The 144179-nt window shown below is 31.1% G+C and overlaps 13 protein-coding genes and 4 long non-coding RNA genes across 36 annotated transcripts; 8 read left to right on the top strand and 9 right to left on the bottom strand.

Annotated features, from left to right (window-relative positions):
* Window positions 1–6657: 6657 nt before the first annotated feature.
* Window positions 6658–12688, bottom strand: LOC103833823 (spermidine sinapoyl-CoA acyltransferase). The gene is made up of 3 exons (XM_009109881.3): window positions 12377–12688; window positions 10896–11141; window positions 6658–7302 (listed from the first exon to the last, which is right to left on the bottom strand). The coding sequence occupies exons 1-3, from the start codon at window positions 12686–12688 to the stop codon at window positions 6658–6660; spliced, it is 1203 nt and encodes a 400-aa protein (XP_009108129.2).
* LOC117127117 lies at window positions 12689–17657 on the top strand. Its single transcript, XR_004449896.1, has 2 exons — window positions 12689–12779; window positions 13080–17657. It is a non-coding gene; the product is annotated as an uncharacterized LOC117127117 (long non-coding RNA).
* A 5908-nt stretch (window positions 17658–23565) lies between these two features.
* On the top strand, window positions 23566–26882 carry LOC103833824 (alkane hydroxylase MAH1). The gene has a single exon (XM_009109882.3). The coding sequence runs from the start codon at window positions 25108–25110 to the stop codon at window positions 26647–26649; it is 1542 nt and encodes a 513-aa protein (XP_009108130.2). The 5' UTR covers window positions 23566–25107; the 3' UTR covers window positions 26650–26882.
* A 1777-nt stretch (window positions 26883–28659) lies between these two features.
* LOC103833825 lies at window positions 28660–34028 on the bottom strand. 5 transcript variants are annotated; one of them, XR_004450361.1, is made up of 5 exons: window positions 33824–33842; window positions 33628–33710; window positions 33113–33228; window positions 29256–31942; window positions 28660–29163 (listed from the first exon to the last, which is right to left on the bottom strand). It is a non-coding gene; the product is annotated as an uncharacterized LOC103833825 (long non-coding RNA). The 5 variants fall into 5 exon arrangements; XR_004450364.1 differs by having other exon boundaries at window positions 33113–33234; window positions 33824–33837; XR_004450362.1 differs by lacking the exon at window positions 33824–33842 and adding an exon at window positions 33786–33804.
* Window positions 34029–38889: 4861 nt separating this feature from the next.
* On the bottom strand, window positions 38890–49271 carry LOC103833826 (glutathione S-transferase T3-like). Of its 2 annotated transcripts, none has more exons than XM_033277459.1 (2): window positions 40067–49271; window positions 38890–39123 (listed from the first exon to the last, which is right to left on the bottom strand). In XM_033277459.1, exon 1 carries the CDS (start codon window positions 48322–48324, stop codon window positions 47446–47448), a length of 879 nt encoding a protein of 292 aa, XP_033133350.1. In that variant the 5' UTR covers window positions 48325–49271; the 3' UTR covers window positions 38890–39123; window positions 40067–47445. The 2 variants fall into 2 exon arrangements, with proteins under 2 accessions (XP_033133350.1, XP_033133351.1); XM_033277460.1 differs by lacking the exon at window positions 38890–39123 and having other exon boundaries at window positions 39712–40894; window positions 40976–49258.
* On the bottom strand, window positions 39712–49513 carry LOC117127347 (uncharacterized protein At4g04775-like). Its single transcript, XM_033277461.1, has 2 exons — window positions 49278–49513; window positions 39712–47175 (listed from the first exon to the last, which is right to left on the bottom strand). Exon 2 carries the CDS (start codon window positions 47170–47172, stop codon window positions 46597–46599), a length of 576 nt encoding a protein of 191 aa, XP_033133352.1. The 5' UTR covers window positions 47173–47175; window positions 49278–49513; the 3' UTR covers window positions 39712–46596.
* On the bottom strand, window positions 45615–46241 carry LOC117127499. The gene has a single exon (XM_033278043.1). It carries the CDS (start codon window positions 46239–46241, stop codon window positions 45615–45617), a length of 627 nt encoding a protein of 208 aa, XP_033133934.1.
* Window positions 49514–51852: 2339 nt separating the features above from the next.
* On the bottom strand, window positions 51853–52868 carry LOC103833827 (sulfiredoxin, chloroplastic/mitochondrial). 2 transcript variants are annotated; one of them, XM_009109884.3, is made up of 5 exons: window positions 52687–52868; window positions 52454–52617; window positions 52346–52379; window positions 52166–52259; window positions 51853–52118 (listed from the first exon to the last, which is right to left on the bottom strand). In XM_009109884.3, exons 1-5 carry the CDS (start codon window positions 52757–52759, stop codon window positions 52064–52066), a joined length of 420 nt encoding a protein of 139 aa, XP_009108132.1. In that variant the 5' UTR covers window positions 52760–52868; the 3' UTR covers window positions 51853–52063. The 2 variants fall into 2 exon arrangements, with proteins under 2 accessions (XP_009108132.1, XP_009108133.1); XM_009109885.3 differs by having other exon boundaries at window positions 51916–52101.
* Window positions 52869–55642: 2774 nt separating this feature from the next.
* LOC103833829 lies at window positions 55643–57316 on the top strand. Its single transcript, XM_009109887.3, has one exon. The coding sequence runs from the start codon at window positions 56133–56135 to the stop codon at window positions 57096–57098; it is 966 nt and encodes a 321-aa protein (XP_009108135.1). The 5' UTR covers window positions 55643–56132; the 3' UTR covers window positions 57099–57316.
* A 28377-nt stretch (window positions 57317–85693) lies between these two features.
* On the top strand, window positions 85694–89217 carry LOC103833830 (potassium transporter 10). Of its 2 annotated transcripts, XM_009109888.3 has the most exons (5): window positions 85701–86551; window positions 86645–87116; window positions 87195–87506; window positions 87583–87750; window positions 87833–89217. In XM_009109888.3, exons 1-5 carry the CDS (start codon window positions 86405–86407, stop codon window positions 89113–89115), a joined length of 2382 nt encoding a protein of 793 aa, XP_009108136.1. In that variant the 5' UTR covers window positions 85701–86404; the 3' UTR covers window positions 89116–89217. The 2 variants fall into 2 exon arrangements, with proteins under 2 accessions (XP_018509458.1, XP_009108136.1); XM_018653942.2 differs by having other exon boundaries at window positions 85694–86551; window positions 86645–87506.
* A 1195-nt stretch (window positions 89218–90412) lies between these two features.
* Window positions 90413–90931, bottom strand: LOC103833833 (MATH domain and coiled-coil domain-containing protein At3g58270-like). The gene has a single exon (XM_033278044.1). The coding sequence runs from the start codon at window positions 90929–90931 to the stop codon at window positions 90413–90415; it is 519 nt and encodes a 172-aa protein (XP_033133935.1).
* A 1622-nt stretch (window positions 90932–92553) lies between these two features.
* Window positions 92554–94146, top strand: LOC103856583 (pumilio homolog 18). Its single transcript, XM_033277310.1, has 2 exons — window positions 92554–93358; window positions 93594–94146. The coding sequence occupies exons 1-2, from the start codon at window positions 92607–92609 to the stop codon at window positions 93796–93798; spliced, it is 957 nt and encodes a 318-aa protein (XP_033133201.1). The 5' UTR covers window positions 92554–92606; the 3' UTR covers window positions 93799–94146.
* Window positions 94147–94533: 387 nt separating this feature from the next.
* Window positions 94534–96196, bottom strand: LOC103833848. The gene is made up of 3 exons (XM_033278045.1): window positions 95398–96196; window positions 95202–95315; window positions 94534–95114 (listed from the first exon to the last, which is right to left on the bottom strand). The coding sequence occupies exons 1-3, from the start codon at window positions 96194–96196 to the stop codon at window positions 94534–94536; spliced, it is 1494 nt and encodes a 497-aa protein (XP_033133936.1).
* A 1003-nt stretch (window positions 96197–97199) lies between these two features.
* On the top strand, window positions 97200–100027 carry LOC103833834. Of its 2 annotated transcripts, XR_004450503.1 has the most exons (4): window positions 97200–97561; window positions 97694–98253; window positions 98428–98681; window positions 98776–100027. It is a non-coding gene; the product is annotated as an uncharacterized LOC103833834 (long non-coding RNA). The 2 variants fall into 2 exon arrangements; XR_004450502.1 differs by having other exon boundaries at window positions 97208–98253.
* A 3020-nt stretch (window positions 100028–103047) lies between these two features.
* LOC103833835 (uncharacterized protein At4g15970) lies at window positions 103048–105158 on the top strand. The gene is made up of 4 exons (XM_009109892.3): window positions 103048–103104; window positions 103272–103491; window positions 103776–104153; window positions 104510–105158. Exons 2-4 carry the CDS (start codon window positions 103318–103320, stop codon window positions 105029–105031), a joined length of 1074 nt encoding a protein of 357 aa, XP_009108140.1. The 5' UTR covers window positions 103048–103104; window positions 103272–103317; the 3' UTR covers window positions 105032–105158.
* A 1058-nt stretch (window positions 105159–106216) lies between these two features.
* On the bottom strand, window positions 106217–110549 carry LOC103833836 (UDP-N-acetylglucosamine diphosphorylase 1). 3 transcript variants are annotated; one of them, XM_009109895.3, is made up of 15 exons: window positions 109618–110549; window positions 109476–109530; window positions 109246–109397; window positions 108524–108563; window positions 108207–108302; window positions 107997–108109; window positions 107833–107907; window positions 107702–107741; window positions 107547–107629; window positions 107391–107468; window positions 107171–107296; window positions 107015–107082; window positions 106826–106940; window positions 106594–106750; window positions 106217–106504 (listed from the first exon to the last, which is right to left on the bottom strand). In XM_009109895.3, exons 1-15 carry the CDS (start codon window positions 109813–109815, stop codon window positions 106407–106409), a joined length of 1494 nt encoding a protein of 497 aa, XP_009108143.1. In that variant the 5' UTR covers window positions 109816–110549; the 3' UTR covers window positions 106217–106406. The 3 variants fall into 3 exon arrangements, with proteins under 3 accessions (XP_009108143.1, XP_009108142.1, XP_009108141.1); XM_009109894.3 differs by having other exon boundaries at window positions 107171–107314; window positions 108210–108302; window positions 109618–110545; XM_009109893.3 differs by having other exon boundaries at window positions 107171–107314; window positions 109618–110545.
* A 3380-nt stretch (window positions 110550–113929) lies between these two features.
* Window positions 113930–116504, top strand: LOC103833837. Of its 10 annotated transcripts, none has more exons than XR_626306.3 (5): window positions 113932–114333; window positions 114412–114600; window positions 114679–114937; window positions 115018–115402; window positions 115502–116504. It is a non-coding gene; the product is annotated as an uncharacterized LOC103833837 (long non-coding RNA). The 10 variants fall into 10 exon arrangements; XR_626308.3 differs by having other exon boundaries at window positions 113940–114333; window positions 115018–115352; XR_004450283.1 differs by having other exon boundaries at window positions 113950–114333; window positions 115018–115286.
* Window positions 116505–144179: the final 27675 nt, after the last annotated feature.

The raw sequence follows: 144179 nt of genomic DNA on the forward strand, positions 1-144179 counted from the left end.
TGATTGGCAGAGAATTAGCATAAACATAATGCTCTATATTATCCAATCATCAAATTTTTAAAAAGCATTTAAATGATGCAAATGCTCTCGTAATAGCTCATACGGACAATCTGTTCAAAATTGTGAGATTTTAAACTACCATAATTATTGTGTTTAACGTAAAAAAAATCTAAAAGATGCTTGGCTTGATGATAGTAGTAATATGTGAGAGCAAATCATTATGAAAGGTTATCAACATTTTCTCTGTTGTTTGATCGTGAATACAAGAATCTAGGATGTGTACTAGAATATGCTTTTTAGCTTAGATTCTTTCATATTCTGATATATGTGTATCTTATATATTAAAACAGAAGTCATGACTTCTTTTCATGTGTGATTTTTTTTAGTTTGGACCATTCCTAGAAAATATCATATTTTACATAAGTTCATTATTATATATTTTAATACCTTTATCATTTTATTTGAAATACAAAATGAATATATTTAAATCTTCTAACAAAATCTTTTTAAAATCTCCTTAGAATCTTTTTAAATTTACTTTCAAAAATTAGTTAGTTTTATTTAAATTATCATAAAATATAATTAGAAATTAAAATTGAATATAGTTTTGGTTTATAAACAAAAATTTAAATAAAATGAAATTAATAATTTCACAAATACATTTACTAATAATTTTTAAAGATTTGTTAGAAATAAATATTTATTTTTATTTTAAGTTTTTCAAATTTGTTTTCTAATAATAATAAAATCATGATTTTTTGATGAGTGATATTTTTATTTGGACCCTCATTTAAATTTTATATTAAATGTATATCACTAATGCTAATATACATAACATTTTTACTACTTTAATCATAATATCTTTTATATCTTAATTTTTTAAAAATAAATTAAAATTTTAACAAAATCTCTTGAAAAAGATTATAATAAGATCTTAATTGTCATAAATTGAATATAAATATTTTCAACTAATTTTGTAATTAAATTAACATATTTTATTTTCATAAATATAAAATATTTATGCTAAAAATATAATATGTTGGTAGAACGGGTTAATATAAGTAAACTATATAATACATGTATAAAATTTTTAACTTATCTTAAACTTTTTAATATACAGTAATTTATTATATAGAATAAATAAACATTAAAAAATTACTAAAAAATCTAGCGATTTGAATTACGGATCATGATTATAATAAATTAAAATATAAAATTATTTTCATATATGTTGTTTCATGCATTAAAAAATTTAATTTAGTAATCAAACGCAAATTCAATAGACAAATATATAATAAGCAACATATATATGTGACTGATTTAATTTACAGTATGAAAACTATAAAATATATATTTGGCATAATTATACAAACATTTAATATGTGAGTAACATTAAAAATATATAATAATTATGTAAAACAAATATCTATATATATAAATATGAAAATATATACCTGCACGGTTGTGCGGGTGGAAATCTAGTTTGTCTTTAAGACTGTAACCTTTATCCTAATAAAATAAGAGAAAAGTACAAAATAGCATTCAGCTCTATTGTAATATATCACACGGAAGCAAATAAACGAAACTGTTTAGACCAAACACGTCTAGGATAAAGAACATGATTGTTTATCTTTTGCTCTTTAGTCAATCTGTCTAAAACACATGGGGGCATGTGCAGGATAGAACGTTATATGTGGAGTTGGAATACTTTAATTTGTTTGAAGCTGCCAAAGAAGGAGGATGGTTGGGACACTACTGTTTATATATGGTTTACTTTCTTTCTACACCGGAATACTCCTGCGTTACTGCCTCGACAATGAGACTGACCTCAAGACCTATCCTGACAATGTCCAAGATGCGTTCGATACCATCAGACGTATATTTTTCGGTCTGGAGCTATATCTTTCAAAAAATTATGAATTACCTTCATAGTGAAGGTTATAAAAGTTAAGAACCATAGAAGAGAAATATGATTTGGTATTTGGCTTTGAACAAATGGAACAACTGAAAAGCTAAGGATATCAAGTAGATCAGTCAGTCAATCTCTAACAAATCATTCCCTTATTGCTATAAGAAGTCAATGGTCAAATATATGAGTTACACTATGTTCCATCAAATATAGCAATTGACTATTACAAGTTACAACTATGTGTTTAGTGGAGAAACTACTCTCCTTTGTAGTGAAATTATATTATAGTTACAAATGAAAGAGATACTATTCTAAAATGATTAACCCAGTTTATTTTAAAATAAATGTTAAGATGACATTCGAGCCTCTCTTTCAGATATCTAAAAATATATGTTCATTTGAGATTTACTTGCTAAATTCTATCTGTACAAATTACTTAGTACAATGTTTTTTTACCTTTAGGTGGTTTAGAAAAATGTTATGCAAGAAGGTACAAATTTTCATGTTGAAAATATGGTTCTCATACTAACCGGTTGTGTTTAAGTTACCAAATGGTTCTAGCAAAACTAATAATAAAAAGACAAGAAGGATGTAGAAGTTGAAGGCAGAGATGAAATCCTATTCAGTAAAGAAGATTATTCTAGATTGAGAATAAAATGAAGTATGGATCGTGGAAGAATCTTAGTCTAATGGTTAAAGTTTAAAAGTTTCTACATCTAGATTTAGGGTTTAAATCCCATACTATGCAATTTCTTGACTATTATAAGATGCATGCTTTTAGGGGTTTCATAGTACTTTAAGTAGAGCCGTTCGTTGTGGTCGTCTGCTGCGGAGGGAGGAAGTCTTTCCATCGAGGATGTCGTACATGCAAAACCGTCCTTCTAAATGTTTTGGAAAGAACTTCATTATAGAATCATTATCCGTGGAGCTGTTTATCAGTATTATATATATTGCAGATAGTTGATCATCATATTGTAATAAAGTTAGAGATTATATATGATGATGTAATAATGGGTGCTATCCAGTGATAAAAATGAAGTAAGATAGGACATTCAAAATAAGAAAGAAACGGGCTAGAAATATTTAATATGACTTAAATTGGTTGTCTATATTGTTTTTTTTTTCTTAGAAAAAGCCTTGGTTGCATATCATGCATTATCATGTGTAATCCAAAGACAACTATATAAGTTTTAAAGCACTTAACGTAATTTGTTATACTTTGTCAATAATCTATTTTGCTTAACAGCCAATTAAGAGAAAATAACAGTATTTTCATATTGTAATTTCAAATAATGGTGTTTGTTTAGTTTTAAAATACTTTTAATATTATAATATTTTATATTTTATTTTTTCAGTATGAAAAAATTAAAATAATTCTTAATAATATTGTTTTACTTGGTTTAAAAAAATAATTTATATCTTCACATTTAATAAATAGCTATAATTGTTTTTTTGTTAAAACACATTCATGTAATAAAAATTAATTTACTAATTAAGTCAGCGAATCGAATAACATTCGCTGAACGAACATAGGACCAAAATCCATTTTATATAATTTCTCTATATTTTCTTAAGCCTCAACAGTTTAATCTTTTGAGAGAGTAGGAGAAGAGAAACTTCAACAATGGCGAACATGGCAAAATCAAGGCTTTTTCGCTCATAATTCTTACATACACTAGTTCCCGGCTTTCACACTCGCCTCGTAACCATCTCTCTTACTCTCTCTCGAACAGCTTATTCACAATATATCCATCCTTTCATTGTTTGTTTGTAAATGATTTCAGAAGACCTCTTCTCCAAGTAAATTGAGTAAGGAATAAGCGTGGCATGCGGACCTGAAATCCTACGCTTCAGATAAAACATGGAGAGTGAAAATGACTGGTCGGAGACTTAGTGAAGGGTGGAGAGAGTTCGCCATTACTAATAATCTTTGATTCGGCAGCGTTGTTCTTGTTAGATACAAAGGAGATATGGTCTTCCATGTTTCGAATTTAAGTCAAAATTGCTGTGAGATTCAAGACATTTCGCCTTGTGTAATCTGGTTGAACCATGGAAAACGCAAATACTCAAGTAAACACACCATATAATAAGATTTTAATGAATTTGTGGAATTGATTTGAATTTGACAAGTATGAGTAGTTAATTGATGAAAAATGTAAGTTAGGGAGGTTTTGTGAAGTGCTTACTAGTCTAGGAGGATTTAGTGTGTATGTATAGTTGAGGGAGACTAAATGATGTAACCATGGCTGAGCCAGCTGATTATCCAACAAAGGACAAACCATGATGGATGAAAAGCGAGCATACTGAGCTGAAACCAGCTAAGGAGACTGAAGTTGAGATGAAACCAGCTAAGGTTACTAAGGATAAGCCGAATGAGATAAGTGACACTTACCTGGAAATGGATGAGCTGAATTAGCTAAGTGACACTGAAGAAGGAGCTTGTTTAGATGCTGGGCGAAATTGGCCTTTTCAGCGCAAAGAGAAATTCATAACAAATTCAATATGGATTTGTTTCATGCCAAATTCGAGCAGCCCTTTGATCAGTCGATTTATCATCAAGAAATGTCAAAGGGGATTCATCAAGAAGTCCTGGTCATGATCATCCAAGAGTCATTCAAAGTATTACTTATTCTGGTCAAAAGTCAAGTCTTATGTCCTAGTTCTTATCAAAGTCTTTCCTAGTTTTTATCTAAGTCTTTGTCTAGTTTTCTACAAAGTCTAAGTGTGTTTAATGTCTGTATTTCTATATAAACTTATTTGAGTCTTATTAAAAAACATTCACCTTTTTTTGTTAAAAACTTTCTAAAATTTGTGTATCATTTGTTCATCTTTGATCATCGACATCTAAGAGTTCATTCTCTGCAAGCATACTCATCCTTGATCACTGTTTGTGGGAACACCTCCCACGATCAAGGACACATCTACACAAGTGTTGATCAGTTCACAGATCCTCACTAAAGACCATCTACCACAATTCCATCACCACCAGTTTGAAACAGATCTATTCTCCTTCAAACAATCAAATCAACCTTCAAAGTATCAAAGACAAAGTAATCTCGACATAAAGGACTCATCACTAAAGAATTCATCCCTTAATTATAATCTTCTACACAAAATTTTAAAGTGGAATTCTTCTAATATCCATCTATTAGGAAAGGGAATCCTAGATAAGGATTACCTTTCTAAACCGTCATTAGCTTATATTATATTTCCTATTTACTCCTAGGTTTATGTTTTAAGTCGGTTTATAATTTTGTATATATATACTCAAGTCCGTCGTTGATATCAATATAAGTTTAGAGTTTACAATATCATCTCCAGTTTACATGGATCAGAGCAATAAAAGTTTTGTGACCCGATTTTTTCTTCTAGATCAGATCTTTGTTCTTGGTAAGAAAAAAAAATTTGCAGTTATGGTCGAGACTGATATCTCTTCCGCAAGTAAGGATACAACGACAAGAAAGTTTCAGGTTGAGAAAAACGCCGCTAATGCATCCGCCCCGTACTCCTTTCTTGTGTCCAATAATCCAAGAGCTTTGATAACATCGGTGATGTTTACGGGTGAGAATTATAATGAATGGTCTTCGGAGCTGGTCAACGCCCTTAAAGCTAAATGAAGGGTTTATTGATGGTTCAATACCGAAACCTGCCATCGATGATCCTCACTTCGAGCTCCGGTCTTCTGTCAATTCAATGATTGTTGGGTGGATTTGTTCTTCTATAGAAGCTCATGTTCGTTCAACAGTTACGCTTATATCAGATTCTCACAAGTTGTGGGAGAATTTAAAGTAACGTTTCTCAGTGGGAAACAAAGTTTGTATCCATCATCTCAAAGAACAACTCGCATCGTGCAAGCAAGAGGGTCAGACTCGTACATCTCCAGGAGTTGTCTACTTTCGTACTGTGGTTGATGATTTTTCCGGAGCAGTCAGGACTTATTTACTTCTCGAGAAATCTGAGGTTCGCACAGTCCTATCCAATTTCTGAAAAATGGCTGCAGAACAATTCTCTAAAGAGGTCAAGATTGTTCGAAGTGACAACAGAGCTGAGTTTATGTGCTTAGCAAGCTTCTTTCGCGAGAATGGTATCATCTATCAGACTTCATGTACTCTTCAACATAACGGGAAGAGTTGAAAAAACAAAAATCATCTTATCCTCAATGTTGCTCGAGCCTTGTTATTTCAAAGCAACTTACCTATCAAATTTTGGGGTGAGGCGATCATGATTGTCGCATACTTAATCAACCGCACGCCTTCTGCAGTTCTTGATCAAGTTTACACCATCTATTGCTCGACCAATTCAAAGATTCAAAACTCACTGAGAACAGCTTATCACCAGCAGTCAATTCAGTGGACACCGACTTATTTTCATAATTAGAGTTAGGAAAGAATCAATAGAATAGGTAGTAGCATAAAAAGAGATCCAAGTAAAGTATAAAGGAAATTAACCTCATCATGAAATACAAAACAATGGTTGACACCGAAACAATTCTTGTGTTTCTCTCAGGTTGATAAGAATACCCTGGAGAGGCCTCAATGAAAACTGCAAATGGAAGAAGTTGCCATGGTTGTATTTATTTTGTTTTGATGAGCGTTTATAGATTTCTGAAGGCGGAACCAAAAAGATGTTCTCACCAAGAAATAATTTGAATGCATTATCACTTTTTGTAAAAGGTAATCACTTTTTGTGTAAAGATTATTACTTATTTATATTAATTTATTGAGATTTCCATATCAAAGAAAGAAGTTTCAGTTTACAGAATTCATCTCTTCTTTAAACTTAACCATTGCAGCTCTTGGCAACGTAATCATGACTTGAACTCCTCCTACCATCGAAGGTTCTAACCTCGACGCTGGCATGACGATACCAAGAATTCTGGCTATCTCTGGTGGGACCACCGGGACAATATTCACCGGCTCACCCCACCCGAAATCCATCGATCCAAAAATCCCAATGTTCCTCCAGTCCGTCAAACAAAATCTACCTTTGATCGTTAAATTCATACTGATGATACTTTCAGTGTTGGCAAGCTCTTCTTGGAGATAATCTTTATCGTGAGCCTTTCTTTTTGCTTGTTTTAAGAGCTTCACGATGTCAGAGATGGTAAACTTTTCTACTTCTTTAACGGTTAATGATACATACATGTCTATGTATGCATTACCATAGTATCCGTCGGGCAAAGGTGGATTCACTGCGTTTCGGATTCCTACAGCTAAACCCAAAGATGTGACTCCATCGCGATCCAACCTCAGAGCTTTAACTCTTGACTTCCACAAATAAGCTCCTATAACTTCGAAAGTAGTGAGTGCCTCATTAGAGAAGTCATACTCTTTCAGTGTAGCTTCTTTCAGTCTTCTTATACTCTCAGCTCTGATACTTATTTTCTCACTTACCTGATTACACATAAAAAAAATAAGCAAAGTAAGAAATAATAATTTAAGAATATAAAATAAGAATAAATAAGCTAGCCAAACTTTTTCTTTTAATTTTTTTTTTAAATGATCATAATCATAATAGTTTTCCGAGAGAAAACATTATTTTGAGCTTTCTTTAACCATAACATTTTAATTTTATTATACGTGAAGTGAAAATAATATATATATATATATATATATATATATATATATATATATATATATATATATATATTATCAGTTTTGTTTCACAAAAGTTTGGGACTGAGAGAACTCCTATTGGATTTTTTTTTTAATTTTGAGTATCTACCAGAAAAGTAAAAATAAATATTTCACGCAATGGATCTGATATTCTTAGAAAAGTTTTGTTTCATTTTTTACTAAAAATTAATTAAAAAATCATGCAAGAAATATTTTTGTATAGTGTGTAATTAATGAATCATTTCCAACATTTAATTCTGCTAGATTTGTTTTCCAGATACAGTGAAACCTCTATAAATTAATAATGTTGGGACTACACCAAAACTATAATTTTTTTATTAATTTATAGAGATATTAATTTATCGATATACTAATTGAACCAAAAACTCAATTCGGGACTATAAAATTATATTATTTTATAGAGATTTTTAGTGTATATTAATTTATAGAGTATTAATTTAAAGAGGTTATATTGTATATTGCTTTTCTTTTCATTTTTTTCTAATAACCTTTTTACACTAGACTAAGACTATCTAATGGGATTTCATTTTTTTTATTTCTCTCTTTATATTGAAGAATTTTTTTTCCCATGGTACTTCATTTTTTCTTCATTTCTTAAAATTTTAAAAACTGAACAATATTTCTTCAAATTTGAATTTAAGCTTTTGAATTATAAACTAATCCTTAGATTTAACATGATTTTATTTTTACTTAAATGTATAATAAGTGCGATCTAACCTAATTAATTTGAAAAAATTATTATTGTTTTCATCTATTAGATGAAAAAGTAAAGAACATGAAAATATTCAGTTCCAGTTATTCCAGGTTCGATTTAAAAAAAAGAAAGAAGGATAAAATAAGCTCATTTCTCACTTCAGATCACTTTAGTTAGTCATTTTAGGACAAATATATAGATTTATTCTTTTTTATAAAATATAATGTTCTTTACTTATTTTTATTTTTTGAACAATTTATTTACTTATTTATTTCTATTATGTGATCGTATTATATGATGACATTTAAGTTACAATAAATAGTACTCGTGTTGGAGAAATATTTAGATAAATTTAGTAAGCTTGAAAAAGTACAATGTTTTATTATAATCATGTTTAAAATGGTCATATAATATATTTGAAATATATAAAAGATAAAATAAAGTAGACCACTGAAAATATATTACTTGATTTTTTTTAAAGAGTTATTTTTTCTTAAGAATGAAGTAAATCATTGGAAATGCTCCGATATCTGTAGGTGAAAGTAGTTGTGAGAGGCCTAATCACTAAGTTTTCTAATAGATCTAAAGTGTGACACCGTTTTGATTTGTAAAAATGGTTAAAGCATTTCAGTTGAAGACATCTCATTGAATATTTCAAGGAAAAAGAAAAAAAATGAAAAAGTTTCATAAACTTTCAGATATTTATAATATATTTGTATTTTTATGAATTATAAACATTCTGAATTAAATATATTGTAAATTTAGAAAAAAAAATCGAAAGTAAGAGTCGCAATGCAAGGAGAATATATTCCTAGCCGAAACTTGCAGGACAACAAAACCTATCATTGACTAATTTCCAAATATATCCTATTATATATTAATTCAAAAATCACTTAAGTGTCATTCATATGTAAAGTTTAAAATCAATTTTCTTAATTTGATGAGTTCTTGGTATTTGAATTTTCATTTATTAAATTAAAACTTTAAAAAAGAAACTAATTCTAGAACTACCTAATCTAATATATATTACAATACAAACAATTAAAAATTTTAAAGATATAAAAATTAACATTAATTTGTTTATAAAAACAATTAAATATCATATACTACATTATAAAAATTTAGAATATACATATAAATACATATGATATGATAGAAATAATTCTATAAACAATTTTAAACATATCCCCTTATTATTCGAGGATCACTCTTAAAAATAAACCTTATCCTCATGTGTGATTGACAAAAATTTCATTACTTAAGTATTATCACCATAATCCTTCTCACACCCTTTATTAAAAAGTCCTTTTTTGCCTAAATTAATTACATGTAATGTCATTGCCTATGTTCCATATAATATAATCACGAATTGATTGTCGCTTACGGTCATTACCTATACCGAAAGAACCATTTACGGTTGATTTTCCCAATTATTAAACCACAACTAACCAGAATATTATTTTGACTTTCCGAATCATATTATTTGTTTTATATATTATATTATGTCAACATATAGTGGTTGTGGAGCTGGAAATGTATTTTGTTCTCGCACAAACATATTTTCAGTCTTAGAATATCCGTAGTTCTCGCACAAACATATTTTCAGTCTTAGAATATCCGTAGTATTAACAATTAGTGTCATGTATCTCTGTTAATATGGTTTTTCTATTTGTTCCAATAATTATTGGATAAAATATTTAACCTAAAGGTAAGAGGGTTTTCTTATTTTGAAAATTTATATGAAATTTACTTTGAAATAAAATCATAATATATTATCTAATATATATGGTCTTTTCTAAAACAATGATACAAAACATTTTTTCTAGGGACTGGAAAATATAAACGGTTCATATATTTATGTAATTTTCTATAACTTTGATACATGATTGTCCATTTAAATTATGTATTTATTTACACAACTAAAATTCTTAAATTTTATAAATATGACAAAATGAGAATAGAATATGAGAGTCAAAAAGAGATTTTTTAACATTTAAAAAAAAATAGAATTTAAAGAAGACCAATTAAATAGTAAAAGGTAAACATTCATTATTAAATATTAAAAGTTAATAACAATTTAAAAGACATTAGTTATATGCTAATTTATTTAAAACAGAGTTTTAAAATTGAACCGGGCCACCGTTTTGAGCCAGTTTCATCGGTTTTTTTTTCTCAAGTCCGGGTTTTAAAGCGAACCAGATTCAGCTTCTTTAACGAGTCACGGTCAGACTGGTTCGACCGACCGGTCCGATCCAGTTTTCAAAACATTGTTTATGAGAGTAACCATTGCTTTTAAATATTTATGGTCAAATATCATGGTGATTATTGTTTTCTATAATTAGTATAAGTAATTCCTACTAAATGAAAATTATAAACTAATTTAGTCTATTCGTTCTGCACAAGACGCGGTCACCACCTAGTTACAACTTAAAATACGGTTTTTTCTTGTTTTTATCAAAGGTTCATAAACTCGAATGAAAGGGTCCGGAAATCTTTTGCAGGAAAGATTCTTATCTAAGCTTTATTAAAACATTCCTAAAGAAAAGAGTATTTATAATACTTTAAGATTCTCCAGGGATCTCCAGTTTCTTTTTCCTCGCATTACCAAGTCTAATGAAATTTTCAAAACTAAGTGATCTTTGTCTTGTACACATACCCAATCATCAGTCGGTAGGTAGGGTGAAGTAGCCGTATCGCCTTCGGGAACAAAGGGAACTTGATCGTTGTCTTTAGGCCTTCCCACGAGTCTCTCTCTTTCCCAAACCGGTGTCACCGTCGGCATATTCTTTCCGCCGGCCAACTCTGTCAAGGCGCACATGATATGTCCCTCTCCAAATCCATCGCACATTGAATGCGGCAGAGCAACCCCCAAGATGAATCCTCCACATTTAAAGTTGGTCACCTGTCAACATCATTGGTATTTCACTTCGTAAATTAAGCCAGCCAACAAGAGAAGTTTTAAGGTATTAGGGACGACCTTTTCAAATTTTTTTCACTAAAGGGTTTTACTTTGTAGTTTACTGTTTCACGAAAAGATTATTATTTTCTTCCACGATTATTTACTAAAAATCGATCTATGGGAAAATACTTCATATCTCTATAATATTGTTTGGAAAATAAGTTTAATACGCGTAGATCTAGATCTCACGTTAGTCCAAACAACGGTTAATTACAAAAGTCAATTAATTTAAAATATAAAAAATATTATATCTAATGTCAATATTAAAATTTCTATTTATTTTTCATTTTTAATAGTTTTCGGTCAGATTTTAAGTTTAACTAGTTGATCCTGCACCTTGTACGGATTAATATATCTATGTTCCTAAATTTTTTTAATTATAATATTTATTTTTATAAAAATAATAATTAAATTTGATAAAAATTTAAATTATTATAAACTATATAACTTCAATATTTATATTGGTTACCAATGTATTAAATTATGTTCTTTTGTTTCATAGTTTTATTTATGTGATGTAGATTTTGGATCAAAATCTTTTCTATAGTAATAATTAAATTAGGAAAGTTGTATTTGAAACTAAACACATATCGTATGCGGACTGAAAACAAATAATGTGGCACTGAAATGATTAAATAAAATCACAACTATAAAACATCAAAAAAATAACGATTGTCTAGGAGCGTTCAATCCGGTAAAGCAGAGCCATTTAAAACTGAACCAAACCAAAATAGAGAAAATAGTACCGAATCAACCGACGGATGTTATATAGATATGGTTCAGTATATTAAACGATCAAACTGAACAAACTAAAGACACCGATTAATTCAAATATCTTAGTATACTTATATATAAATTTTATAATAATCTATATTTGAACAATATTTTCAATAATAATTAGAGAAACTGGCTATAGTCATTAAAATCATAAAATAAATATAAGATAAAAAGTAATGATGATATTCTCATTAGATATTGTTAATATCAATTGTTAATATCTATTTATTAATTAATAGTCCTAAATATCATGATAATTATATATTAAAATATATTTTAAAAAATAAAAGTATATATATCAATATAATATGTTAATATTTATGTTTTTTATAAAATATTTAGTTGTAGCTATTTTAATGCATGTAATGGTCGTCCCTATATGAAACATATCGCTTATGTACCTGCAACGCAAAAGGTGGATAACCATCCTTATCCACTTGAACCTCTGGCAAAAACTTCAAGGCCATATCTGAGTCAATGTTCTCTAGATACTTCAAAGAAGAAAGCTCTACGTTAGCAGTAGCCACCGTGAACGCCACACCGCCCCCGTCGCTGCCACAACTCAGCTGAAGCTTCCGATCAGTGTCCCTCCGCTTCAAAGTCCCTGAAAGTGGGTAGTAGTAGCCAAGAAGAACAGACAAAGCCTCCCTAACCAAATAATCCGGCTGGTTATCATCATAACCGACGTTCCTGGGTTTGAAAACGTAACACATCTTGTACATAACTTCGTTGTAAGGAGCATTGTCAAGTGTTGAAAGGGAAAGAGTATGTGAAGGTATGAGTTTCGGGGGTTTCACCATTTCGGTGAGTTTTTTCTTGACCATTAAAGGGATCGATGAGCTTTTTTGAGTCGGCATTGTTTTTTTTTTTTTTTTTTTCTAGTTGTTTGACGAATAAAACTCTTAAGAACCCTTTCGTCTTTTATAGAGAGGGGAATCTAAATTTGTAGATTAGTCAGATTAGTCATGACAGTTTTTTTTTAATTCACATTTGTTTTATAAAATAAAATGGTAGGCAAGTTGGCGCCGAACATTACAATATCTCTTGGCCACGTTAACCTCAAACACTTTAATAACATTCATGTAATGTCCTCTTTCATGTTAGAGATGGATTGCATCCACAATGCCTGTTGAATATAGAACTCGGCTCATGAAATAGGCTCCACTCAGTGCTGCGAACTCAGCCAACGACTGCTCGGCGGCTAGAGATACAACTCGAAGACTCGGCCCAGATGCTCGTTCCATTAAGCTGGCTCATTAGGTTAAACCGACTTAATTAGGGTAAAATGATGAAGAGGTTTATACATAAAAGGAGGATAAGAGAGACCAGCAAGATTATTCAGACTTGGATACAAGGACTAGAGACTGACGACTGGAATTAGGGTTTTACTAGTCTTAGATCTTTTTTTGCCACTCCGCCGAGTACTGGTTCATTTCTCTATTGTTCGCATGCATATCATAATTTTTATTTCATCATATCAATAAAAAGTTAAAAAACGCCTTTGAAATTACCCACAATCGAGGTTTGTCCTTCTTATTCTCAAGAGTCGGTTTCGTGTAGAGAATTCCATCCGATCTACCGTCTCTTGAATTGCTGGTTTTATGTCCCGACACTCTCACACTTTAAAATAATGGTCAACTGCAACACAAGAATTGAAGGTTTGGATTTCGAGTTTCCTAAAATCAAGTTTACAAAATGAAAACTTTCATTAAATATAAAGTTTTTTTAAATGGAAATTTCGTTAAATGAAACAATTCATAAGTTATCTTAAAACATAAACTTCTGATATGGAAAGTTTTTAAATAAGAACTTTCCCAAAATAAAATTATGGTCTCCTAACTAAAACGGCCATCACTTTCTAACATACGTTTGTCGATCATAAAGATGATACGAAAAGCTGACTCTGAGATCTTTCCAGTGATACCTAGATTACCTTTTGGTCATTTCTAGATTGACGGGAAATCACTCTTTAAGTTGACTGCTCATAAATTCATCTGCAGAGAAAACAACTATAACTAAAAAAAATTCTAAATGATGACCTACTCCGTGCTACTATGAGTGGAGAGCTTACCCTAACAGTTAAGATTCGAAATTCATTGTTTCGGTAATTCGTTTCCATGTTCTCCCAAAACGTGTCTGCGTACTTTATATTCTCATTTCTGTAGATTTGATGACTGGTGGCGATTAATAGCTGCTCTGTTGACATTCGACAGTGATTCACTATTTCACCATTCTAAAAGACTGTCAAAAACCGCAATAATTTTTATTTGAATAGAAAAAGATAAATGTTTTAATGGAGATAGGCTTTAGTTACTGAGCGAGGTTAATAAGTAATTACAAAGTTAGTGAGTACACAATCATTTACTAAGATGTTAATTGACATTTTTCGTCAAAAAAAAAAAGATGTTAATTGACATTTGTTTTCTTACGATAAAATCGTTGGCAACGTTACCGTGGGACATTTTAATAATAACTCTTGGCCCGTTAATTATTGTCAAAGAAAACTGGCCACGTTAACCTCAAATCCTTTAACAACTGTCATCTACTATATAATGGTAAAGTATTTCCTGACGTTGTCTTGTACGTACGGAAAATATTTTTTAAGGAAATTAGATGAGATAACCAACAAAAACTATAATTCACTCACTAACTAAAATTACATTTTTCCTCCTCTTTTTTTTTTTTATTTCTATGAAATTAACTTTCATTTTTTTTTCACAAATAAGTCCTATTTTATACTCTTGTTTTTTCTTGTCAATATATATTCTTATTTTATAAAGTCTTATAATATTATTTAAAAAGTTAGTTCATACGTATAAAATTCACGTTAATTCACATGATAGTAAATTACTTTAATAAAATAGATGTGTTACAATTATTATGTAATTTTCATTATCAATATTTATATTTTAATTTTTCATTAGTTTTTTGTTTTATTTTATTTTTTCAAAATAACAAAACGGAACATATCTATAAATTTTTTTAAAGCTATTTGGATTTTTATTTTGTAAACCATACTTAAATTTCTTTTTCAAAAGTCAATAATATATGTATACTTGATTATTAAGAATTATTTTAACAGTTAATTACTTCAATTACAACATTATATTCCTTTAAATTTATAATAATATTACAAATGTCTGTTGACCATGGAAATAATCTTGGATCGTTTATGGTCTATTGCGACCACAAAACATTTCAAAGAACCCACTACATCACTCAAGGTCCAAAAACATTGATATGGAACTAGTTTAAGAACAACATGTAGTAGTTGAAAAAAGTCTCACTGAATTGAAAATATCTGATTTATTCAGAAAACCACTTGAAACTTAATCGTTTTATTACTCTTCGCAACTAAATTCAAGTTTGTAAACATAATCAAGAACATCTTTCTTCTGGATAAGTGTTACTGATTATACATACATCTTCCTCTACCTCTGCGTCTTTCTCTGGCTATATCTCTTCTTCATCTTCCAAGCGATTCTTCATTTTCTAACCATTTATACATAAATTTTCTTCTAGCTCTGCCTCTTCTTCTTCGACGAGATTTGCCAATTGATAGAAATTTTGTTTGTTCCGGTTTTTCTTTTTTCGTTTGAAAAAAAGACGAAAGATTTTTAGTAATTGTGTAGTAGTGATGATCAGAATCATGAACAATCACAATAAGTTATCAGCTATTTATATATCTCTTAGTATATCCCTAAACATATTCTGTGAAATAATTTGCTTATGTGTTATCACCATATCCATATTTAACACCTAGTATATATATATTCCGTGTAGAACTATAATTTTCTTTAATTAACAAAGTAAGACAGAAATAACAAAATAAACAAAAATACAAAAAAGTAAACTACAAAGTCTTTAAAATTATATATTAACAATATATTTATTGTTTTATAATTTCTATAAATTTTTTAATCCAATCCTAAATATAAATATCAAAATAAAAAGATTAATTTTTTTTGTCACAAGTTTAAATTGGAAGGTTTAAACCAAAAACAAATTTACCCTTTTTATGATAATTGATTTTTGAAATATTATTTAAGTAATTTTCTTTAATATTTTAATATTTATAAATAAATATTAAAATACAATCGAAATTAAAAAAAAAACAGATCTAAAATGAGATATTTTTTTACTAATTCTGAACTTACGTTAAATATACATGTAACACCTTCTTTTAGTAATATAATATTTTGATAAAATAATTATGTGAATAATATTAAATTTTCACAATATTTTTATGTCAGACTCAGAATATTTAGATTTAAATATAAATTTATAATATTATATTATATTATATTGTATTATACATTTAACTACTAAGATATCTTTTCGTTACAATATTTATTAATAATATAATGAACAAGAAAAAATATATTTCATAAAATATTAGAAAAGGACAATATAAATTGATTTCTGTATTATATAATTTAATGCTATTATATGACATAAATATTAATAATAAAAAAGATCACATAAAATATGAAAAATAAAATATAAATAACAATAATTTATTATAGGAAATGGAATTTATAAATATTTTATTTTTATTTTTTTAGTTTATTGATAGTTAATTTTTTTGTTAAAGCAATATAACATTTTAAATTATTAAATGAATTTAAAATTTAAATATAAAACTAAATAAGAAACTGTTACAAAAATGAGGAAATGGAAAGGAAAAAAAAACAAAAAGTGAAATAGAACAAAAATGACCCAAAGATATTGTTGTCACAGTGGGGTCCGCCGCAGGAGAAATAGAAAATAAAAAAAATAAGAAAAAGAAAAAGAAAAGGAAATGGCAGCATTTGAAAGTAAATTATATAAAGGGTAGTGAGAATAAGTAAAGGGTAAAGAGAATGATTTTTTTGCCAAAAGGGCATATTGAGTAAAGGTTCCTTTTTATGATTCGATCTATTTTTTTTTTGTCTATTTTTATATCATTTGATCTTGGAGGATCACAAGTTAGCTCACAAGGTTTTTCACAAAGTGGATCACAAGTTGGCTCACAAGGTTGATGATCATGGGATGGATATGTTACTTATTGTGATATTCTTATTCAGCCGATTCTACTTTTTGTTGTGGACTGGGTCACTTAGAATGCATCCGTTGTTGTCGTACGATAGTGTAGGATGCATTTTGTTTGTAACTTATGTGAGATAAGCTGTCAATGTACTTTTGTTAGTGTATAATACGTCTTTGGCATGGTCAATGTCAAAGATACAAGAGCTCAAACATAAACATAGATTACACATGAAACAAAGATGCAAAAGTTTAACAGAAATAGTTTTACAAAAGAGACTAAGAAGAGCTTAACAGAAACATTCTGAAACAGTCTTGAGACATAGATACAAGAGCTTAAGATATGAGATAGACAATTGCGATTACAACTAACATCAAACAAAAGATTATTCTTATCTCAAACTTTGTCCAAATAACAGCCTCTATTAAGTCATCAATCACCTTCTTCAAGCAATCAACCTCGATATTCATATTGTAAATCTCAGATAGAATGTTCTCAAGCTTTGGAAGTGGATCTTAAACACTGCTCTTCAAGCTTTCCAAAATATTGTTTCCCAAAGGAATCAAACTCATCTCTTTCTCTCAGTTTTGGCTTGCAATAGTTACGTAGGAGAAGAGTATTCTAAGAAGAAGAAGTGAAATCAAATTACAGAGAAGACAAGAAGATATGAAATCGAGTTGCAGATAAGAGACGAAGAGTTGAAATTGTATCACCCCGGGAACTGATTTGATCATATTCTCTGTCATATGACTGGCATAATATTGTATCAACTAGATCTCTGGTTAGTAAAGAACTAATCAAAAGGGTGGGATCAGGATCATCTATATCATTATGGAACGATTCGTGGCTCCCAACCACTCGCCCGAGGCTAGCAAATAAAAACCAACATAACATTTACCATGACCTTACAGTGAACTCTCTCAATGATTTAGCTTCGCGAACTTGGAACTTGCAAGTAATTCAGGTTTTGGTGGATCCCCAAAATGCAAAAATCATAGAAAGCATACCACTAAGCAAGACCCAAATGGTGGTTAGGGATGATGACATTTCACAAAAAATGGGAAATATACGGTCAAATCAGGATACCAAGTAGAACAGGTTTACCAAGACAAGGAAAAATCACCAGTGGTGTTTGGACCCACAATTGATACACTGAAAGTGTTCTGCTGGAAAGTACGGTGCCCACCGAAAATAAAGCATTTTTTATGACAACTGGTGTCAGGGTGTATAACAGTTAAGAAAAATCTGCGAGCGAGAGGGATACAAGGGGATATATGTTGTGCCGGATGCGGAGCTCCGGAGGAATCGATAAACCATGTGTTTTTTGAATGCCCTCCAGCATTTCAGGTTTGGGTGCTCTCCAACCATTTTTTAAAATAGTTATCTCTTCACAAATATGGATCATCTCTTTGAGAGAGTTCTCCCACATATGGATGATCACCAGTTTGCATGGATGCTGTGTACATCTGGAAATGAAGGAATAATAAAGTCTTTAGTAATTTAGACATCGTTCCTAGAAAAACGCTTAAATTAGCAGAAACAGAATCCACACTTTGGGCTGAGGCAAAAGTGTTGAACATACAAAGGACAGCACACCATGTAGATGATACAACCCTACCATCAATTCAAGGGCAGTGGTGTTTTATAGATGGTTATTGGAAGGAAAATGATAGTTTTTTTCAAAACAAGGTTGGTATAGTACTCTAGAGGCTTTTGAATGTCTGATGGGGGCAAGAAATGTCAGGGCTAGTCTTTTTCCTCTTCATGCGGAGGTGGAAGCACTACTTTGGGAAATGAAGTGCATGAGGAACTTGCGTTAGTTTCAGGTCATATTTGCAACGGATTGTTCTCAGTTGGTGAAGATGGTTTCAGAACCAGAAAAATAGCCAGATTTGGTAAATTATTTAGAAAATATCAAGACCCTGAAAGAAAGCTTCTTCAGCTTAGAGATCATTCATGTACCAAGAACACATAATTCAAAGGCGAATAGTCTAGCAGACAATGCAAGGAAACACCCGTCTTATGTCGTTCACATGGATGCGAAATTGTCGATTTGGTTTACAAAGTGAGCATGAGTATGTTTAAGTTGATGAAAAAAAAGTAAAGGATACAAAATAATAAAGTTTAGTATACTGAATACTAATGTACTAATAAAACAACTGTTTTATAAAAAAAATACATATTTTCCAATATTCGTTTTTAAAATATGTTTCCATAATTTTCATAAACTTTTAAAAATATAATTAGTAATTGTTTTATAAAAAAATACACTTTATTATAGAATTTCAAAATTTAAAATAATTTTAGAGTTTTATTCAAATGGTTTTAAATTTGTCTAGACAAAAAAAATGGCCAATAATAGGAGAGATAAATGAGCATCTCTAATAAATTTTAAAATTGAATAAGTCTAAACTATTTTGAGCTTTTCGGGTTTTGGTTTATCCATGTTGGGGTGTTTATGACCCATTTAGGAACCAAATTTTTTTTGATCGGATCAGTTCAGGTAATGTCCCGTTTGAATTGTTTTTTATTTATTTATGAAACTGAAACATAACCGAATTAGAAATGGTTTGCATTTACAGTCCAAATCTGAAAACCTAAGTTAAACCCGAAAAGATTAGTTTAATTCAGGGTTTGGATAATTTTAATATTTAAAACATATATAATTAAAATAATTAATATTTTAGTTTATTTCAAATATCCATGCATTCATTTGGTTCTAGTTAAGTTTTGGTTTTTCGGGTTTAGAAAAATAAGAACCGTTTGATTTTTTGAAAATTTTGATTCAGTTTTGATTTTTTCGGTTTGTTTTTCGAGTTTCGGATAATTTTCTCAATACTAATTATGCTTCTTCACAAATCACGATCATATAGTTATTTTTTTAAAACCAATTTACATAAGAAAAAATCATGTGATTTTAAAGCGCGGGTTAAAATCTAGTTAACTAGTTATTAAATACAAATGTTATTAGTTTAAGACCCATCTCTTGCGTGGGATGAACATTTTATATACAGATAATTTTTACATATTTTTATTTGTTTATTGTTTGTTACTTATTATGAAACAAATTAATAAATATACATTGAATAATTGAAAAAATATTTAATGTTAAGTATATAATTAAATTGACACAACTACATAAATTAAAGAAATATTTTTATTTATTTACAATCATTTTGTGGTAAAGAAATTTAAACAATTATTTTCTCTAACTTGAATTGTAGGTAGTTAAATTTAAATAATATTAATATAGATATATATTATATTTTTAATATAACTATGAGTATCTATTGAATAAAACTGAAAGGATCATGGAAGAATCATGAACCCTTCTCGGGACAAGGGTGGTATAGTACACCATAAGGTTTTGACGGTTTAATGGGAGTGAGGAATAGAAGAGCGAGTCAGTCGCCACTTCATTCGAAGATAGATGCTCTTATTTGGCAATATATTGTATGAGGAATCTATGGTAGTTTAATGTTACTTTTGCAACAGATTGTTCTCAGTTGCTGAAGATGGTTTCGGAACCAGAAAAATTACCAGCCCTTGAAAATGGTTTGGAAGACAGAAAGTTCTTGACGAGGAGTTTCAACAGTTCAGAGCTCATTCATATACCACAGATGCAAAACACAAAGACAAATAGTCTCGCATGGAGTGCAAAGAAGCAATCGTCTTATATTGTTCATATGGATGCAGAACTACTAGTTTGGTTTGGAGAGTCTACATAAGTCTGTTTAAGAGGCTCACAAAAAAATCTATTAAATGAAACTTTTAATAATATGAAATTATGATTATTTGTATTTTTAACGAAACTTTTAAGCCCAATTAGACGTAATATGAGGTGTGGCAATTATTGTCCAAAATGTGGAGAAGTGGAGGAGACCATCACACATGCAATCTTTGAATGCCCACCAGCTCTTCAAGTGTGGTCTTTATCAGCAACTCCGACATGCCCAAATATTTTCCCGGTTTCGAGTGTCTACATGAATATGGATTATCTATCATGGAGGAAAAATAGTATCATTGGGCCAGAGCAAGATAGGGATCCTTATCCCTGGATAATATGGTACATTTGGAAGGCCAGGAATGAAAAACTCTTCAGGAGAATAGATAGAGATCCTTTGGAACTAGTTAAACATGCATAGAGTGAATGCCAAGCCTGGTTTGATGCTAATGAAGTGGTACAAGCGGTGGCACAAGATAATATAAATGAAGAACCCTAAGTCGTAAGTTTGGGAAATATTTGCTTGTTAGATGGATCTTGGACGTCTTCTGCCGTATTTAGTGGGAGCAGATGGGCATGGATGGATGGTTCTGGGAACGCTCAGCTTATGGGGACAAGAAACTTCCCCCGACGCGAATCAGCCTTACACTTGGAAGTTGAAGCACTGCGGTGGGCGATGGAGAATATGCTGCGACATTCGACCTGCCAGAGCTTTGGGACAGACTGTAAGGAGTTAATTGCAATGGTAAAGGATCCTCAGGCGTGGCCAAGCTTTTCGACGAAATTGGAGAGGATAGAGACGCTACAGATATGCTTTCCGGCATTCAACATCACTCATGTTCCACGTGCGCACAATCAGATTGCTGATTTTTTGGCTAAGACTGCTAGATCTTTCCATAAGGAGTTACATTTTGTTGGTTGTTCTATTCCGGTTTGATTACCCAGACCACCTCAAGTTGGGACTTTTAATAATTTTAATAATTTATAATCTTTCTTGAAAATTTTATACAAATTTCAAATAAAAATATTAAGTTGTCGATACTTGTTCAATGTAATTTTTCAAATTAAAATATTTATGTATTTTCATTTTGAAAATATATGTGATTTTTATTTTTAAATTATATTCACATTAAAATATTTATGTATTTTTGTGTCACAAAAATATATATATTCATCTGATTATTTATTAAGTGATTTTTACACATATGATTTTATGATCACTTGTATCTTATTATAACAAATATTTTAAACAATTGATCACAAATTTTTTAATGTGAGACTTTTCACATTTTTTGTATTTTGTAGTCATTTTAAGAAATTCAAAAAACAACATATACGAAAATATTAAGTTTTTATTATATGGTTAATATGAATTTTAATTTATTTTAATAATATAAAATTAAAGAAAAATAATGGAAGATATGTTAATTGTTATCAAATTTTTATTATTAAAATTATTAATTGTCAAATATATATTTTATTCATTTTTCATAATTCCGTATATTTTATTTAAGGAAATAATGATAATTATTAACAGTAATGTTAATTAATATTATGGTTAGTTTAATGAAAATATATAATATATGCTTAATGAACTAACATATTTCTTTAAGGAGTTTAACAAGCATCTCATCACTAAAATGTTGTAATGTTTCTCTTTTAATATATACTAGAGATTGAGCCACACACTCGCGAATGTATTGTTTTTTTTTTTTTTTACATTTTTATACATTGATATTTTTTTTCATAATTAATGTTATATATTTTAGATGTGACCTAATATAACTAATTGTATTCAAAAGACTTGGACCAAATCAGGTAACATGGTTATTTTTGGTACAAATATCCTAACTCATCCAAACGCAAAAGGACCCAATTCAAAACCCACACATAAATTTATAATATTCAAGCGGGGCCTAACTTAAAAGAAAACGATAACCGAAAGAACAATCTGTATCCAAATGGATAGTCAATATTCATGTCCAACTTATTTTAAAAATTAATAAAAAGACTATTTTTGTGTTTGGCTAAATTAAGTGAAATTGAAACAGTTTTTTATTTAGTAAAAAGTTATATGGAGTGAAAACTTAAGTGACAATAAATGTTATACATTTTTTTAATTTTGATTTAAGTTATTATTTTATTCACAAAACATGTCTTTGAATTATTTTTTGTCTATGTAATTTTTCACCGATTGAAACTAAATTTTTTAAAAGTTTTAGTAAAACAAACTAAACCAAACGTTTAACCATATGCAAAACTCCATTATTTTACATTTTTATTTTATAATTGGCACACAATTAATTTTAATTAAATAATAAGTAAAATTCTGTACTATTATTATGGTAATATAATTAATGAAATTGTTAAACTGACTGAAATATGAAAAGAAAATTAATGTAATTATATTAATAAAATTACTAAAGATATAATATACTTCTTTTTATACGGTTATCCATGTTTACAAATAATTCTCATTTATATTGTTATCCATGTTTCCAAACAGTACCAAAAGGTACTTCAATTTTAATAATATACTAGATCTTGATCCTCACCCCCGCGCGGGTGTTAGACTTAACTTGCGTTCAATATAAATTTTTAAACTATTGATTTTATAAAATGTCCATTTATATTTTATGTTTTTTTTTAAAATATATTTAGTGTAGAGTATATTATATTATAATATAGATGTTTGATAATAATTTTTTATCTTTACGTAATATTATATTTAAATTTTATAACTTGAAGCAATTTGATGTAATTGTAATATTCATATATTAACCTATTGATTTTTTGTTTATTTATTTAAAAATGATTTAATTTTTTACAATAGGTTTTTTGAATTATTATTAATTTTATGATATTTGGTTTTCTTGAAAATTGTATTGTAGCAGATTAATATATACTATATATTACATTTGTGTTTTTATTTTGAACAAAAGAAATAACAATTCATTGTAATTAATTAATTAAAATTTTTGATTTTAAGTGAAGTGGCAGATTTGTCAATAAAAAAAAATGCAAGGGATAAATGTGAAAATAAAAAGAAATATTTAATCTCATATCCGTGTTTCCAAATAATTCTCATTTAATCTGTTATCCAAGTTTCCAAACAACAAAATTTGTAAATGAGAAAGAAATACAGTGACTAAATCGTAACTGCCCCCTCCCATTAATGTCAGCTTCATTAGAGCAATTTCTGGAAAAAAAACAAGAAACGCTAAGTGTCACAGAATAGAGTTCTGCTTCCTCCCCAAATACACTAACAGAAAAAAAATGTTACAATTTCCCAGATTATAGAAGAGCTCTATGATTCTCTTAAAAGGCTATTATTACATTCTGTCATCTCACAATCCCTTAAAACAAAAATCAATACTCCCTCTCTTTTAATTCAACAGGTGGTGCAGCAAGTTAGAATTTGATTCCGGAGTTAACTAGAAAAGCAGAAATCGACTGTTTTCAGCAAACGTGTTCTGATTTTTGCTCTTTCTTGGCTTGACCACTCCACTCACTTACGGCCAGCTTCTCTCACTCTTGTTCACTCAAGACTGTTTTGTTCTCACTCACTCTATCTGTTTTTACAGTTGTGTTACAATGTCATAACACAAGCACTCTCTCTTTACTCTCTCTCACGTTTGTCTTTGTTCGTGTAGAGAGAGAAGAGAGTTTATCTTGTATGTCTACATTGTTATTTCTCCAACTCATTTTTTATTAGAATTGGATATATTTCTCACAACAACACTAAACATACTTATAGTAGTTTTCATTAACTACTACACATGCACTTTAACAACTACAACTTACAGCTTAGCTTTTATTCAACACTTCACGCTTCCTTGCTAGCTTGGCCAACTAATATATTTTCTTCTCAACTTGATTATTTGTAACTAAATTCACATCTCAACTTCTCGTTGGACTTCTTCTTTTAGTTGGCTTTTGCTTCTTTTTCTTTTTCTTGGATGGTAAGCAATCTCTTGCTTCCACTTCTTCTACGTGACTCCTTGGTCACTTCTTCTTATTCGTTTCTTGTGTGGCAAGCTTCCTTGCTTCCACTTCTTCTCTTGGAGGATTTAATCAAGGTTCAATCTCAACAAAACGACAAAAGTTGAGGAATCGCATAGTCGATAATTGAGGTCCGTCTGATTTTGTAAAGTCAACTAGCACTTCAAAATTTTAATTGTATAGTGAGTAGTTGAGGAATAAAAATGTTAATTAAAAGTAGCAAACTACAAAAGTAAGGAATTAAAATAGCAAACGACAAGGTTTTATATTATTTTCTGATCCAAACACGACGGAGACACATGACCACTTTCAACGGCGCACTGACATTTTAATATCCGTGTGTGTATCTTGAAAATCTTGAACTCTTAAGTTTCTCTCTAATGGCTATGATAAGCTTACTTGAAATCACAGTTTCTTTCCTTTGTTTCTCCTTCTTCTTTGGATATTTCTTTATTATGAAGAAACCTCACCGTTCGTTTCCCACGAACTGGCCATTCCTCGGTATGCTTCCGGGCCTACTTGTAGAGATCCCTCGTGTGTACGACTATATAACCGAGTTTCTCGAAGCCTCAAACTTAACTTTTCTTTTCAAAGGCCCATGTTTCGTTGGCGTCAACATGTTGTTCACTGTAGATCCGGCTAATATTCATCATATCATGAGCTCAAACTTCACAAACTACCCAAAAGGATCCGAGTTCAAGAAGATATTCGATGTTTTGGGAGATGGGATTTTCAACGCGGATTTCGATCTATGGATGGATCTGAGGAAGTCAGCTCAAAGCATGATGAGTCGCCCGGAGTTTCAAAGGTTTACACTAAGAACAAACATGAGAAAGCTAGAGAAAGGGCTTGTCCCAATTCTTGATCACTTTGCTGAGAAGAAACTAGTCCTTGATTTACAGGATGTGTTCCAAAGATTCACCTTCGACACTACGTTTGTTTTAGCGACCGGGGTTGATCCGGGTTGTCTCTCGATTGAAATGCCAGAAATCGAGTTTGCTAGAGCTTTAGATGAAGCAATGGAAGTGATATTTTTCAGACATATCAAGCCGGAGATTGTTTGCAAGATACAAAGGTTGCTTGGGTTTGGAGATGAGTTGAAGATGAAAATTGCTCACTCGACTTTAGATCGAATTTGCTCTAAGTGCATAGCTTCAAAGAGAGATGAAATAACACGTGGCGTTACTAGCATCGACTCTTCTTCTAAAGATTTGTTGACGTCTTACATGGATGTAGACACCACCAAGTACAAGTCGTTGAATCCAGGTGATGACAAGTTCCTCAGAGACATGATTCTAAGCTTCATGATAGCAGGTAGGGACACCACAGGCTCTGCTCTCACTTGGTTCTTCTGGCTTCTCACCAAGAATCCGGAAGTAACGACCAAGATTCGTCAAGAAATCAACACAAAAATATCTCCAAGAACCAATAATGATTCCGATCATTTCTCTTCACAAGAACTAAACAAGTTGGTGTATCTACATGGCGCCTTGTGTGAAGCTCTCAGGCTATATCCACCGGTTCCATTTCAGCACAAGTCTCCTACAAAACCCGACGTTCTTCCAAGCGGACACAAAGTCGAGCCAAGTACGAAGATTGTGTTTTGTCTCTACTCACTAGGGAGAATGAAATCGGTATGGGGAGAAGATGCATCAGACTTTAAACCAGAGAGATGGATTTCGGAAACTGGAAGTTCGATACATGTGCCATCTTTTAAGTTCTTATCGTTCAATGCCGGTCCACGAACTTGTTTGGGGAAAGAAGTGGCTATGACGCAGATGAAGACAGTGGCTGTGAAAATCATACAAAACTATGAGATAAAGATCATTGAAGGACACACGATTGAGCCAGTTCCTTCTGTTATTCTTCGCATGAAACAAGGCCTTAAAGTCATGGTCACTAAGAGATCTAATTTGGTCTAAATGTTATGCAATACTTTTGTGGTATTCTAAGTGTTTTCCTCCGGCACGCTCAGTCATATAAATTTTAAATTTAAATTATATTTTTAAAAAATTTTGTTATTATTTTAAATTTTATTATTTTCTTATCAATATTTAATCTAAGTTTTGATTTAATTAAACGCAAAATTAAGAAAATTGTATAATTATCAAAAAATAAAACTAAATAATTTTTCTAAAATTTGTAGATATATAAAGGAAACTAATGATATTATGATTAAAAATTAATAAGTCTCTTAAAAAGTATAGAATATTTTAAAATTTTTGTGATAAAGTTGGATAATTATAAAAATAATTAAATAATATTTTGAAATTTTGTAAAATGTTTTTATATTTTAGTATTATATAATTTAATATCATGTTTGAATATATATACTTTAATGATATGTATGAGTTATTACCATTTTCTAAAAAGTTTACCGAAAATATAAATCAACATTAAATGTAACTGTCAATGTTATATTTAGCCGTAAGCTATGTCATGTCACAATTTTTACTGAAAGGATTGTACAAAGGACACATATGCAAAGTGTATGAAATCATTTGGCAAATAATGTCTAGATGATAGTATGACAATAATGATCAAAGTTATATATAACAGCGTGATTCGTTATTAAAAATGAACTATTGTGAGATATATTCTATTTTAGTTAGATAAATTATATATAATAAATTTTGTTTAGAAATATTTTTTAAAAAATTAAGTATATTTTCTTATCAAATTTTTTTTTCTTGTAAATATATTGACTAGATTTATTAAGGCTAATTTATTAACTTGTTTATTATTATTTGTGAAATATTTTTTGCCTATAAGCTTTCACGTTAAAGGTTATACTGGCAAAAGTTGTTATTATCTTTAATGAATAATTATATCTATTTATTTGATTAAATTATTCAATATTAATTAATATAATAAAATAACCAAAATTAAAAAAAAAATTAATATATTGGATAATGGATTAAAACTAATATAATAAAACTTTCTCAAAATTAAATAAATTAATAAGATAAGAAGATAATCCTTATATACATTGTCTTATTATCTGAAAAAATATCTTTCAATTATAAAAAGTTCAAATTTAAGAAATAAAAAAAGAAATCACTTAATTAAATATTAATAAAATAAATATATTAATTTTATTTAAACGAAAAATAATATTGACTGATTTATAAACTTATTTATTAATAATAAAGGTAGTGTATAAATAAATTTTAAAAAATCTCTTACACATGATAGTTTTTGAAGAAATTAATGCAATAACAATTTTTTTTTGATGAAATGTGCATTTAGAGTTTTAAATTGGTTGTTCATGGTGGTTTGTGTATTGATGACAATGACAATGTTGTAAATAAAAGAAGAAGATGATTGAGTAATATATGCATTTTCAAAAAAAAATGATTTTTTCGTGAATAATTTGAACTTATGTGGTGAATACAGCAAATGAATGTTCTAAAAAATCATGGGTTAATTTTGTATTTGACATTTTGTGAGTAAATTTTGAAAAACACATTATTGTTTATGCATTACTAATTTAAAAATTATCATGATAGGTTATTGTTTATGTTCTCAAAAATTTTAACTCAATATCAAAAAGTTTTTATTTCAAATTTTATAACCTCGTTAGAGTTACTCAATTTCATGATTTATGGTCAAGAACGAGTGAGTAACTATCATTAAGAAGATATGTGTGCCTGAGAATATCAAACATGAAGAAGAATTCTTTTGAAATATGTTTTTTTCTGATATGTTTCACGAAGAAGAATTCTTTTGAAATATCCTCGGTAGAGAAGACTTCTCTTGAAGTCTTCTGGTCAATGTATAATTTAGTTTCGTAATTGACTTTTTGTTTGTGTTTTTAGAGAAAACTTCTCTGGAAGTCTTCCAACTTTTCTTTGTTAACAAAAAAAAAACGAGTAGACTTCCGCGAAAGTCTTCTAGGATAAACACATGTTAGTTTTGCAATTAACCGAACGGTGTCCAAAATATGACTTTTTATTGAAGATTTCCAAGAAAGACTTCTCTGGTATTTTCAAAAAAAATTCAAATACCAAAGTAAGCCAATACTTACAAAGGAAGACTTCTAGAGAAGTCTGCTGCATAGCAGATTTCTTTAGAAGTCTTCTTTTGTAAATTTGCAATTGCAAAAATGACATAAATGGTAGACTTCCTAGAAGTCTTCTACCAGAAGACTTTCGTAAAAGTCTTATAGGACAATGTTTAATAAATTTTCATTTTTTCTATAATTAAAATGATTGCTTAATATTTTCTTATTAATTTATATACATTAGTCAATATTAGGAGTCTTGAATACTTGAGAAGACTTCTTGGAATACTTCAAAAGACTTCGCATGCATGAGGTGGAAGACTTCCTGGAATACTTCAGAAGAATTCGCATGCATGAGGTGGAAGACTTCCTGGAATACTTCAGAAGAATTCGCATGCATGAAGCAGAAGTTTTCCATGAAATCTTCAAAAACCTGAAATATGAAACTTCTTTCAGCTTTAACACACTCAGATTTTTTTACTAGATGAAGAAAAAGACAAGAGATTTAAGCAACAAGACGGTTACCAGGTGAACAAAATTTATACATGGAGAGTTACAAAAAACGCTCATATTTGTTTTGGCTCCACCATCAACTTCAACCTACGAGATCTCATCTGCTACTTTGACACCTCCAGCAGCAACCTCTGAGGCCTCTTCCTCCATCTCGGACAGCTCCTCCACTTTGACAGCTCCAGATCTAAAACTAAATCAAAGACTCAGACATAGTTTGAGAGAGAGGTAAGAGCTTTAATCAACAAGAGATTACCAAATGAAGAAAAATCAGACATGTAGACTAACCAAAATGCTCAGGTCTGTTATGAAATAAGAGACATGAGAGAAGACTTTTTGGGAAGTATTCTAGTGCATTATATGCTAGAAGACTTCTAAGAAGAAAAGACTTCCTAAAAGTCTAACTCGGAACTGAAAAACATACATATACAAAACCATTCAAATGGCTTCAAAATAGAGAATAACTTTAAAATAAGTTTTTAATACTTAAATAATAAATAAAACAGTCACGTTAGGTTGAATATATAACTTTTTAGAATCAAACACAAAATTTATAAATATAACATAAAAAGGGTGGAAGATGAAAACCATGTAATAAAAAATCTGCAAAAACAAGATAAATCAGTGAGAGACATGAAACAAAAAATTGAGAAATTGATATAAAGTTTGGTGTTTTCAAATTTAAAGAGATTAGAGAGAGGTTTGAGAGTTTTAGAATGAGAAACATTACATTTTTGTTGTTGCCATTTGAGAGAGAGGGAGTGAGAAAATGTGTAACTTTTCTTTATATAAGGAGACAAAAATTCTAATAAGATTGGATATTTTCGATTCGGAAGACTTTCATATAATGCTTTATTTGTTAAAATTAAAGTCACCTAAACCCTAAAATCAAATAACTAAACTAAAAAAAAACAAACACTTCATTAAACTTAAAATCAACCTTTAAAGTGTTTAATATACACAAAACTAAACACATATAAGTCAAATTTAATTTTTCAAAACAAAAGTTAGGATTCCAAAATCTAACCCTAAAATACAATCAATAATATAACATATGTTACCAAACCCTAAACCAAATAATATCATGACTCATTCTAAATCAACTCATCTATGTTGAAAACAATTAAATTTTATTAGATCTTAATTATATCATTTACAAATGTTTATAATTACATGATTTCAATTTTTCTCGCATAAAAATATTTTTGTAAATTTATATATTATTTTTAAGAACTACTATATGAAATGACTTTCACGATTTAATAAAAAATTTCTCCCAAGTTGAAGTCGAAGTGCCAACATAGTACATAGCTGAAGGAGAGGTTCTGCACCTCATGCAAGTTTATCCGCCATAATACTTTTTTGCTCTAGAAATATGCTGGAGTGAGAAATGAGGAAAGAACGTCTTACATCGTTGTACTTCCTCGAAGAGGGGTGTGAAAGCTAGCCATTCTGTCGGTGCAGACACCATCTTTACCAATTGAGCTTAGTCCGTAGCAAACTTCACTTCCATAAAATATAGGATCTTCATGCATTTCATTTGCGAAATAAAGGCTTCACGTTCAACATGTAAAGGTGATAGGCTAATTCTATAGTTTGATCAACTATTATTAATATGATAATTATGTGTCTTGTCAATAAACTACACCTTTTGTCAATATATTATATTAAACTTAATTATAAATTTAAGTACATCTGAGTAAATTATCTGGATCCAAAGATCCGAACCGGATCCAATCCAAATTTTAAGACACCAAACTGAACCCGATCTGATATAGATATCCGAACGCTACATGATTTCCTATACTCGAAGAAACGAATCTCAAACTGAACCGAATTAAAAATTCGCTGGTATCCGAAAATATCTGAAGTAAAAATATATACATTAGAAAATTTATAAATTAATAAACACGGTAAATTAGTAAAAAACATTTGTCCCAAGTTGGACATGTTCAAAATATGAAATAAATCGATAAAATAATAAGATAATAGTTTTTTAGAAAATCTTACGTAAATGTATAGTCCCACTAAAATTATAAACTAATAATTTATATATAGCTATATAAGGTTTATATAAGTACAAACAACACATTGTATTATTTGTTTTATATTCACAATAAAATTTATCTTTATTTTTTTAACAATTCTATCTATTTTGATAATATTTAGTAAAGTTATATCTAAAATTACATTTAAATGATATGAAACATATTTTATAAAAATTTATATTTTAAAATAGAGAGATTTTTTTTAAAAAATAAACTTTTTATAAATTAATAACTCTATAAATTAAGAAAATTTCACAGTCTCGATATTATTAATTTAAAGATGTTTATTGTATCTACAAATATTAGTTATTTTCATACATATAATAATTTCAATATTAAAAATTATGATATTAGTTATAATGGAAGGAGGGGGGAAATTTATTGGGACAAACCTGATACAGTACTTTGCAGGGTTTTGATGGTCTAGTGGGAGCAATGAACACGAGTGCAGCGCTTTCCCTTCTCCACTCAAATATTGAGGTACTCATATTGGCAATATAATGCATGAAGAATTTACGTCAATTTCAGGTGACTTTTGCTATATATTATTTTCAGCTGATGAAGATAGTATCCAAACCCCTGCTTTTGCATCATATTTGGAAGACATATGGATCCTCAAGGAGGGCTTCAGCATTACATTGATTGTTTATGTTCCTTGCAGAATATAAGGCAATTTATGTCATTCACATGGATTCAGATTATCCAGTTTGATTTGAAGAGTCCTAATTAAGTTTTTTTTAAATTGCTGTAAAAAGAGATTTATAATAATTTTTGAAAATAATTAGTTATTTTTAGATAATTTAGATACTATAGATATTTTTGGTTACTTTTGGATATTTTTAGACATGTTTGGATAAAAAAAAAAAACAGGTTCGAACCAAATATTTGAAATAAAATCGGTTATTTTTATATACATTTGGATCATAACAAATCATTCCAAACCGGAACTCGATTTTTTCGGTTAATTCGGATATACCCAAAATTACCTAAGCCTGACAAGTAGCAAACTGAATCTAATCCGAAATTTAAAATTGCCCTATTGGCATCAATTTTTCCATATTAGAAACATCTGATATCCGAACCTGATATGATACTCGAATACCCAGGCCTAAATCTAAGCATAGGTCTAGACCCTATTCCAAAACTCGGCCAGATGCCGTAAAATCGCTGGTTATACGCTTCACGGTGGAGCTCCATGGCAATTAGAACCAAATCGGTGAAAACCATTAATAATTTTTTTTGTTCAAAATTTTTATGATTAAGGTTAGATTTAATGTTTAAATGATAATAAACCCAATAAAAACGAGACTATAGAGGTATAAGAACATATTTGTCCTTTTCAGCTTATTAAAGAAAATACAGATATGGCAAAACACATCATATATGATTCAAACCTGGGTTGCCCAATGGATTTAATATATCACAAACCAGTAGACTAAGCTGTACTTAAGTTTGTGTTCCACATATCTAATATTTATACGTATTAAAGAGAGAAAAAATCATAAGTATTCCCCGATTTATTCTTAATTTTTTATGACTAGGCTGGGGTTGCCATACGGATAATGTGCAGCGAGTTTCCGAACAAGAGGTCTAAACAAAGAAACATATAGTCACTTGTAAACACGTTTCCACCAATAAACATGAGCTTGTGTGGACATGGTCATATTATACACAGTAACTAAATCATATGTCTCTGTTTGTACCATGGTATATATGTAAGTATATCTAGTTAACTAGGTATACGTATATGGGTATATTTTAGAGAATGGCGAACATATTGGATACGAAATAAACAAAAAAAAAGATAAGTAAATGTATTGTTACCTCGAGTGATGATAGAGGCTAGTCGCAAAAGTCAAACGGGAATCGCTTTTCTCATGAAATTTAAGTTCATTGTTTTGCCGTTGTTGGTGATTGAGTGAATGAAGCCGCAGGATGATCTGGTACTACCATATACTCACTTAGTCACTTACACATACATATATATATATATATATATGCACATATCACACACACACACACATATACGTGACAACATGAACAATGAAATCATCTATATACTGTTTTGAAATGCCATTTCTTTTTCTTTTTACAATATGGTTAAAATAAATTGGTGTATTAAGTTATGATCTACACACATGCATGGATCCATAAACACATATTCTAAAAAAAAATATAAGAGAGAATCATCACGAATTATGAAAAAGAAAGGGGGGAAATGCTGTTTTGGTGAGAAAAAACAACTTTGATGTGTGGAAGTAAATTAGCATGAGTATGTGTCTGGCATATAACATAATTGTATGTATTGTAATAGCGGTGTGTGTATGTCGTATGATTACCAGATCATGCTGGCAGCTTCAGCCTCTCAAAACCAGCACAGAAATAGATCCATGTAGATATGCAAACCTTACATCAACCCTAGCTATAATCAAAAATTTATTAATTAGAAAAGAAAATTGCCTTCTCTTGAAGTTTTTAAAGGAGGCAAGAGGAAAACATTATCAAGATGAGAAGAGATGAGAAAAATGTCTCAACTTGTAATCGTAATCAAGCTTCTTCTCACACGCTCAAACATATATATATAACCCTTATATATTAAAAGAGAAGCACTACAACATATTTTTTGTAGCCACATGTCATCACCACAATCATTTTTAGAATCCTTAGAAAAATATGTTGGTCCATATAAATATATAACAAGCTTTTTATTAAGCTAACCATAAATTAATTATAAATGTTCTTCATTGTTTCCTTAAATAAAAATCACGGAATTACCTAATGTGACTAAAATATATATGACAATTAATGATTTTGAATAATAAATATTTGATAAAAATGAGTCTATTCTCTATCATTTTTAATTTATTTTAAAATAAATTAAACAACCACAGTAACTATATAATAAAAATTTAGATTTTTTCATATATGTTATATTTTAAATTTTAAAAACGAATATAAATGACTAAAGTTGTTAAAAATCTCACATTGAAATTTTTGTGATCCATGGTTTAAAATTTATGTTATAACAAGATACAAATGATTACGAAATTACATAAGTAGGAAGTCTCATTTAATAAATATTATATATATGCATATTAATATTTTTAAATAAATTAAATACCAGATAAAACACATAAGTATTTTAATTTCGAATTTGATTTGAAATTTTTTGATAAAAGTTTTGAACAATTATTGACAACTTAATATTTAGATTTTAAACTTTGCATTGAATGTTTTTAAAATTATAAATTACTAAAACTATTAAACATCCCATAAAGTTTTTACTGTTAACATTGATTTAAAATTTTTGTAATAAAAAAATACAAACGATCAAAAATAATATGAGTATAAAATGTTTTTTAACAGATGTCAATATTAAAAATATAGTATATATCTATGTTAATATCATTTAAATTTAATTTTATAACATATAAAATAGAAAAATGTATTTGTCTAGATAAATAAAATTTATTTAAGTATTTGTACCAATTTAATTATATACGTAATAGTTACTAAATTTTTAATTATTCAATATATATTTATTATTTTATAATATAAAAAAAAATTTAATACTTAAAAATAATTTATATATAATATTCATCTCGTGCAAGGCGCAGATCTTAACCTAGTTTTTATATTAAATACTAATACACTGATGATGCTTGTTTGGATAAATGGACCACAAATTATTATTACCAACAAAATAAAATGGACCAAAAATATGTAATTTATTTTCTTGAAACACATGTATCTAATATTGTTATAACGCCATAACCATGTGCACAAATGGCAGAAATGATTAAACCTGTGTGATTGAAGCAATAAAATTTCAGTTGAAACTGTAACAATTATTTGGTAGAAATCATTTCTAATTAAGTTTAGCGGTATACACGTCTAGATGATTCCCTAATATTTAACCGTTTTGAACATATCTATTCTATTAAAAGAGAAGCAGTCTTGAAAAATCTACTTATACAAGGTTGTTTGGACTATTTCTTAAAAGTTAATAATTTCATGGTGCTACTTAAATTTCTCCTAACAATATATTTTCATAAATTTCTCTGATTTTCTTTAGATATTATAAGTGTGCAACTCCTATATTTATGGTAACTACTATATGACCTTCTATAAATCTCATCCATTGATTATAAATTTCTCTATTTAGTTATTGATATCCTATATACGATTTACTAACCAACATTGTTTTGATGCAATAATATATAAACTCGTGGGTCCATAGACTAATCTATTATGTATGTGACCATATATATATTATATAATGTTTATTTTAATTCTTAAATTCATATCTATATAAAACGAATGGTATGGTGCATGTCACCATTAAATAATACATGCCATTTGAATTAAAATAGTCTGGTAAGTAATACATGTATTTTAAAAAAATGAATTAATGAAGTATGATAAATAATTATCACAAAATCATGTTTTACTATAGAACCGATCAAACTTAGTAGTATATTATATTATTTTCAGTTCATAAAAAATGATATTAACATATAAGTACTCAACAAATTTGAAAAAATGCATATGAAGTTAGTTAAAAATTATCCTCGGGCCAAATTAATTGAGTTTTTACTATAATTCAGATACAACCACTAAACTATATTATGGAAAATTAAAAAATACAAATAATTTAGAAAATATTGCTCCATATTCTCTCTTTTTTTTTATAAAAAAATAAGTTGACTTGATTTTTACTTATGAAGCACAATTACTAAAATCCAAAATAATGATTAGTATTTTTTTTTTGGGCAACAAATAATGTTTAATATAAAAGATGCTCAAATACAAGACCACTTCTGTAATTCAATTTAAATAACAAAATAAATTTACAAATATAATTAGGTCCAAAATTAATATTTATATTACTTGAGTTTCAAGCTTGCATGTTTCCGCGGGTTATTCAATCATATATTATATACTAAACACATTGAGATTAGTATAAACTCTTCACTAGGTTTGGAATACCTAAGTTAAACAAGATTTTTCTCTTTTGAAAAAGTATTAACCCCGTGCTTCAAAGCTTGATTAAAAAGTTTGAATTGAGTTTTGAAAAAATATCATCCAATTTATATGGGATTTTATCGGGTCAACCAATATTGGATAGCGGGTTAATGATAGTTTTTACATTTTTACCGACTTTTATCAGATTTTTATATATAAGGTTTTAACAAAATTCAGACCAGATTTATATGAATCACCTGATTTACTTCTGAGACTGTAGGTTTGGTTCGGGTATGAAAACACTGCTAAAACTATTAAAAATTCTACAATATATATACTATTAGATTAGCCCAAAATCTGCCAAGTAAATTTTTTGTCTCATCAACTCAACAAATATAACTCTTACAAAATACACAAAATGCAACGATGACGGTGTAACATAAGAATACACATATAAAATGTAAAATAAACTATTTGATAAATTATATAATTTTAAACTAAAATTTTTTTACTTTTTCGATATAATAACACTTTAATTTATAACTTAATAATATACTTCAAAACATCAAAACCAAAATAATAATTCATATCAAACAATATTCTTAATCGGAAAAAACCCGCGCTTTTGAAGCGCGGATCAAAATCTAGTAACACCTTAACATTAACATTGTAAAATACGACTGGATGGCTTGAACAATATTGAAAATCAGACCATTTTTTATAATTGAAATATTTTCAGTTGGATTCATATACATATAATTTAAACCAAAACTTGTCAATATCTTAACTAGAATAATTATTTTATTATTGGATCTAGAGAAAGAAAACATTGTTATAATAACATATTTCTTATACAAAGATTACAAATAAATTTTTATAAGATGTACATGGGCTTGATCCGGGATATCTCCTAATTAAAACCAAATGTGCCTATACAAATAGAAAAAATATAGTGGGCACATCTAATAGAAGTATAATGCTCAGAATTTCCGTTTGACCGAAAATAATTTGGATTTAGATCTTCAAAGGTTTTATTAACAAAAATGTAAAGGAAATAGCGTGATCATACGTCCATACATAAAACGATTGAATTTTTATGTAGTTTATATTCATGTAGCGAAAAGGATGGATGAGGAAGAGAAGATAGGGTTTTGGGAATTACTGGCTGAGACAAATGAAAAGGATACGACCGAATCCGAAATCTCCGGCTGTTGCACGCGTTTTCTGTCTTATTACTTCTATTCTTTCTTTGTCCTCATCAGTCCTCGCCATTTATCCAACACATTACAAACAAATAACTCTATACATTTATCATGGTAATAACTTTCATTCAATATCTCGCACTAATACTCAAATTGAAACGTAGAAAATGAAATTAACGTGAAAATTCAAGTTGTGACTATATAGTTTTTACATAAAACCCAGACGTTATTGATATATTTATTTTTTACAACAACAAAATATTCCGAAAGAATTGCGTGTTTGGTTTCCTATCCAAAATAAACTTTTATGCGAAGTTCAAGATTTTGGAGATGCACATGTTTCTGGATCAAAACTATAATAGATTCATTATATTAATTCACTAACACTCCTATTTTATCGGCTTATCGATTTATTAGTCCATCGGGTCCGCTTAGTTGTTTGAAAATTTTGATGCTAGAGTGATTCATGCAATTCGGCTTGGATTATGGGCTCTGCATGGCGCATGATAAGATAAAGCAGAGAGCTTGCAACTAAGCCTTAAGGCCAATTCTCCCCTTCACACTCACTATGGCTAGATACTCTTTTTGTGTTGTCTTGAACTCCAAAGAGACTTGAAATCAGTGAAACGGTCCCGCGGTTCTCCTTCATGACTTTACTGATCCACTGGCTAGCTAGTGATTCAGAATCGTTAGCTACTCGTGATCGTCTCATTAAATAGGACATACATGTTCCAGCAGCTTGTGTCGTATGTTCGACAAGATTGGAATCACACAAACACCCTTTTTGAATGTGGATATATTTCTGCCTACAATAACTAAATTCGAATGTAGATTTACTTCAGCTATTCTAAGTAATAATATTGTTTCTTTCTTTATCAAAAAATTTAACTAATAATATTATCAATGTTTTTAATCACAAATCTTTCAGTCAAAAAAAAAATTAATCACAAATCTGACCATGTTCATGTGCAATATAATAATATAATTCTAATCAATAAAATACAAGTGAATTAATTGGATGCGCTAGAAACTAGTGTTATATAGACGTTGGTGTGACAAGATTGGTTGGAAGATGGAGTTGTCTTGAGCTAACGTGTTGTCATTAGTCATCCCCGGTGTCTTTCTGTTTTCCTTACAAACTGAACATTTCTAGTTGTATATTAAATTTATACAGTTTCCCAAATTTTTGCTTGACACAAGCATTTGTCTTAGAAAAGAAAAAAAAAATGTAAAAAAGTCTACATTAATCTGACATAGTAAAGATCTGTAACTTTTTTTTTTAATCTTTAATAAAAAGCATCAACAGAACCATCATAAATATGTTCATCACTTGTCTTCACAATAACTATAAGAAACAAAAAAATATGTATAATGCTACGAGTATTTGATACCTTCATTAATTGTAAACAATTTAATAATTGGGTCCACAGAACGTGATTATGTTTTAATGTCTCCCATGATTGAAATCAGAAGAGATAATCAGACTGTATTCGTTTATGAACAGAATTCGTTTTTTTTAAGAGAAAAGTAAAAAAAAAAGTAAAAAAAAAAGACAAACCATAATAAAGAAGATGGTGGTAGCACTCATAACCTTTTCCTTCTGGTTCTTCTTCCTCTCTCTCTCTCTCTCTCTCTTTACTTTCTCTTTAATCACACTCATTCTTGAATCTTTTATGTTCAAAAATAAAAAGTAAAAAAAAAAGACAAACCAAATCAAGACGTGATTATATCCCAACAATGAAATTATTATAGAGATGAAACTGGAATGTGTAATTGCTGTGTAGTAGATGCTGATTGACTGACACGAATAATAACGTCTTGATTTTTTTTCTATAATAATTTATTATTAACAATTTCAATGTTGGTATATAAAAAAAAACATGATAAATCTTTTGTTTGATTGTCTAAGAGTATATTAACTTGATACTTATTCAATGGCAGATTTTCCGTGGTCGAATATGCTGCCGTTTAGGTGAAGTTTTTTTTTTTTTTTGATAAACAGGATTTAGGTGAAGTTTCTTTATAGATTTTTCATTTTTGTTTGAAATGGCTTTAATTATGGTTTATTTTTTTGGGTTGTCCGGATTCCGACTCTGGTATGCGTCCGGCTTTTGGCTCGGATGATATTTTGTATTAGTGGGTTTATGAAGTCTTTGTATGTGTTTTTCCGTTGTTTTTTTTGTTCAATTTCAATTTTCATTGACCAATTTATGGATACAAGATTTCAATCTCAAGAGATTTTAAACCCACATACGATGCCAATATCTAGTATCACTTAAGAACAATAAGAAGGATCCTAAGCTACAAAATCAAATACGACATTGTATTTTTTACCATGATAAAAATAAATTCATCCCACGACTCAGAATGAATTGTCTCTTAGACCACCTAATTAAACCACTAAATGCAAGAATACAAAGCTACTTCTAACCATTCAGTCAGCCCTGACTTAAGAATTTTTTTTACTGCCCATAACGGTTGGAGCCAAAATATCTGAGTGTTGTGCTTGTCCAACCATAACGACACCACGTTGGTGTATTTTCTCAGCTAGAGAGCTCTAAATGATGAGAAGCCACATCAATTGATTCTTGCAAAGGAAGGATGATCATACCTTATGGAGGCACTGAGACAGGAGTCTCATATATTCTCTTAAGCCTCCACACCATTCTTCAAGAAACATGGGTTGAGGATTTAGCATCCATCGCGCTCCATCTTATGTCTGCAAACCAGAAAGAAGGAACATGTCTACCGGACCGAGCCTTCCTATTCTATTTGGTATTGTGAATGACCTTTTCCAACACATGAGCGTCACCGAGACATAGTTGCTCTTGTTGACCAACCGAAGAGTGAACTAGCCTCTCCATGTGCCACCACCGAGAAACAATGGATAGCTTTCTTGCAGCTTGCCTTCACATCGATGGTGAGATCCGGAAAGTCCAAAGTAAAGCATCCTCCACCCCAGCTCCAGACAAAGCCATAGACGACCCATTACGGAGGCTTGGAGGTTCAAACACACATGAAACAAGAGCCTGACGAGCCAATACCCATTAGCATTTCTGATCTGTTCACACCCTTGAAAAAATTGACCTTTAAGTTTCACTTGGCCGAGATTGAGAATAGTCAGAACCACACTGACGCCGTGCTTCTCCGACACCAGAACACAACGACCCTCTTCCTGCAGATCTCATCAGAACGGACCACTAATCTCGCGAACCACCAGATATGCAACATGCATAACACTCCGCGATCCCATGCGTCCTCCTCCATGGAAAGGTCCGACAGATCTAAGGGAAAACGATTGTCGGAATACTCCAAACCCAAAAGTCCGACCCATCATAGTGATTCTGCCTCCCGTAGCTCACTAAAACTCCATGGAACCTCAGTAACCAGCTGATTCTTCCCCGCCACAGACAGAGTTGACCCAAGAAGTTTCATCAGACTACAAAGCACCGAGCATATCACTATAGGGGTTGGGATTCACCGAGAGAGAAAAAAAAAGACAAGGAAGAGATGGAGATACCAAAGACTCCAGAAAAAAGACACAGGACGTCGGGGGAAAGCGACGGCGGCACTAGGGTTTGTTTGTTTGCGTGAGAGAGTGGGTTTCTTGTAATAATCTTGTTTTGAAACTGAACAATGATCTATTCAGATGACAAAAAAGAAGAAAAGCTTATAGTCAAACAAAAATGGTATTTCAAGTTCTAATATAAAATATGAAGACATCAAATGGATATTTAACTTTGGTAAGAAATCTACTTGAAGGCAACCATATATTTATGTACAATCTTAAAGTTTTGATGAATGGATTATATGTTTTGGTAATAAAAGGATTTGGAGCTTCATATGGACGAACCATACTTCAAAAAATCATGTCAACGAACCCTTTTTGTGCAATTGCACCAACACGTTAAGCTTCACATGTCCAAGGATCGCAACCTAGCTCTGATACCAAATAAAATGTATGTAGCTAGTGAAATCAATAAGAACATAAGGGATTCAAGACAAACTTCTCTTTTTATTAAGAATTTCTTACAGATTTGTTTAATCTGAATTACTCAACGCCACAAATGGCTTGACACAGCTCAATTCTTAATCTACCCTTTGAGTGAACCAACCAATGTTGATTCATATCACTCAAATTATCCTAATGAGTGATTTTTACTCTCTCACATAAGAGGTTCAGCTGTAGTACTTAGGGATCAAATACACAAGGAGCTAGGACACACAATAGATCCTAATCAGTTTATGATTAAGAAACATAGTAAATCAATAAACAGCAGAGGCGAACAAGGTAGTTGTTCAGTTGATTGATTGATTGAGGTTGTAAATAGTTATGAGAAAACAGCTAAATTTAGGGTTTTAGGTAATCATGATTATGATGATATAAAATGCTTAAGTTGTCAATCCTAGAACTCGAACTCTAATGAGAAAATATTTCAGCTTTCGTATGTGAATCAATCCTATTGACTAAGTCCAATATCTCTGCTTCCACTTATTGATACAGATCAAACGTTGATCAATGCTATGATATTAGCGTCGATTGATGCTTCCTTAGGCAAGCATTAGCGAGTTGATCGATAGGTTCACTAGTCTTAACTAAATCAGATGCGCTTGTTTCTATCAATCCTATCTGAAGGGAATCTATTTTGGTGCACAACCTACCGTCGTAGTTGTCCACAATCTTAAAATCAGGGTTCTAGTTAGCTACTGTAGAACACAAGCATTACAACCAATTCTTTGAAGGATGCCAATCACCTTAACAATTCTATAGTTTGGGCTAATCTCTCATAACTTTACTAATACTCTAAATCTATCAAGTGAAATTACTCAGACATAGCAAAGTAAAGCATAGCAATAATCTGAATAAGATGCATAAATATAATATAGTAGAAAAACTAGAGTTCCAATACAAAGCTCTGAACGAGTATTGGATCTTCTCTACAAACTATTAAAAACCCTAAATATGTTTGTTGTGAAAATATGAAAGTATGAAAAACGTGGGTTGCCAAAAAAAGACAGAATACATAAATATTAGGTTAAAATCGATCAAGAGTATTTCTGTAATTGTTGTGGAACTTGGAATATAAGTCGGCTGGAAACCAAGTCAAGGCTTGTGCGCTTCGCTGACGATCGATGACACGGGATGTTTGTCGATCGACGTTTGACGCTGAATGTCGACTCTAGACTGGTTCGAGGGACAGCTACGAGTTTCTTCTAACTTTATCTCCAAGATGCTCCAAAATCACCACATTGCTCCAAAATACTTCTTGACCTAAAAATACTCTTAAAAAACTTCAAACATAATAAATAGGTTATAAAAAACTTATATACCATGGCTAAAAACTGGTAAAATATATGGTATATCATTGGTCACCTCTACAAATCACTCACTTCTTGAAACCCCAAAACTCCTTTTGTGTTTCTGTGAGAATACAACGTTAAAATCTTAACCTAATCTTAAGTCTAAGCTATCCTATATATAGCCAATAATTTTTTCCAATTGTGCAATATATATTTTCTTAAAAAGTAGCATCACTAAATCTTTTAATTTGTGATCCGAGGATGTTCTCGTTTGTGAAGCATGTCCAAACAAGATCAGCTAATGAAAACTCTCAACATTACCATGCTTTTAGTTCTTCATTACATGTAGACGTTCTATAAACTATCGTCCATGCGTAACACAATTGCAACACTGCCAGACTCCGACATCCTTGAATATGTACGAGTTATACTCAACAGAATCATGTTATCGAACACTTTATTTACGTCATTGCACCAATACATCAAGCTCCAAGTCCTTAAACTTCAAAAAAATTTACTTAAAGACACCAGACAATGGGCATCTAAGTTTGAAAGAACAAGTTTTTTTCATGTTAAACAGAATTTTAATGAAGCTGTTAATATTGTGGCAAAGAGATGACCACCCAATAAACTGTTCTACTCTAGATGTATATATATTCCAACCTTGTAAATGCTCGATTAGTATAAGTTATTCTTTTTAAAAAAATCATAAAATCTTGATTACAAACACTCACTAGAGAGTTATGTTCTTATATATAAGTACAAACTACAAATTACAAGACATGTTGAAAATCTTATTATAAGAAAAAAATTTACATTAAAATATTATGAAAAGCAACGTCTAACCTATTTGTTTGATTTATTGCTTTTCAATTATGAACAATTGGTTTTCACTCTTTGTCACAGAGTTTTTGCTTATGTTGGTTGTAATCAGAATTCAATATAATAAAGTTCTTACAAAATAAAAGAGCAAAAAAAATGTAAATGCTTTTCTCAAAAAAAAAACAAAAATATGTAAATGCTCAACACTAATTTCCAGCTATATTTTAAAGCTTGAATGTAAACACTAAACAGTAAACCTCAATATTGAAATTGGATGTGTCCGAGATGTAGCCCCAAAATAAATTTATTATTGGTTCGACCTGTCAAAAATTTGAGTTCGGCTTCTATCAAGTTGGATTGACATCTTGGCAAAATTCTCTTAACTAATTTTTGGAAACATTTGCAACAACAGTTTCTATTTATTTATATATTTTTAGTTATCAGTTAATAGAATTATTATCTCCTTAGATTTTTACTGTATGAAACTACTTTATGTTCTACCTCATTCATGTTGTTATCCCCGTGGTTCTAGCCTTAAAGACAACAGGACGCAGAGGGACGGACCCATCCCAAATTAATGGGAGTCACAAAATTACCCAGATTGTTGAAAACTGATTTAAGTTTATAAAGTTTTCAGAAGAAGTATGAATGAAAATTTTACTTCAATTTGAATGAAACTAAAACAGTATTTCAAAGTTTTAACACCAACTTTGAAAACCCCTTTTTATATATATATATATATATATATATATATATATATAATAATAATTTAAGAAAATGTAAAAATTATATGGAAATTGAAATAACTAGATAATGATAGTTTTGTGTTGTTAAAGTTATAAATAAAATAGAATAAAAATATTGTATTTATTAAAGTAAATAAATATATAACAAATTTATTTATTGGATAAGAAAAGAAGAAAACGGATTAACCACACTAATTGTTTAGCGGTTGAGATCTGCATGCAGATCTTCCGCTTTTTTTTCAGAAAAATAAAACAAAAAATTGAACTACACGTTGATTTCTCGCTTTCTACAATTTGCCAGCTTGTACTTTGGCGCTATAGTGTCTCTTACACAAATTTGTGTATGTTTGGCTAAAAACAATGTAAAAAGATGCTTTTCCCTTAGAGCAAGTGCATCAATAGGACTTTTAGAATGGTCCTTAGAGTATTTAATTAGTTTATGTAGTTTAGGACTTTGGTTAAGGACTTTTGTTAAAATGTTGATTATGGGTGGGACTTTTGATAGGTCCTTAGGTTTATAAATTTTTTTTTAAACTAGTTTTTAAAATTACAAACATTTTATTAGTGGAAAAAAAATACAAAGTTCAGAAATTAAAACACACACAATTTATTCATAAAAACTTAAAATTACATATTATTCGGAAGATGTCAAAATTTATCCTATATATTTTCAATCAAATCGTCTTTTAAGTTTTCATGGATTTGTCTATTCCGAAGCCTTGTTCGACGATCCATTGTAGTGCCGACATTTTCACTGATATTCGAAGGCATGTTGACGGTAAATGTATCCGGAACTTCTCTTGGTTGAAACTCAAATTTGTTATACTGAGTGAATGATGCCCGTTCATCTTCGACAATCATATTATGGAGTATGATACATGCTCTCATAACATTTCCTATTTTCTCTTTATCCCATAACTTTGACGGATTTTTGACAACGGCAAATCTAGCCTGAAGGACTCCGAAGGCACGCTCGACATCTTTTCGAACTGATTCTTGGGTTTGAGCAAATAATGAATGCTTCTGATTTTGTGGTAGTCAGATAAATTGAATAAAAGCCGCCCATTTCGGATAAATACCATCAGTGAGATAATATCCGAAATGGTACTGATTATCATTAACATAGAAGTTCACTCGTGGCGCGATGCCATTAATAATGTCGTCAAAAACAGGTGATCGATCAAGAATATTTAGATCGTTCATAGTACCTGGTGCTCCAAAAAACGCGTGCCATATCCAGAGGTCATACGAAGCTACCGCCTCCAACACAATTGTCGGTTTTCCGGTTCCTCATGAGTACATTCCTTTCCAAGCCGTGGGGCAATTCTTCCACTCCCAATGCATACAGTCGATGCTTCCAAGCATCTCCGGAAATCCACGTTGTTCTCCGATATGTAGTAGTCTTTGCAGATCCTCCTGTGTTGGACGTCGTAGATATTCTTCGCCAAACAAGGTTATTATTCCGGCGGTAAATTTGTGCAAACATTTTTGAGCTGTTGATTCGCCTAGACGGATATATTCGTCCACCGAGTCCGCCGCAGCACCGTATGCCAATTGTCGAATTGCTGCAGTACATTTTTGTAGAGGTGTGAGACTTGTCCGTCCGGTACAATCTTCTGCTAGTCGAAAATATGGAATCTCTGTTGAGAAACGATTCACAATACGCAGGAACAAACTTTTGTTCATTCGAAACCGTCGGCGGAAAAGAGCGGGAGAGTAAGTTGGATTGTCGGCAAAATAATCATTCCAAAGCAAGGTGTGGCCTTCTTCCCGGTGTCTCTCATGAACATTACGGCGTTGTCTATCTTCTGGTTCTTGTACGAGAGCACAATTGTTATAAAATTCTTCATAAGGAGTATCAAGATCGATCTCATCATCATCATCTTTATGATAATGATAATGGGATGAAGAAGCCATTATAAATTATTGAGAAGTGGTTGTGATTGTTTTAGAAGTGAATCGACAATGAAAAGTTGTGACTTTGTAATTGAAAGACATGTTATATTTATAGCTATAAAGTTACAACTAATTTTAGTTATTTGAATAGCTATATGTAAAAATACGTTTTTCTTTTAGTTGGTATATGCAAAAACAAATTTTTTTAAAAAAATAAATTTTTTGAATGAAGTAAGAGTTTTGATAAAAATAATCAATCAAGACATTGAAACAAGATTTAATCCGAGTTAGATAGGGTTACATAATCCGAGTTGAACAAAATTTAACAAAACACAAGGATAATCATACATTTTCGATAAACACAAGACATATAAACCTACATACGAGCAGCTACTCCGATGGCTATTATCACTAACACAACAACCAGAACACCTACAACTAGTTCAAACCCATAACCAAATCTAGATTTCTTTCTACCTAAGTCACATACAATGCTCTCCAACCTAACCAATTTCTGCTCCATATCAAATTGAACTTCCTTTAACTCCCGCAGCTCGGTCTCCTCGTAACCGACGAATGAAAGCGAATCTACCTTATCAGTGAGGAGGGTCACTTGTGCACCAAGTGCTTTGATCTCCTCTGTAGCCGCGACGTCCCACCACTTGTAGACATGGCAGTCTCCGTCCTGTTTGTTCTTGCAGGTGTAGAACCTTCTCCCCGGGTCAGTTCTTGTGTAAGAAGTGGCTACAAGTGGCTCTCCACCACAGTAGCACTCCTTGGGGAAGCCAAACTCCACTTCAAGCTGCGGAGGGTACTGATGGCGTGCGGCTTCGATCTGAGCTTGGTCCAGCTGGATATACATCTCTGTAGAGCTGTTTCCACTGTCTGCTGAACCTCTTAAACCGTAATCCTCCGACTCAGACGGCTGCGTGTACGAATAATCCAATCCCATTGCCTGAGAATAATCAAAACAGAACACATTAGACAGAGAATATAATTTGTAAACAGAACATAGAACACAGGTCACAACACACATTCTCTCATGAAAATAATTCTTATAATTAAACACGAATCACACATTGAAAGACCAACAATCATAATTTAAAAACAGAACATAGACTCTTAGGATTTCAAATCACACATAGTCACAGCTTCTCCTCCGACACTAGACGCATGACACAAACATAATAGATATTACACAACATAGACTCATAGGGTTTAAAAACTAGAAAAATTCGGCCAACAGCATGTTCTTCACATTTTCTTCCCTCTCGGTTGGCTCCTTCTTAGCAAGGAGAGTGTCTAAAATGGCCAGCTTCGAGAGCCTCTCATTCTTCGCCAAATCCTCCATCTTGAGCTCATGGACGCTCTTAAAGTCCTCGACAGCCATCCCCTTCCTAGAATTCCTTCTTGCTTTCGCAGCTTTGATACCTTCAGGACGGGGCTCTTCCTCACCAACGTTACTGCTTGATGGTTGGGAACCATCCTCACCAGTCTTTCTCTTCTCACCGCCAGACTTTGGAGTGTTCAGGCTCAGCCACTTCTGTTCGTACCTCAGAAGACACCATGCATGGTCCAAGGTGAACTTAGAGCCGTGATCCGCAAAGTATATCTCATGAGCTTTCTTCACTAAGTCGTTGTCATTCTGACCGCTACTTTGAAGCCTCTCCGCAGCTGCGTATGCTGCACAATACTTGTTTGTATCCCCATTGATTTTATGCCATCTCTGCTTACAATGCTCGCCATCTCTCTTCTCATGATGAGCTGCTGAAAAGTAATGTCCTACGCGTTTCCAGAAATTCCGGCACTTCTGTTCAGTGCTGACAACAGCATCTTTTGATGTGTTTAGCCAGACACTGATCAGGACCTCGTCATCAACAGGATTCCATTTCTTTCTCACCAACCGCTCCACTGGTATCTCCACTGGTGGGTTATCAGGCTGGGATGGAGCTTCAGTCTGTTGTGAACTGAAAGGGGGAATTTGAGAGGCTCCAATGTTGAGACTATAAGGAAAACTTTCATAAGGAAAGTTTCCCTGAGCATTATTTCCTGAAACGCTATGAAGGAAATCTACATAACCAGGGTACTGGCTACCTGGCTTCATGGCAACAAGGACAGAGAAGAGAGTGATACTCCCACAAAAAAAGAAAGAAGATTTGGAGATACTAAAGCTCTACCATATTCTATCTGATTAAATAGGACAAATATAAGTAGGTAATAACTCCATAACACCTAACCATTATCTACCTAAGTCTAATCAACACTTATTATAAAACTACAAGTACATAGCAATTAACTCTAGTTCGGGGGTTAAATAGACAAGTACAACCTATCAAGTTTGATGAGAAGCAACAAGAGTAAGCAATAAACTACGAAGGTCTAATCAGTAGTTATTGCACACTACACAACTAAAAAGAAAAGCGAATTGAACAAACAACTTCATTAAATTGAAAAGAGGATTTGGTTTCAAACAGAGTACAATGATATCCACAAATTGATCCTATAATTCTCACCAATGCAACAAGACAGGACACTGATACTATAACTAAGTCTCACTATTCATATTTGGTTGAGAACAAACTTAACTTAACTCCTATAACAGTTATGAATTTGCTTTCCGCGAACAGGTTACATACTTAATGCAATCGATTTATGAGTTTCAAATGTCTATGTCCATGCCCTGTAATAAACTTAACTTAGCTTCTCGTGAATACTAATCAGATACTCATCAATATCTTTCTAAAACGAGTTAATGATATGAGTTTCAAATCCATGTTTTTCTAATCGAATAAGTTTCATATCGAAAGAGTTTCTTGTTATGAACACACAAACATCAAGTACTCGTTTCAATCACAAAGTTAGAAAACAAAACAACAAGAGTATTTAATTCACAAACAAAGGATTCTCAGACATGGCATTCAATCACAAACACCAACTATTCAATCACAAACACAATGCATACAATCAAATCGTCACAACAAACTCAGATACACACGAGATAGATCCACAAGTTGATACACTAAATCCGAAAGCGACGGACAGAGGATTCAGCGATACCTGGTAAAGATTCGAATCGGCGGAGAGATCTGGGAAGGTTTCGAGGGAGAGAGCGACGGAGACAGCTACGCCAAGAGATGGACGGAGAGATACACGGAGGGAATAGACGGCGAGATGGACGGGAGATCCACGGAGAGATCGAGGAAGACAGCGACGGAGAGATCCTCGGAGATATCGAGGGAGACAGCAACGGAGACAGCGACGGAGACAGCTACGCCGAGAGGTGTTTGATTGGGTTTAAATCGCCGTCGAGAGAGAGAGAAAGGAGAGGATGAGAATGACTTCGAGACGGTTTATTTTGTTTTCCCAACCCTAATCCGTGCTTCCCCTCCCACGATGACACGTGGTCTTAAGGACGCGAAATCAAAACTTCTTAATTAACATACGTTTGCTTCGGTTTTATGTTATTTTGATTTATTTTTAATGTTTTAATTTGTAACGACTTTGGTTAAGGACTGCGATGTTGATGCCCTTAATGATGTGCCTTTAGGTTCGTTTTGAATATTTCAAATGTCCGAATTTAAAAGTATAGAAACATTCCAATATTTTACATCGTCAGTCTGATTCAGCTCAGATTTTCTCAGATTCTCAGATTCGAATACCTATTCAGGTTTAATTTTCTTTTTGGATTTTTAAATATTTTAAAATTTTCATGTCAATTTGGATTTTTTCTTGAAATATACTTAAATTTACCTAAACTCAAAACTAAAAAATTAACATTTTAGGATCAAAACAAAAACAAAAACGAGTTTATGAGTTGTTTTGAATATTCGTTTCATATATTTGTTAAATTTTTGATTATTTATTCGGGTTCAGATTCATAAAATTCTTAAAAGAATCTGATTCTCATGTATTTCTGTATACATGTTCGAATCCGGTTTAGATAATACTTGATACCTGAACAACAGTCCATCCCAATACTTTTACGTATAAAGTTTGGATTCAAGTATTTTGGATGGGCTCGGAACTGAATTTTAGGATTTTATTCCCAGCCCTACTTTTTATTGGGAAATTTGGCTGTATAACCTTCAAACAAATTATAATTCACTACATAACTAAAATCCCTAACTTTCATCTACAGTACATGTATTTTATGTAATAATGCTATATTACCCTTCAATTCAACCTGTGTGACCTGCTGAGAGTTATTTATCAAAAGAAATATTAAATAAATAATTTAATAAATTGTGGTTATCATTCTTCTACATCTCTTCCTCTTCTTCTTCCTCTTCTCCTCCAATCTCTGTTTTTTTATACATACGAACACAAACCACTAGATTAAGAAATAATATGGATTTTGGGCTTGTGGAATTGAGTTTGGAGGAGAAGATGGCACCGTAGACAACAACGAGGTGACATCACAATTTCTTTTTTTTTAGTTTTTTTCAATGTTGTTCATCTTGATTTTTTTCATTGTTATTTAAATTGTTATAGTATGCTGTATTGATATGGTATGATGAAGAATAATTACTCTGGACTAGTGAATGTGTGTATCACCATGTCTGTAAAAAGAGGAAGATGTGAAGAAGATGAACTCGTCGACTATACTATATGTAGTGAAAGAAAATTATAGTATAGTATGATTCTTATATTTTTGTACAATTCGCAAGTACCAAACTAAATAGTATGCTACGGTTGTTGTATTATTGTACCATCGATTGTTTGATAAATTTATTATTTATCAATTTCTTGTTTACAACTATATGTGCTATACTATTTATTTTGTTCTATACTATTTGGGTTTAGATTTTATACTTGGGTTTAGGTTTAATGATTAAGATTTAGGGTTTAGTATTTGGAATGTGGGGGTTGATGTTTGGGTTTAGTGACCGTATTATGTATGTTCTATTTGACGATTAAAAAAGAGTGTTTTTTTTTACTTACCAATTTATATTATACTATGTATTTTGTTCCATTCTATTTGGGTTTATAGTCTATACTTGGGTTTAGGGTTTAGTGACTAGGATTTAGGGTTTAGTATTTGGAAGGTGGGAGTTTAGATTTGGGTTTAGTGATAGCATTTTTGGGTTTAGTATTCAAAAGTTAGGTCTGAGTTTAGCATTGAGGAGTTTTGTTTGGATTTAGTTTAATATTATATAATATTATATACTATTTTCAGATTTTGATAATTGGGTTTAAAGTTTATATTTGGATTTAGGGTTCAGTAATTAGGGTTTAGGGTTTAGTATTTATATGGAAAGGTGGTGTTTAAAGTTTAGGGTTTATTATTTTAGAGTTGAGGTTTGGATTAAAGTAGTATTTACTAGGTGATAATTAATTGTGGGGTGTCAAATGCGATGTCATCAGTTTCTCTCTCTATTACTGGCAACTTAAAAAAAAAAAGGGCATTACCGGATAGAAATTGACATAATTGTTATGGGCTTTATTATGTCAAAATCAATGCTATACACTTAATTTCCTTCTCAAATTTGGTCATTTGGCTAATTCACCCCTTTTTATTCCCAGCCCAGTCCTACTTTTGGCTCATCATGGAATGATAAACAAAACCTTTTATACGTTTTTGAGTTTTCAACACAGCCTGAGGTTGTCTGGTATTTGTATCATCGAAGTAGTATGCTGCTCAACTGATATTAATTGATATAGTAAGACTTGTTTCATATGATCGACCTATTTGGACTGTTTCCGGTACTTGATACTGAGCATATAGATAGTAGATTCTCCTAATCCTCTTTCTCCGACCAGTCGGAGAATATCAGCGATGATACAAAGTTTTTATTTAAATTATTTTATACAGACAAATACACAGATTCCAACACGTACGCATTTCATAAAATAAAGTGAATACTCTCAGCGAAGGTGATGCCTGTGAAACGAAATAAGCTTAATGTAAGCAAATAAGTAAATTCTTTGAACACATATATACATACCTTAGCGTTTCCTTTGTTCCTTTGCGGATTTTGCAGCGTATAGTTGGGAGACCTAGCTTCTGATGTGCCTCGTACCTGTGACAACCCGAGAAGCCTACAACAAGGAAGGATTTATCATCATCATCATCTTTCAAGAAACATAAGACAAGAAACTAATCAAGAGTAATATAGAAAAAGCACCATAGTAAGCTCCATCAACTTCAATCACATCGATCTGTCACACAAACCAATATTAGATTATTCAATTTTGAAACTGGATAATAGTAAGAGAGCGGGTTAAAGCTTAACCGGGACTTGAAGACCGATCTGGCGAATGCTGTCCATGAGCTCCTTCACTTTGTTCTGATCGTTGGATCTTGTTCGCATCAACGGTCTCCTTATCTTCTCCAGCGGCAATTCCACGATCATCGGCCCTACACCGCCGCTAGATCCTCCGATCACCGGCGGCGAACCTGTAAATCAAAATCAGCTTCAGCCTCGGATTAATTTTAAAGGATATGAGAGCTTGTGAGCAAAGTTACCGTTCGATGAAGAAGCGGAAACGGAGAAGCTCCTCAAGCTACTTGGAAACCTCAGCATCATCAAATTCGCCATTGTTGTCGCCGTCTTCTCTCTCTCTCTGTGATAAAATATCTTTAAATAATTTTGTGAACGAAATATAAAGACTCGTTACGACGTCGTTTAACCTGAAAGTGTCAAAAGAAAAAGATTGAAACGGTTCTTGACGTAGAGCTTCTTCAGTGGGTGTCACGTCCTCCTCCTAGATGCTGCTTCGGTAAAACTCTCTAAACTGCAGTAAAACTATGTTTAGAGTTTAGTGTTGTATTGTTAATAATGGCATCGAGTTATCTTTCTTGTTTTAGATTCGACAAGATCATAGGAAAAAGAGATTCCATTAGACATAGTCTATGAGGATCGTTTTGGCATACAACCCACAGGCTCTTGTTCATGTTTTGGTCATCCCCAAGTTTAGAGATGGCTTGACCTCTCTTGGGAAGGTAAAGTACATGTAACATCTAATCTTGTTCTGCTATGGTTTAGTACTGTCTCTCTAGTTGTCCTAAATAAAGATTATGAAGTTTTATTAAGAGAGAAACTATGTGGTATTTGCGTTTCTATAACAATCAAATAGCATTTGCACATTCTTGGGACTTCTTTTTAGCCTGTTCTGTATCACATCTTGTGGCCAATATTATATTATGGCGTTCTGTTAATGAGTAACGGTTAGCATTATGCCAGTGTTTCTGATCAATTCAGTGTTTGTAAATGCCGTTTTATCTTCTTGCACCTATGTGACAGATAATTAGAGGAAAAAAGTCATGTGAAAATGAAGATTTATGTTCGTCTTCTGGTGGAACAGATTAAGTATCTTACTCCTGAGTATTGTCTTCCTTCAAAACACTTTTGCAGGCTGAACCAAAACACGTAGAGGTTCTTGGCCAGCTTCTATACGTATCAAAGATTGTTTGCTGAGAAAGAAGGTAGCCTCCGTGTGGTCATAAAAAATGGCGCTGAAGGCTGTAGTCTTTTCTTTTCCGTCCAACCTAACATTATTATAATCATCATACACTTAACTGGATTAAAATTCATTTCATCGAGGCCAGTCTGTTTACCATCTTCATTTGCACGTCCTCTGTTGCCGACAGATGAAGTAGTCACCTGGTTAAGGAGAACCATTCATGTCAAACCAAATAATTTACGATGACCAATGAGACTATTCAAGAGGTTCAAAATCAGTCAACTGTAATCCTTTTCTTCTACTGTTTATATGATCTCACCATCACATGACAAGGATTTGACCTGTAAAGTATTTGTGGGTTCATTTGTTTCTCATAATCTAAAATCCCCGAATCTACCGTACCGCCATAAGTCCATGTTCTCTAGAAAACGATATGTTCTATCACGTTAACGACCAGACCAGTACAAGGTATCTAAAGTGTTTTAGGGTTTCTAAAGTTTTTTTAGGGTCTTTGAAGTTTTGTTCTTTTTTTTTTAACACCAAGGTTTCTGAAGTTAAGTCAGTTAAAATCTATACAAACCTGTACCAAACATTTGATCTATCTCAAAATTCAAGATGACAGGTGTAACTTGTAAGTTCTATATTCCTTACTTGAAGTTATTAAGTTCTACTATCCAGTTATAAGAGTTTGGATCATCCATAGTCTCGCGATTCAGTGGAAGAAAATCATTAGTCCTCGTAAGTTTCTTGGGCTTCCAACTTAAAACCAATTGGCATTAGTGGATTGACCCAAGTCCCTTATATATTACTCAAGTCCTTTTCATATATTCGATGTGGGATCTTCTCTCCAATACCCTCCCTCGAGATAATGGTGCGTATAACCATTAATCTCGCAGAATCCATCATACCCCCTCCGAAATCATGCTTTATTTTCTAACGATCTCGGCGGAACTGAGCCTTCTATGGGCCATCAGCTAATAGGATGATCGGGCCACTGTCCGGGCTGGATTAATAGGTCAGGGTATTGGGCCGGCTCTGATACCATGATAAGTTTCTTGGGCTTCCAACTTAAAACCAATTGGCAATTAGTGGATTGGCCCTAACCCTTTATATATTACTTAATGTTCCATTGATTTTTCAATGTGGGATACATATCCCTTAATACCCCTCCTCGAGATGATGGCTCTTATCGGCCAGAAATCTCGGAAACTTTTTAAGACAGTTATACTCTATCGAGCGAGTCAATTACGACCTATATACCCGGTCGGGTAGGATTAATATTAATTAGGGGTTTAACTTATTAGGATCTGGGCTCTGATACCATGATAAGTTTCTTGGGCTTCCAACTTAAAACCTATTGGCAATTAGTGGATTGATCCAAGTCCCTTATATATTACTCAAGTCCCTTTCATATATTCAATGTGGGATCTTCTCTCCAATACCCTCCCTCGAGATAATGGTGCGTATAACCATTAATCTCGCAGAATCCATCATACCCCTTCCGAAATCATGCTTTATTTTCTAGCGATCTCGGCGGAACTGAGCCTTCTATGGTCCATCAGCTAATGGGATGATCGGGCCACTGTCCGGGCCGGATTAATGGGTCAGGGTATTGGGCCGGCTCTGATACCATGATAAGTTTCTTGGGCTTCCAACTTAAAACCAATTGGCAATTAGTGGATTGATCCAAGTCCCTTATATATTACTAAAGTCCCTTTCATATATTCAATGTGAGATCTTCTCTCCAATAAGTCCCCGTCAGTTTATACTCTCTCCGTTTTTTTATGATGTTTTAGAAGATATTTTTGTTTCAATTTGTATAATGTTTTAAAATTTTCTGTACAAAATTATTAAAGCAATTGATTAAAATATTAAAAATCAATGTGTAATTTTTGTCTTATTTATCCAGAATAACAATGATTAACCATTTTTTGTTATAATCAAGTGGTTTTATTAAAAATAAAACATTTCTTAATTTATGTATTTATGCTAAAACATCGTACAAAAAAAACAGAGGGAGTATTTTTCTACAAATGTAAGCTTTTCTTTTGTGCAACCTATAAATGTAAACATATAAATTACGTTTGTAGACTAGTAGAATCATCATAAACCTATAACATAAATATGATAACTAATCATAGATTTATTAACATTTCTCTAGTAAGGTTGTATTAAAGGACTTAATAAACATAATTGAATTCTCTATTTACGTCTCATAGAAGCTAGATCCTAGTTGTTTTCAAGCGCTAGATTAAGAAATAGATTAATAACGTGAAGACACATAGATCAAAATGTAACACAAACAAAAAAGAATTAGTACTGACGGGTCAAAAACATAAACGTGTGTTGAGGTTTTCTCAAGAAGCTTCCAACAAAGTCTTTGTTGTCAAGTTTCATCTTCTTAGCCTTCATCGAAAAATCTCATCTTCATCTCAGATTTCGAAATTTACCCCTTCGGCTTCGGTGTTAATCTCTCGTCAGAAAATCCTCAGGCGGCAAAAACCAGCCATGGATCTCCAGCCAGAAGAGCTCCAGTTCTTGACGATTCCTCAACTACTTCAAGAATCCATCTCAATCAAGAAACGATCTCCAAGAACCTTCTACCTCATAACCCTCTCCCTAATCTTCCCTCTCTCCTTCGCCATCCTTGCCCATTCTCTCTTCACTCAGCCCATTCTCGCCAAGCTCGACTCCTCCGACCCACCAAACTCCGACCGTTCCCGGCACGACTGGACCGTGCTCCTTACCTTCCAGTTCAGCTACCTCATCTTCCTCTTCTCCTTCTCTCTCCTCTCAACCGCCGCTGTAGTCTTTACCGTCGCTTCTCTCTACACCGGCAAACCTGTCTCCTTCTCTTCCACCATCACTGCCATCCCCAAAGTCTTCAAACGCCTCATGATCACTTTCCTTTGGGTTGCTCTCTTGATGTTCGCTTACAACTCAGTCTTCCTCGTGTTCCTTGCGATCCTTATCCTAGCTCTATATTTGAACAGTGTAGGCTTAGCGATCATCGCCGGAGTTATAATCTCTGTTCTTTACTTCGGTGTTCATGTCTACTTCACTGCCTTATGGCATCTAGGTAGTGTGGTTTCCGTTCTTGAGCCCGTTTATGGACTCGCTGCCATGAGAAAAGCTTATGAGCTTCTCAAAGGGAAGACTAAGATGGCTATGGTGTTGGTCTTTGTTTACCTTTTGCTTTGTGCGTTGATTGGTGGTGCTTTTGGAGGGATTGTGGTTCATGGTGGGGGAAAGTTTGGGACTTTGACTAGGACTCTTGTTGGTGGGTTGCTTGTTGGTTTGCTTGTGATGGTGAATCTTGTGGGTTTGTTGGTTCAGAGTGTGTTTTATTACGTTTGCAAGAGTTATCATCATCAGACGATTGATAAGACGGTTTTGTATGATCATCTTGGTGGGTATCTTGGAGAGTATGTGCCTCTTAAGAGCAATATTCAGTTGGAGAATTTAGAGTTTTGAATATTGGTTTTGAGCAGAAGAAGCTCATGAAATTCTGGTACTGTCTCTTCACTATCTTTCCCCCTCTCTATAATATGTTGATGTACGTAAGATTGGAGAAGATGTGGAAATGTGGAATCTGAATAATAGCTGCCATGTAATGTGTATGTATAGACTCACACTCTTGGTTGTTGTTTTGCTTGACTAATCCATTATTTGAAGTATTTTGAGTTTGATTATTCTACTGTTTCTGAATTAGTTATATCTACATTAATTTGTGTTAAAATCAATATTCATCAAATCAAATCGGTAAATCAGGTGATCTATATGTAGTCTGGTTTGGATTTAGTGAAAAATTCTTTGATTAAAAACCCGTTAAATTCGATACAGATTCAAAAGTCCATTATTAACATGTTATTAACATGTCATACTAGTTAATTGGATCACATTTAAAAAAAAAGGTGATAACATTTTTAAAATGATTAAACTTTTGATATACTTATAATAGTATATAAAATTAAATAGGCGACTTGATCTGATACAGTATTAGTTTATTTTCGTTATTGAAAATATATTATAAGTGCATTTTCATTTATTTTGAATTTAAAAATTAACTTTAAAATCATTTTGATTTATTTATTTTTATTTTAATATTTAGCTAAAATTTTATTTTGATATAAAAATAATCAAAAACCACTAGTAAAAAACTTCTGCATAGACACGGTAGTGCCATTACAAGACCGTGACTAATTTTAAAAAGCTACGATTTAGCCACGGTTAGCCGCACTTTTAAAAAATAGCCACGGTGACAGTAAAGACGTAGCTAAGTCGTGACTAAAGTAGCTACGAATTAGCTAGAAAATAAACGTGGTTATTTTTAGCCACGGTTTAGCCATAAAACAATAGTGACTAAACATATGTAGCAAAAACGTGACTCAAATAGCCACAAAAGTATAATGAAAAAACCGTGGCTATTAGCCACAAATAGCCACAGGTATTTTTAGCCACGAGGCTATAGTCATGATTTCTTTTATCCAGAAGCGTGGTTATTTTTGTATAGCCACGATTTTCAGCTGTATAGCCATTGTATTGTCGTGGCTATGCGACAGATTTTTACTAGTGAACTTTTATGGCAAGTGATTTGGAATAAAAAATTCAATTTTTAAATAAAATATGAATCCCCTATACATTAAAAGAGAAGTCACTTTATTGATTTCTGCTGAGGTGGCACTCATATAGAGCTTCTCAGGAAAAACGTTATAATTCTATTGGCTGTTTTTTTTTGAATTTTTCTTTTTCATTTATTTTAATCAATCGCTTATGTAGACAAGCCCAAAACTATTGTCGATTTCGTTAAGCCCATATATAGCTAGGGGATAATAATTATCGATTTAGTTTAGCCTTGGGTACCCGTTCGGGTTCGGATCGGGTATTTCAGATTTTCGGGTATTTCGGATTTTCGGGTATTTCGGTATAGAGGTGTAGAACCCGTTCGGGTATTTCTGTACTTCGGGTCGGGTTCGGGTATTTTAAGTTTGGATTCGGTTATTTCGGATCTGGTTCGGATATTTAGATTTTGAAAAAAAAATTAAAATTTTCATTTCTCAAGTTTCTTATATTTAAAAATATAACTTTCAGTTAACTAATTTTTTATTTTAATAGATTGAATAGTTAATAGATTTGGACATAACATTTTAAAACTAAAAAGGCATTAATTTAGTTATTTTTTTAAATTTCGGATGTAACTTTTTGTTAATTTTTTAAATAAAAAACTTGACATGCATTTTAAGTGAGTAGAAAATCATTTTTTTCGTAATTGTATATATATCATATGAACTTAAAGTATGTGTAGTATCAATATAAATATATTATATAAAATGAGAGATGTAAACTAAAAATATAAGATTAATTATACATATGTTCGGTTATCATCGAATATCCATTCGGGTTCGGGTATTATCCGTTCGGGTTCGGGTATCCAATCTCTCCTTATTCAATACCCGTTCGGGTATTTTGCTACTTCGGTTCGGATTTCAGTTCGGGTTTTTCGGATCGGGTTCGGGTGCCACTTTGAATATCGGGTAAAGTGCCCACCCCTACTAATTAGGTTATTTGTTTTTAATAACTTACCTTTATAATATGGATTACTTGCACAAGTTGAAATCATTAAATATGCAAATAACTTATTGACAAAATTTGTTTTTAATAACTTACCTTTCTAATATAGATTACTTGCGCAAGTTGAAATCATTAAATATGCAAATCACTTATTCTCAATATGGATTACTTGCGCGAGTTGAAATCATTAAATTTTATCGATTTAGTTTACCCTTGGGAAAAATTTAGAATTAAGACAAATATTAAAAACTTTCCTTATTATTCAAACGGTAAACTTGCGCATGTTGATATCATATTTATTATATTGCTTACAAAATATTTTAATGTTTCTAATTAGGTTGTTTGTTTTTTAATAACTCACCTTTCTAATATGGATTACTTGCGCAAGTTAAAATCATATCATATCCAAATTATTTTTTGACAATACACATTTAATATCTTTCTTTAAACGATTTTATTATTTATTGTGTAAAATATTAAAATCATTAATATGAGAATAAATCGACTGTATATATGTCTCCCAAAGTCTTAAAATACAAACATTCTCTTTTCATTCTTTAAAGTATTATTCACAAATCTCTCCTCTCATACTATTAAGGTATTACGACAATGCTGCTTGTGTGCTAAGAAAAATATGTTTAGACGCAAAGGCTCCTCATCTTTAAAACCCTGAACTCAACTCTTTGTGTCTTGTCTCCAAAAAGTATGTCTGGTCTATCTTTTCCATGTGTTGAATACTAGTAACAACAATATGGTCTTCCTTTTTTTATATGTAGACCAGGTCGTGAGAGTGATAGTGATCCAGAAAACCTTGATTGAATTTGCTGAGAAGCTTCGCCAAGTTAAAGCAGTTCTTGAAGAGGTTCTTTAGTATTTTCTCTCTCTTTGTTGAATATTGTCCGGGAAAGTATTACATAGTATCATTTAGTAATACTATCTTATATCATTTGTTTTTGTTGAATATACTATCTTATAAGTAAGCTAGCATTATGCATTTTTTATTTAATTCATGAGGTCATTTTCTCACAGCAGAGAACCTTTTGGAATGGCGCAGGGAAGAAATTTCTCAGGGATATACAGGAAGGTTCAACTGAAGCCGCTGAAGTGGAATGGTGAAGGCGAAGAATAAAGACCTGTAGAGGCCCTTATGATTCTTAAATACGGCGGTGTTCTAACTCACGCTGGTAAAAAACAGGTGTTTACATACTCTACAATTTAATATATATATATATATATATATATATATATGTTTTCCAAATATGAAAGAATTGTTTAACTTATTGACGTTTAATATCACTTGCCATATAATCTAACGAATATTACAGATAACAATTTATGGAAACTATTCTCGAAATTATTGAAAGACTTATAATGTTTTATTTATTACTTTTAATATTTATAACCTATAAAATAAAATGAACGAAATTTTATATAAGATAATTATAATATTTTTATCCTCTACTTGATGAACTGTGTTCGAATATAATTATATAATAACAATTTTAAATATTACACAATCCAAAAATGTTTATTAATATTATTTTTAAATTATTTATCGTTGTTTAAAGAATAAATTTATCATAATTTTAAAATAATTTATAAAATGCTTACAAAATGCAAGGCAAAGTTGCACTTTCAAGAGTTAAGTCGAGATCTGAATTAAAAATCCTAATAACTGGTAAAGAAGGGAAGCCGAAGACAAAAACATTGAATATTGTCTACAAACAAATTTTTCAGAATATTCCGTAGTCACGGTACGTAATTTTAATCTACTTTTTTCAAATACAAATTTTAAAATATATAAACTGTTACAATTATTTATTTTTTGTATTTGCCAGATGGGTTGTGATGAGTTAGGAGATCGATGACGGTATATCAATTTAATATTATTTCATGTTCAATAAAATTTACAAATTTATAAATCTATCAAATAATGTTAACCCGTCAAATTGCTTACGAAATTTATTTAATTTTTTGCACGTTTCTAATTGAATTTGCTTTCTTTATCGAGAAATATACTTCATAATTTATATTATTTATGGATACTATTTTGATTTTTTTATATTTTCTTTTAATATGTCTACATAAATGTTTGTTTATTATTTATGGAAAAATAATATTATTCACCTAAATAAAGAATTACGACACATATACAATCCTCCTATACATTAAAAGAGAAGTCACTTTAGTGATTTCTGCTGACATGACATTAATATAGAGCTTTTCAGAAAAATTGTTATAATTCTATTGGTCGATATTTTTGAATTTTATTTTTCATTAATTTTAATCAATCGCTTATGTAGACAAGCCAAAACTATTGTCGATTTCGTTAAGCCCATATATAGCTAGGGGATAATAATTATCGATTTAGTTTAGCATTGGGCAAGATTTAGAACTAAGACAAATATTAAAAACTTTCCTTATTATTCAAACAGTAAACTTGCGCATGTTGATACCATTTTAATTACATTTGCTTAGAAAATATTATAATGTTTCTAATTAGTAGGGGTGGGCGTTCGGGTACCCATTCGGGTTCGGGTCGGGTATTTTGGATTTTTGATTATTTCGGTATAGAGGTGTAGAACCCGTTCGGGTATTTCTGTACTTTGGGTCGGGTTCGGGTATTTTTAGTTCGGATTCGGTTATTTCAGATCGGGTTCGGATATTTAGATTTTGAAAAAAAAAAATTAAAATTTTCATTTCTCAAGTTTCTTATATTTAAAAATATAACTTTCAGTTAACTAATTTTTTATTTTTAATAGATTGAATGGTTAATAGATTTAGACATAAAAATTTAAAACTAAAAAGGCATTAATTTAGTTATTTAAAAAAAAAAATTGGATGTAATTTTTTGTTAATTTTTTAAATAAAAAACTTGACATGCATTTTCGGATCGGGTTCGGGTGCCACTTCGGATATAGGGTAAAGTTTCCACCCCTACTAATAAGGTTGTTTGTTTTTAATATCTTACATTTCTAATATGGATTACTTGCGGAAGTTGAAATCATTAAATATGCAAATAACTTATTGACAAAATTTGTTTTTAATAACTTAGCTTTCTAATATGGATTACTTGCGCAAGTTGAAATCAATAAATATGCAAATCACTTATTCACAATATGGATTACTTGTGCAAGTTGAAATCATTAAATATTATCGATTTAGTTTACCGTTGGGCAAGATTTAGAATTAAGACAAATATTAAAAACTTTTCTTATTATTCAAACGGTAAACTTGCACATGTTGATATCATATTTATTACATTGCTTACAAAATATTTTAATGTTTCTAATTAGGTTGTTTGTTTTTAATAACTTACATTTCTAATATGGATTACTTGCGCAAGTTAAAATCATATCATATGCAAATCATTTTTTGACAATACACATTTAATATCTTTTTTTACACGATTTCATTATTTATTGTGCAAAATATTGTGCGTCATTAATATGAGAAATAAATCGACTGTATATATATATGAGACACCCAAGGTCTTAAAATACAAACATTCTCTTTTCATTCTTTAAAGTATTATTCACAAATCTCTCATCTCATACTATTAAGGTATTACGACGATTATGCTTGTGAGCTAAGAAAAATGTGTTTAGACGCAAAGGCTCCTCATCTTTCATCAACTGTGCCACCCACTTTGCCTTGGAAGTATTATATGCTACTTGATGAATCGACTCTGCCATCCACTTTCATCGACTCTGCCATCCACTTTACCTTGGAAGTATTATAGAAAGATTAATAATGTTTTATTTATTACTTTTAATATTTATAAACTATAAAATACAATGAACGATATTTTATATAAGATAATTATAATAGTTTTATACTCTACTTGATGAATTATGTTCGAATATAATTATATAATAACTATTTTAAATATTACAAAATCCAAAAATATTTATTAATATTATTTTTAAATTATTTATCGTTGTTTAAAGAATAAATTTATCATAATTTTAAAATATTTATAAAATGCTTACAAAATGCAAGACAAAGTTTCACTTTCAAGAGTTAAGTCGAGATCTGGATTAAAAATCCTAATAACTAGTAAAGAAGGGAAGCCGGAGACAAAAATATTGAATGTTGTCTACAAACAAGTTTTTCAGAATATTTCGTAGTCACGGTACGTAATTTTAATCTACTTTTTTTTTTCAAATACAAATTTTAAAATGAATAAACTGTTGCAATTATTTATTTTTTGTATTTGGTAGATTGGTTGTGATGATTTAGGAGACCGATGACGGTATGTCAATTTAATATTATTTCATGTTCAATAAAATTTAGAAATTTATAAATCTATCAAATAATGTTAACCCGTCAAATTGTTTACAAAATTTATTTAATTTTTTACAAGTTTCTAATTGAATTTGTTTTTTTTTATCGAGAAATATACTTCATAATTTATATTATTTATGGATAATATTTTGATTTTTATTATATTTTATTTTAATATGTCTACATAAATATTTGTTTATTATTTATGGAAAAATAATATTATTCACCTAAAATAAAGAATTATGAAACATATACAATACAATTCTAATTAATGATAATATAAAATCTGTTACTTCTAAAACTATACACTATTTATTCTATTTTTTGAATGAAAGTATCTTCGTAAACACACAAAATATTTTGTGACGTTGCAATTATACATACACACAATATCTGTCTTTTCATACTGACGTTACTGTGTTCCCTCTCGTGAGGTACGGGCCGAGAGAGAACACAGGGTACGGACCGATCATGTTCTTATGTCCGCACATGGTGCGGACCGGTCACCTAATTTAATATTATTTTATGTTTTAAATGTTTGATAATACTACGTTATTTTATAATTATATATTAAATTCCATTAAAGCTAATGACAACGATTTAACCATGGTCGTTCCAATTAGGAGAATATACAATTACTTGTTACATGCTCCGTACTCGCTACTTTGTCAGTATTTGACTAGTAAAAAATAGGAACTTGGTTTGATCAGGTCGACTGGTCAAGTATCAAATATCCCCTCTATATTAATTGAGGAACATTTGAAAAAATGTAACTTCAATTTTATAATAATTAAAAAAACTTATTGCTTATGTGTCAATCAATTAGGTAGTTAACTAGTCATACGTGTTAGCCTTACATTGAAATTGAAAAACTTGTTGGTTCAATTCGATTTTTATATCTCATTAGAAACATTTAATACCAACTATATGATATTATATGATGTTAACTAAAGAAATGTGGCTATTTATTATTTATTATATATTATTTCCTTAAATAAAATCTACGAAAATATCTAATGTGATTATGATATATATAGTAATTAATGATTTTAAATAATGAAGATTTGCTAATAATTTGTATGCTTTCTATCATTTTGTTTAATTATTTACTATTAAAATAAATTACTTAATTACATTAATCATATATTAAAATTTTAAATTTTTTTTATGTTGTATTTTGAATTTTTCAAAACAAGTATAAATTACTAAAATTATTAAAAGTCTCACATACTTTTGTGATCAATGTTTAAATTATTTTCTATAATAAGATACAATGATAATAAAATCATATAAATAAATAATTTTATTTTAATAGGCGTTTATGTTAATATATATATACTTCATATTGTTTAAATTTAATTATATATCATATACGATAGATAAGATTGATTTTTTTGATTTATTTATTCCAAAATGATTGCGAATAAACAAGAGCGGTCATTTGATTTATATGTGCAAGACAATTTATTACATAGTAATAACTGATTTCTAAGTTATTTAATATATAATTATTATTTTATTATTTCATGATATGCAGAAAATATAAAATAAGTATTTATTCTGCACAAGACGCAGATCTTAACCTAAGTATGTATCTCTTTAACAATTTTGAATTTTAAACATTTTCTAAATCTCAGGCCAAAATAAAAGAAATAAATAAGAATAAACTCAAAAATCAATATTTATATCGAGCAATAACCAAAATGACGCAAAAAGGAAAAAACTATCGAATATAGATAGGATTGGCACGTGAACGTAAATTTTTCATAAGCATAATTAGCTTTTAAATTGTTAAATCATGATATAAAACCAAGTTCGCATAGTTTCATTGTAACCAAATAGTAGGCATGAGATTCTTTGGCCTAAATGTTAGGTTTTTATGCAATAAATAATTTTTTCACCTAAAATATTTTTAAAAATGGGATCAGTTCATTAGTAAGCAAATTATGTTATTAACAAAAAAGGTTTTAAAAAATTGTTTAAGAGCCAAATATATTAATTCGATCAATAAAATAAAATATTTTCCATACAATATTTTTTTAAAAAAATTTCATATAAATTTGCCATGCGCAATGTGCATGTCTTATCCTAGTTCTAATTAAATTACTTGCAAGCATAAGACAAATATAAAATATTAAAAATAAAAATAGCTATTTGGCGTTGTTTGGCTTGTAACAATATACATTTTCTTAAACCATAGTAAAATAACTCATTTATACATTCATTTCCATAAATTAATCAATCATAAATTATATATTTATATAAACATATAGAAATTTATTTTTATATATATTATTTTTCAAAATGGCTAAAACATAACTTGTAAAACTTTATTTTAGGATTGCAGTTTTTTTTCAACATGGCTGACTTGTCTTTATACGTCGAAAATTATTTTGAACGTTAGATATATGAAGGATAACAGAACCTAATATATTAAAATAGAGTCCATTTAAAAAATATGGTGTACAAAATTATTATAGTTAGACCAATTCATGAGTAACTTAACAAATAAAACTAAATATATATTTAGACATATATTTGATATTTTTATTTTCCAAGACATTATTTACTATCCCGATCTTATGGTACATCAACAATTGTTTATACCAATACAATATAGATTTTTTTTTCAAAGTGTTTATTCCAGTTATATAAATTCATTCCGGTTTATGTCATTGACTTAATTAATCAACTCAGATTCTCTCAGAAACAAATGTGTAGTTAACCAGTGGTGGTAGTCCAGTGGCGCTTGAGGGATTAAACCCAATACGGTGAACCCTGGTTCGAACCCCGCTGGCCACACGGATATGGGCTATTGCTTTCGGCTCATTTGAATGCCCAGGAGAGGGTCTATCCGTGGGCTGTACCTCCACCCGGGGGTTAGGTCTGTGTCTTTAATAGACCCGGGTTTAACCCTTTTCAGTTCAAAAAAAACAAATGTGTAGTTATGTCAAATATTTATATCAATCCTTGATAGTTTTTCATAGGTTGTAGCACATCGCTTTGTGTGTCTCATGTATAACATGTTTGTATACCTCTTTATTGGTTATTTGAAACCGGTTTACGCTATTTTAGTTTTATTCATAGTTTAAAAATCAACTATATCTTAACCTGAACAACCGTGCGGATAATTATTTCAATTTTTATAAACATGCATACATATTTGTTTTATATAATTAGTGTGATATAAAAAATTTATAGTTCACATGTAGTAGTTTGATTTATTTTCTTAAATTGTCAATGGTATTTTTCTTATTAAGTTTAAGTTATATTTACGGAAAATGATACTTTATTTAACACTAACTTAGATATTTCATTGAGGGTATACATGTATTTTAGATTTTGGTCATACATCTATGTTATATTGAATTATTTGTATGATTTAAATATTTGACTCAATAACCTATACTACATAAAACGACTGTTTCATTTAACCTATATGTAGGTTTTGGCCATACATATATGTTATATTAAATTATTTGTATGATTTAAATATTTGACTCAATAACCTATACTACATAAAACGACTGTTTCATTTAAATTATTGAACCAAAAATGGTAGTGTATCGTCTTTGACATTGTCATTTTAAATCTGCATTTATCTACATTATTTTTGTTTTATTGAAATTTATTATGTTGTTTATTAGTGATACATCACGTTATACAATTAACATTTATACATGCCATTACTTTTTTTTTTTTTAACGGCAAACGGCTATTCTATTACTCAAACTTGAGGTGGTCTGGGAAGCCAGACCGGAATAGAACAACCAATAAAACATAAGGATCTATGAAAAGAACGTGCATTCCTAGCTAACGAATCCGCAATCTCATTCTGCGTCCTTGGAACGTAGCTTATCTTGAAGTCCGGAAAACATAACCGAAGAGTTTGAACGATTTCCAACTCAGTTGAGAAGTTGGGCCAATCTTGTGGCTGCTCTATCATTGCAATCAGGTCCTTGCAGTCCGTCCCAAACCTCTGACAGGTCGAGTGTTGTAGCATACTCTCCATGGCCCACTTTAGCGCCTCCAGCTCCGAATGTAGTGCTGTCTCCCGCCTCCGCAGATTCCTTGACCCCATGACCACATGCCATTACTTTTTATGATGAACGGATTGGAAATAAACATATTCATATGAATTATTTTTTAATCATTTGTCAGTCATTTAAGTTAATGAAATAAATTAGTACAATACATATTGCATTTTTAAAACTGAACAAGATAAAGTAGTACAAAATAATGGCATTAATAAATAATATATAAACTTAGTCTATATAGAAATAAGAATGATTACATTAATGTTCACAAATTAATCATATACAAATTAATCATATACTCCTATTATTAAAATATAAATTTAACCGATCACTATATTTAATAACACAAATCGATTGTATAATCAAAATAGCATTTGTAAACCGATTGTTGATATTGATAGAACATTTTTAATCATGTGGTACAAATTTTTAAATTGAAAATCATATATGTTAGGGATCCAAGATTAAATTGAAAAATGTTATATTAAATTAATATCGTAAATTTAATACAAAATTATACATGATTTTAATTAGGGAAAATTTGGATAAATGCACTTCAATAAGAATATAATTTGAAAAATACACCCTTATTTAAGGTTTTTGAAAAAAACACTTATTTATATATAAATTTACCAAATTACCCAATCTTATGTATTTCAAATCCTAAATAGGGTATTTTGCAAATTATATAATTATAGTTACAAAAGTATTTAGATATTTAAAAGGTTTTTTTTAGTGAAAAATGAAAGTTTTTTATTTTATTTTCAACAAATATGAAATATATTAAATATTTTAAAGGTTTGTTTTAGTGAAAAATGAAAAATATATTTTTATTTTAAATAAATACGAAATTAATTAAATAATTAAAAATAAAAGGTTTGTTTTAGTTAAAATAATAAATTTATATTGTAAAAAAAATATAAAAAGATTTTGTTCTAATGCAAATTTAGAGAAAATAAAGAAATATCTCTTTTCTATGGGTTCTCTTTTTGCTAACATGGACCATCTATTTTGGAGAGTTAACCCAAAAATGAAAGACCATCAGTTTGCATGGATATTATGGTACATCTGGAAGGACCGGAATAATAAAGTTTTCAGTAACTTTGATATAGATCCGAGGAAAACACTCAACTTAGCAGAATTAGAATCAAGATTTTGGGCTGAGGCACAGGTTATTAATAATCCTAGGTTGGTACAAGATATTCAGATAAGACCTAATTCTAGGACTACAGGAAGATGGTGTTTTACAAACGGTTCCTGGAAAGATAATGACTTATTTTCAGGCCAATGTTGGTTCAACACACTACCGGGGTTTGACGGGTTGTTAGGGGCAAGGAACGTAAGGACATGTCTCTCCCCTCTTCATGTTGAGATGGAGGCATTAATTTGGACAATGGAATGCATGAAGAATTTAAGACAGTTTCAGGTGACGTTTGCAACGGATTGTTCTCAATTGGTGAAAGATGGTTTCAGAACCAGAAAAATGGCCAGCATTTGAAAGTTACCTGGAAGACATTATGCTTTTGAGAAGAAGTTTCAGCAACTCAGATATCGTTCATGTACCTAGGACGGAAAACATAAAGGCGGATCGTTTGGCACGCAGTGCTCGGAACTAGCAGTCTTTCGTCATACACATGGATGCCGAGTTGCCGCCTTAGTTTACAGAGTTTACATGAGTCTGTAAATGTTTGCTGTAAAAAAAAATTCTATTTGATTAGTTGGTTTTAAAATAATTCAAATATTTATAAAAAAAATTATTTAAGAATCTTTCTAAGGGGTGTTCCAAATAAAAAATCACACATGAAATAAGTCATAACTTCTATTTTAATAGATAAGATTTATAGTTGGTGAGCATCATTCCAATATATTTATGGTGGAAAATTAGATCATATAACAAAAAAAACTATAATTCACTAAAGAACCAAAACCCCACATTTTCTCCTCCTTTTTCTTCCTATCTCTCCCTAATTAGCCCTGGGAATTTAAATCAAAGCCCGCGGGGCCCGCCCATTTGAACCGCCGCGGGGCGTGTGCAGGTCGAGCCTTTTGAAAAAATCAAGTCGCGGGTGCAGATGCGGGTTAAGACTATTTTATGCGGGGCGGGTGTGGGTTGGTGGATTTTGATTTGCGGATATCCGCCAACCCGCAAAATAAAATAAAAAATAAAAAAAATCTGTTTTCTTGAAAATTACGATTTTTTAGAAAAATAATTATTTTAAAAAAATTAAATTTTTAAAAAATAATATTAAAATTACTTATAAATATATTATTTTATAGAAAAACTAATTAAATAATTATTTTTCTAATTCAAAATATAACCCACGGGTCCCGCAGGTTACCCGCAAAATAAAGCGGGGTGGGTGCGGGTATTAGTTTATTTCTTTGCGGGTTGAGCGGGTCGAAATTTTAACTAAAAAAAAAAAATCGATCCGCGGATTGGCGGGTCGTGCGGGGCGGGTTGACCCGCGAACCCAGGCCTATCCCTAACATCTTACTACAAAACTAATTTTTTCCATTTGTTGCTGGTTATTTCTCAAATAAGCCCTACTTATGGTTTACCATTTTTAGATTTTTGTTTAGGTTTCCGATACCAGTTAAAAATTATATTTTTTGTTTGCAATCTTGAAAAGTAGTTACGTAAGTATATTTCGTTTGCCAAAATTTTTTTTTTTTTTCGTTTGCCAAAATTTATATATCTTTAAAAATCAAAATGAATATTATTATTTTAAATTATATACAAAACCGATATGCTAGTTTCTAAAACATACCAAATCCGAATTTGAGTTTCAAAATCAAAATACAAAGGGTTACAAGTTTGTGTTGTAAATATTATTTAGTTTATAAATCTTAACTACAAAATATTTGGATTTTAAACAATATCAAATCGCGGCCATCTTTTTTTCCTAACAATCCTAACAATTTTTAAGTACATAATATTTAGTCCAATATCATAACTATGAATTATTAATTTTAAAAAATGTATCCAACCTAAAGATTATTTAACTAAATAATATTTATCACATGATAAATATATTTTCATCAAAAATCAAATCAATAATATTTTCATCAAAAATATCATGTACACAGCACGAGTTCAACTCTAGATTAGTTTTAAATGAATACTAGATCTTGACATGTACAACCGTGCGGATGTTATTTTCTATTTTATATGTATATATATTCATTTTAGATCATTAGTGGTATACATTTTTAATTTTAATCATATATTTAAATATTTATATATCTATTTCAAATATAATAATTTATAGTTTATATGTTGTAAATAATCAATAGTTTAAAACCATCACATATATTTGTTGCTTTATTATATATATTTTTTATTTTATTTGCATTTAGTTATTAAAAAATTAGTATGTGCATGAAAAAACATATCTGAAAATTATTTTTTATTTAATTATGTTAAATTCTTACCTGTCCTTTAAAACTGGATTTCATTTTAGTAATATCTTTATGTTTATTCATTTTACATAATATATTATTGTACATACAAAAATCTAAGATATGTTATTTTTTTATCCATGTATTGTTGTCTTTCATCATATTATATTTTTTAATATAAATTTTTATATTTATGAAAATAAGATTTATAAATCTATATTTTTAATATAATTTTATCATATGTAGTTCAATATAATAATTTTATTTCAACATAATTTATTATGATTATAAAATAGATAGAAGTATGATTAAATTTATAAACAATAAATGTATAAATATTAATGCATAATAATATTTCATTGCTAATTACGAAATTAATGAAAATATTTACATAAGTTTTTTGAAAATTAAAACATTGTTAAAATATTTAGATCAACATAATATTTTTTAATATGATTGATTGTGATTATATAATTGATAAAATAGGATATAATATTTATTTTTTATTTAATAAACGATAACTGAATATATAAGTGTTTAATAATATTTCAAAACTAATTACGAAATTAGTAAAAATATTTACATATAATTTTTTAAAATTAAGATCTTGTTAAAATCTTTTTAACCAGATTTATCAAAAAAATTAATATATATATATATATATATATATATATTATAAATAAAAAGTTATCAAAAGATATTATGATTAAAGTAGCTCAAAGATTCTATATATTTATTAGTCTTATTAAAATACATTTAATAAAAAAATTTAAAGGTAGTCCAACTTAAAAATCACACATGAAATGAGGTTGTGACTTCTATTTTAATAGATTAGATGTTAAATATGACTTTAGATTAGTTTAAATCCAAATGTTAAATATGAAAGATGTGGCTTGGTGTTCCAAAAAATAAAGATGTGGCTTGAAAATTGTTAAATAATGTACTTAGGGTTGTTCAATATGGTAAAACTGAACCGTACCGAACCGAACCGTACTGAACCGAACCGAACCGAACCGAAATAGACAATATGGTTTGGTTTTGGTATATACCATATAAACCGAATGAATATAATTTTATAAAAACCGTAGGATTTGGATATGGTTCGGTATATAACCGATTAAACCGAATAAACCGAACAAAACCGATTAAAAGTAGAAACATGTAAATATGTATCAATTTTATAACAATACATGAAAATCTATTTGTTACATAAGTTAAATTTGTGTTAATAATTACTACCATAATTTTATAGTAATAAAGAACCTTAATTTGTAAAAGACTTGAACTATAATTAAATAACAATACATCGCAATTCAGACATCTTATTTTTTAAGTCTTCTTTTGATCTTTTTGCTTTATTTTAGTCTTCACTAAATTAATATGAAGATTATTTTGATAGACAATAATTAATAGAAATTTTTCACAACTTTTTTTTTATCTGTAAATAAATAGAGTTTCGTGTTCAATTGAAAAAATATGATTTTAATGAACGCTAAATATGGAAGAGTGGAAAAACTTTTCTTTCATGTTTCTGTTTTGTTTCATATTTTTATTTTTAAAATTTCAAGATTTCATTTTAGTTATAGATTTGATTATTTTATTTGTTGGTAGAAGCATTTTTACTTTTTTGTTCATTTATTTGAACATGTAATATATTTTTAATAAATGATTGTATTGACAATATGACTTTAAAATTTATATAATATGATCTCAAACTAAATAATTATGTTTTTTTGGTATAAAACCGAATAAACTGAAAACCGACGGTATATAAACCGAACCGAAGTAAATATGAATTTAGAATGATAGTTATATTTTACTAACCAAAATACCAAAAACCGAAAAAAACCGAACCGATATCCGGATTGAACACCCTTATGTACTCTTATAGATTCTCTATGAGAGATGTGGAAATATAATTCAAATGCGTGTGGGTCAAGCCCACCACATGGGCTAAGATTTGTTGGTAGCGTATGTATCTCTCTTTCTCTTTTGTTGACTATGGCCATATATTTGTGTATTTGCTACAACCATCCCGTGACTATGCTTTTGTTGACCAGAAAAACATCAAATCAAGACATTGTATGATCATTGATCAAAACAACACTAGTTTTTTTTTTGGTAATCCAAACAACACTAGTTTATATCCCAAACAAACTTTTTTTAGAAAATCATGACATTAAACTATAACTATACCAATATAATTAGCAATGCAAATAAATATATATTATTCGCAATACAGGAAAACAGATCCGAAGTTATAATATTGTTTAGTAACCCATGTCTTTAAGCTGAAAGATAACGTTGTTGTTAAATGTCACTTTAATCTAACCTAGGTGAGTCAAATAATAATCGGAACATGATCCAGATTATGTTTCAACTTCTGCACCAAAAAGTTATAATACGAAAATAGAAGCACGTGCCTGCAGCCCTATAGTACGGCGATAGCCGATAGAAGACAACTACAAAGAACCCAAGGTAGATTTGATTGCTATATTGATTATTTTATAACTACAATATTACCACATTATCGTGATGTGGCATGAGAAGCTTATGAGAGTTCAACAGCAAAGTTGAAGTTAGGTTTCGGTCACTTCGATTATGTAATGCATTTTATCTAGAAGAAGAATAATCTAAGAGCAACATTATCAATGAAAACCCCAAAAGGCTTCTTAAATAAAAATATTGATATTTTAATGAATTATAATTATATAATTAAAGTTAATTGTAAAATAAAATTCAATTAATTTATAGCTTCCAAAAGTCAAATGAAGTTTCAGTGACGTTCTACAAAGTTTTCATATGAGAACTTTCCTTTACTTACTCTTCTTTTTTTTTTATTCTAACAAATCCACATGAGAACGTTTTGATGAAAGTGCTATAATATTCTTAAAGCCAACAATTAATATTTTCAAGATACAAAAATGGAAAATATATAGTATACGTTGACAAATGGTAACTAACATTTGTCTAGTTTCCAACATGGTCTAGTTTCCAACTCCAAAGATTATACGCCAAAGGCATTACCAAAATAAATAAAAACAAATAGCAAATAAATAGATTGAACTGAACAAAATCGATCTAATGAAATTGGTGGTATACGTTTTTCTGTTGTGCAAATTTAATTGGGGTATACGTATTTTTTTGCTAAAACATCAACTAATCACGTCAACAGTTGAGATATACTTGATACTTCCCTTGACGTATATAAGACTGACCGCGAACTTGAGGCATATGTGAAACTTTTACTGATACTTTGTCAAGTTCTGACTTTCTGTTTTAAGACTTAGTTTTTTTTTTTTTTTTTTTTTTTGTCATCAGCATAAACAGACTCATACAGACTCTGTGAACCAAACTGGGAGATGTCGATCCATGTGAACGACGAAAGACGGCTGCTTCCTGACACTACGTGCTAGGCTATCCGCCTTTGTATTTTGCGTTCTTGGCACATGGACAATCTCTGAGCGGGAAAAACTCTCTTTCAGGACTTTAATATCATCTAAATAACTTGCAAAAGCTGGCCATTCTTCTGGTTCCGAAACCATCTTCACCAATTGAGAACAATCCGTTGCAAATGTAACCTGAAATTGTCGTAAGTTCCTCATACACTCCATTGCCCAAAGTAATGCTTCCATCTCCGCATGTAGAGGAGATAGACTAGCCCTAACATTCCTTGCTCCCATCAAACCCTCAAAACCTTCTAAAGTACTAAACCACCCTTGACCAGAGAAACCGCTATCCTCCTTCCAGGACCCATCTGTGAAACACCATCTTCCTTGGTTTAACGGTGCTGCCGAACCCTCTACATGTGGCCCTGCTCTCTGTTCCTTCACTATCTGCGCCTCAGCCCATAGTGTGGACTCTGTTTCTGCCAGTTTAATCGTCTCCCTTGGATCCATATCAAGGTTACTGAAAACTTTATTATTCCTTCCTTTCCAGATATACCATAGAATCCATGCAAACTGATGATCATCTAGCTGCGGAGAAATTCTCCAAAAAAGATGATCCATGTTTGTAAAAAGAGCTCCTGTTGGAAAGATAGCGGGATTTGATGGTATCTTGGATAGCGCCCAAACCTGTAATGCTGGAGGACATTCAAAAAATACATGATTAACTGATTCCTCATCAGCGCCACATCGTGCACAACATAAATCACCATTTATCCCTCGCGCTTGTAAATTCTTCTTGACTGCAAAGACTTAGTTAATCTTGCCATTCTATTTTGTGTATCTCAGTTAAAAGTATAAGTTTCTGTTTAATTTCTTGGCAAGCAAAAAAAATATTTTATACACAATTTTCACCCAATGTAATTCTCAGTAAAATTGATAAATACGACAACTTATTTCATGTAGTACTAAAAAACGTTTATAACCTCAAACTAAAAAAAAAACGTTTATAACCTCAAATTTCTACATAACAAGAATGGTATGGACCAGGGCACATATGCATACAGGATTTTTATTGAGACACACACAGCTCACCTTCGTCTGTCTTCCACATTGTAAACGAAATACCACATAACGGCCTTAAAGGCACGTTTCTTTCTTTGTTTATTGTTGGCGTCCATAAAAGAGAAGGTTAAGTTGATATATTTGGTCGTTTGCTTTGTTTTTCTGCAGCTCTGGTTTGCTTCTCAAGCATAATATGTTTTAGGAAAAGTTTTTCCCTTTCAGTTTAAAACACAAACGTTACACATGATGTACAAAATATTTTTCTTTGAATAAATTTAACACAATATTCAAAAAAAAAAAAAATATATATATATATATATATTTTGTCGTTTGGTTTCAGAGTATTTGTCGTATTTTATTGTTCTCCGTTTGTGCGTTTGCTTCATGGTTGACACGTGATACACGTGTGACGTCTGAGTACCAACCACTAATACAGTAACACGTCATTTTAGTTTGTAACTTGGTAGACTACGTTGTTAATAGACTATATGATAGATTCATAAGATTAATCAGGAAAATTCGTCAATCCATATAATAATGTAATATTCAAAGTTGTCAAAATAAGTAGATATGAAATCTCATATTTCTTTAGCAATTATATGCTAGGTGATCTAGAATTTCTACTCCCTTCCTTTGCCAAATCTGACAAACTTGCATGCTAGTTCGTTGTTATATTATCGTCCAAATTAAGAAAAGGGTCATTTATGTTCAAACTATAACCCTCGGTTTAGGATTTGGATTTTTTATCTTAAATTTTGATGTCAAACGAGAAATAAAAATCAACTTTTTAGACCAAAAAAAAAATCAATCCAACAAAAACTAAAGAAATCAGCATAAGCGGACAAAAAGACCAAATGACGGAGAAATCATCGTAGCACTATTATTACAAGCTTGCAACATGAGAAACAAAAAAAAATGATGAAAATTGTGAAAACATAGAATAATGTGGAACGTGAAAACATAGTGGAGAAATCTCTTATTTTTTTATTTAAAAAAAAAAATCTCTTATTTTTTTCTATAAAAAGAAAATTGGAGATATCACTACAAAACAGTCATTTTCCAACATATCACAATATATTCAATTCATATTTGACTTATATGATTTTGCAAAAACATATATGTACTTAGAATAAACAACATATATGTTATTTGCACAGTCTTATAAGTCGACTCTGAATTAAACATATCGCGATATGTTAGGTATATATAAAATGGCCGTTTTTTCCCATTTCATTATTTTTTTTTTTTTGTTTTTGTTTTCACAACTAACAAAAGAGTATTATATTTTAAATTACTTTAGAATGACGAGAAAGATTTTTTAAGAAACTATTCTACATGTACTTTACGCTAACTTTAATGCTTAAAAGTCTTTTATATTTTAAAATGTAACAAACTGTAAAATATGTGGTATTTTAATTAAATACAGTAAAGTACTCCATCCGTTTCAAAATATTACATATTTGAGATTTTCACACATTTTAATAAACACATTAAATGTGCATATTTTTTTGTGATTATATTTTTCTATAATTTTAAGCCAATAAAAATCTAATAAATACAATTAAATTTTTTTGAAATTTTCAATTGGTTAATAAAACATGTATTGAAGATGCAAAAATAGATTTTTTGAAATAATATTTTTTCTAGAATATGTAACTTTATGAAACGGAATGAGTAATTTGTAATTGTTTTAATTTTAATACAAATTTTAGAATATTGAAATAACTTTTATGTTAGTTTCTTATTTTATTCTGACCAAGTAGTAAAATAATATAATTTATTCTACTTTCTTCTTTTATTCAAAATTTTGTTTGAAAATCCAAAAGAGACTCATAAATTGAAGTATAAATAACATTGTTAATTTGACGATTGCATGGGTTTTCTTGGTCGCACACCCATCAAATTAGACTACCAAAATCTATTCAGACTTTTCTTTAGAAAAAAAAATGTTCAGAGATATCTAATTATAAATGTCACATGCATACCAAAATAGTTAGTTTTATAGTAACTGGAGGGTCTAAATGTTAAGTACAGTCAATAAGAAATGGACCAGCTTTGTTTTTTTGTTCATTTCCGGGCAAGGACCACTTGTTGGTACCGTATCAGTTATCCGATACTTATATTAACCATACAAGCACATGGGTGTACATATCGTATTATTAAGTTAACCATCTCCATTGAATAATTATTTTCTTTTAAAATTAAAAAATAAACAGTATGAATTTTGTTCAATTATATTCTTTTTTAAAGTAAAAATAAAAATGCATATTCTATATTTTGGAATATACCAGTTCATACTCTATTTTAAAGTAAACAATAACTGAAGTCGCTTTTCTACAAAATAGAATTTGTACTTAAAAATAAAGAGAAATTATCAAATATGACCAAAAACTTGATTTTAAACACAAAGGTATACCCTAACTTGAATCAAATGTAAAACTAACTCAAAAAACTAGTATAATTACAAGTAGCCAATTTTGAACAAAAAAAAAACAGAATGTATTTTTACTAATATATTCTTGGAAGTCTTCTCAGGGTTTTTAAGTCTATTGAAAGTTTTTTAAGAGAAGATTTCCAGAAAGTTTTCTCATGTAGATCTTAAAAATAATTTATAATTTTTAAAAAAAGTATTTTGATGGGAGAAAAATTGAAATCATGTAATTATAAACATTTGCAAATGATATAAATTAAGATATAGTAAATTTGAAAAGTTTTCAACGCAGATGAGTGAATGTAGTGAGTCATTGTATTATTTGGTTTTGGATTTGGTAACATATGTTGTAGAATTGTTTGTATTTTTAGGGTTAGATTTTGGAAGCTAAACTTTTTTTTGGAAAATTAAAATTTGACCTCTATGTTTTTAGTGTTGTGTATATTAAACACTTTTAAGGTCTATTTTAAATTTAGTTAAGTGTTCTTTTTTCTATTTAGTTAGTTATTTGAGTTTAAAGTATAAATTTAGGTCCTAGAAGACTATAAGTCTTCTGTGCGAGTAGTATATTTAGAGGTAGAAGACTTCTAGGAAGTGATCTAATAGAAGACTTCCTAGAAAGTCGTCTAATAGAAAGACTTTCCTGAAAGTCTTCTGAATCAAAAATATTTAACACCAATATAAATTTTGTCTCTATATATAAAGAAAATGTATACATTCTCTATCTTCCTCTCAAATGTCTGCAACATCAAATTTTATATGAATTTTTCATTTTTTTTGTCTCATCTCACTAATTTATCTCGCTTTTACCGATTTTTATCACATGGTTCTAATATTCCACTTTTTTGTGTTCTATAAAGGTAGATATACTAATCTTCCACTCATTTCTCCTTTTACAGTTATTTGAACGTTTTTGGATTTGCAAATTTTTCGGATCTGGGTTTGGATATGCAAAATTTTTATATCTGGATCAAACTCTAAAAGACTTCTGGGAAGTCTTCTCAAAAGTCTTCTAAAATATTATGTGCAAAAAAACTTCTTGGAAGTATTCTCACAGAGTCTTCTTCCATGTCTCCTCTTTCATAATTCCCTAGAAGACTTCTAATAAGTCTTCTGACGGAGTCTTCTCTCGTGTCAAGTGGAGTCCAACATTATCTTTGTGGAATAATAATTTCTAACTCCATATGCAATAGTTTTATTTATGGCATGTTTTGTGATTTATGTGTGTACTCTTTTAGTTGTGAATTCTTTGGTAAATTTGAAGAAAAATTAATAAATGTTTTAGTAAATATATTCATGCTTACAATATTATCTTGCCAAAAATACTTGAGTTTATTGAAGTTATTGATACAACTTCAATAGCAAAACAAAACAAAACAAAAATTTTAATCAAATTTACTAAAACTAAGAGAGAAGACTTCTAAGAAAACTTAGTCAAATTCACAAAATATCAAACATTACATAAGTTCAAATATATAACACTTTAACTAGAAGTCTTTTGGGAAGTTTTCTCGGAAATTTTCGGAAGTCTTCTGGGAAGTCTTTCGGAAAGTCTTCCGAGAAGTCTTACATGAAGTCTTCTCAGAAGACTTAAATTTTAAGCGGGAAAATGAAATATAAGCGGAAAAATAAAATTTAGACGAGAAACTTAAATTATAAGTGAAAATTCAAATTTTAAATCTCATAAAAATTAAAAAGTTTATCTTATGATTTAAGAAGACATATTAAACCATATAACCTGATAATCTTGAAGTAACTTAACACTTTTGAAAGTTAAAAAAATATCTTAAAGTTACTTAACAAGTTTACAAAAACTAACGTAGAAGACTTATGTGGAAGTCTTCACTCGAATTAGCTAGAAACATTAATAAACATGAATGTTGTTAACATCATAATTAAAATCAATTAATTTATGAATTTCATTCGGGAGCCCCAATATCGTTGAATATACATGAATTAACAAGAAATGTTTAAAAGCATTTATAGTTTTAGACAAAATGAAAGTTTATTAAATATTGATGTAGAGACTTCCTCGAAGTCGCCTACCATAAGATTTCCAGGAAGTCTTCCATTTAAGTCGTTTTTGCAATTAAAAATTTACAAAGGAAGACTTCCATAGAAGTCTACTCTACAGCAGACTTCTTTGGAAGTCTTCCTTTGCAAATATCAGCTTACTCTTGTTTTTGAAAAAAATCTAGAAAATACTAGAGAAGACTTAGACTTACCGGTAAGTCTTCTAGGATAAACATGTTAGTTTTGCAATTGACCAAATTGTGTTAGAAATTTGACTTTTTCTAGAAGACTTACATGGAAGTCTTCCACCAGAAAAATAAAACTTAAATATTACATTTAATTAGACGACTTCCATGTAAGTCGTCTAAGGTTACATTTGCAATTGAAAAATAAAATTAATTATTTAATTTTAATTAGACGACTTTCATATAAGTCTTCCGATAGAAGACTTACACGAAAGTATTATGTGACAACCAATGTTTGACCAGAGTCTCAAAATAAAATTCTAGAGGACTTCCGTGTAAGTCGTCTTACGGAAGACCTACATGGAAGTCGTCTAATTAAAATTAAATATTTAGTTTTTATTTTTCAATTGCAAATGTAACCCGGAATGACTTTCACCGACAGTGAGAAGACTTGCACCGAGAGTTCAGAAGACTTACACCGGAAGACTTCCGTGTAAGTCATCTAAAGAAAGTCAAACTTCTGACACAATCCGGTCAATTGCAAAACTAACTTGTGTATCCTAGACAACTTACTAGGAAGTCTTCTCTGGTATTTTCGAGATTTTTTGTTAACAAAGAAAAGTCGGAAGACTTTCAGAGAAGTCGTCTCTAAAATACACACATAAAGTCAATTGAAAAACTAACCTTTGTATTGACTAGAAGATCTCCGTATAAGTCTTCTACGACCAGAAGACTTACACGTAAGTCTTCTGACGAATAGATTTGGAAAAAATCAATTTCATACTTTCAACCAATGAGATAACTTGATTAGCATCTCCTATCACATAAAACTTCACCATGAAACAAATCCACTTGTTGATGAACAAGAATCATGAGTTTGAACCTTACAAAGTTTAGAATCAAAATTTTGAATTTCTTTTTGACGAATATAGAGAGAAAGTGAAAGAGATGTAGTTTGTGTGTATAAGTAATGAGATATGAAGAGTAAAAATTGAAACTTTGGTGCATTAAAACCTTCAAATGGGTTGTTCATGGTGGGTTGGTGTATTGAACGACAATATTGTAAATACTTGATGAAGATGATGATGATAGAGTAAAACACTCATTTACAAAAAAAAAAAAAAATAATAATGGCATTTTCGTGAATAATCTGAACTTCTGGAGTGAATAGGACAAATGAAATTTCAAAAAAAATCATAGATTAGTTTTGCATTTGAATTTTTGTTTTGAGTCATATTTAAAAAAAGCCCTAAAAATAAAATGTGTTCGGAAATATTTCTAGTTAATTAAGATATAAATTCATAATATACAATTCTAAGATAAACATACTGGCATTGTACTTAAAAATAAAATGTCTTCGGCTATTTTAACTATTATTCTCTAATTCAAAATACTAACTTTAGTAAAATTACATACATCCATTAAATTACAAAATATTAATATATCTAATGTTCAATTATTTTTATATCTTATAGTTTTATATTTTTATGAATATTTTTAAAAGTGGATCAGATCGGTCGGTCAAATCATGACTTATTCCTCTATCAAATTACGAGTTGTATTAAAAATCATTTTGAGTTAAGATAAAAATTGGTTACAACTGGTCAAACTCGTTAAAATCGATAATCTAATTAATTCAATATGAGAACTTGTGTTTTCAAATTTGAATTAAAAATATAAATAATTTGAAATTTACAGTATTAAAAATATTTACATTGCTTTAATAATATATATATATATATATATATATATATATATATATAAAGTTAGCTTCTTCTCTTCTCATGACAAGTGGCATGGGGCTTTTGCGTCACGTGTCCTCTCTTGAAAATTCTAAATTTTTCAATCTATAATAAATTATCGATGGATATTGAATAATCAAAAACTAATTACAATTATTAAAAAATAGCATATCCGAATCTAATAGATTGAAAGTCGTAGAATTACAAGTTTGACATATGATTTTTACGGAAAATGTACGGAAAAATCACTCTTAAAAAAACACAAATTTAATATTTTCTAAACGTTACAAACGCTTGATATGAATGGCAATAGTAAATACATTAAATAAAAAATATTCTCACCATAAAAACAAAACAATAATGTACACTACAAATGAATATAAATTAAACAATTAACGAACGTTTTGAAAATCGTACTGAACATTGACTCAAAATTTTAGCTGGGTCAATGGGCAGCGAATTCAACCAGTTTTAAATTTTAATTTAATGATAAATAAAGTATTTATATATATGTATAACTATAAAATTATTTTTCTCAAAAACTTTATATCATTGTTAAAATAATAAAATCATATGATAAAAAATTGATAACTCCAAAAATAATATTAAACTATAATGAAAACAAATTTATTTAGATAGATACTAAAACAATATGATATTTTTATGAAATCTTTTTAAAATTTGTAAGTTTTTATTTTTTTTAACTTGAATTCGAGAAAACTAAGTTTTAATATTGAACCAGATCGTATATTTAACGAGTTTGACCGTATTTGACCGGGTTTACCGGTATAATTTAAATATAGTTTTATCAAAACCTAGAACCAGTTAGAAGAGCAAGCCACGGTCCAACCCGTCCGACCAGCCAGTCCGGTTTCAAAACACTGCAATTAGCATAAATCCATCCATCCATCCAAAACAACTATCACATCACTCGAAAAAATTACCAAAATATTAATTGAAATCATACTATATCAAGATTAGAAAGCTCCCACAAGATATCCAAACTGAAATAAGCTCACTTGCTGTTAAATTTTCAAGTTCAACCGTCAGTGATATCATGCGATCGTCTACAACGTTAACTCACACCACTAAAAGACAACAAGGTGTACCAATAAATGGAACTCTCAATCTTGACCAACTAATTTGTTGCCTCACTGACCAGATACGAGGATCTAATGAGTAAATGTCTTAATGCCGGTAACCCACAAGCTCACTATGTCAAAGGCGTACAAGAATATTTTCATCAAAAAACACTGATGTAGGGCTTCATCATCTTCACTTGGCTACTAAAAGGTTGTATCTAAATGCCTTCTACGTATATGGCATACTAATGTTATGTAGAGAAGAAATGAATATCAGGAAAAGATATTTACACAAATTAGAATGCCGACAATGTAAAGCTAGGAGTGTTCAATTTTGGCAACATTATGTTCAACATGCAAGTCTAATGCAAAATATTAAACACTTTACCACCACTATACAAATCTAAAATTGATCATCTACAATCAGAGAAAAAAATTGTTACACACATCACAATCAAACAAATACAGTAGGACTACACTATAAAATAAAATACACTAAATCATCTTAGAAAATTAATATAAATAAAAACACATGAAAACCAATTCAATAGAAAAAATAATAACAATTTTTTGGCGCATTGCGCGGAAAAATCCCTAGTTTATCTAATAAAACCATAAAATAGTCTTTCACCAGTTAAATATTATTCCATTTTTGTTCTGTCGAAATTACGCTTATTTCGCACAATACAGTGCACTGCACTTTCATTTCGTACTATTTATATCATCAAAATAGAATTACCATTTAGATCCTTAGAGACATTTTAGTAGGGGTGTTCAATCCGGATATCGGTTTGGTTTAGGTTTGGTTTTTTCGGTTTTTGGTATTTCTGTTAGTAAAATATAACTACCATTCTAAATCCATATTTACTTCGGTTCGGTTTATATATCATCGGTTTTCGGTTTATCCAGTTTTATACCAAAAAACATAATTATTTAGTTTGAGATCATATTATATGAATTTTAGAGTCATATTGTCAACACAATCATTTATTAAAAATATATTACATGTTCAAATAAATGAACAAAAAAAGTAAAAATGCTTCTACCATCAAATAAAATAATCAAATCTATAACTAAAATCAAATCTTGAAATTTTGAAAATAAAAATATGAAATAAAACAGAAACATGTAAGAAAAGTTTTTCCACTCTTCCATATTAGTGTTCATTAAAGTCATGTTTTTTTTCAATTGAACACGAAACTCTGTTTGTTTACAGATAAGAAAAAAGTTGTGAAAATTTTCCATTAATTATTGGTCATCAAATTTATAATCTTCATATTAATTTAGTGAAGACTAAAATAAAGCAAAAAGATCAAAAGAAGACTTAGAAAATAAGATGTCTGAATTGCGTTGTATTGTTATTTAATTATAGTTCTAGTGTTTTACAAATTAGGATTCTTTATTACTATAAAATTATGGTAATAGTTATTAACACAAATTTGACTTATGTAACAAATAGATTTTTATGTATTGTTATAAATAGATACATATTTACATGTTTCTACTTTTAATCGGTTTTGTTCGATTTATTCGGTTTAATCGGTTATATACCAAACCATATCCAAATCCTACGGTTTTTATAAAATTATATCTATTCGGTTTATATGGTATATACCAAAACCAAACCATATTATCTATTTCGGTTCGGTTCGGTTCGGTACGGTTCGGTTTTACCATATTGAACAGCCCTACATTTTAGAGATTAATACAAAGGAAATTAGACTTATAACCATCAAAAAAATTATAATTAAGTAACTAACTAGAAAATAAATTGACCATAAAATTTAACATATTTTCTGAAATATATACCAAAGTACCCTTGAAAATAATCGGATGATTTCTTCTCTTTACCTTTTTCTCTCATCTTCTCTTATAAATGCAATAAACACATAAATCTATCTATCATTTACTTTATAGTTTAAGATTTACATAGAAAAGACCATCTATTTTATACTATTTATAGAAAATCTGTACTATTATTTTGTAAATGGAATACCAAAAGCTTTTCATCATTGTTTCTCTTTCTGTGAAGTTGCGATTCCAGTTTCTTCTTCTCAGTTTAAGCCGGTAGTCTGAACAATCGAAAACAATAAATCGCGGACTAGACTATATTTAGCAAGAAGATGTTTTGGTATAGTACAATTAAACTTTTTTTCTTATCACAAATGTTATATTCGTCAACGTATCTTTATGTACCTGCAATGCATAAGGCTAAAACAAAAAAAAATGTTATCCATTTAATTACGTTAAATCAAGAGAAAAAAACTAGGATAGCATCAAACCAAGTTTTTGTTCCCAAAGTAGCATTCAAGGTTCAAAGTCACAAAAATAAATTTCATTAAAGAGGTAAATATATACTTATAGCCTTTGAGTTAATTAATCCAAACCTTAGAGTTTAGAGTTAAGGGGTGAAGTTTTGAAATTAGGGTTTAAAATTTTATAAAAAATAAATACTAAAATAAAAAATAAAAATTTTAAAAGCAATTTCAAAAAGTATTTTTAAATTATAAAAGGAAAATTTGAAAAAAAAAATTTCAAAAAAAAATTATAAAAATTTCGAATCTGAAAACATATAATCTGAAACTATAAAAAAAATTTTTTTTTTTCATTTTTTTATTTTTATTTTATTTATTTTTGTTTGTTTATTTAATTTTAAACCAAATGTGTTAAGGATAATTTATCCTTTAATGAATGTCATTTTTGTGACTTTCTTCTTCAGCGTCATTTCTGAGACATACACTTCAGAAGGTACTATTATTGACAATTGCCCTTAATTCAAATCGATAGCTATATTCTTATTATTAATTCTAAAATTGGTTAGTTAGCAAATTAATCCTTAATAGTTAATAAAATACGATACAAGGATATATAAAAAAACTTATATCCGCTCGTGCCTCGTCACTGTCGTAATCAGATATCCCCTCTCTCTCTCTCTCCCTATTTTCTCTCCAGAAGAATGAATAACTGAGAGAAATAAAAAGAAACTAGTCTGTGAAAAGAGAGACATTTTTCTTTGTCTTCGATCGTCTCCGCTTCTCCTGTAATTCTTAGAATTTTGCTGTTAGTTTGATTCTCACTGGTCATGAATCGAGACGGACCCACCAGAGTTAATGCTCCGTAACGTGGAAAACATTTTCTTCTTCTTTACTGAGAAAATTTTCAAACTGTTTCGGTCGGTTGTTTGTTTCCTCCGTTGATATTAGTTTGGGGTCTCTTTAGAAAATAATTAAATTCTTTGGCTTTTCTCTTTCTATAGAAAATTGAATTTCTTTTTCATAATCAGATAAAAAAGCTTAAACCTTTAATCGTTGGTCTGTGTCTGTAAGTTGTTTTAAGGGGTATTTTCGGTATTGATTTTTGCTCAGTTAGGTCGTTTTTTTTGTACGAAAATTTGTGTTAATCGAATTCAAAGCCGAGTCAATTTTCAGTTTTTTTTTTCTTTTTTTTTTCTGGGGGGTAAAGATCTGGGCTTGAGAATATATAGATTTAAGGTTCTGGGTTTATATCAAAAAAGGGTTTTTGTGTGGTTTATACAGAATCAAAGATAAAAGAATTTAATTTAATTTTATTGAGAAAGCCAAAATGGCGGCAAGAGGAGTAGAAGGATCAACGGGTGGTGAGATAAGTGAAGAGAGTGATGAGAGAGGAAGCATGTGGGATTTGGACCAGCAACTTGATCAGCCTATGGATGAAGAAGCTGGTCGCCTCAGAAACATGTACAAAGAAAAGGTTCCAATTTTTTTTGGTTGATTGTTAGCTTCCCTGCATTGCTCTTTTGACTGAAGAAATAAAGTTTTGTTTTTTTCTCTTCTCTAATTGCAGAAATTCTCAGCGTTTCTGCTTCTGCAGCTTTCATTTCAGAGTCTAGGCGTTGTGTATGGAGACTTAGGAACCTCTCCTCTATATGTTTTCTACAATACATTTCCCCACGGGATCAAAGACCCTGAAGACATCATTGGAGCTCTCTCCCTAATCATTTACTCCCTCACACTCATCCCTCTCCTCAAATACGTTTTCGTTGTCTGCAAAGCCAACGACAATGGTCAAGGTGGAACATTCGCCCTCTATTCTTTGCTCTGTAGACACGCCAAAGTGAACACTATCCCCAACCAACACCGTACAGACGAAGAGCTTACAACTTACAGCCGCACCACGTTTCATGAACAGTCTTTTGCAGCGCAGACCAAGAGATGGTTAGAGAAAAACGCCTCTAGGAAAAACTCTCTACTCATTCTCGTACTCGTTGGTACCTGCATGGTCATCGGCGATGGGATCCTTACTCCTGCCATTTCTGGTAAAATGCAATCATACATTTTAACCTTCTACAGAGAGAAAGTAGTTCATTGGTTGTCTTTGTTAAATTGTGTTACAGTTCTATCTGCTGCGGGTGGGCTCAGAGTAAACCTGCCTCATATAAACAATGGTGTTGTTGTTGTTGTGGCGGTAGTGATATTAGTGAGTTTGTTTAGTGTACAGCACTATGGAACAGACAGGGTCGGGTGGCTTTTCGCGCCTGTTGTGTTTCTATGGTTTCTCTTTATAGCAAGTATCGGTATGTACAACGTCTGTAAACATGACCCAAGCGTTTTGAAAGCTTTCTCCCCTGTTTATATCTATCGTTATTTCAAAAGAGGAGGTCAAGATCGTTGGACATCCCTTGGAGGCATCATGCTTAGTATCACAGGTGAGTAGCTATCTTCTTATATGATTACACCCTTTCTTTGGTTTTACTCATTGGGTTCTTGTTATAAATTTCTCAGGGATTGAAGCTCTCTTTGCGGATCTATCTCACTTTCCAGTCTCAGCAGTGCAGATTGCATTCACTGTAATTGTTTTCCCTTGCCTTCTCTTGGCGTATAGCGGACAAGCTGCTTACCTTAGGAAGTATCCACATCATGTGGAAGACGCCTTTTATCAATCCATTCCAAGTCTGTATTATATCTTTTCATTTTAATATCAAATGGATATCTCTGGAGAGTAGTAAGTTAACATGACTATGTTTGGTTGCAGAGAGTGTGTATTGGCCAATGTTTGTGATTGCGACCTTTGCTGCAATAGTTGCAAGCCAAGCCACAATATCAGCGACCTTCTCGTTGATCAAGCAAGCTCTCGCCCACGGATGCTTCCCTAGAGTTAAAGTGGTGCACACTTCAAGGAAGTTTCTCGGTCAGATCTATGTTCCAGACATCAACTGGATCCTCATGATCCTTTGCATAACAGTCACAGCTGGATTCAAGAACCAGAACCAGATAGGAAACGCGTACGGGACAGCTGTTGTGATCGTCATGCTGGTCACAACCCTTCTCATGATGCTGATCATGATACTCGTCTGGCGATGCCACTGGGTTCTAGTCCTCCTGTTCACCTTTCTGTCGCTTGTAGTGGAGTGCACTTACTTCTCAGCTGTGCTCTTCAAGGTTAACCAAGGCGGGTGGGTCCCTCTCGTCATCGCGGCTGCCTTTCTCATCATCATGTACGTCTGGCATTACGGAACGCTCAAGAGGTATGAGTTTGAGATGCATAGCAAAGTCTCCATGGCTTGGATTCTCGGTCTCGGACCTAGCCTTGGTCTTGTCCGTGTTCCCGGGGTTGGTCTTGTTTACACCGAGTTAGCTAGCGGTGTCCCTCACATCTTCTCTCACTTCATCACGAACTTGCCGGCCATTCACTCCGTTGTGGTGTTTGTCTGCGTCAAGAACCTTCCTGTCTACACCGTCCCCGAGGAAGAACGGTTCCTTGTGAAGAGAATCGGACCGAAGAGCTTCCACATGTTCCGCTGCGTGGCGAGGTATGGATACAGAGACTTGCATAAGAAAGACGACAACTTTGAGAAACGGCTCTTTGAAAGCCTCTTCCTTTTCATCCGCCTTGAGTCCATGATGGAAGGCTGCTCTGACTCTGACGATTACAGCATCTGTGCAAGCCAACAACCACAGCCGCACAGAGACGGGAACGAGAGTAGGAACTTGGAGACTTTTGATACGTTTGATTCTGTAGAGTCTGTTATGGCACCTCTTGGGGTAACCAAACGGACGAGCCACACGGTGACTGGGTCGAGCCAGATGAGTGGAGGAGGGGACGAGCTGGAGTTTATAAATGGGTGCAGAGACGCAGGAGTGGTGCACATAATGGGGAACACAGTGATTAGAGCCAGGAGGGAAGCGAGGTTCTACAAGAGAATAGCCATTGATTATGTGTATGCGTTTCTTAGGAAGATTTGTAGAGAGAATAGTGCTATCTTCAATGTTCCTCAGGAAAGCCTTTTGAATGTTGGACAGATTTTTTATGTGTAATGGTGTTTGAGACATGATTTGATTGTATGTTGCTTGAAGCTGTGGTGAATTGACCATTTAATATAAAACCAGTGGGAGTCTGGTTACACCTTATAAATCACATTCCATTTTGTTTCTTTGTGAACTCCCATCAAGAATAAATTACATAAACACTCGAATCCATCATAGTGTGGTGTGGTAGCATCAATTCAACATAGATTAAGAAGATTGAGTCTAAGCTCGAAATTTTTTAAAAAAGAATAACTTATATAAAAAATATAAAAAACGCTTATACCTTCAAATAAAATAATCAAATCTAGAATTAAAATCAAAGCTCGAAATTTTGAAAATAAAAATAAAAAACTAAAGAGAAGTATGAAAGAAAATGTTTCCACTCTTCCATGTTCAGTGTTCATCAAAGTCATGCTTCGTCGAGTGAAATTCTGTTCGTTTATAAATAAGAAAAAATTGTGAAGAACTTTTTCTAGTTATTATCCATCAGATTTATAACCTTCACTTCAATTTAATCAATGCTAAAAAAAAGCAAAATGATTAAAAGAAGAAGACTAAGAAAATAAAAAGCCTCAGTTACGATGAATTGTTATTTAATTAAATTTATTGTTATTTAATTAAATTTTAAGTGTTTTTCAAATTATGATTCTTTATTACTATAAAAATATGGTAATAATTATTAATAAAAGAATAACTTATATAAAAAATATATTTTTCATGTGACGTTATAAAATATGTACATATTTACATGTTTCTATATTTGATCGGTTTTGTTCGGTTTATTCGGTTTTAATCGGTTATAAACCAAACTATATCCAAATCTTACGGTTTTTATAAAATCATATCCATTCGGTTTATATGGTATATACAAAACCACACCATATTGTCTATTTCGGTTCGGTTCGGTTTGGTATGGTTCGGTTTTACCATATTGGACAGGTCTAGTTTTCCTCTCACTTGGTTAGCTTTCTGTGGTGACTGATGAGAACTAACAGAACACATTAGGTTTCTAACCTAAAATCATTCAAAATCCACTTATTTTTTCAGTGAGCAATCTGTATATTTAAACAAAAAATACTACTAAAGAAGTTGTGTTCAGTGTTCACTAACTAAGCAATTCATTAGCTTGTTAAACTTCAGTAAATATAAAGAAAAAGTACGTCTTATATATGGTATAGAAGAAATAACAAAAGGACATAACTAGAACTCATGTGTGTGGCAAGAGCTATCAAAGCTCTTATCATTCGTGACATACATGAAAAGAAAACTACAATTCATCTTTTAAGCAGTTGGGGGACTTTTATGTCTATAGGCAGAAGCAATTCCCCAAAAGATTCCAAAACGAACGAGGATTCAACTTGGCCTCCTCGTTTTTCAACTCAGCTTTGAGACCAGACTTGGCAAGCTCGAGTTTCTTGACCTCTTGTTTGAGTTCCACGATCCGAGCTTCACAAGCATCACGTTTCTTCCTCTCTACGTAAGCTTCACGTTTCTTCACCTCGAGATTTGGCCGCAACCATTCGACGTTCAAACCGGCTTCCGTCAGATAAGCCAATTTATCCGAAGTTCTTCTTAATTCAGCATCAGAGAGCGTTCGCTGGTGGCGAAGTTTCCGGATGATATAGGAGATATCGCTCATGAGATCATATGCCCTGGTCTCTGACTTCTGAGATTTAAAACCGATGGCAGTTTCTGGGTGTTCCTTAATAATCCACTTGACTAAATCCTGATCCCACCACACTATTCCGTATTCGTTGTTGACTTCGGTCGTCCTTTGCGAGTTTGATTTCGGAAGCAGAAGAAGCATCATAATAGCAGCACTCATGGTGAGATGAGATCTTTATAAAAATATTGTTTTCAACAGTTTTTATTCCTGATATGCTTTCTATTGGTATCGCGCGCCTTCTCTTTATATAGGCAGCTAAAGACCGACAATACTTTGAAATCTATAAGATTAAAATTCGAATCTTATTGGTGAATCTTTTTATATTTCGTTTTGATATATAGAGGACTCGATAATTAAATTTAAGTGTTTTTACTTTTTAGTCAAAGATAATCATAGATATTTATTGATTTTTTTTGTATTTCCTTTTGATTTTTGAGGTATAGAGTTAATTAGAAAAATAATTAGCCTTCATTTTTCTTTTCTTCTGTTTGATTATTACATCTGTGTATTGAGATTTGCTCACTTACGAGACCAACAGATCACCACGGTTAGCTTGGATGACAAGTAAAGCATGTGACCGAACCCACCAGTTTTTAGATAAGATCCCAGACAAGGAGACAAGATGTGAGAGTGATCAGAACAGGAGCATGAGTACTTCTCGATCGAGCTTTATGATTCTGTACATTTCTCTCCAGATAATACAAAGCTGAGCCAACAAGACGACAATGCCGAGTCAAGGTTGCGTATGAGACAATAAAGCCCACTTCTTGATCTGAGCTCTGGCAAAATTCTTGGAAAAAAATATACGACACTTTCAACTGATTTATTTTTTTTACAAATTTTTCTGATTTAAATTTACAGTGATAAATATAACCGTAAGTTTATTATTGTCAAGGTTTTGTTTCTAATGGACTTTTTCACTAATGGATTTTTGTAACTATAACAATGGATTAAACCTATTCCATTCTTTGTACAATATTATAGAACATGTAATTTATTCACAAATAATAAACGTACGTAAAGATTATTATTATTATATGTACTCTTGACCTTCGTCGAGCTTTGGTGTCCTCTCAACGTATAAGTTTTGAATTTTCAATTTTTTGAAATTTATTCTTATTTTTTCTCTATTTTAATTTGATCTTATTTATTTTTAAATTTTTAGTTATTTTTTATTTAATTTTCTAAATCTTTATTTATTTTTCTTACTTTTTTAATTTATGAGTTTTTTGTTAAATTTTTTGATTTTTATTAATTTTTTTGTTTATTTATTAATTAAATAATTATTTTTTTAAAAAAAAAATTGTTTTTAACCTGTTCAACCGGTCATTTTTCTTGTTTGGAGGTTTTTTATGATAAAATGTCACTTTGAAGGTTAAAAGTGTTAGTGAAAAAACTTCTAAAGTTTAAAGTGTTAGTAAGTGACACTTTCAAACTTTTTATGCGATTTTCCCGATATAAATTCAACATCTCCGACGAATTATAATTAATCAATCTGGTTAAGGAATTTCCTTTGTTAAAAACGGAAAAAGGAAACTGGAGACGACATGTGGTATGCGGAGATCGTTGGTATATTGTACAACAAATATGTTCAGGTAGTGAATAATCTACGTTTGACGAATTAATTAAAAGCCAAACCTGAATATGAAAACTATATAGCAAACAAAAACGCAAAAAGGAACTTCTAGTGGTTTATATTCCTTTTCCTAGTAAGAAAACAAATACAATCTCTCTAACAAAGTAGTATAAATATAGGTCATTACTCACCTTCACAGATTCAATCCAACAAAGCATCCTAACACTCGAACATCTCCAAAAGATTAGTTTCGGTACAATGGTAATGTCCGATAATAGTCCGTTCTCCATGTCGACCATGTTCAATGCTTTACAACAAATCCACCTCTCAAATACGCGCTTAAAAAGGCTCTTTAACCTAATGACTAGTTGTGAAGGCGTGGGACAGTTTAAGGATCTGATCTCAACGTTTGACCAAAGTCAGCTTCAGAAGATGGCGTCGTTGCTGACGTCAGACTCCGAGTACTTCATGGAGGTCGTCAGAAACAAGTACGGGTCAAGACGCGTGCAGAAGCTCCTCGGAGTATCAGTTGACGTGGACGCGTTATTCTACGATGCTATCTTGCAACGCTTCTTCGACATCATGACCGACAAGTACGCATCCTACGTGGCGATTCGAGCTGTGGTCGTTTTCGACCAGGTGAAGAAACATGTGATGTACAAGCACGTTCTCCACTACGCGCTCGACATAGCGCGTTACCAATACGGCTGCGTCGCGCTCAACGAGGTTATAATCGACGCGGATGATCCTTTATACAGGAACCGGTTACTAGACGTAGTCGCGCGCAACGCTCTCTTCCTAAGCAACGATCTTTGGGGGAACTTTGTTGTCCAACACGTGCTTAAACTGTATGACTTGCGTTGCACGCACAACGTGGCGGTTAGTCTTCGTGGCCACTGCGTTGATCTGTCGTTTAAGAAGTATGGAAGCTACATCGTGGAGAAGCTCTTGGAGGCTGAGGTGTCGATGGGTATGGTGGTTGTGGAGCTTTTGAAGTGCGATGGAGATAGGCAGAGCCGGGCCTAGGCTTTTCAAGGCCACAAGCCCAAACAGAAAAATGGCTGGAAAAAAAGATTTTGCACACAACAGTATTCGAACCCAGGTCTCCCTCAAAAACTCTGGTACATGATGACCACTAGACTATAGACAGTTTTAACAAAAATGTGGCCGGTTAGTTACTTAATAAAATAGCGGCCGGAAGCATGGGCTTCTTTCGCTTGGGCCCAGGGCCGGCTCTGGAGATAGGTTGATGAGGCTGGCGAGGAGTGAGATTGGGAATTTCGTGGTGCTCAAGGCACTGGAAGTCACGCAAAAGATGAATAGGGTTGATTTGTTTTGGGATCTGGTGCAGAAGCTGATGCCTCTTCGCCACCTTTTGCTTAGGTCTCACGGAAGCAACATTGCAAACATCTTGGAGTCATGTTCCATAGCTAATAGGTGTTCAAATTAAAAGTTTTCGATTGTGTTATGGTTGATTATAGAATTCTGGTTTAAAGTAGATTGTGATTTTTTGTGCAAGGATCCTGATTTAATTCAAAAAAATAGATTTTTCTCAGTAAAATAATTGAAATAAAAAAAGTGATGGAAGACAACGATTGCATGCAGTAATTCAACATTATACAATTTTCAGAAGTATTCATGATAAATTTGTGTTAACAAAAAAAAAAGTTTCATGATAAATTTGTAGGACAGACGGGCATAAATATAGTTCAACTGTTCAACAGTAATATTTCGATTTCTTTTCTCTTTTTATATATGTTTTTGCTATAACAATATGATTTTGTATAAAATTATGTTTGAGAAAGAAAAAATTTGTCTTAGAACTAAATTGAATTACGGTTTTGAATAGGAAAACAAATAAGAAGCGGCGACACAACTTCTATCTCTGTTACCAGTGGACTTGGACACTTACATGCATCAACAAGGCAACCAAACATCAATATCTTCAGCTCCTGCAATAGAGAAAACAACGGTCAAAATACTATCAAACCCCGTGGATAGACTAACATAACACTTTATAAGATAAAAGTTTACCTTAGAGTTAAAAAATGCTCTTGGTGAAATTATGTTGGGGCCATGCATCTTCACTCAATAGCATTGGAAGCAGTTTTTGATGATTCTTCCAGCAACTTGGGACCAACCAGAGCAAATCCAACAAAGCAGAAAACCTCTCTTAATGCCAGAATTACATCCCATATGTTCTCTTATACACATCTCCCGGACTTGGAAGCCGAAAATTCGGTTCTTCATATCCGTTGTTGTATAGGCTCCCATTGAATCCCAACCGTTCATTCCTAAGAAGCTCGGCCATGCCTAGAGAGTTCACACTTTGGCCTTCATTCCACTTATCCCAGTGACCATTAGACAACACTGGATTTGCAGATGGTTGTTGTCTTGGGTGCTGTGAGAAAAGAGATAAATTACTTCCATGTGCCTGATGGTCCATTAACCTTGAGCTAAATCCGTAAGTTTCTGCAAGTGAAGGAGATAAGTTTCTGAGATCATGATGAAACCCATTGACTTGTTGTTGTGCAGCAGACAGAGACTGATGTCTCAACATTTGGAGTCCTGTCTCGTTCCCATAAGAATTCATTTGTGATGAGAAACTTGATCTCATATCCAAGTCTGCATTTACCATCCCTCTTCCAACCGCTAGAATAGCAGGATCCGCGAACTCTATATCACTCGCACCACTCGGATTCCCAACTGGAGGCTGTACTTGATATGTATTCCTCAACATGGCAGCAGAGTCAAGAAAACGAGTTCCTAAGATACAAGGAAGCATGAGAGTTTTAGTCTGTATATGTAGCGTCAGTCGCACACTAAGCCCATAAAACAGAGGTAAAGAACTACCTGGTGCCGTATCTGAAGATAGGCCCACTCTTTCATGTGAAGAGAAGCCAGGAGGAGGTAACCTGCTGGGGGCAGAGAATCCTGGAGGAGCAGAAACTTGAGGTCGTGTAACTGCTACAGAACAACAGAAAAAGTATGAGAAAAAGATTCAATCCAATCAAGAAAAAAAGGAAATTCATCAACGATAAATACTAACCAGGAGTCTTGTACGATGAAAATAAAGGACTAGCAGAAACATTATCTAATCCACCGGAATAGTTTGAAGCAAATCCATTTAGATTCCCGAGATTACCCCGATAAATATCTCGGGTCACTACAGACTCTTGAATAGGCCTCTCTCTTGAAAACTGCCCATAAATGCTATGGTTCTCCCTGTCAAATGCTTGATTACTAGATTCTTGTGCAAAAGAAAATCTGGACTGGCTGTTATGTTGCTTCAGGAGGTTCGAAGGTTTCACAGGACTGGATCGCTGATCAACTTTACCGAGTAACTCCGCCAAATTGTGGGGTGAAGTTAAGGATTCATCCCAAGGATCAAAGTCGAGTGACAAAATGTTTGAGATTATTTCATCCTCTGCACTGCGAACTTTGTTCCTGCCTTCATTAGCAAACAGAGAGTGCTCCACAGTGAACATGGATTGCTCACCAAACCCATTTGGAAGATGCAATCTATTGCTGCTGCCTCTGTCCGAAGGGAACCTCAAGTTTGAACCGTTTACACTTGAAGGTTCGCAAGGTAGGGAAGAACGAGCAGCCAAATGATTTGCATCCGAATTGGAACTTGAAGAACTAGACAAAAACCGCGAGTGGGTAACATCCTCTTCACGGTGATGCCTTTGGCTATCAAATGATGAGATATTATCTTCCACATCCAATTTTGAGCTGACTGGCATTTGGGATTGCAAATCTAATCTCCAATCCCACTCTGGCCTTGTGCAGGGAACCCCAGTCTCTGATGGAAAAGATTTTTCATCAGTGTCTATAGAGCTGTCCATCTTACATTGCTCTAGCTCTGGCAACTTTGATACTTCATGATCAGATTGTCTATTAGAATCTTGATCACAATCACTACTAATCGCAATATCAGGACGGTCATCTCTGAGCGATCGTCCTGCTCGTTCGCTACGTAGCGACCGAGCTCAAGCCAAGGCTCGGTCGCTACGTAGCGACCGAGCGCTCGTCCCGCTCGGTCGCTACGTAGCGACCGAGCGATCGTCCCGCTCGGTCGCTACGTAGCGATCGAGCTCGACCAAGCTTGGTCGCTACGTAGCGACCGAGCTCAAGCCAAAGCTCGGTCGCTACGTAGCGACCGAGCGCTCGTCCCGCTCGGTCGCTACGAAGCAACCGGGCTCGAGCCAAAATTCGGTCGCTGTGTAGCGATTGAACCTTTCCGAACATCGATACGACACCAGTTCTTGCATTCTCGTCAAACCTTCGAATGCTATCTCCCGAAGACCGTAGCAAGCTCAGTCCATGTTTCCCGCCATTCTAATTCATCGATCAAACTTAGCGGATTAGAAACCGCGGAAAACTCGTAGTAAACGTGTCGAGTCGGAAGATGGCCCAAAGGGACCTAAAACACGACTCGAGGCCCATCCTATGATTTTCCTAACCAAAAGCCCGTAAACCACAGCATGGTTTACGCTTGGGCCACAAGGAAGGATAAATGTCAAGTTTCCGCGGATAAATACGGAAGTTTTGAAGATAATTGTGAAGATCGGGAAAAATGGAATATCTCCATTTTTATGCTATGACGGCTTAAGGGCAGAAGAGTAAAAGCGTAAACCGACCTTGGAGCTAGTATATAAGGAGTCCTAGGCGAGGAGCAAGAGGAGGGAACTTTTTCAGAGCAAACTTAGCACTTAGAGCAATTTAGGCATTTTTCCGTTTTTGTTATTTCGAGCTGCGACTCAATTAGGTTTAGCCGTCTTAGGGTTACTAGAACTAGGAATCTCGCCGACAGCTCTCGAGCCCAGGTTTATACCTTGTTGTAAACGCTCATACGCAGATTCGGAATAAGATCTTCTTTGCTCTCTTTTTCGAGTTCTTATTTTTATCATTGTTATTCTCGTGTTCTGATTGCTTGACGTGTGGTAATTAGCAGATATCCGGGTCCTCTGAGAAATTAGGGTTTTCCTAGTTTCCTTATTTAAACGGAAATCGACAGTGCGAATTTCGGTTCCCACAGATCTGAAATCCGGGCGCTGCTCTTGCTGGGTTTTTGGGATGGGAACTTTAGGAAAGGCACTTTCGAGGCGAGGAACGTTACGAGAGATCAGGGTGTGCCAAAGGAGTTGGAACTGCAGTGAAGTGTTCGATATGAACCGTTTTATGCTTCGCCTCCACAATTGTCATCTCAAGTACTATGTTCAGACTTTCCTAAACCCATATATGTTGTTCTGTACATAAAGCTTATTATCTTTAGTCCTAAGTTTCTTTCTCTTGATTCAAATATATGCTGAGTTCTTCGTTTACATGGGCGTTGTTTGCAGATGGTTAATTCACATATGCCGTCTTACATCGTTGCGATTCCGATCTGCGCTGCTATACAGTTAGTTTGAAAAATTATGCGTAGTGAACACAGGAAGATTAATCTTGAAAAATATTGTGGTTATAGTTTCTTCTTCTTATTTTGCAAAATTGGATTCTGTGATATCATGTTAGTACCTAAGATAGCTGTTTGTGTACGTTTAGTCACTATTAGGTCTACCTTTGAGTTTAACTTTTTATTAGAAAAGAGTTTGTCAAATGCAGCTGGGGATTGCAGTTTATGTATTGAATGTTACATATGATGATTTTGAAGGATCATTCTTGCAGGAAGCCATCAATATTGCTGCTAAACTTTGGGTTCTTAAATGCCTTATTTATGACTTATGAGATAAGTGACTCATTTTATGTCTGATTCTTTTTCTGACTTGGTTGCGTAACGTATAAGGTTATGAGCCCATCATCGCCTACTGACAAGCTTCTTCTGGTACAATCTCTGAGGAGAAGTGGCCATGTTGTTGCAGCCACCGAAGAGGGGACAAATGATGGTCCTGCGTTGCATGAGGTATAAATTTTTTGAACTTTGCATTTACTGAAAGTTTCTCTTTACCAAGTGTCTTTCTCATTGTTTTTAAACTTCTTGAGTGGATTTGCACCATATATTGGTCTTCCAATGGGAATAGCTGGAACAGAAGTATTAAAAGAGAGTTTATCAACATGACGATTTCTTTTGTTTCAGGCCATCAAACGTATAGTTCTTTGCGAGTAAAGTGAAGAAGATTCTTATGCTTGGAGGAGCTTTCTTTGCGTTACGGAAAGTCAATCTCACAGATGAAGCAAATGTCCAACACCGCAAAACCTCTTCTTGAATCTTTACAAATGATTAAGAAATGCAGGTTTCATGTTTTGTGGGTTTTTTCTTATTGTGACGTGGAAGTAGCTGCTGTTTTGTTGACGTAAGAATCTGTATCACCACCCAACTTAAACTAACAGGTGAGTAGAACTTCCTTATTCAATCTCTTCTTTAAACATTTTCGATGTCACATTGTAAATTTGTAATCCGCTGAAAGCAAGTCTCTTTACTTAGACAGCTTATCGTTGCGTGACTCCAAGGAAAACAAGCGAGATTGTTGAGTGACATGAAAATTCTACTGAGACTGGCATGTTAAATCTGACGTTTATGGTAAAGCAAGAAATAATTTTGTGGCATATGAGATTTTGACGTGGCATATATAGCAGTCCGGTATTTATAAGGAGGATGCACATGGTTTGCGCCTATCTTCCTAACATTTGTTATGATTTTTCTTAAATTGTGAAATAATCTAATATCAGTTACACTTTCTCTATAGAAAATACAATTATTCGCTTATCTTACTGCAATTTTTTAGGTGAATTTATTAGAGAATAGTATCACACAATCCTTTTTCTTTGTCATACTCATATGTCGTTTTTGTTAACACTACTTTTTGTTGATAATAAATTACTGTTGTTAATGATGCCGGTTTTTTTCTTAAAGAAAGGTCTATATCTCATCTGGTTTTGTTCCATATAAACTTGAAATTAGGTAAACTTCTTATGAGGTACTTATTTATGAAGAAGAGTCAGGTCTTTGTGTTTAGTAAATTGCATAGGGTGTGGTTTGTATGATATATCAAGTTCTAGAGGGTGAATTGCGTACAAAAATGTTTATTTTGGTTTGGGTCTAATTTGTAATGTTGTTTCTGATCATAAACCAGTTTGAGAAAATAGTATTTGTCGGTTTGTCGTATTCGTATGGTAAATATATTTTTACGGTTCTTTCGGTTTGCAAATAAAAATAATTGTAGTTTTTTTAAGTGTACTTCTGTGTTCATCTAACAATTCAGGATCCAAAACAACTAACATCAATTGACTGTTTAGAAACTTATTTATACTTTAGAAAAATCACATACACGTCACTAATTTCAATATTTTTATTTTCATATAATGGGGACTATACGACACCAACTAAATTGAGAACTTTAGAAATAAAATCACAATGATGTTAAAAAGTGTCTAAAAACGATTAAACTCTGTACTCATTTATTTAGTGTTCTCTTTTATTTGTCAAAAGATAGTTTTTAGAATAAAAAAGTAAATTCTTTCAAATAGAGAAAGATCAACTAATAAAATATATCTTAAAACATTTCGAGTTCTAAATCATAAATATAAAAAAAATTAATGAAAAGTAATCTCTCATATATATATATATAAAGGTTTATTTTGAAATTCGTAAGATATAATAAAAGATGTAACACTATCAATTAAAAAATACAGTAAAAACACGACCAATAACATATGTCAATAAATATTATAATTTTGACAAATTGTTTTCCACTTAAATTCGTAGTACACAAATTATGATATTTGTTTTTGCCATAAAAGAGAAAGAAATTTCATACTTTTTGTACTACTGAGTTAAATTGAAAACAATTTGTTGAAAATAAGTAGCATTCATCCTTTCGTACTAACATGAATGCCCACTAGGCTCAGAATGAGGTATTTTTAATCCCAATCAACAGAATACAATTAATTTCTACAAGAAACAATACAATTATTTACAAAACATAATTAGTAAAACACTCAAAATTAATGAAAATTTCACTATAAATTGAAAATTGAATATAAACTGAAACAAACATATATTATAAAACATCAATTGGTGTTACATAATATATTATAAGTGTTATTTATGAAATTATTAAAACTATTAATATATTACTTCAAATATAAATTTTATAATTTTATCACATTACAGTTGATTTAGCTTGGAAGTGGGTGTATTAATTTATTATCATGAGAAAATTGGTTAGTGAAATAATATTAAAATCTGATACTCTTAGAAACAAAAAAAATTACTTATTTTCACTTTAGATTTTCTTCAACTATATAAAATAGAAATAAAAATCAAATTGGAAAAATATAAATCATTACATTTTCCATTTATTTAATTTAAAATTTTTGTGTTCGGTAGCAAAAACATTGTTAGTTGTTTTTTTTTTCAAATCAAAACAACAAAGTTTAATACATTAAAATTTGATCTTAAAATAAAAACATATTATATTTATTAGTTTCAATATAAAGTAAATTTTCAACTATTTTATAAAATTAAAATTATTTTAATAAAAATAGTTTTAGAGTAAAATCTCCCGCCCGTAGGATGGGACAACCCCTAGTGTGTTTAACAACCGGATTAAACGGATAAATATACAGATAGTGCAAATTTATTCATCCGATAGTTACATGAAATAATGTTTTCAAAAAATATAACATATTAATACATTATAGAATGATTTATATAACATTCAGTGTACTATATGTAAGAAAAGATATATATATATATATATATATATATATATATATATATATATATATATATATATATATATATATATATATATATATATATGTATATTTATTTTTATTTTTTTCTAGTTTACGTTTTATGTAGATTGGATGTAGAAACAACCAATCTCACGCTGTAACACTCATTAGTGATTCTTTGGTTCAATATCCAGTTAATTGTGTTTGTACCTAATTTTATCTTTGCTTAATATATGTATACAAACATTATCTCTAATAGTCTTAAATGTCAAAATAAATAATTTTTTATATCTCTATATTTTAAGAAAAAATTGTCTTACCTAAAATATTCTTTAACTTAAGAACTCATATATAATTTCAAAATAAGTTATAAAAATATATATGTATATATAATATGATTTCATAAAAAAAAAGGGAAAGTTCAAAAAATAGTAATATTACATTTAAAAATATTTTTAAATAACACAAAACATACTTTTGAAGTAATAAAATACTTTCATTATATCTATATTTTCTTAGATGAAAAATATAAATTTGTATAAATGTGATTTCATTAAAATAAATTTACACAAATAATCGTGATATTAGAAAAAGAAATAGTATTTCTTTTAAAACATAATTTTAAAAAATACAAAAAAATTCAAAGTAACAGAAATATTTTTATATATCTATCTATTTTCTTAGATGATTACATAAAATAATTAAGTAACATACAATGATATATGTTTAATTGATTAAAATAGTTTATAATTAGTATTATTGAAATATTTTATTTATTTTTCATGTATTTAGTAATTTAGTTGACTATAATATCTTTCAAAAGGTTTATTTTATTAGTATATTTTTTTATTATATATTTACTTATTCTAATTTTTTTTATTAAATGGTAGTATTACAATAGATGTTAAATGTAATATTTCTATTTTTTATATTGTATATTTACTTATTATCTATTTTTTATATTGTATATAGACTTAGTATTTATTTTTTCTTATATTGTAATGCCATGTGACATCTTTTGGGAGAAGTTTTTTTCGCTAATGCGGAAGTTTTATGGAGCCTCAAAAAGTCCATTTTATTAGTATAGATTTTTTAGAGAGATGTTTAATTTAGTTTTTTTTCATTTTTTCATTGTATATTTACTTATTGTTTATTTTTACTTATATTATATATGTACTTATTTTACCTTTCTTGATTTTATATCAAATAATAATATTATGAAAGATGTTTAATGTAATATTTGTATTTCTTATATTGTATGCTTATTTTATTATTTATATTTACATTTAAAAACATTTGGAAATGATAAAATTTAAACTTGTACATTTTTCAGATAGATGTTTAATGTAGTTTTTGCACTTCTTATATTGTGTATTTACTTATTATTTATTTTTTCTTATATTGTATAATTACTTATTTTGATTGTTTTGCTTTTATATCAAATTTTAATATTACAATAGATGTTTAATGAAATATTTATATTTCTTATATTGTATATTTACTTATTATTTATTTTTTATACATATTTCAGATAGATGTTTAATGTATTTTTTTCTATTTCTTATATTGTATATTTATTTTTCTTATATTTATTTATTCTTATATTATAATTGATGTTTAATAGCATATTTTATTTCTTATATTTTATATTTACTTATTATATATTTTACTATATATTTTCAGATAGATGTTTAATTTAGTTTTTCTATTTCTTATATTATATTTATTATTTTTCTTATATTAAATATATAATTATTCTAATTTGTTTGCTCTATATCAAACGATAATATTACGTTAGTTTTATTTTTTATATTGTATATTTACTTTTTATTTATTTATTGATTTTTATAATAACGCCACATGGTATCTTTCTGGAGAAGTTTTTTTGGACGCTTCATGAAATTTCAAAATGTTCATTTTATTAGTATATATGTGTTTAATAATGCTTTGAATCTATTGGACCTTAATATTTTGGGGCCCATTAATGCTAGGGTTTTTAAGACACAAGAAAACACTATATATATATTGTGTCTTTTCTAAATTTATGTAGCAGCCGTAATAGAGAGAAAATCAGGTATGTTCTTCTTGTAGATAGATTTTCTTGTAGACAGATCTTTGAAATTCCAAAGTATTATTTTTTCTCGTGGAAATAGCCAATTGGTGAACCACATTAAATTTCTTTATTTTTTTTCTGTTCATCTAATGTGTTATTCTGTTTATTCTCACATTAATGATGGCTAGCTTTAGGGCCACCATCAACAGTCTAAATTTACAGCAGGTAAAACAGATGATGTGGCAACTTCAAGCAAAGTGGAGGGAGTTTAAATGGGCTGTTTCTCTACTGCTTTTGACAGTTCTGCTGTATGTAGTTGTCTACCATTCGGCATCACTTGTTCCAAACTTTCCTGCGTCTGTGGCGCCAGTGGTGGCAGAGAAACAAGAAATTAACAACATTGATAGCGTTAGTAATCTATTCAGCTATGTAAATCATACTATATGAATACTTGAGTATTACATCTCATTTTTCCTTTTTATCACGGGACATATACATAATATAAGATTTATCCTAAGGGTAGGTAGTACAATACATAAAGTTATAAATTTACTATTCAATTGAAATGATAATTTAGCATTTTAACCAGTCATCAGAAAATAATAAGAGCATATATATATATATATATGATATAAGTTAGTAGTTCAACAAACCATATCTATTACAATATATTTGTTTTATTTGGTTGATAGATTGAGGCAGAAGATATGATAAATTTGGAGGGAATCTTGAAGGAAGCATCGATGAAGGACAAGAAGACGGTAATAATGACATTGATGAACCAGGCCTGGGCGGAGCCAAATTCGACGTTCGATGTGTTTCTTGAGAGCTTTCGAATAGGCAATGGGACTAGTAAGCTACTCCCCCACATCGTGGTGATGTGTTTGGACGATAAAGCCTACTCACGGTGCTTGGATGTCTTGCCTCGCCGTTGCATCTTGCTAAGGACTGCCGGAGTTGATTTCTCCGTCGAGAACCGGTACATGGTAGGAGATTATGTCAAGATGATGTGGCGTCGAATCAAGTTCTTGGGTTCTTTGCTTAAGCTTGGATATAACTTCCTCTTCACGGTACCTCTCTAATTAAGATTGCATTTTTAATTTAGAGGTGGACTTTCTGGTAATTAAGTTTGATCTGTTTGATAAAGTCAGTTTGAAAATCTATGAATTATAAGTTTCAGATTTGAGTAGATTTGTTAACATATCCGCAGGGTTTTGGATGAGAAAAAAAAATATGTCAACATATGATAGATAATTTTAAAATATAAATAAATATTTGCACAAAACACAAAGCAGGTTTGGGTTTGATTTAAAGAATTTTACTTTGGTTTAACTGGATTCAACTTGATCGCTCTAACAATTTATCTTCAAGCTGAATTACTTTTGAAAATTTTAACATAGTTTTCCAAATGTTTGTTATGATATAGGACATGGATACAATTTGGCTCCGTGATCCATTTCCTCGATTAGTTGCGGATGTCGATTTTCAGGCTGCTTGCAATCTATTTTTCAACGGAAATTTCAGCGACAGGCAGCACAATGAAGTCAATGGCGGATTCAAATTCGTCACGGCGAATCACAGAACAATCAAGTTATACAAATATTGGTATAAGTCCAGACTAAGGTTCCCTGGCAAACACGATCAAGACGTGCTTAACTATATCAGAAGCGATCAATACATAAACAAAATCGGGCTCGACATGAGGTTTATAGATACAGTCGATGTTGGTAGTTTCTGCCAACCAAACTGGGATATTACCAAAGTCAGCGTACTGCATGGGAATTGTTGCATTGGACAGAGTAACAAGGTCAAGGATTTGAGACAATTTCTTGAAGATTGGACAATATTTTTTGGCAATGGAAACTGGAAAAGAAGTTTTCGACAGCCGATGAATTGCCGGAGAAGTGTGGGATGGAGGCCTCCTAGAAAGCACAAAAGGAGGGGTTAATGCAGTTTTTATATATGTTGTTGAAAGGCTAAAGAAAATAGTCAAATAAGGGAAAACAAAAAGAAAGATCTATGCTTTCAAATTCTTACTAATAATAACTAGGTTAAACTTAAAAAAGCAAAAAAAAAAAAACAATAAACCGTTTCCCGGCGAGAGAATGTTAAATCACCGGTGACCACGTGTTAGGGATATCTGAATGTCGTCGGATTCAAGCTCAGCTCACTTAGCAACGCTGGAACACCATGCTACCACCTGACCGCTAGCACATGGTTAACTTAAATAAACAAGATTGAAAAGCAAAGCAAAATAGTCCCCATGTCTTAGTATGTTTGTTTTTCGCACTGTACGTAATGTGTATTTTTTATTAAATATCTTTAACAGCATTCTTTATGTAAACTTTCATCAGAGATCTCATATGGATGGCGGAGTGTACATGAGTGATCTGCGTAACTGCGTTCAAAACATAGTAGACTGGTCATGGACATGTCCATATAAGAGCTCGAACGGACTAGTCCAATTTTGTTCCGAACAAAAGGCGAGATGAATTGGTTAGTCAGTTAGAGGCCTAAGTATGTTAGGAAGTTAGACAAAAAATCGATTTACAAACAAATCATTAATGTCTAAACAAAAAAAAGAGTCCAAAATCATAATTGTTATAGTGAATAACTAAATAAATTGGATGAGTGGATGGAAGATAAAAGAAAAAGAAAAAAAATCTAAGCATCTATCATCGATTCATCGTCTACTAATTATTTGAGTGATCGTTGGAGGATTTTTTTGTATACTTTGGTAGACAAGGATCCCATAAAAACTTGTTTTGAGGAATGGGCCATACCTATTTGGATTTGGACATGCCAATTTGGACATATCACATATGTACATCTCACTTTCACCTGTAGGCGCCATACAAAATAAGGAATGAAACGTTTAATGTTCGACATTGCAAAAACATTCATGAGAACTGATCTCTTTTGGTTTTCCTATCTAAAAATTGTAATTGTAACTTAAAAGAAAAAACCTCATGTAAACACAAACGTAAAATTCACACACTTTCCTCCATATCTTGTATGATTGCATCGTTCTTTGGAATATTCTAATGACCATGTGGTTGTGTTGGAGACTTTAATTGAAACTTTGACTTCTATAAAACAAACATGGAACCAAACTCTGTAAGCTATCTGTCCATACCCCAAAAGTTTAAGAAACCAACAACTTTTTATTAGATATGTTACAATGGATACCAAAACACCAAGACCACTCTCTCCCATGGGGAGATTTAAGTTTATATATAAACCACAGCCGAAGGAAGACAAAAAACAAACACAAGAGGAGGTGAAAAAGAAGACATTTCAATACCAAAAGAAAATAAAAATCGTTAGAGGGATATTTCACAAGGTGCGTGAAACGTTCTTCCACGACAAATAGCTTCAAGATTTTCTCCCGCGTACGAGCACAACGGTGAAACCTCAACACCTAGTTTATTGGTTACCAAAAAATTTCAAAATATATACAAGTAACAAAACTTGTCGAAAAAGAATTATGTCATTTTTTTGGAGTTTTACCAGTTGCATATAAAGGCACAGAATGTGTAAGAAATCCACCAGCTGCTATGACCCAGCGTGTGTGTAGTCTTAGTACGGAAAGCCTCGCACTTTCCGGTGTGTCAAAGTTCGACCCATTTGCATTCTTCACTGGTGCAAACTCTTCTTCTCTTAACACCTACACATTAATTGCTCAATCCAAGTTTTTCATATTTTTTATTTCTTTTGTGTAAATGAAAAGATAATAGTTTACCTCAAAGAGTGCGGTTGAAGGAGCATAAGGAAACGAATCGAAAATGAATTGTTCTAGTTTCAGTCCCATTGTGTATCCATTCATAGACGGTATCTTCTTCTCTGCCAAATGGTAGCTGCCCGAAAAAAAAAAACAAATTTAACACACACATAATATAACATTCTGATATGTTGAGTTTGTGGAGCTTACACGCTGTCTTTTTCTAGGCCGGTCGCTACTTGATTTAGAAAGTCTAACGTGAACATGTGTAAGCACACCTGGTGACAAAGATGTGAATCAAAAATGTTTTTTCATATATAAGCTTTTTGCAATTTGGGCTGAGTTGTGAAGAAAGATGGTGTTTACGTTACTCCAGCAATATTGAAGACGTCCTGTTCGTTGATTAATAGCAGAAGCCATTGGCTGATCTAGCTCACTGTACTCAACTACAGTCAACGGTCCACCTTTTCCTCTTCTAACAAATACTCCAACCTGTTCTTGAGGGTATGCCTGTTATTATCATACACGCAACATTTGCATCATCAAGAAAAATTATTGACCACATAAAATGTGTGATCTTAGATACCTTCCGCACAACTTTTGCAGCAGAAGCAGCGCCTTTGTCGATAAAGTATCCTAGGAAAGTAGGATCAGCTACTCGAACCTGCTTTCCAAGATTCACCATTATATCCGAGTTAAGCAAATATATAAGGAGTCAAGAAGATTATACAAGAAAACTAACCAAAACATTGTCGACGCCATAGCAATCTACATATTTGATTCCTCTAGAAGCCATATCCTCTAATAACCTTGAAGACTTAAGAGCTGTAAAATCTCGGATTAGATTCAGCAAAACGAAGAAACTGTATTATAGTAAACGATCATAATCAAGTTTACCAGCATAGACTCCCCCGTTACCATCTGGAGCTTTAGCTAGCTGATAATACGTAAATCAACTCATAAAGACTTAAGTTACTAACCAAACATAAAACTTAAAGAGACTGGACTAGTTATAATATGGTACATACACTGAAAGGTGTCTCCATGATAAACTTCCCATCCTTTGAAATGCAAGGCAAAGTACCTTGTTGGAAGAAACTAATCTGTAGTAAAGTGATCAACACTTTTGGTCAGACACAAAAGGGATCAGTGTGAAGGAACATGTCTGTCTAACAACTAAGAAGCATCGTACTTGATCTGGTTCAAGGCCAAAGTACTTGTGACTTGAGAAATACTTTCGTGTCGCCTCATCAGTAAATGGACTAGTCATAATATACCAGTGTATTGTTACTGGCCGAGTTGGACCTGAAGATAGACAATTATTTTAGAAAAAGGAGTGTCAAAATATGGTAAAATGATACAAAATACATTGGAATGTAGAAGAGGAAGGCATGAGTCTCACCACCTTCACTCACTACTTGAGCAGCAAGTCTTTGGACACACAAGATTCTCTCTGCTTGAATCTGAAAGAGCGACTTCCCTGACGGTAGTCCAATATCTGAGATGGAATTTTAAGTAAATTAACTACCATGTTAAGTAACCTGAGCCCTATTCAGAGCATGACAAAAGATATCAGAATTCTAAAGCATAATATCCGTACAACTAAGAGGTGCATTCTAAGGAAGAAAATTATTTCTATTGCTCTGTATTTTCCAAGCAATGTTACTGTAAAGGAGATTAGGGAGAAGAAAAGCAGAAAGAAAATGAGAAAGTACTCACTGAAACATCCTTTGGGATCTGAAATTCCAAGCCTTGTTCCCTGTCATTAGTTTCATAATCAAATCATTTTCATTAGCAGATCTCTTGACAAATGTACTACAATGTGGCCAACAAAAGTTAGCTGGAATCTACTAAAAGCGGAGTAGTATTCTTTCCTTTCAACATCATTCATTTTCCTTTGTACAGTACGAGAGAGAAGAGTACAAAGAATAAACATCTGCTCACGTTATGTAATGAAGTAATTTCCAAGCAACTCAAATGTTTTAAATCCGAATTTTTATAACCTTCCTTACATCACACGGAACACAGCAACTTACTTAAGGTATTATATTAAAGTTACGGAATCCTATAAATAACATCTTTTCAGATCACATGGATCACTCATGATCCTTTTTCAATTTCTTATATTCCTCCTAGAAATCGCCATTAACTCAACTTACCCAAAATAAAATTAAGAAGACCCACCGACACTGATTTGTTTCTAAATAATCATATGATTGCCACTATAATAACCCTTCTCCGTTTCAGATTATAGCAATTATTATAAAGCAAAGATCGCATTAAAACCGTATCATCTACTAATCCCTTTTAGGTAGGTAAGCATTATTCGAAAACCCATCAAGAAGAGAATCATTTAGGCACTATCATTAGCTACTTGATTATAAAATTGGTTAATTAGCATCAACTTAACACAGAAGATTAAGAATAAAGTAATTATATACCTGTCCACCAGACAAAAGCACAACTCCTAATTTGCCTTCATAGATAGTCTTTAATCCCATCTTCCACCATTTCTCTCTGTCTTCCATTGTTCTTCCATCTACCGTAGAGACCCAGTTCTCCGGCACTGGCTCGATCGCCGCCACAGGCAAACCTAATAACCAACAAGAAACTGATGAAAAGACAATGCATGTAACGTAGAGACTTAAATGACATTTTGACGGAAACCTACCTTGAGAGTGAAGGGAGCATCTGATGATCCGATCTATTCTTGGAAGATCCAAGTTCTGGAAATTAGCCAAAATCAAGAACCAGTTAAAAAATAGTATAACTGATAATCTTGAATCTGAGAGTGAATCTAAAGGAGAAGACACCTCGATATCTCTGACGAGGAAATCTCGCTCGTCTGGTGAGAGCTCATCCAAAAGAGCGAAAACATCTTCTTGTCCATAATCTTTCAATCTCTCAACCAATGCTTGACGCGGCGAATTCACCCGAGGAGGAGATACCATCTCCCTCGTCGTCGCCGCCGCTGCAGCACCATTGTCTCTCTCCATCGACGCTGCTCCCATCTCTCTCTCTCTCTAGATCTCTGGAAGGTTAAGAATCAAATGTTATGCGGGTTTGAGACGTTTGGTCTGTTTTTTTAGTTCTCGGAAGGTGAGGAGAGGAGAGGGGTTGTTATAACACAAAGCCAGGAACAGTGGCGAAGAATATCAAATCAACGTGTAACAACTGGAGTTCCTAAATGACATATTTGCCCTTTTTGTGTCTCATGCATTCTGTCAGAGTTCTCCGACAGTTTGTTGGCGAGCCCCTCTGGCTTACCTAGAGGGTTTCAGATTTCGTTTTGTAAAAATTTGTTCTAATTATTTATTCTTCTTACTCAGATCCACATTTCCGAATACCGAATATAATAAAATAAATATACATTTTGTACCCGTCTACATTTTTGTTTGATAATTTTAAATGAAAATATTACGCTATAATAAAAATTCACGATTTTTTAACAGTTGAATAAAATTATTCTCTAATATATATATTGTCTTAAATCACAATTGTTCATTAATTGAAACTGAAAAAAGAGATCTCTTTTCGAAATTTATTAATCTATTGTTACTCTCATAGCTGAAAGTAAAATTCCGAGCGCTACGTGAGAATCTTTCTAGTTAAAAAGGACGTTATTTTGTGAGATTCTACAAACATATTAATGATATTCATAATTTGTGGATTCATACATGTGAACTTATTTGGTTTTGTATATCCATTCTCTTTTTTTTTTTTGGATCAAACTAGGGCTGGGCAAATAAACCGAACCCGAAAATCCGAACCGAATCCGATCCGATAAAAATGAATCCGAGCCGATCCGAACCCGACGTAAATACCGAATGGGTCTTGTTTTGTGGTATTTCAGGTTATGGGTATTATCCGAACCGAACCCGAATATAAATGGATATCCGATAGAACCCGAAATATTCAAAACCTCGAAAAGATCTTGTACCAAACATGATCTCAATTCCTAATATGTATCCAAAATACACTAAGAAATATTGAACATCTAAAATACTTATCTATTACATGAAGGTTGGTGGTTCTATTACATGAAGGTCGGTGGTTCTATTACATGAATGTTGAATCTTGTTCCTTATTTCATGAGATGGCCGTTGAATCTTGAAGTATTTAGATTTTGATTTTGTTTTCGTTAAAAAATGTTTCTCATTTCATGAGAACTTAGTTTTCGTTTTATGTTTTTATTTATTTGATTTTGAATGATCACGGTTGATGTTCCTTATTTTTGAATCGATTTTACTTAAGTTTTGGTTACAAAATAGGTACAAATCAGGTATTTTAAAACTGAAGAACCGATTTTACTCATGTTTTGGTTATAAAATAGGTAAAAATCAGGTACTTTTAAACCGAAAAACCGATTGGGACCCGAACCCGAAAGTATATTGGGTTGTACCGGTTCTTTGAAGATTCACTAACCCCGACCCGAACCCGATAGAACCCGAACCGGTCCCGAACCGAACTTTCATATAATCCGAATGGGACTGATTTTGATGAACCCGAAAAACCGAAACCCGATTGGATAAAACCGAAACCCGATTGGGACCCCGAATGCCCAGGTCTAGATCAAACTATACCCATTCTTTTTTTCTTAAATACATCGAGTGATATGTGAATCACCGACATGACGTTGGAACTTTTAATTGGGTGATGGACAAACAATTTGTTAAATTGTTTGGGGAACTGCGTTCTGATTATTGAAATTTGGAGCAATCGTATGGGTGGGTTGGAGATATCATCTTCGGTTTCTTTTAAGAGGCTAAAGACATTATCATTTGCGAGTTCTTAAAAAATATCTTAAGTTTATCCTGACAATTATAATTTTTTTAAAAAAGAAACTAGAACATTTCTTGCTGAAAGATTTGGGCTAGTTTTTATTTTTTAAAGAAAACTTATTCCATACTTGTTACTTTTTTGAACATCATACTATGGTGGTACATTTTAATGATTAACGATAATCCGCGCGCATGCACAGAATGAGTTTTTATTTTAATATTTTTTATTAAATAGTTTTAACATTTTGCAACACTACAATCTTTATCGATTGTAAAATAACGAATACAAATATTGGTCTCTTAAATGTATCATCGTTGTTGAAGAGTTAACGTATTACATGTCATTTTAATTATTTTTAAGACTTCATATGCACAAAAGAAAATTAAGTTTTACCACTGACACAAATCACAAAACTATATATAGGCAACATCGATTGTAAAATGACGAAAAAAAATTAATTTTCTGCTCTCAATTTGCTTAATATTAACTCTTAATAAGTTATTTCATTTTTACTTCTATAAAATTGTGTTTTCGTTCTTGTTTCTGTTTCACTTATATGAATTTTGTTTCTTTTTATATTTTTTCTGTGAATTCAGTGAATTACATAAGTGAAAGATGAACATCTGTAAAAATTAGTTTCACTTCAGATACATATATGATAATTAAACTTTTGAAGAAAATCACCGGTAAACTCTATTCAGAGGTTAGTGTTAAAATCTAATATATCAAGCTGTTATATAATATAAGTGTATACTCGAAATATAAATGTATGTCTAGTATATATTCACCAGTTCGGTCTAAAAACCGTCTAATTCTAGAACAATAAAATAAATTACTTATTTTATTAACCTACACTTTTGAAATTTAGTTATTTAAGAGAATACCGATAAAAAAAATATAATACTTTACCATTTTAGTATATGTAAACTATGTATAAAGTAACAACTGTTTGATTTATTAAATGATAAACCACAAAACTTATATTAAATAGTTCAAATCTCTCATTCTTACAATTACAATAGCTAGAGAGGGTATTAGGAAGAAACAAATATTAGACGAATGATCAAATCTCTCTTTCTGCGAACAAACTCAAAAGGAGGTGATTGAATCTTGTCATGATATTTCATTAGAAGTTTTTAGGAATAAAAATCAAGACTAAAATATTTAATCAGAATGAAATAATATATGTATATATATAGTACTTTCAATATTAAAAATCACTTTGATTTGAAGAAGTGTATTTCTAGGATTGTCAGGATCAAATAACATATTAGAAACCACGTATTTAAAAAATAATATGTATACATAAAGGTATATACATTAGAGTAATCACATAAATCAAACCAGTACTATTTGTTTATTTTAAATCATGTTTTTGGTATAAAAATCAAAACAATCATTTTATTTACTTTATATGGTATATAATTAAAATTTAATGATATTGACATAGATATAGATGTAGTATATTTTAATATAAATATTTATTATTGACACTTTTTACTCATATGATTTTACTAACATTTGTATATTTACTATAACAAAAAAATTAAACAGATAATCACAAAACTTTTAATGTGAGATTTATCAATACAAAGTTACAAAATTAAAATATTAAGATCTCAATCATTTTCAATGCAAATTTTGAAATTAACATATTTTATATATTTTATATAGTATATAATTTAATTTAAATGATATATATATATATATATATATATATATATATATCTATATATATATAATATGAATCTCTATTAATAAAAGCATTGATATTTGTATCTTGTTTGAACAGAAAAAAAAAGTGAAACCATTGATCACAAAATTTTGAGTGTTGGACTTCTTTTTACATTTTTAATAATTTATAACCGTTTTAAAAAATTCAAAATATAACATATAAGAAAAAATATATTTTTTAATAATATAAAATTAAACAAAAAGAGAGAGGATACAAAATTGTTATCAAATATATATTATTCATAATCATTTATTGTCGTATATATGTTAATTATATTAGGCAATTCCGTAACTTTTATTTAAGAAAAGTATTGAGAATATTATTTTTTACACTACTAATCAATTTGATAGTTGGTTTAATAAAAAATATAACCTATATTTTTACACTACTAATCAATTTGATAGTTGGTGTAATGCTCCATGATTAATATATACGAGTTTTTATTAGGTGTATAGTTTTCGCTGGTTGAAGTATAATTTAAGATATTTTTTTCTTCCCAATAAATTATCTCTTTAAGATTGTTAGGATAATCTATAATATACGAAAAGGGTTATATCCTATTAGAAATGAGTTTTCTGACATGTCACAGATAAGATAGCGGGCCAAATTTCTGCAAGAAACCATGGACTAATAATAACTGAAATCTAACAACTTAAAGCAAGCCCATCTCTTCCTAAGACCAAAATTTACCGACGGCAAGAACTTTTCCATTCACTGCACGCGTCTCCTCAACTTCACCTCCTTTTCAATCCAGAAAATAAGACGTTGTAACTCTTCCTTTCCATGTAGTTAATTCACCTCCACCACTACTACTCATTAAATTATCTCCTTTATTCTTTCCAAATGATCGCTCCAACTCCCTCTGTTTCTCTGGCGATGCGATCGGAAAAATTCAACAGCAATTCTCCATTTTCTCTGTTTTCCTGGCGACATCTCAGGTAATCTGAGATGGATCTAAGTTCCCGTAATCCACTTGGAGGGTGGAAACACCCTGGTTCTTATTGAAGAGCTGGTATGAGTTCTGATTTCTAAATCTTAGTTGCCATCAGATTCAATATTTTAAAACAATAATTCAAATCCTTTGCGACAGTGAACAGTGATGCAAAGCTTCAGATCATCAAATCGGGCTCCACGATACCAACCTCACATCAAACCGACAACCACTTACATCCTCAGGAATTAATATGCGAGGAAAATCAAGAACATCTACAAAGTTGCTGATCAAAGTCCCACTTATATGAAGATTTTGAAGCTAACTGTGGGTTCAGGAACCTCTATTGTGAGTGTGATTACACATGAGATCATTTATTCTTTTTGAGTTTTTGACTCTTTTCTCTTTCACACATATTGTATTCAGATGAGGGGAAGGTGTAAAAGATTTCGTCCCGGGAACATTGGACTTGGAAGTATGAGGAGATAAGACAGAGGCGGAATAAGAGCAACCTGATATTTTTGTATAATGCTGAACTGGATCCAGAGATCGTTTGTGGCTGCGATTGCATCAACGGCAAAGGGATTTGTGTAGTGTCCACCATAAATAAGATCGATAGGTCAGGGGCTTCTTCTTAATCAATCAAAAATGCAAAACCCCTTCCTGAGGACCAACAAGTAATAAGGTTCTGCTTGCATTATTCACTAAATAATGTTTCACTCATTTACAAAATCAAAGTGCCTTATTTTATTGTGATGGTTACAGGTCTCTGCAATGGGCATTGTCGAGAACTCTTTTTATTAGTATCTACATATGCAATCACTTTAAAGAGATCAAGGAGCCTTGACTATACAAGGTCTATTATTAATCCGAGCTTTTTTATTTCTCAATGAACAGGCGTACAAAACAAAGAAACTTTGCTATGTATCGGTCATGCAGTGGCACTTCTGAGCTGTTGGGTTTGGTTAGAATGTGTTTCAACAATGTGAACCAAACTGTGATCGAGAATCATAGATTTAATTTCTCGACTAAATGTAGGTCCACAATGTACGACTACGAAACTTTATGTAATTGTCAGAAGCTTCTTGAGAAGATTTACGGTGGGTTGGTAGAAACAACAGCTGGCAAATTAATAGTAATGTTTTCCAATGTAAAATACTGATTGAAAGTGTATGGTTATTTTGTTTATTTATGAATGAATATTACTATTGTCCGTTTTTAACTCTTTCTGTTACCATGATCGACTTAGACGGTGCGAAGAGCTTTGAGAATGAAGAAGGTGTATCAGGATACCTGCGACCGTTCAGTCAAGCATATTCACACGGATGTATAGATTGATGGCGCAGACAGGAAAACTCTCCAATGTAGGAAATGGTGGCTCTGGATGAATCTATTGAGAGGTTGCTACACAACAGCAAAGTGTTTCTCGACCGCCAGTGTCACACTCGTGGCGGAGAAGGCAGCAGGGTCTACGTGGCTATCAGGTTTGAGAGAATCGGATCTGAATATTACTTTGTCTGTTTAGTCTATCCCTTTTCATTACCCTGTTTCTGAAGTGGTCAAGTTAGACGCTGCGTTTTGTTGCATGTGTGAGTCAGAGTAAAATGAAAACGGTGTCTGAGGAGAAGATAAGATGTTCAGGAACTCGAAGACAAAACCAAAGAAGTACCAGAGCTGAAGACATAGAGACATACGAAGAAACTTAATTAATGGATGATCTAGAGAGAATCGCGAGGCTGAAGCTAGCAGATGCAGACATGTTACAACTTAAAGCTAACAAAGCATAACGGGGGCTGAGAGGTTGTAAAGATTCTACTACGAAAATGGATAGGTTTGAAGAAGAATGTGCAAGTAACTATCTGATACAGAGGTTAACCAAGGCTGAGGCAGAGAAGCAGTATATCTTTGAGAAGAATAAGCTGAAGGAAAATTTCAAGGATCGCATCACAAAGCGGTGGTGATGGTGGTGGTAGTGGTGGAGAGTCTGGAGACCCGTCACATGGGTTTGATGTACTCAAAGATCCGCGATCCTTTCATGTCCGTTTGATGCTTCTTCCCTTCTAGATATATGTTCAGATTTCATATCCTAAAAGGCTAAAACTCATATCTTTGTTTTGTGAATTGAGTGTTTATTTTGTCAAAAAAAAGTGAAACGAGTGTTTATACTATTATTAACTTTAATCTCTTAATCTAAATTTGTTCTGAAGACTCTGTACATTTACATATATATTTTTACGTCATCACAGTGTTCATATATCTGTTTTTTTTTGGGTCATCACATGGTTAAAATAATAAAATTGTTTATTACTTGATTCCAAGTCTGTTTAAATATTGTTTATATGATATATCAAGTTTTGGGTGGTTGTTTTCAAAGTTTATTTTATATTTGGTTTGTGTTTTATTTTTCATTTGTAATGTGCTCTCATAAACTGGTTTTAGAAAATAATATTTTGGTCAATTTTGGATTCAATTTATCATGTGAGAATACATATTTTCTATGATTACAAATATCCTAATAAAAAAAAAGAAAATTTACTTGGAATTTAGTCTACAAAATTATGACTTAAATTAGGCCTGTGCGTTCGGATCTTCGGGTCGGGTTCGGGCCGGTTCCTTTCGGTCCGGGTTTTTTGGGTCCTAAATATTTAGACCCAATAGGTACTTAGAAATTTTCGGTTCGGGTCGGTTCTTCTCGGATCCGGGTTGGTTCGGGTCTATAATTAAAATACCCATAAAATACCCATAATTTTTCGGGTCCACATCGGGTCCGGATCGGGTTCGGGTACTTAAGATCTAAAAAAGACATGACATACCCAATTCTATCAAATTTATTTAATATTTGACATATATATCTAAAATTTTACAAAATAACCTAAATGAAACTATTAATAATTAACATAAAACATTTTTAAACTCTAAAGTTTACATTTTAAAGCTTCATATTACTTAAACAATATTACAAAATAATAACAAATGTTGTTAACAAAAGATATTTCAACTAAATCATAAAATAATATATATAAAATAGAACACAAAAACATTATACTTTTAGATATACATGTTTTTAAGTCGGATACAAATCGGTTCTTATCGGGTCAGGTCTATTCGGATCGGTTCTTTTCGGGTCCGGGTCTATTCGGGTCGGTTCCTTACGGTTCCAAGTCCATTCGGGTACAAAAAATTAGACCCAAAAGGTACTTATAAATTTTTGGTCCGGATCCGGGTCGGATATTTTTGGGTCGGTTCCGGTTCGGGTCTTCGGGTCCAGGTTAAAATGCCCAGGTTGTATATTTTGTATAATTTGTTTTGGTTAAAATGTTAAGAATATTTTTGAATAGTTATATGTCACTTAAATTTTGAAGTGCACAATTTCTCATAACTATACAATTTATTATTGGAAATGAAAATTTCAAAATTTAAATATAGTTTTATTTTTACTTCAGAATAATTTTCCCTACAGATGATATTCCTAAAACACGGATACACTACATAAATATTGTGTATACTTTAATATAACTATAATAATCTTAATTAATAAAAATAATTATACATGTGTAAATAATCATACATGTGTAAAGGAAGATGGTATGGATTTATTACATGCATTATTTGGGAGATAAACATCAACATAATCTGAAACAGCAGCTTGATACTTCTCTCAAACATATTAGCTATAGAAAAATGTTATGTATATACTTTCTATATACTCACTCACACATTTCTATATAACATTTTTAAGTTGTGTAGATATAAATATATGCCTAAATATTATAAGTGACTTTTTTTTATCGATCTAACTATGATGATCGGTCATGGTATAGAGGTTATCTCATAGGAACGGATATAAGTTACTACTTAGTTTTGGTTCCTTTTATGTTACATGCATGATTAACATCTATTCATTATAGTATAGCATGGTAATAGGCCCAAAAAGATATTCTTTTTCATATATTGCAATAAAAAAATTAGAATCATTCAATATATGACACTGTAACTTTTTATGTCAAATTATTAAATAATGCTTTCATCAGTATCAAACACATTTGAAATATATTTTTTCCTGGGTCAGTCTAATTTACATGATATTTTTTTGACTAATTTATATGATGTTACGAGTTAGATCTTACAAATTCAATCTATCCTAAATGCTGTATCCGTCTTCTATTGTTCTATTGAAAACCAGTTTTATAAGTGATCACTTACATCCTGGTTTGCAAATAGTGTGATGCACATATCTCTATGCTTTACATTATATGGAACCGATATAGTAAGGAAACCTAAATGGAATTATTAGTTTAATTGACCACAAAGAAGTGGATGAAACAAACAATTTTTGAAATTCAAATAATATACAAAACATATGCAGTTAATCTGTTGAAAATTATAATAAATAAATAGCAACATGTTAGCTAAAAATAACTTCAAATTTATTACCAAACTAATATTATCTATTAATTTTTATTTTTGTGATATGGATAATTAAAAAAACGTAAACTTAAAAACAGCTCATTTTCCGAGTTTATGAAGATTAAAGATTTTTAACTAACACAAAAAAAATCAAATTATTATCTTTATATTGGATTAATATATAAGTGTTTTGGATAAAAAGATTTCAGACACTATTAAAATATTATTTTTTTCTCCTATGTAAAATAGTGTAGAAATGTACAATTAACATCAATTATGGAAAATAATTGTGATAAAATTAGACAAATGTAGCATGAGACACAACAAAGAAAAAATAAAATTCATCAATTGAAGAAATAACAACTGTTATCATATTTTTTATTGTTTAAACCTACAGTTTTGTTTTAAAAGAACTAGGGATTAACCCGGGCTACGTCCGGGATTTTTTATTTTTTCTAATTTAAATTGTTAAATCATTTATATTTAGGTTATGATATATATTTATATAAATGTTAAGATACATGTCATAATTAAAATTTGTTTTTAAACTTTAACACGTTTAATTAACATATTTTTTACTATTTAAATATGTTTTTGTAATTTTGTTAGCTATCTATTTATCATATTTAGCAAAACTATATGTTGAGTGTTGGAATAAATGTTTTAGATATTTAATTAAACTGTAGAATATTTTTGGATCGACCACATGCTCAATAATCGATTGATCCGTAAAAAGATGGTCGATCTCCTTGGCCATGTAAATACAATTTTAGCAAAAATATCTTTGATTTTCAAATATTAAGTATATAACTATTCTTTTGAATATTGTTTATGTAAATATTTTTTGTGATGTTTGAATTTGTGATGTTCGTATACTTAACCTAGATGATATTGATGTTTAACAATTTATTGTTTTCTGGAAATAGAAAATAATGATATATCAAAACGTATCTAATACTTGTTAAATAATAGTATAATGTAAATTACATTCATTATTTGAAAATAACCATTTGTTGTTTTTATTTTTTTTTAAATCAGAAATTATTTTTATTTAAAACATTATTCAGATATAATATAATAGTTTAAGTTTGGAAGATTAATATATATATATAAATTATGTATATTTTTAAAAAATATTTTAAGATATTATATATTGAGTAACTAAATAAAAGCTGAATTTCTTATCTTGAAAATCAAATATTGATATTTTTGTCTTCACGTTAGACTCACCAATCCATCATAGTGTGAGGTTGATGTTGATGTTATAATGAGTTTTATAGGGACTTTCTTGATGTAAAACTATACATTTTTATTTTTTTTGTTTAATATGGTATTTCCATTTTAATATAATTTACTACCATTTTAAGATAGATGTACATTTTAAGATAGATGCTTAAATCTTAATGTTCTTTTTCTATTTTTTAAAATGTTTATTTCTATTTCTTAAATTTTTTTACGTAATATCTATATTTTATATTTTAAAATAGATATTTAAATCTTAATGTACTTTTTCCATTTTTTTAAATTGTGTATTAACTTATATTATATATTTTACATTTTAAGATAGATGTTTAATGCTTAATGAACTTTTTCCATTTTTAAAAAAAAATTGTGTATTTACTTATTATTATATAGATAATTCATATATTATATATTTACATTATCTACTTATTATTTATTGATAATTCATATATTATATATTTAATGCTTAATGTTTATTTCCACTTCATGACTTTTTATTTACTTAATATCTCTATTTTACATTTTAAGATAGATGTTTAAATCTTAATGTACGTTTTCCTTTTTTTTTTTAAATTGTATATTTCCATTTGTTATACTTTCTATTTACGTAATATCTATATTTTAAATTTTAAGATATATTTTTAAATCTTAATGTAATTTTCCGTTTTTTAAATTGGGTATTTACTTATATTATATATTTACTTATGATTTATTTTTCTTTATATTGTGTATTTCTATTTCTTATACTTTCTATTTACTAATAATTTTATATTTTAAGATAGATTTACATTTTAAGATAGATATTTAAATACTAATGTACTTCTTCCATTTTTTTAAATTGTGTATTTTCTTTTCTTATACTTTCTATTTGGGTAATATCTATATTTTACATTTTAAGATAGATGTTTAAATCTTAATATACTTTTTCCATTGTTTTTAAGTTGTGTATTTCTTTTTCTTATAGTTTATATTTACTTAATATCCATATTTTACATTTTAAGATAGATGTTTAATATTTAATGTACTCTTTCCATTTTTTAAAAATTATGCATTTACTTATTATTGTATATATTATTCGTATATTTATATATTTATAATATTTACTTATTATTTATTTTTCTATATATTGAGTATTTCTCTTTCTTATACTTTATATTTAGTTAATATCGATATTTTATATTTTAAGATAGATGTTTAAATCTTAATGTATTTTTCCATTTTTAATGTAAAACGGCAATGTTTAATACAAGAACTTTGACAAATAGTCAAATAGTTATATTTATGTTTTTTTTTTTCTTTTTTATATAAAATGGTAATGTTACATTATGAAGATAAGCCATTTCTTTTAGTGAAAATGGTAATCTTACATATGTTTAATGTAGTTTTTCTATTTTTTTTATGTTGTATGTTTACATATTATTGTTATTTTTAAATGTAAAATGGTAATACTACATATGCTTAATATATTATTTTCATTTTTATGTTGTATGTTTACATATTATTTATTATTTTCTAAATTATATATGGAGATAAACCGTCTTTTTTTTAGTGAAAAATGGTAATTTTACATATGTTTAATGTAGTTTTTCCATTTTTATGTTGTATGTTTACATTTTATTTTTTTTAAAATAAAAATGTAATATGATAATCTTACATATGTATAATGTAGTATTTCCATTTTTTATGTTGTATTTTTACATATATTTATTATTTGCAAAATTATATAGAATGTTTTTTGTTTTTTTTATAAAACGGTAATGTTACATTATGAAGATAAGCCGTCTTTTTTTTAAGTGAAAAATGATAATCTTACATATTTTTAATGTAGTTTTTCCATTTTTTGTGCTGTATGTTTACATATTATTTATAATTTTCGAAAATTAGTAAAATTAAAATGTAAAACTATATTTTATGCAACTTGTCATCTTTCGGGAGAAGTTTTTTTGCTGATGTGGACGCTCTATGGAGCCTTAAAATGTCCATTTTATTAGTAAGGATTTTTTTTATAAAACGGTAATGTTACATTATGGAGATAAACCGTCTTTTTTTTTAAGTGAAAAATGGTAATCTTACATATCTTTAATGTAGTTTTTCCATTTTTTATGCTGTATGTTTACATATTATTTATAATTTTCGAAAATTAGTAATATTAAAATGTAAAACTATATTTTATGCCACGTGTCATCTTTCGGGAGAAGTTTTTTTGCTGATGTGGACGCTCTATGGAGCCTCAAAAGGTCCCTTTTATTAGTAAGGATGTAAAACATAAATTTTATAATATATAAAAGAAGGAAACCCCTAACAAAAATTATATCACAATTATAAAAAAGTGCAAGTCACAAAACCAAATGCAAAACCGCAAACAACAATACTCAACACTCATTATATACCTAAACATATAGAAAAGAGTGGAGTAGCACATAAATGAAAAATTGAAGAATACAATATGTAAAACCTTAATATAATACATATACTCTCTCCGTTTCAGTGTGATTGTTTTTTCAGAATTGTGCACACATATTACAAAAATATTTAACTTTCTATATTTTAAAAATAAAAACATCATTACTTATACATCTAATCACATTTCAACTACAAAAAATAGAATGGAGAACATAAAGAATCATATATCATATAATATTAATAAATTTATATTAAAATTTTAAAACTACATTTATTTTCAAATAAAAACTAAACTCTAGAACAACAAATGAAATGTAAAGGAGAGAGTAGTAAAGATTTAAAAATATAAATGGAAAAATATACACCATACAAGAAATAAACCATTAAAATTGAAAGATAAAAATAAAGGTAGGTGTATACTTACACCTAATTATATATAAAATAGAAAAATATACAACATAAATAGAAATTTAATGATGAAAAATAGATATTTTCACAAAATTAAAAACATTAAAATGAAAAGGAAAATCATATCTGTAACTGTATTAATCCCAAATATATAAAATTTAAAACTTATATTAATAAACCATATGTGACATTTAAAACTAATTAAAACAGTGCAGAAAAATAATATTCACTGTAACACCATTAACAAGAGTTTCCTTCAACAATTTGATAAACATTACTCAAATGTTTAAATGAAAATTTTAAAAATACAACAAAATATAATGATATACCATGTATAAGTGAAAGGAAAACAACAACTAAAAAGAAGAAAAAAAGAACATCAATCTCATTTTTCTATTTAGTGTGTTAGTAATGATATCCATTAATTGGTTTAAGAATATAAATTTTATTTGATAATATTAATATATTTGGCTGGCACACTAAAACAAAGCAAAACTAAAAAAAAAATATATAGCTCTTAAATATTAATAAAATACAAATATAAACAAAACAAATTATATAGTAAATAAAATATTATAAATGAACAGATTAAAATGCATAAACCGCGCGTAGCGCGGTGAAAAGTTCTAGTGTTCTATAAATGTTTTAAATGGTATAAAACCATGAGAATATCGCAAGATATTACTGGCCGCATATATTGTTGGGAAATTGTTTAAGATCGGTTTTTATGTTAATTTAATTGAATAAAAAAGTTGCATACAGAAATAATGAAATAATTAATACTATTAACAATAAATGATAGTGGCATATTTTGTAAATACTTGTAAAATAGAAGGGGACCTAAAAAAAACCTTCATTTTTAATAGTATAGATATTAAATATACTATGAAAAAGTCAGTAAAATGTATCTCACTAATGTTGATTCCTAATACATATATTAGGTATATAAAAATAAACTATAAACATAGTTACAAATTGCAAATCTAAAGGATAGCCTTTTGCTTTAAAAAAAAAGGGAATTTGATGCTATAACCATAAAAATTATAATTCACAAAATAACCATATATATATATTTCTTTTTTGACAACGAACGGCCATTCTATTACTCAAAGAACTTGAGGTGGTTTGGGTAACCAGACCAGAATAAAACAACCAATGGAACGAAGCTTCCTATAAAAGGATCTAGCAGACTTAGCTAACGAATCAGATATTCCATTTTGTGTTCGTGGGATGTGAGAGATCTTGAATTATGGAAAACATAGCTGGAGCGTCTTTATTGCTTCCAATTGAGTCGCAAAACTTGGCCAAGCTTGAGGTTCTCGTATCATTGCTATTAGGTCTTTGCAATCTGTTCTAAAGCTCTGACACGAGGAATGTAGAAACATGCTCTCCATTGGCCACCTCAGTGCCTCCACTTCTGAATGCAAAGCAGTCTCCCTCCTACTTAAGTTGCACATTCCCATAAGCTGGGTCTGTCCCAGGCTATCCTTCCAGACCCATCCGCAGCCACTAAACTGTGCCATGGAAGTCCATGATCCATCCACCATACATATATTATCCAAGCTTATGGTTTGGAGTTCCTCATTATGAAGCTCTTGTGGAGTATCCGGTACCCTCTCATTTGCATTAAACCAAGCATGTCATTCACTTTCAGCATATCTAACTAGCTCCATAGTATCTCTGTCTATTTCCCTAAACAGTTTATCATTTCGGGCCTTCCAGATATACAAAATTATCCAAGGATAAGGATCCCCGTCAAGCTCTGGCACATCAGTGTCGTTCTTCCTCCAGAAGAGATAATCCATGTAGGCTTAAATACTGGTTAAAGGAAAGATGTTAGGAGCAAATGGTGTTGATGCTAGGGACCACACGTTCCTTTGCCTAAGAGTATCTCCAAAAATGACACCAAATTTGGTGTTGAAATTACATCAAATTTGATGATTTGGTATCATAATATTTTTGTCATCTCCAACAATGATACCAAATTTAACACCAAAAGTAATAATATATCATTTGATTTATTTTAATTTTAAAATTTTATATTTTTATTATTTGTAATTGACGGATAATTTAACTATCACAATTAGATTATTATTTATATCTTTATTATTTGTAAGTGATACATGATAATAGTCATTTAGTGATTTATTTTGAATATAAAAATAAAATTTATTTAATTATTTGAAAATAATTTGAAAATATAAAGAATTCTCCATCTGTTCCTTATAGATCCATTTTTTAGAAAAACATTTTGTTTCAAAAAGATACATTTTTCACATTTTCAAAATATTAATTAATGAAAAATTATACTTTTCAAAAAATAAAATTGTGTTTAATAAAATTTCATTGGTTAAAAGTTATTGGGAATAGTTAATTAAGAGAAACAATGCATTGGAAAATACAATTTTAAATTCTTTATTAATAAGTGTGAAAAAAACTATAACATGGATCTTTTAGGAACGGAGGGAGTACAATATAATTATGTTTAATTAAAAATTTGATAATGATTGAACTATATTATTAAGTCAAACATATGCATTTTAAAGATTTTGTGTGACTGTCACACATGCAATCTTCGAATGCCCACCAGCCCGTCAAGTATGATCTTTATCTTCAACTCCGACGTGCCCAAATATTTTTCCGGTATCGAACGTCTACACAAACATGGATTATCTGTTCTGGAGGAAAAATAGTATCATGGAGCCAGAGCAAGATAGGGATCCTTATCCCTGGATAATATGGTTCATTTGGAAGGCTAGAAATGAAAAACTCTTCAGAGGAATAGATAGAGATCCTCTGGAACTGGTTAGACATGCTGAGAGTGAATGCCAGGCATGGTTTGAGGCTAATGAAGTGGTTCAAGCTGCGACACAGGACACTATGAATGAGGAACCCCAAGCCGTATGTTTGGGAAATATTTGTCTATTAGATGGATCTTGGACTCTTTCAGCTAACTTCAGTGGATGTGGATGGACATGGATAGATAGCTCTGGGAATATTCAGCTTATGGGGACAAAAAAATCACTCGACGGGAATTGGCCTTGCATTCGGAGGTAGAAGCACTGCGGTGGGCGATGGAGAATATGCTGCAGCACTCGTCAGCACTCGTCCTGCCAGAGCTTTGGGACAGACTGTAAGGAACTGATTGCTATGGTTAAGGATCCCCAGGCGTGGCCAAGCTTTGCGACGGAATTGGAGAGAATAGAGACGCTACAAATCTGCTTTCCGGACTTCAACATCACTTACGTTCCATGAGCGCATAATCAGACTGCAGATTTTTTAGCTAAGACTGCTAGATCTTTCCGTAGAGAGTTATACTTTGTTGGTTGTTCTATTCCGGTCTGGTTATCCAGGCCACCTCAAGTTTGAGTAATAGAATAGCCTTTTGACGTCAAAAAAAAAAAAAAAATTTGTGTAATGCATAGTGTTATACCAAATTTGGTGAAATATTATCAATTTTAGTGTTTTGTTGGAGATAAAATTACACCAAATTTGGTGTTACGGTGTCTTGGTGAAGATGGCCTTACGTCACTATTATTTCCATCTGTATCATCTCCATTATCTTTTATGTTCGTGTCTCTGTTGGTTAAAGTCATCATGATTTTTCTGATCAAAAGTCTTCATGAATTTAAGGTCAAAGAAATTCTAATCCAGAAGGTTTTATCTCAGATCCTTTAATTTAACATGTATCTATATACTTATAAAATTAACACTTTTTTAATAAAAAACATTAACATGATATTTGTATTCAAATATTGTCAAGCTTAATTATATTATAACAAATAAAATATTTTAAGCAAAACAAATATAGGTTTGTGTAAGGATAGTGGAGATCTGAGAAATACTTTTGTATCCAGATTTTAAAATTTTTTTGTTGCTAACACTTCATAACTGAATCGATTCACAAGTTTATGGGAAAAAAAATTACCAACATTTTCTGTTAACTTGTTTGCATTTATATATGGTTTGTGCAGTATTTGCTTCAAACCTCTGGTTTGTTGCAATAGTTGAGTTACCGGTGTTCGGGTTGTTCTGGCGTTCTTTCGCAAGTAGTTATGAAATGAGATATATTAGGATCTAACTGATACTTTTCAAAAGAATACGAGGAATGAGAACAAAATGAATGAAAATAAAAAAAATGAGGAAAACATATTCCTTTATCAAAAATATTAAGGACTTATACGTAATAGACATTCGTTGTAAATGGTATAAATTGTAATGAATGATAAGGAATTAACTATTTTCACTCATTCCCTTGGTCACCATTTAGTTTTTTTGGTATTGGGTGGAACCATTTACTGGAAATGGATCATATTTCATTTTGGGACTGGTTTTGATTATATTGTCTCTTTTGTTTGGTCTGCGTTTCTTTCATGGTGATTTTTACTATGAATAGTCAATTTTGACTATATTTAAGATTTGTACTTTGTAGTTAAACCACATTCAAAGGTAACTTAACTAAAGTTAACTCGCAATAAAATTGATGAATGCAATTAAAGAAGAATACTTATTTAAACTATCAAAACTATTCTCATGTCGAAGTAGAGATGACAATTTGAAACCTGGACTGCTGGCCTGGTCCGTGAAGGATTGCTGCGGGGCGGATTTGGTCATAGGTTTCTACGCCCGAAAAGAAAGCGGGTCTCGCAAATAAGTGTCATGCAGTATTGGGCTTTCAGCAGGATGGGCGTCACTTGGACCCATGGGATAGTTAAGAACCGTAGGATAGTAAGAACCGCTTCACCGAAAGAATCTTTTACATTTTCACCTGAAAAAGGAAATGGGAGAGAGAGAGCGACGATGGTGACTTGTTTGAATGATATATTTTTACTGCAATTCTTCAGTTCTATTTAGGACAAGACGAGCATACGTTAGTTTGAATGAAGTTACATGCTAAGAAGAATTGATAATGTTGTGACTTGTTTTTGCAGGGAATGAAGTTGTCTCGTGTTCCGTGGGCCGGCTCGCAAAAGCCCATGTTATACTACATACATGTATGATTTGCAAGTTCCTGATAGCCTTAAACATGTGTTATTGCCCTATATTTTATTCAGTTATATTGGGGGGATTTGATTTAGGTAGACTACAATGCAATGCAAGACAGAGTAGTTTACTAGTGCATATTCTTTAAATTAAACATTTGAGTGGGAGCTAGCCATTCAAATGTTTAGCGGAGGATTGTCCAATGTGTGTGCGATCTGGTTTTCGTTTTTTTTTTTTTTGACTAATGGTTTTCATTTTCTTATGATTTTCTAATTCAGTTTGAAATCGTATTCGTTAACATATTTAGATTGAAAAGATTTTAAGTAAGCTAAGTATCCTACACTTTTGTTTTTTTCTCAAACACAATTATTTAGATATAGAATAACTAAAAACAATTTTAAAAATAATTATAAATTGCTTAACTATTAAAACTGCAAAGTTAATTTTTTATCATAAAAAGCTACAGATGATATGATATTAATTGACAATCATACTTTAATATGTTATATATATATATATATATATATATATATATGTTAACATCATTTAAATTTAATCATATACTATATAAAATAGATCAAATTGATTTTTTTTCTTTATTTACAATAAATTAATTGTAAATAAATAAAAAATATTTTTTTATTTATGTTATCGCGCTAATTTAGTTATATATATATATATAACATTTACTAATAATTCAGGTAGTTTTCCTCTACAGTCGGGTTTCGCAAATATGGACTATTTGTTTTGGAAGATCACACCGTAAATAGAAGATGCACAATTTGTATGGATTCTGTGGTATAATTAGAAAAGGCGAAGTGACAAGATTTTCAATGATACTGATAGGAACTTCAGAGATATTGGCTTCGAATGTTTACAACCGTCTCGCTCCGCACCGCAGTTAACAGTAACAAAAATCTCTAAATATACCATATATCTATACGTTTTTATAACTGTTAAAACCTCACCCGCAGTTGAACCGCTTATCCCGTACCGTTCAAACCGTACTCACCATTCGGAGCCATTGTTTTTTGGTTAAGACAGAATCAACGATGTGGAAGGATTTTCAAATTAAAAAAAAAACTGCCTATGGGGACCCATTAACATATTACTCAAAGCACAGGGGAGCAACCCGGAATCATCCCAAAGATAAAAAGATGATGTTTTACATATGGTTTTAGAAGGATCATGATCAATTCTCTGAAAGTGGCTGGTACAATACACATACACTAGAAGGATTCAGCGGTTTAATGGGAGCAAGAAATATATTGAGTTGTTTATCTCCCCCTTCGTTAAGGAATATAAGGAATGTAAATCTGTGATAGTTCTATGTGACGTTTGCAACATATTGTTCTCATTTGGTGAAGATGGTTTCGGTATCAGAAGAATGGCATGTATTGCATTCTATCTTGAAGAAATTCAATGAATCAAAGAAAATTTCATGTTTTTCGCGATCGTTCATGTTCCCAGGACGCATAACACAAAGACGGACAAACTAGTATAGTAAGTGGTGATCGAAGTCAACCGTTTTAGGGGCTGTTCGTTTCAGCATCTTTCATCTCCATCCAGATGATTCATTTGTATGATCTATCAAGATGATCCATTCATATTTTTGTGACTGTTTGTTTGTTCATCCAGATAGCTCATCTAGATGAATCATCTAAATAGATTTTATGTTTGTTTCTTTATTTTCATTTCCATCCAATAGAGTTTAGTAAACAAATTACCAAAATACTCTTGTGTTGATTTAATCATAAGTTAAAATTTTACTACAATAACTTCTAATAAACAAAAAAATTGATAAACATGTATGTGAAAAAAAAACTTTAGAGTTTCAAACTAAAAAGAAAATTAATATTAAACCGGTTGTAACTTCGGTTTTGGCAGAAAACGAGATTTTTTTTGTTTTGACGGGAAAAATGAGATTTTTCGAGTTTGACGGGAAATGAGATTTTTCGATTTTGACGAAAAATGAGATTTTTCGATTTCGGCGGGAAAATATGTTTTGGCGGGAAAATACGTTTTTGCGGGAAAACACGTTTTTGCGGTTTTTGCGAAAAAGTGACTTTTGGTGGGAAATGCATTTTGATGAGAAAACACGTTTTTCAGTTTTGGCAGAAAAATCATTTTGGGGTTTTGGCGTGAAAACGCGTTTTGTGATTTTGGCATAAAAACACGTTTTTGCGGTTTTTGTGGAAAACACGTTTTTACAATTTTGGCGGGAAAACACGTTTTTGCAATTTTGTCCAGAAATGCGTTTTTAGGGTTTTGGCGTGAAAAATTCGTTTTTAGGTTTTCGCGGAAAATGCATTTTTGTGGTTTTGTCAATTTGTGTATGTGACAAAATGATATTATTTTTAGGTTTGTTGTTTGTGAATTACATCAGGGACATAATAGACATTATACCATATTAAATGGACCATCTCCATCCAAATGGTCCAAATTGGTTCAGATGAATGGACTTTAAATTTAAGTTTTTTTTTTTTGTCATCAACAAACAGACTCATATAGATTCTGCGAACCAATCCGGTAACTCCGCATCCATGTGAACGACGAAAGACGATTGTTTTCTGGCACATCGTGCTAGCCTATCCGCCTTTTGATTTTTCGTTCGGGGTACATGAATGATCTCTGAGCTAGTAAAACGTGTCTTCAATAGCTTTATGTCGTGCAGATAACTCTCAAACGCCGGCCAGTCCTCTGGTTCCGAAACCATCTTCACCAATTGAGAACAATCCGTAGCAAAAGTAACCTGAAACTGATGTAAATTCATCATACATTCCATTGCCCATATCAATGCTTCCATCTCTGCATGAAGAGGTGAAATACATGCCCTAGAATTCCTTGCACCCATCAATCCCTGAAAGCCCTCGAGTATGCTATACCATCCTTGACCTGAATAAGGTTCTTCATCTTTCCAGGAATCATCTATAAAGCACCAACGACCGACCCGCGGCTGACGATTCAAAACCGCAGTCTGTTGTGGTACCTGCTTAGTCTTCATCACCTGAGCCTCAGTCCAAAGTGTTGATTCAATTTCTGCAAGCGTAAGTATATCTCTTGGGTCAATATCCAAATTACTAAATACCTTATTATTCCTTCCTTTCCAAATATACCATAATATCCACGCAAACTGATGATCTTCCATCTTCGAAAGTACCCTCCAGAAAAGATGATCCATATTCGTAAATAGAGAACTAGTGGGAAAGTAGGCTGGATTAGACGGTATCTTTGACAAAGCCCAAACTTGACGCGCAGGAGGGCATTCAAAAAATACATGGTTTATTGATTCCTCCTCAACTCCACATCTAACACAACAAATATCTCCCTTCATTCCTCTTGCTTGCAAATTCTTCTTAACAGCTATACATCCAGATACCATTTGCCATAAAAAGTGCTTAATCTTCGGAGGGCATCTCACCTCCCAGCAGAACGCTTTCAGAATATCCACTGTGGGACCATAAAATACTGGTGTTTTTGCCTTATCCGGATAGACCCGTTCTAACTGATATCCTGATTTAACCGAATATTTTCCATTATTTGTGAAGTGTCATCCATTCCTATCCACCATATGAGTCTTACTCAAAGGAATACTTTCAATAATTTGAGCATCCTGGGGATCAACCAAATCCCGAATTACTTGCGACTTCCATGTTCGTGAAATTGGATCTATCAAAGAGTCCACTGTGAGGTCCTGATAAGTGTCATGTTGATTTTTGTTTGCTGGTCTCGGACGAGTGGTTGGGAGCCATGGATCACTCCATACAGAGATAGAGGACCCCGTTCCCACCCTTTTGATTAGTCCTTTGCTAACCAGAGATCTAGCAGATACAATACTCTTCCAACCATACGACGGGGAGTATGAACGGATCGGTTCTAGGGGTGAGGCATTCCTATAGTACCGTCCTTTAAAAACTCTAGCAAAAAGAGTTGAAGGCTTCTCTATCAGCCTCCACAATTGCTTTCCAAGCATAGCCGTATTGAAATTTGTTATGTTCTTAAAACCCAGACCTCCTTCGTCCTTATTTGTACATACTTTGTCCCATGACTTCCAGTGCATACCTATTGTATTTTCTCCTGGACTCCACCAAAATTTTGATACCGCACTCGTCAATTTCTTCACTTTTGAAAGTCTAAATTTTTGAAAATCATACGGATGATTCATCTAGATGAATTGCACTTTTAGTGACTAAACGAACAAAACTCTCATTTCCATCCAGATAGCTCATCCGGATAGAAAAACGAACAGCTCTTAGTTTGTCTTTATGGACACGGAATCTCCTCTTTGATTAACATGATTCTAATAGAGTTTGTTGTATACTGATGACAATATATATAATATTTACCAACTTTTTGATTATTAAATATATATATATATATATATTATTTTCTTATTTTATAATGTGTAAAATAAGTTAATAAATAATAATAATAAGTAAAAGTAATTAGTATACACAATGTTCAAAATGCGTAAATCTTAACCTCGTATACCGACTAGCATCAAGATTTGCATTATTTAGGTTCTCACTGATCGGGCTACCGGGGATAACTAGAAATTCAATTAAACTTTTACTATTTAATTTTTGTTGTTCACAATTATCTTAGTATATTTTTTGGTGAAAACAAAATTAGTGCTTCTCAATTATTCAAAATTAATAAAAGGCTATAAGCTACTAAACTTACAACTAGATTCGGCATCGGGTAAGATTAAGTAACTGACGGTGCAGATAATTTCAGTACATCGATACTAAAACTCGTTGTTAAAGCCAAAAAGGGGATGAATCTCCCAGCCGGTCACAGCGACAACTGCAGAGTAATTATGCATTTCGCTTCCTTCGATACATTATAAAAGAATGTATATTATCTGCAATAACATATTTGAATAGCCTCAGTTACAAAAAAAATAAATAACATATTTGAATAGAAAAAATAACAGTGTTCAATTGATTGATGTTTTGATATGTAAACAAGAAGATGGTTCGTTTGATCAAAAAACACGGAAGATGGTTATTTCGATTTATTGCCATCAAACGAACCTTTTTTCGAATAGATCAAATAACAATGGAATAAAATTAGTTTATTGCGAAAAATAAATTGAATCGGTGAAAAGTTTCTGCAAACACACATAATATTTTTTCATAGACCCAAGACAAGTCGACTCACATATATGATATAAATCAAAAACAAATTGTTCAAATAAATCCCACTACATAAACTTTACGATATATATTTTTCTTTTGAAATGAAATCTTTACAATATTTTCTAATTTCGTTTTTGTGGGACAGAAGATTACAATCTATTGTTTCATCAAAAACTACAATCTCTGAATCTAATTAAACCACAATTTAGGTTAAAATATTATATAAGTTAAAATATTATATATATATATATATACTTTTGCAGTACAATGATATTACTAAAGAGGTTGACTTTGAAACTGAGAGTTTGAGAGTGACTTTTAAATTTTAATTCTCAACTTTATTAGTTATAATTTACAAGCACTAAATTTTTATAAATACATAATAAATAAGCACTAAAAAGTTAGAAATGATCTAACAGGAGTTTTGCATACGTATACGTATATGTATTGTCAAAAGAAAGATATAATAATATGGCAAATAGACAAATTAACTCGGATATTCCCACTAGTAATCAGATGCGAGCCAAAACAAAATGAATAAAATATAAAAATAAGACTGAACTTTTCAGGAGTTGATTGTGGGCCAATCTATCGATACAAGGAGTATACATACATGTGCCTGAATCTTTTTAAACACACATACAAAGATTTGGGACGAATTCAAAGGACTTGATTGCAATGGTAGTGGATCCACAAACATGGCCAAATTTCACAATCGAGCTAAAGGTCATTCAACTTCTGAAAATGTGTTTTCTGAACTTCAAAATCGAATACTTCCCAAAAGTGCAAAATGGAATTGCTGATTCATTAGCTAAGAATGTCCGTTCTTTTCATAGGTCTTTTTGCTTTGTTGGTTGTTCTATTCCGGTCTGGTTACTCAGATCACTTTAAGTTTGAGTAATAGAATAGTCGTTTGTTGTCCAAAAAAAACACATATAACTGAATAATTATTTTTTTCGAAACTTTCATCAAAAAAAAAAACATTATTAGTCTCGAAAATTTGGATTAGTATAGGTAATTGTGTTCATTTAGTGAATGCTAATTTTGAGTAGAGAGAAAGATTTGGAAATGGAAGAGAAAAGAGAAAAGAGAAAGAGAAAGAGAAAGAAGAAAGAAGAAGAAGATGATTGTTTGAACCAACGTTGAGTTGGCCTAGTGGTAAAGAGGTTATGGTTGTAATTTCTGCCACTTGGATTCAATTCATGGTGGAAGAGACTATTTACACCTTTTTAGATTACCAAAAGAAAAAAAAAAGATGATTGTTTGTTCAGGAGAGAGTAAGAGAGAGAAGAAAGGGATGGTTTGGGGCAGGGGTACTATTGTATTATAGATTTTTAAATAGTGTCAACAAAAGTGTTAGTTTAGATAGTTAATATTGGTTTTTTATAGGTATATACAACCTAATTTCTTTTAAAATAAATAGAATGAAAAATCATTAAAAAATTTGAGGCAAGAAAGTCAAAAGAGAAATTGCTTGTATACATTAAAAAATATAAATTTAATATCTAACCAAAAACATGTATATTTTTTTAACTTCTCACTAAAAATGTATTTATCTATTTTTTAGTTATTTGGGAAATAAGCTGAACTCAAAATTATATATGTTTTATTCCAATAATTTCTTTTATTTTTCTCAAATAACTTTTAAATATATTATATTATTAATAGTTATTATTTTAATATTTGTTATTTTAAAAACTTATAAACTTAACCAAATTAATTTTATTTTAACTATATCTTCATTGTTTAGATAAACTTATAACTGTATTATGAAAATATTAATTATTTTATTAAAGCATAAAACATAAATATTAGATCCTTTTAGATACAAAATAAAATTATGTAAAAACTGAAAAATCAATTTACAAATAAAGAAATTTAACACTAAAATAAGTTTGTGAATAATATTTTCTCAAATTTGAAAGAGTATTATTCATAAAGTCATTTTTTCTTTAAAATAATAACCATTAGAGAATATTTTCTCTTATTTTTTTTATGTTTACCCTCAAAATGAAGAACTTCTACAATAGTCAAAGAAGGAGCAGCCCACTTGCCAAAGCCGACGTCGCTGTCATCCATTCTCCCTTCTTCTTTTGAATTATATTACTTTTATACTACACTTTTTATGCCTTAATTTAGTTGAATATTTATAGGAGTACTACAACGTCTTATTTGTAGTATTGCAACAAAAAATTTCATGTCGAGATCCTCAAACTTAAGTTATAGAATAAAGGCTTCTGCTTAATTTAGTAGATGCTGTTTCACAAACAAATCTTAAAAATTAAAAAAAAGAGGTTATTTTGTGATAATGGTTGGTATACTATTTTAGAGGGTTTGATTAATTCATGGAGGCAAAAAAACACAAGAAATAGTATATCTCCCTTTCATGCGAAATTAAAAACTTTCGTTTAGGGGATAGAATGTATGAAGAATCTAAAATAATTTCATGTGGCATTTGCAACAAATTATTTTTAATTGTTAAAAATAGTTTCAGAAGCAGAAAAACAACCAATTTTTACAACTCAAACCCAAGTGACTCATCCCGGTTTTTCACTAGAAAAAATTCAACGACTTATGGAAAGTTTCATCACAGCTCAGATACAAAAATAAACAATCTTACACGAGGTGTACGTAGTCAACTGTCTTACTTCACATTTATGGACGCAAAGTGTTTGTTTGGTTAGCAAAATTTTAGTAGAGTCTTTTGATGCTAATGACAAAACAAAAGAGAAAAAGTTTCAATGTCCATCAAATGTTAAATAAGAAAAACAAAATGCTCTCTTGAAAATAAATCTATAAACCATGTATTCTTGTGAAAACAATTCAGTAGTATGGATAAACGAAATAATTTCACTACAATTAAAAAACCATCATTTTGTTTATCTCTTTTATTAAAACAGAAATATTCTTTTGAATTTACTTTCTTTATAAAATTTTAAATTAAATACATCTTCTACTATAAAGTAATATAGTTACCATATGCATCTCCCGAATGTGAAGATATCTTAAGTCCCTAGAGCGAGAAATGAAATTGCTGATTCTTTAGTTAGGTATGCACAATCTTTTCATAGAGAGCTTTGTTACATTGGTTATTTTATTTCGGTCTAGTTACCTAAACCACCTCAAGTATGAGTAATAAAATAGTTGTTTTATGCAAATATATATATATATATATATATATATATTACGAATATTTTGTAAAATCACACTACAAGAAAGTAGCTAGTTTCCTACGGATGATTTCGTCAGAAATCCGTCGGAATAAGCCATTTCTGACAAATTTCCGACGATAATAGTCGTCGGTTATAACTCGTCGGAAATAAAAATTTCGTCGAAATTTCTGATGAATTTCCGACGAAATCTAACAGACATATTTCTGACAAAAGTCCGACGGATAAAATTCCGAGGAGACTCCGACATACAGAAGTCCGACGAAATTCCAACGGATAGATTTCTGACGAAATTCCAACACACAGATTTCCAACGAGATTCCGACGAAGCGATTTCCGACGAAATTCCGACAGACTTTATTAATTATTTTTTTTTAAAATAAAACAGATTTTATTTAAATATTCATAATAAATATTTTTAATTCATGAAATATATATATATATATATAAAATTTAAAAATTAGAAAAACGTTTTTTAAGATAATTATTTTTTAAAAATCTTTATAGCAAATAATTTTAATTCTTTATATATATAATTAAAATTAGAAAAACGTTTTTGTAGTATAATGTTTTTTAAAAATACTTTATAATAAATGTTTTTATAAATTTTTAAAAACATAAAACGGTTTATAAATTTAAAATATTTTAAAACAAAGAGCAAACGTTTTTTAAATTTTTATAAACTTTTTGTAATTGAAACCTTTTTCTAATAACTGAAAAATATTTTAACTAAATCTAAGAAAAACAAAAAAAAACATTTTATAGATTGAAAAGGATTTTAAAAAGGTGAAAAAGATTTTGATAAATTTTAGAAACCAGAAAACGTTTTATAAATTATAACAAACTTAAAAAGTTTTTTTATAGAAACTTAAAATGTTTTACAAAAAGCTTAAAATATTATATAAAATTATAAAAACGTTCTGAAACAATAAAAGATAATAAAAACTTGAAAACATTATATATATATTTTTAAATAAAACTTTTCAATAATTATAAATACACAAAAAATGTTCTTATAAAAATATTTAACATATAATTTCTAAAATCTTAACATCTAAAAGTTTCAATCTACATACAAAACAACAACCTAAAAAAAAATCTAACAACATATAACTCCTTAAACTATCAATTCTATCCTACATCTTCAGATTCAATACCTAAAATCCACAAATCTAACATTCCAACCTAAAAAATTGTAATCTAAAGAGGGGTTTACATGACTTACATGATTGGAGAAAATATTTGGAGGATCAGGTGGAGTCGCAGATTTGTGAGAGAGAGAGAGAAGAGTAAAACCGCGAAAATTGCAGAAGAGAAGAAAAAAATGAGGAGGAAGAAGAAAAATAAGCCAACGGATAGTTTTCGTCGGAATTCGGTCGGTTCGACGAAATTCCGACGAACCAATTTCCGACGAAATTCCGACGGACTTTATAAATTATTAAAAAAAATAAAACAGATTTTAATTAAATATTCATAATAAATATTTTTAATTCATGGAATATGTATAAAATATAAAATTAGGAAAACCTTTTTTTAAGATACTTATTTTTTAAAATTATTAATAATAAATATGTTCAATTCTTTATATATATAATTAAAATTAGAAAAACATTTTTGTAGTATAACTTTTTTTTAAATCCTTTATAATAAACCTTTATAATAATTTTTTTTATAAATTTTTAAAAACATAAAACGGTTTATAAATTAAAAATATTTTAAAACAAAGAGCAAACATTTTTTTATATTTTTAAAAACTTTTTGTAATTGAAACCTTTTTCTAATAACTGAAAAATATTTTAATTAAATCTAAAAAAGAACACAAAAACATTTTATAGATTGAAAAGGATTTTAAAAAGGTGAAAAAGGTTTTGATAAACTTTAGAAACCAGAAAACGTTTTATAAATTATAACAAACTTAAAATTTTTTTTATAGAAACTTAAAATGTTTTATAAAAAGCTTAAAACATTATATAAAATTATAAAAACCTTTTGAAACAATAAACGATGATAAAAACTTGAAAACATTATATATATATTTTTTAAAATAAAACTTTTCAATAATTATAAATAAACAAAAAATGTTTTTATAAAAATATTTAACATATAATTTCTAAAATCTTAACATCTAAAAGTTTCAATCTACATACAAAACAACAACCTAAAACAAAATCTAACAACATATAACTCCTAAAACTATCAATTCTATCCTAAATCTTCAGATTCAAAACCTAAAATCCACAAATCTAACATTCCAACCTAAAAAAATGTAATCTAAAGAGGGGTTTACATGACTTACATGACTGGGGAAAAGATTTGGAGGATCTGGGGTTGGAGTCGCAGATTTGTGAGAGAGAGAGAGAGGAGTAAGACCGCGAAAATTGCAGAGGAGAAAAGAAAAAAATGAGGAGGAAGAAGAAAAATAAACCGACGGACAGTTTCCATCGGAATTCGGTCGGTTCTATTTTAAGTGGTTAATCAAAAAAATTTAACGAATTTTCTTCCCGGGTAAAGTGAAACATTCCGACGAAATACCGACGAAAACTGTTCGTCACATATATTTCGTCGGAATTCCGTCGAAATGTTTCGAGAATATCGCCAAAGGAAGCCTCGAGAAACTATGAGTTTCTGCATGTCTTTTGATTGGTCGGGGTTAAAGTCCGTCGGAATTTCGTCGGTATTTTCAGTCAGAATTTGGTCGGAAGTTTCGACAGATTTACGATGGAATTTTGAGAAATGCGAATTTGGGGTTTCAAAACAACAGTCTAATGATCACATAGAAATCTTTGATAGTATGTAAATGATTTATAAGAGGTTTAACTAAAATAATTACTTGTTTCTGTCGATATTATACAAAATCAAAATCTAGTCTTGTATTACCGTAATATGTTTGTATAAGTATATAAGTGTTATTGGAGGATGTTACGAATACGTTGATATGTATACGTAAATAATTTTTTATATGAAAAACTTTAACGGTATGAACTAATTTCATATTATAAATTTATATATGTGTTGTTTGGATATTTTAAGTGTCAAATTATACATTTATAATAACTTTGCAAATCTAAAATCTGTTTCGTCGGAAATCCGTTGGAAAATTCCGACGACATTCCGACGAAAGTCAAAAACCCGTCGGATTTCCGTCAGAATATTTCGATGGAATTCCGATGAACTTCAAATCCCTATCGAAACACCAAAATTATAATATTCTGTCGGAATTTTGTCGGATATTTCCGACGACTTTACTTTCGTCGGCATTTTCTGACGAAATACCGATGGACAAGAAATTATATGTTTCGTCGGTATCTCGTCGGAATGTCGTCAAAGAAAACCGACGAAAATATTGTCCGTCGGAATGTCCGTTAGAATATTGCATGTTTTCTTGTAGTGTCAATGGATTATTAAGTACTTCAAAATTTAACTAAACAATGATATATTTTGCATAGGAGCTAGATCAAAGAAGGGTAAGAAGAGGCTTCCGGATCGTGGTATGGAAAAACGGAAGCATAAGGTTCTCTCAAGTGGACCAAAGCAAGCGCCTTTTAATGAAGACATGAAGGCTTTTGTGACACAGTTGTTTGAGCACAATTTATTTGGAATGGAGCAGAGGCTACAGAAACAGATGGCTGAGACATTTGAGCAAATGCGGACATAGCTTAAAGATTCACGTAACGAACCAAGCGTTGACGTTGAGCTTGGAGAGCCTTCACCGACGAAGCCATCGACGAGCCAGACACCGTTGAGGAGGTCCACACGCGGGGGTAAAGAAACACTAGTCTTCACCACTTTCTAAAATGTTATTTTGTCTTGTTTATTAGATGGTTTGTGTGTCTGTTTGTCTTATCGGCATCTAAGTTATCGGAATGAATTTTGTGGTGATTTATAAGGTCTCGGTTTGTGAGTATGCTTGGTGTGTAAGTGTCTTGTTGAATTTATGTAATGGTTGTGAAATTTTAGCAAGATATTTATGTAATGATAATGTATTTTGGAGTGTCAAATATTGGAATTATTTGTAAAATGTTCATGTAATAGCTGTGTATTGATCATTTATCGTGACATAACATGATGCACACAGATTCCATTCGATGTAAATTTTAATCAAGCAGATGATATGGGTCGCGGGATAGGTACGCAAGGGGTTAAAGGAATTTCTCAGGCGTCGTATGTGCTAGACTTTGATCCTTCTCAGACCAAAAAGGAAGACGACTGGTGGACTCCAATGACTTCGGTCTGAGGTTCAAAGGATAAACCAATAAAGAAAGAAAAAACAGCTCCACCGCCGTCACAGTGGGAGAAATGGTGTAAAAGAACCTCTCAAGGACTTCAGCTTAGCAATTCACCATTGCCCGAAGATGCTTCTCCGAAAGCGTCACCTTATACTATCTCCGAAGAGTCATGTAAAGGATTCATGGAATGAGCATTGAATCCAATACCTTTAACAATTGCTCCTACATGCTTTAATTTGTATGTAGCTACAAGAGTAGTAAGTGCTGGAAAATGGCTTGGAAACGAGATAATGAATCTTCTACTAATCGGTGAATTTATCTTCCTAACACTTTTTCATTGTTACATTAGTTAACTCTCATTGTGAATTTTCAGGAAATGGATGCAATTATGTTTATATGGCGTGTCAACACTACTTTGAATCGTTGGGCCCCTAGCCGTGTTGCTTTCATGAGTGCTATGTTTTACCTCCAACTCGACGCTGCATATAACAAGTTTTTACCAAACAAAAAATCCTATCAATTGCCTGATTTTTTTCTGGGGTACAGTAGAGGAGAGCTTCCATCTCATGGGCAGACTAATCTATTTTAGGTGTTGATGTTGATCGTCTCTACTTTCCTCTGTTTGTAAATGGAAATCATTCACTCCTCTACACTTCCTAGTTTACATTTATTCATTTACAAAATTTAGCAATGTCCAACGCAGGTAATCACTGGATTGGTGTTTGTGTCAACATCATTGAAAGAAAAATGGAAGTTTTTGATTGCGGTCGGGGAATGAATATACAATACGTTGAGAAGTTTGCAGCAAAGATTCCTAGGATAGTGAAGGCCGTTAGCCCACCTGAAAGACAGAAGTAGCAACTCCTCTCATCATATTCTATCGTGGATGTGCCTATGAAGCAGAGATTGAACAAACCTTGTTGTGATTGCAGTGCATACGCGCTGAAGCACTTGGAATGCTCGCTGCTGGGTCTCGGCCTCAGTTTAGTGGATGATGAAATCATCATGGGTTGCAGACAGAAGATTGGAGTGGACTTATGGGAGGCTGCACACGACCCCATCTTCGCTGAGGTTATGACACGATATGTGCCTTCACCATAGGAGAGGTTTGCGGTCTTTCACCTCGAGGATGACTAATTAACTGTCTAATCAGTGATTTTTTTTTTAGAATTACGAAACAACTGTAGATTTGGTTATTGATTATGAAACAAATCTAGATTTGGAGTTTTCTCTTAATTATGAAACAACTCTTGCTTTCGGTTTGATTTTCTACAATGAATATTGTGCTACAAGATCATAAAATCTGAGGACCCAAACACATTGAAAATACAAAAATAATTCATAATCAAACCCTAAAAAAATCCTAAATCCATAATTCATAATCAAATTCTAAACCCTAAACAAACCCTAAATCCATAATTCATAATCAAACCCTAAACCTTAAACAAACCCTTAACTATAACCAGAGTACAAATTAAACCATAGTCCCAAACACAAATGACATCTATTTATTAACTATTTATGTACATTGGTCACTAGCTATGTCCTTCCGTCCAGTATATTTGCAAGATGGTTTAACACTAACTTTTGAGGGGTCAAAGACACCGTTCTTGTAGTTTCTAGTCGATAAATTTAGTGATTTTTTTCTGTTCTGCATTAGCTAGAGTACACGTTACAGGAGTATGAAACGACGTAGTTTTGGTAATTTTTTTGACCTAATCCCTTTTCTTCCTCATTCTTCCTCATTCTTCTTCATTCTTCCTCGACAGAGATAATTACAGCGGCGAAAATTTAGAGATCGACTCATTCATGTATTTAGTAAATTCTTCATACACTTCAAGAGATCGACTCGCCAAACAACGCGGAATTCCCACAAGATGCAATTGCGGTGAGGTAGTGTCTCGTTTCACTTCAACAACAGTTAAAATGCGGGAAGATTATTTCATTGTTGTCCTATGGGATCTGAGAAGGTTAGTCGTATAATCATATAATTGTCTCATTGTTGTCCGATGAGAGTAGAATTGGTTAATCTAACTGTTTATTGGATGTTACTAATGAAGGAAAAAACCCACTTGTTCAAATGGACTGACAAGTCAGTTGTTGAGGAAACTGAAGACTTCCAAGACCTGTTTGACGTGCTGCTCGTTGACAATTCCGAGTTTCAAAAATCAGTGAGAGCTAGTGAGGCCATGATGAAACGCCATGAGAGTATAATTCAAGAGATGGAAGATGCAATCTGACATTGTGAAGAGAAGACCTCAGAATGCATTAGGGAACTAAGGAGCATAAAAGCTTTGTTTGTGTGTTGTTTGGTGATGGTCTTCATGTTCCTTATCTATACATGATGTTCAACAATGGCAGCAAGTTCACGCCCAAGTACTTTTATGTGCTTCCTCAATTTTATTCTTTTTTTCCAAAGAAGTTTAAGACCATGTTTCATGTTATTTCTTGGTGACCATGTTTCTTGTTATTTCTTGGTGATCATCATTTTGCAAATACTTTGGTTGTTATTAACATAAATCGATTTTGTCTCAAGAGTTTAGCAACTACCAAATTGTGAAATAGGTTCTTAAACAGAAGATCAAATTGTTTCAATAGCAATAGAAAAAAAAAACAGAGACAGATGAACACACATAACAAACTAGATGGGTAAATCGCATGTTCCTCTCTTGTGTCATTCGGTTCCACAAAGGCTGCACTTGTGATTTTTATTCTTTCTTGATCCTTAAGAAGATTTTAATCTTGTCTTCTACTGATTCATAACTTCTCTTTATTGGTCGACCAGCACTGTTTTTTGTCTTATGTGGTAAAACTTTTGCAAGTTTAACATCAGCGGGGACATTCCATTCATACTCTAGAACTGCTATTAGATTAATGCATTCCGCATAGGCGGTTCTCCATGCTGCAGTGGTGTATAAGAAGTCAGTAAATCTGTGCACTTCCATACCTGTGTCAAAATAAACGTGATCAACATAGAGTCTATATGCTGAAAATCCCAAAAATAAATAGGTCCCAAGTACATGTGTTTATACCTCGTGAATAAATTGCAGGAATGGCATGTCGGCAAGGAATTTTTCCTATATCATACTTCCCACATGTGCATGTTCTTCTTTCCAAATCAACATGACAATCATATATGTCTCCTTTCACAAGCGATCTGAAGTTGTCAACCTTATAAACCTGAAATCCTTTTGCCTTACAATTCTCCTATCAATCTTTCTCTCCACCTTAGCGGTTAAAGGATCAAGATGCTCTGAGCTTAACAAGCGACACTCATAGAACCATCGAGTCAACAGTTCTCTTATACTATCAAGCAAAAGAATAACCGGATATTCTCTAGGTATTCTAAGAACTGAATTTATCGACTCTGCAGGGTTCGTGATCCTAATGTCATACCTGGAGCCAGGGAAGAGAGAACGAGCCCATTTGTGCACATCAGCCTCCCATAGATATCTTCTAAGCTCATGACTCATATCAAAAAATTTGGTGCTACGTTCTTGAAATTCAGTGTACCTATATGCCCGTGAAACCTTTTCCACCAAGGCAATCAACCCTTTTGTCTTGAAAAATGCAACCACATTAGTCAACAAGTGATGAATGCAAATTCCATGTGTTGATTGAGGGTAGACAATCCCAATCGCTTTAGAAATAGACGCATTTCTATCTGAAACCAAAGCTAGGTCTTGACAATCAGCAATAACCACTTTCAACTGTCTGAAGAACCACCCCCATGAATCGTCATTCTCCGAATCAACAACCCCAAGTGCAATAAGATGCAAATTTGAGTTACCATCTACAGCAGTAGTAACAAATAGGACTCCTTTGTATTTATTTTTTAGAAAAGTTTCATCAAAAACAATCACCCTTCGCATTGCATTGTAGAATCCTCTAACTAATTGACCAAATGACATAAATAGATACATGAATTTTTCCTTTTCATTTGTTTC

The sequence above is a fragment of the Brassica rapa genome, chromosome A08 (genome assembly GCF_000309985.2).
Source record: "Brassica rapa cultivar Chiifu-401-42 chromosome A08, CAAS_Brap_v3.01, whole genome shotgun sequence".
Taxonomy (NCBI): Eukaryota; Viridiplantae; Streptophyta; class Magnoliopsida; order Brassicales; family Brassicaceae; genus Brassica; species Brassica rapa.

Coding starts and splice junctions, on each gene's coding strand:
- LOC117127499 (XM_033278043.1), bottom strand. CDS start 46,241: ATGGCTTCTTCATCCCATTATCATTATCATAAAGATGATGATGATGAG.
- LOC117127347 (XM_033277461.1), bottom strand. CDS start 47,172: ATGGGATTGGATTATTCGTACACGCAGCCGTCTGAGTCGGAGGATTAC.
- LOC103833823 (XM_009109881.3), bottom strand. CDS start 12,688: ATGTGTTACGTTTTCAAACCCAGGAACGTCGGTTATGATGATAACCAG. Junction 11,142..12,376: donor ATCCACCTTTTGCGTTGCAG/GTACATAAGCGA, acceptor TGATGTTGACAG/GTGACCAACTTTAAATGTGG. Junction 7,303..10,895: donor ACCTACCGACTGATGATTGG/GTATGTGTACAA, acceptor ATGTGTAATCAG/GTAAGTGAGAAAATAAGTAT.
- LOC103833833 (XM_033278044.1), bottom strand. CDS start 90,931: ATGAGTGCTGCTATTATGATGCTTCTTCTGCTTCCGAAATCAAACTCG.
- LOC103833827 (XM_009109884.3), bottom strand. CDS start 52,759: ATGGCGAATTTGATGATGCTGAGGTTTCCAAGTAGCTTGAGGAGCTTC. Junction 52,380..52,453: donor AGATCGGTCTTCAAGTCCCG/GTTAAGCTTTAA, acceptor TTTGTGTGACAG/ATCGATGTGATTGAAGTTGA. Junction 52,119..52,165: donor GGAACAAAGGAAACGCTAAG/GTATGTATATAT, acceptor GCTTACATTAAG/CTTATTTCGTTTCACAGGCA.
- LOC103833830 (XM_018653942.2), top strand. CDS start 86,405: ATGGCGGCAAGAGGAGTAGAAGGATCAACGGGTGGTGAGATAAGTGAA. Junction 87,507..87,582: donor CATCATGCTTAGTATCACAG/GTGAGTAGCTAT, acceptor TAAATTTCTCAG/GGATTGAAGCTCTCTTTGCG. Junction 87,751..87,832: donor CTTTTATCAATCCATTCCAA/GTCTGTATTATA, acceptor GTTTGGTTGCAG/AGAGTGTGTATTGGCCAATG.
- LOC103833836 (XM_009109893.3), bottom strand. CDS start 109,815: ATGGGAGCAGCGTCGATGGAGAGAGACAATGGTGCTGCAGCGGCGGCG. Junction 108,303..108,523: donor AGATCCCAAAGGATGTTTCA/GTGAGTACTTTC, acceptor ATTCCATCTCAG/ATATTGGACTACCGTCAGGG. Junction 107,469..107,546: donor ATGGCGTCGACAATGTTTTG/GTTAGTTTTCTT, acceptor CTTGGAAAGCAG/GTTCGAGTAGCTGATCCTAC.
- LOC103833826 (XM_033277459.1), bottom strand. CDS start 48,324: ATGAAGCCAGGTAGCCAGTACCCTGGTTATGTAGATTTCCTTCATAGC.
- LOC103833824 (XM_009109882.3), top strand. CDS start 25,108: ATGGCTATGATAAGCTTACTTGAAATCACAGTTTCTTTCCTTTGTTTC.
- LOC103833835 (XM_009109892.3), top strand. CDS start 103,318: ATGATGTGGCAACTTCAAGCAAAGTGGAGGGAGTTTAAATGGGCTGTT. Junction 103,492..103,775: donor AAATTAACAACATTGATAGC/GTTAGTAATCTA, acceptor TTTGGTTGATAG/ATTGAGGCAGAAGATATGAT. Junction 104,154..104,509: donor GATATAACTTCCTCTTCACG/GTACCTCTCTAA, acceptor GTTATGATATAG/GACATGGATACAATTTGGCT.
- LOC103833848 (XM_033278045.1), bottom strand. CDS start 96,196: ATGGACAGCTCTATAGACACTGATGAAAAATCTTTTCCATCAGAGACT. Junction 95,316..95,397: donor TTCATCGTACAAGACTCCTG/GTTAGTATTTAT, acceptor GTTGTTCTGTAG/CAGTTACACGACCTCAAGTT. Junction 95,115..95,201: donor ATCTTCAGATACGGCACCAG/GTAGTTCTTTAC, acceptor CTTGTATCTTAG/GAACTCGTTTTCTTGACTCT.
- LOC103856583 (XM_033277310.1), top strand. CDS start 92,607: ATGGTAATGTCCGATAATAGTCCGTTCTCCATGTCGACCATGTTCAAT. Junction 93,359..93,593: donor TTGAAGTGCGATGGAGATAG/GCAGAGCCGGGC, acceptor CTCTGGAGATAG/GTTGATGAGGCTGGCGAGGA.
- LOC103833829 (XM_009109887.3), top strand. CDS start 56,133: ATGGATCTCCAGCCAGAAGAGCTCCAGTTCTTGACGATTCCTCAACTA.